The following is a 121,896-nucleotide window of genomic DNA, read 5'->3' as shown; positions in this document are numbered from 1 at the left end:
TGGATCATTGCTGCCTCAACAGATTCTATTCAGTAAAATTTAGATTTTTTTATTTTTCATTTGGCATCAGGATAATATGGGATAGAAACAAAGACAGATGATAATGATTGGTTTACAACTGTTCATCTGCACAGGTTTAAATTCAAAACAAAAGTAAATGAAAATCATATCACATCTACTAATTTTTTCATTGAGTAGGATATTTCAAAGATATAATGTGATGTCGCCTGAGAAAAGAGTCGTTTCTTAATGATGGGGAGAAGATAACATTGCACAGTATTATTATTTTAATAGCCACATTGGAAGGCCTTCAAATGGACAAAACTGGTTTGATAAAGAGAAACCTCGCAAGAATCTGTATGGAAAAGATAAATTTTAGATTTTTTTTTATTTTTGATTGGTATCGTTGATTTAAATCTGATGCTATGTATTCTAACAGCAAAAGTGATAAGAACTTGTTTGATCTCAAAACGTGATAAGAAATGAAAAAAAAGAAATATTTCTCCTATACATGACCTTTACGACAAATATATTGTATTTCATTCATACCCGATAGCGTAGTTGAACATTGAAAAAAGACCTGCTTAACAATTAAAACGAACTCCTACAGTATCAGACGTTTGGTTTCAATTACTGTAAGGATTTATAAAGTTCATCCAGTCAAATTCTTTCATTATTTTTATTGATCATTAATTTTTGTCAAACGGTATCATTTTGTCACGTCAGCAGTGAATGGCCTGCTGTAATTGTTGATGATTTCTATGCTAACAGTGTTTCCGAAGATATAGAAGAACAAAATGTTTGAATGATCAATCAGGCATATATAAAATCCAATACAAAGGAGACAGATTGTCACAGCAATGAATACAATCCGCGATAGTATAACTAATATTAACTTTAATAATGTATATGAAGATGCATCAAATTATAGCAACTTTATTAATCTGACTAATAATTTCACCAAGTATGAAGAGAAAACTGATTTTACTTTTAAGGAATTACACACAGAAATTAATACTTCAATGGACAATTCTACTATGGACAATTCGTCGTATTGGGATTATGAGTATAACTATGATTATGATGCAGCCATTGCGCACCTGCCTTTAAATGAATTAATACCTGTGACAATCTTCTACTCTATTACACTTTTATCCGGACTTGTTGGAAATATTTTAGTTATCATATCTGTTGCACGCTTCAAGAAAATGCAAAACACAACAAATACATTTCTTTTGAGTCTTTCTACTGCAGATCTCTTACTAATTGTTATCTGTGTGCCTGTTAAGGTAAGACTTTAACTCTCAATTATATTTTGATATGAGCGTCACTGATGAGTCTTATGTAGACGAAAAGCGCGTCTGGCGTACTAAATTATAATCCTGGTACTTTTGATAACTATTATCTGTGTAAATAAGGCTAAGTCATAAGCAACCATTTTGATCATAAAACGTTTAAGTATTGTACAGATATTATCTTGCCGAAAATGCAGAACTAGAAAGTTTTTTATGCTTGCAGTCAATCCGCCACTGTTAATTTTTATTCCCAGATAATTTAGTATGTTGTTGTTAAGTAAAGGTAAATAACATTTACAGAACAGTCTGAAAATAGACGGAACAATAAATGAAAAATGAAAAATAAAAGTAATTTTTTTAACAAACCTTAATTTACTGCAGAGGATGAGTCTGAAAATTGATGTAGAAACTACTCATTGCTTGCAAATGTTTTATTCAATCATTCAAAAGATTTTTAGGTCAAAATTAAAGAATATGTTGTTAATAGATTTACTATGGTACCTTTTATTCTATTTGTAAACTATATTTTATATATTCAATATATGCAAAATAGCATATATAATTATACTTTAGATAACAATTTCCACCACTGGGTCGATGCTACTGCTGGTGGACGTTTCGTCCCCGAGGGTATCACCAGTCCGGTAGTCAGCACTTCGTTGTTGACATACATATCAATATATGGTAATTTCTATAAATGTCTTGTTACAAAACTTTGAATTTTTCGAAAAACGAAGTATTTTCAAATCACAGGAATAGATTATCTTAGAGTATTTGGCACAATATTTTGGAATTTTGGGTCATCAATGATTTTTCACTTTCTACTTGTTTGGCTTTGTAAGTATTTTGATCTGAGCGTCACTGATGAGTCTTATGTAGACGAAACTTGCGTCTGGCGTATTAAATTATTATCCTGGTACCTTTGATAACAGCTTCTGCAGTACTACTAAAAGTATTTTATACAATTGAAGTTTCTATCTATTAAATTAATACATTTTCCGCTTTTAAAGTTATGGCTTATTTGGTTGAATAACCGAAAGAAGGCACCGCATACCCCGGTGTCTCTACAATTTTGTGAATATATTAATTATTTGTGCTTTGTATAAATATGCATGAACTATTTCAATTGTACATTGAGCAACCATGAATCCGTCCATCGTCAAATTAAAACTTTGCTGAAAACCTCCCAAAAAAAAATCGATGTAGAAAAATCTTGCGATCAATGTATGTTTGAAACCAGGAAAGCTTCAGACTTGTCACTTAAGCTAGAAAATTTATAGCCAAATACCATGCCAAATTTTTGTTGTTGTCTTAAGCGTTCTTACTTTCGAAATAGAATCGATAATTTATTTATGATAAAAAAAAAACGATTAATAAATTTCGTACACAAATTCATTATGAGCATAATAATTGAAAATTTAATAAAGAAATGCATATTAACAATTTTATATTGGTAAACTCTTTAAAACATAATTACATGCGAATATCACCATGTAATTATTATATTGCAATGCTGTTAAAAACTACAAATGTAATACAGAGTATGTTTTTTTTTATAGAACCAAGACCATTATTGAAAATGAACCCTTTCAAAAATATAGATGACAATTTGGAGATTAAAAAAAATCACTGGTTAAATGATAATTTACAATTTTAAAACCGAAATCAAATCTTTACTAAACCTTATTACTCCTTAAAAAAAACCCCAAGTAAAACAATTTAGCAAAAGCTCATCAAAGGTACAAGGGTATAATTTAGAACGTTAGACACGCGAATCGAATGCTTTTCAGTAGCGCTAACCTAAAATCAATCATACTACTAAATGTGCGTATTCTTTAATGTCATTCAAATAATTCTCTAATTCTCTAATAAGACGTTCAAAATTTGGACTATAAACCATATAAACATGTTGAAGTCTTATTTCAAGAATTTGCCAGTTGCAAATTTTTTTACATAAGAAAATGCGTGTACCAAGTCAAGAATATGACATCTGTTGTCCATTCGTTTGATGTGTTTGAGCTTTTTATTTTGCCATTTGATTAGGGACTTTCCTATTTGAATTTTCCTTGGAGTTCATTATTTTTGTGATTTTTTTTCTTTTTTCATGTTTGAATTAATTGGCTGTTTTCACGTGTGTATTTAATTAGTTATCAAAGGTACCAGGATTATAATTTGATACGCCAGACGCACATTTTGTCTACATAAGACTTATCAGTGACGCCTAGATAAAAAAAAAAGTTATTAAGCCAAACATGTACAAAGTTGAAGAGCATTGAGAACTAAAAATTTCAAAAAGTTGTGCAAAATACGGATAAGGTAATCTATTCCTGTGATAAGAAAATCCTTAGTTAAATGAAGTTTTATAAACAGGAAATTTAGATGAAGACCATATAATTGATATTCATAATCATACATGTTTTTGAATCGGAGAAATCTCTGTCGAGAGATTAAATTTTCACCAGGAATCGCTAGCCAACCTGGTTTGCTTAAGTGAATTTGAATTAAGGTGTATTAATCCATCTTGGATTTGAAAATAGCAGATAACAATAGCTCTAGATCTTTTACAAAATGTGCAATTTTAGAGAGTAGTATAAAATTCATATTTAAGAAAATTATGGGTTTTATTTTATTTACAGCTGTAATTTACAAAGAAAACCCAGAATATTGTTGTCTTAATCATTTTTTTTCTCCATCATCCACATAAGGGTTAATAATTCAGTTAAAAGTCATACGTCATTAAACGTTACAACTTGTTATTGGAATGCGGTTTTTTGTGTGTCAAATCGCGCTATTTAAGTTGTAAAGAGCCATGATAGTTCCATAATAAGCTTGATGTGTCTAATGAGATAAAAGAAAACAACAATTGTCTATCTAAGAAAATGGTGATAAGATCTAGTGATGTGTTGAATAATATAGAACGTGTGGTACATTCTGGCATTTTATGTGTAACCGAAGATCATGATTAAAATTAATTTAACATTTTCTGTTCCGGAACCCAAACTCAAGACCTCTTTTTTCGAAGCCAACACTCTTATCGACGTAGTTAACATTGTACTTCCCTAGCTCAAACGCTTGCGCCTGACTTAGTATGTACAATACAAGAGAAGCAATCTCGTCACATTACCCGCACCTCAAAAGTCGTCATACGAATTTATCTCTCATAACACATACATATACCCTTGCATTATGTAATTTAACTAACATTTAATAAAATGGCAAAATCAAAATCTCAAACACACCAAACTAATTGATAACAACTGTTTTGTTCCTGACATGGTACATGCATTTTCTTATGTAGAAGTGGCTTACTAAGTTTGGCTCCAGGATTCTAATTAGAAATTCACATTGCCTCCTCTTGGACCCAATCCCGGAACCTCTGTGTCAATATATATATATATATATATTTTATTGTGAAACTACCCCTTTACAACGGGGGCAAGCGCCAGCGGGGTACTGACACCTGCGTCATCAAACATGCACATCATAGTATTTACAAACAACATTATATGATTGTAGTAAAAATGATATAAGATACTTGTAAAAGACTTAAATACATTAACGCTAAAATATCATAATAAATTGGTTATTTCGTGTAAGTACGTTATAGTGACAATTTCATATGCATAAATACTTTAAAATCTTTCATCCATAAAAGATTAAAAAAATCGAAATTAAAACTAAAAACGTTCACACACAGTTCAAGACATTATACATTGGAAATCTTATCAATTTGAAAAGAACGTTCCTTCATTACGTCTACAAGGTATTTTTTAACGATCTTATCTAAACTATTACCTAAGTCTGGAGAATACAAGTAGCCCAGATCACCTATCATGAACTGTATTTGTGATAAGGGTGGCAACTCTGAAAGACAGATATCCATTTTTAAATTCTCGAAACATGCTTGTATGTTAGTACTTGTTCTTTTTCTGATAGCCGAGAAAAAAGGACAATCTAACATAACGTGAAAGATATTCTCAATCGCAATTGAGGAACATAGCTGACATTCATTATTTGTTGTCAGATTCATTCGTTGAAGCGTTGCATTTATAGGCAGACAATTCGTTCTTGCCAAAAATTTTAGCCTTGTTGATCGGAAGTCGTCAACATTTGATAGATACGGCTGCTTACGACTAACAACCACAAAGGATTGGTACAAGTTTAGGCTACTCTTTCCTAAAATATTACATAGTTGAGTATTGGTCGTTTCGTTACCATAAAATTTATTAAAGATGTTAACGTTTATGTTTCCATTTGCATAATGGTCAAGACCCGCAGTCTGTAAAATAGTTTCGATATTTTCGATATATTTCCATTCATTACATTTAACAGGTATAATTTCATCTAGGATAATTTTAGACAGCCGATTATTGGGCAGGTTTTTTAATCTAGCGTAGTATGCAATTCTTTGTCTATCCATCAATCTATTTATTGACTCCCACCCAAATTCAGCTAGGAGCGCACATTTAGGAATATTCATTTTTGTGTTTAAGATTATTTTCCCAACTTTATATTGAAAGCTTTCTAGTATTTCTTTACATTTCTGGGATGACGGGAACCATACTGAACATTCATACGTCGGTGATAGTCGAATGGCCGACATCCACAGAGAATGTCTAAAATTAATACGGTTAAAATCCCCATGTTCACCTAAAATACGAATTGCATGATTTATTTTCCGTTGAAAATTTTCTTTCAGGTACTGTTCTATATGGTATGTAGATTTAAGGGATCTTGAAAAATATACGTCTAAATATTTGTATTCATTTACTTCTTCAATGAGATCGTTCCCCAGATACCATTTTTTATCTGAGTCTTTCTTTTTACCTGTAACCAGAACCTTCGACTTGGATGAATTAAACTTTAAGCTCCATTTTGAGACAAATTTATGCGCTATGTTTAAGAGAATTTGTAGCTTTATTCAGTGTTTCCTAATAAAACAATGTCATCAGCGAAAAGAAGGCAGTTTATTAATTCAGAAGCGATATTAATACCTAAATTTGCCCCCTTCAGCATATCGCACAGGTCAGTCATTAAGACGGAAAAAAGTGTAGGAGATAGAACGCATCCTTGTTTAAGACCAAATTCTTGATCGAACCATTCAGACTCGTAATTACCAAAAAGGACTTTATTGCTAACATTCTTATATGATGCCCGGAGGATCTTCCAGCATTTACACCCTGGATACCCTTTTTCCATAGGAAATAGAACAGTCCATCCCGCCAAACTCTATCGAAAGCCGATGAAAGATCAAGGAAGGCAAGAAAAGTCTTTTCCTTCCTTGACTTTTTCATCAAACAAATTCCGTTAAGTGTAAATATGTGATCCTCCACCCTCCTATCCTTTCGGAAAGCACCTTGGGAATCCCCAAGTATATCTTTATCTTCAATATAGCCCATAAGATTACATTCAATTAGCTTACAGTATACACATTTGATGTTAGAGTTATACCTCTGTAGTTACTCAGAGAGTGTGTAGACCCACTTTTGTGTATGGGTATAATGATTCCTTTATGCTATTCATCTGGGATTATTTCTAGATCTGTAATTTTTGTAAAAATATGCACAAGTGAGTTCAACAGGATGTCCCCACCATATTTAAGGAATTCGTTAGGAATGCCATCAGTACCACAGGCTTTTCAAGATTTGAGACTTTTCAAAGTCTGTGAAATTTTATTTTCGTCGAAAGTAACCGATAGGGGAGAATCTGATATCAATATATTTTCGTCAATATTTGTAATAAGGTTTTAACATCTTTTTCAAGTTCATCATTTTCATTTTGAAAGGAACCTATGGAGCTAAAATGCTTGGAAAGGGCATTATTTATCTCATCCGTATCCGTTAATATTTCATCCGAATCATGTGAATCGTTAAGCTATATAGGACCTGTATCGGGTCGTTTTATTTTAAGAAAATTCCAAAAACCTTTCATCTTATTTTTTGCATTTATACATTTATCATTAAACTGTCGGATTTTGGCTGATCGTTCTTTCCGTTTGATAGCCTCTTGTACTTGGGATTTCCGATTAAAATAAATTTCTTTAAGTCTTTTGCCAATTTCGTCATCATGCGCATGATATTTGTTATGGGTGCGGTTTAATCTATTGGCGTTGCGGCGTTGTTTTAAAGATAATCAAGTTCTTTATCCCAAAAGTCTTTGTAATTTTCTACGGGTTTGGCTTTACCGATAGCTAACATTGCAGATTTTTCTACCGCATTTTTCCATAAATCCCAGAGTCGGTTTACATCGTTTATTTTGTCACTATCTTTAGTAAATTTGCTCATATTAAGTTTTCTCTGGAAGAGTCTGTTTTATCATTTATTTTCCAAACGCATTTTTCTTTTTATGTCTTTTTCTGTACAATAGATTTACAAATTAGAGTTAATCTTATCAAAACATGGTCACTGTGCAAGTCGAACCGGCCTGAATCGTCTATTACAACACTAGAGACATTGTCTGACAAGCTTTTTGTCAGAAATAAGTAATCTATTGCCGACCTCTGATTATTAAGAATGCGCGTGAAATGACCCGTACAGCAATTCATTGTATTTGCTACTATCATTTGACTTGCGTCAATGAACTATAATAAGCGAGATCCGTTATATGACGGTAAACTACATAGTTTATTTTTCCTGCATGTTCGCAAACACCAACGCAACGCCCGTTGAAATCGCCCATGAGTAGTATTTCATATCCCATGGCATTTAAACGAGAAGTTTCGTCTAGTAATTGGAACATAAATTCATCAGTGTAAGATTTATTTGTATAATCAGCGCTTTAACAGACTGGGCTAAAAATACTTTCCTAGCTGAACTGGTTACGACTGGTAACTTCTTAGCAAAGGAAGCAATTCCTTTACACCTTTTATTTTTATAAAGGAGGAGGGAAATATTCCGAAATGACTTTTTAATGTTTGAATTTTTTTATACTTTGCTTGTCATCTCTACATCTAAAACCAATTAACTGACTTTTCACTCATGTGTAAAGAACAAATTAACCTTTTTTGGGGTTTAAAAATCAATGTCACTACGATTGAATCATGTATCAGTTAATACACTTGAAGGGATCATTAGGTATAGAAAAAAAGGTTTTTAAGATATTTTACGGGGTAGCTCAAATACATTTTACCAACATCGTTATAAAAAACATCCCAGCTTCTGACCCTTTGGACGAATTACTTATTTAAGAGGTCAAAACATATCTTGGGACAACACCATGATTAAATCAAATTGTTTACTACCTTCTTTCACATATATTCATTTACCAAAACTACAAAACATTATATGATCCAAATTTTGTCACATTTAATAAAATGTTAATATATTTTTTTCGTTGTGGACATTCTACCCATACCTTTTGAGCAATGCACAGATCATGATTTGCCGAGACTGTATATAATGTCTTTCATTGATTCCGTTAGATGTCTACTGCTTGATAAATTTTAGTTACAATCAGTTACTGCAAGTACTCTGTGTCTAGTATGTTTTTTTAGCTCCGTATCAACATAGCGAGTAAAACCTTTTCCAACTGATTTTAACTTTTTGTTCTTATGTTGTGCTGTTAAACCACTGTCATGGGTTATTGAATGACTCACCGCTCTGAAACACTCGTAATCCTTTCAAGTCAGGAGACTGTAATGATTTGGTTGTCGTTTGTTGTTGCCTGCAATAATGTTTAAACATACATCAAAAAGTTGTTTCTCATATATTTTGTTTTCACACTTTGCCATATTGGTGCCTTTTATGACTCGCTATACGGCATGAGTTTTCTCATTACTCAAAGTGGTATAATGGCTTATAATTGCTTACCTCCATGTTCTTAGTTCTGGGACCAATGATCGTCTCATTGACAATTCCACCACATTTCTATGTTTTGTATTGCCACTTCCAGAGGTACCTGAGATCAACTTCGTGTACTTAAAGTTTTAACATCCTTACCCCCCCACCCCCCATATCCCCCCATTGTTTCACAATGTTTTACGAAAAGTGTTATATTTTCCTTTATTTAGCATATTTTACTTTATTTATAGGTAAAGTGAGATGTATACACAAGCTTCCGTATTATCCAACTGTGATTTTATTAAAACATAAGTGGTAAAGCAATTTTCTCAGTATCAAATATCAATTTGTAATGTCATTATATAAAACGAAGTGTTTGTTTTTAACGCAAAATATGTATAATTATTTTCACCAATGACAGTCGCAACGGGTACTGTATTTATCTTTCAATGGTATTTGGAACTAATGAAAAATTACAACAGCCAAAAATAAGCATTTAAAAAACACGATAAGCTTAGCTGCAAGATACAATGATATTCTTTACGATGGATTGTTTAAGAACATGTAAGAAATCGGAAAAGACGGAGAAACGGAACTATAAAAAAATGGAAAAAATAATAATGAATTTTTCAATTAATAAACAAAAAAATATCAAAGCAGCATATCGTATTAAAGAACAAATATAGTTCATTGATATATGAACTGAATGCACTTTCAACATATTTTAACTAACTCATGCTTTTCAGGGTAAAACAATAATAAGGATGGTCTTTGGCAAATATTTTCGAATCGAATTTTACATCTTTAATAAATACTTCACTTATTTTCAAGACAATGATAAATTACCCAGAGTGTTTGTGTTATCATCTAGGAGATGTGACAATGTATTCGTTCCGTTGGTTGACGTCTTATTTTGTCAGGTTTAATGACCCTCCCCCACTTTGAATTACCTTGGAGTTCGGAACGTTGGTTAATCCTTTTTTTCATATGTATTAAGCTACATGAAAATCGTCTCATTATGGAATATTGTGACACGATATATTGCTCATGGTTGTGTGCAAATCTTTACATGAAAGCACCTCATTCATTATTACATGCCAATTTTACTACGAAAAAAGTTCAATGTTCACTCAAGTTAACCGTTTAATGTAAAGCCCAAAGCATGACATTCAGATAGTAATTAAATCGAAGATATCAATGGAATAAATTCTTTCTGTATGCTGAAAACAGTCGTTTGTTTTGTTCAGAGGTGTCATTTTGTATACATAATTACCTGCCAATCAGTTATGAAAGAACAGACAAAATTTGGAATTCTTGTAAAAACAACAGTTCATGTAAACGTCCAGTATAACAGCAATGGAGCAAAAAACGGCAAGGCAGATTTATCTAGCTTTATGTTTCACTCAGATGTTCAAAATATTTGAGTTGATGGATAACATTAATTCAAATGATTTACTTAAAAGCTTTTTAAACTCATCTTAATGCAAACATAAAATCGAGATTTTGTTCAACTTTGTCAGTTATTGATAGTTCGGATATATCATTCCAAAATTTACATGTATCATCCTTAATCGAAATGAATTAGTTGTATCTAAAAGTAAGAACATATAAAGCTATACTTTTAAGATTTTTGTATTATTTTAGAATATCCTTTTAATAAATGGTTTGGTTCAATACTCAAGAAATGTCTATTCTAAAATTAAATGCAATTTAAAACAATATCAATTCTTTTTTATTAAGTTAAATGTCCAGAAATACGTGAAAATGATGATGGAACCTCGAAGCTAAAAAAACTTCGATAACTTTCATGTAAAGCATAACACAAACTGTTCAAATGAACAAGAACTAAAGTATAATAAAACAAACCAATTGTAAGTTATATAGTTTTGCATCCATACTGCAAAGTTGATACAAAATTAAACTTCATTAATTGTTGTTTCAATCAGACGTAAAAGCGAAATTGTAAAACGATGTTTCGCTTTTTTCGGTCGGTTTGGTTGTGTGTTGCCAAAATAAGCTTAAAACCATCGCTGGTGTATTATTTGCTTGCAAGCTAATGACTCAATTGTTTGAATTAGTTTGCATATTAACTTCAATTCGACCTTGGTTGTGGACGGGGAATCACGCACAAGCAATGCACGTATTGTTATAAAAAGGAAAAGAATGTAAGCATCAAAATGTAAAGTAATATACAATACAATACAATACAATATTTTTATTTTCCAAATTAAAGGGCCCATTAAGAGCATAACATTAATTACAACATGACATTAACATTACAGAGTGATTAAAGAAACATAAAATAATAATTGAAAGTAATGCAGACACCAGGAAGGATCATTTAGTGTCGTTCACTGATCTTTCCTACAAAAAACATTCTAGTATATGTAAAACAAATTTTCATTGAACTTCTTAATTCTGAGATCATTTCGATGGTTAATTAGATAGTCTAATCTAAAATCCTACTAGTCTATGCATTGCTAATTGTTTTGGCAGGACTTTTTGTAATTTGGATAGACACTTAAGTATGTTATAAATAAAGTATGAGAACTGAAGTGGATCGGTGAACATGAATTTGACAGATAAAGCCGCTTTTATGGTCAAACAGTCTTAAACACACAGTCGCATAGAAAGAAAGCAATATACTTATTAGAACAAAAGTCCTTGTGGTGATAAACGGCCTGCCGACAGAAGTCATAAAGCTAAATGTCATTTAAAAAAAGAATGAATTCTTGGCGACTATAATTGGAAACATTTATTCTCAGACGGAAACAAATATCTAGCCATATTTTTCTACGGGTTTTCAATTACATTTTGTATCTAGCAGTCAGTGATGACGTAATGTTACATCTATTGACAGCATAACATTATTGATGAAATTAGAAAAATGTCCATTGTCGCCATTTTGAGTTATAAAAATATTAACTGAAGTATCAGTAGTGCACGAGTAGCACAGCATATTGTAGTGCCAGTATGAAACTCAAGGTCCTCTAGCAGTTGTTTCCTAGACGCATATTTACATATTCCGTTAAGTCAAACTAAATGCCAAATCTATTAATCTCTTTAGAATAACGTTTCTTTTCATGCGTCCTTGATAAATTGTTGATATGTACACGGAAGCTAACGAATCAAAGGTTCCATATTGAAGTTAAAACTCCCCGTCGAAAGTTGAGTGGACACTATCGTCTGGTTTGGTTAACTGTTATGGACTATCTGTGTCACAAATGACCACGGATATGATCCACTTGTCTTAACTTCTATTAAGTCCTCTTTCTGCTATTGTAACATTTCCGAATTAAACGTATCATTGAATATTAACCGACACAAAACTGTTACTCTTAAAGTTGTTTTTTAGTGATTAAGATTGTAACACAATGTTGACTCTGTAATTTTGAAAGATTTACTTATCATGTCTGTTTGTTTTGTTCACGCATCGTTGTCAATATAATGGAATATAGTGCGACTGTCACACAAGTGAGATGTTTAGCTACAATGTAGCTATAAAACCAGGTTCAATCCCCCATTTTCTACCAAGTTAGGAATATGACAGTTGTTATCCATTCGTTTCATTCGTTTCCCCCACCTTAGTAGCAATATATCAACTTCACCTGCATATGGAATATACATTTCCCAACTTATTCGGTATTTAAGAGCTTGCAGCTCCTACTCAGACTTTGTAAAATATCACCAATGTCTGAGCAGAAAGTTGATGAACCAGGGGTATGTCAAAGAACGTCTCGTCCTTTTTCTAAAAAAGTTCATCGGAAGGTACCCAGAACTTGTTGATAAATTATTCCGTATCAACTTCTTAAATAATACACGATGGTCCTAAAGTATAGATTTTGCGTACTGACGTTGTTAATCATCTTAATAACGTGTTATATTATTCTTTTATTTGTCTTTATTTATATTACTTTTACTGTTAAGTCTGTTTTTTGAGATATCCTTTTTTACGTAACTCTGTGCTTATGTATCCCATCATACTTTGAACGACAAAATTATTTTATGATGGGACTCTGTACCTATTACCTGTTACCTTCTGTAAATCCCTCCTCTATCAGGAGAACCTGGAGTTCATCCAGTAAAATTTTGTTGCCTTATATTTACATCTGTTTCCAGTCACTATACATTTATCTTTAAACAATTTTATCTATTTACAGCCTATGAGTTTGGTAAACCTTACAACTTTTAAATGTTTATTTACTTTCAAGGAGCACACTACGCTTTTCATGGAGCGAGTAACACAGGCTTCTAGTGATTGATTCCACCAAATTTATGTCATTTTTCTCTAACACATGATACCACTCGAAACGACTACAGTCCAAGATTAATTGTATCATTTTCGAGTTACTAACGCAAATGTCAGTCCATGCAGCGGTTCCAATCTTTGGTACAATAACTGTATAAAGCTTTGAGATAAAAATGTCTCTAATACTTGTTAAGGCAGAGCATACGACAAGAAAATGTTCTAAATGTTCAGTTCCTTCCTCACATAGCGGACAAATTGAAGTTTTTTGACCATTTGAAAATTTTGAACGGTGGTACTGTAGAATATATGTATCCAATAGCATTTTGATCTTATAACAGGCTTTACGTATACACATTTGTTCTGAACCAGCACTTTTCCATATAGAATTAACAACACCAGTTTTACAGTTTTTGATATTTAAGTACCGTAATGACGGTTTTGATTTGGCTTCAGTAAACAGTTTTTCGGACCAAAAGTTATCAACACACTTTTTTACTTTCATTTTCCACTTGTATTTTGTCTCTGGTTTAAGTAAAACTTCTGAGGCACACGGCAAGTTATATTGTTTCAAAATCTTGTCAGCCCTAATAAACCAGCTTTTAGAGTTTTTTCCTTTTGTAGACAGTTGACGCTTAGCAAGATCATTTTCGACAGAGTCACTTCTGGCAATGGTACCAAACGTTATCAGAATCTTTTTGTGTAGAAGTGCAATAATAGGTAATTGACCTAAAAGTAGATAAGCTCCAGCGTTGGAGGATCTAGCAGGTAAATTTTGAATTTGTTTCAAAAAGTTATTACAAAAGATATCTAAGCGGGAAATATCTTTAGCACTAAGATTTACAATTTCAAGTCCAAATAACAAACGTGAAACCACATATGTTGACCAAAGTTTACATGACACCTCTGGATTAAGTCCATTTAAACCATGTAGTCCTGAGCCCATAAGTGCGTATGAAGTCTGTCTTGCAGTTTTTAAACGATTTCCAATAATTGTTCTTGTTGCCTCTACTTCACGGGAGTCTCTATCAATACCAATATGTTTATAATTTTCTACAGTTTCTAATGTCTCTGAGCCAATGTGAAACTTTTCCATTTGATTCCAAAGGTTGCAATTCAAAGATGAGTTCCATATCATAACTTTAGTTTTTTCCTTACTTATATTATATTCTTCTGTCTCTGCAAAATGGGAAGTATAACTAATCATAGTCTGGAGTTCATCAGGTTTTGAAGAGATAAGTAGCAGATCGTCTGCACACATTGGAGTACCCACAAACACATTACCAATTTTAAAACCCAAACTTTCACTTTCTAACTTTTTTATTAGCGGATTAACGAAAAGTTTGTAGACAGAGGGAGACCATACGCTGCCTTGACGGACGCCTTGGAGTTCAGCAAACGAAGTAGATAACTTGCCTTCCCATCGAACTGCAGAGCTCATATTCGTGTACCAGTCATTTAAGATTTGCCAACTTTGTCCAGATATTCCACTTTTAAATATACTTTTTAACAGAGAGGCATGCCAAACAACATCGAAGGCGGATGACGCATCAACAAAAGTAGTAAATAATGTTTGTCCTAATTCTTTTGCTTCTATGATTGCCTCAGTCAGGGGAAGTGCTGCAAAAGTAGGATTGACCCCGGCAGTAAAGCCACGTTGAAGTCTGCTCTGTACCTTTAGTAGTTTAGGTTCCTCTAAACAAAGATGTACCGATTCCATCAATTTTCCCATTACAGGAGAAACTGTTATACGTCGATAAGATTTTGGTAGGCAGATAGGTTTTCCATGACCTTTGAACAACGGTGAAACAATACCTTCTTTGAAACACTGTGGTACACGCTTAAATTTAAATGCTTCATTTATCAAGTTTGTAAGTATTTTGGCTGTTTTTTCACCTCCATATTTAAAATGTTCAGCAGAAATTCCAAATTGGTCAGTAGCTTTTCCGGTTTTCATTTTAGAAATACATTTTTGAATTGTTCCAATATCAAATTCAATAGTTTTTTCATCTTCATGTTCCAATATGTCTTGAAGCAAAATACGGTCTAGCTCAACTTGAGAGCGGTACTGTTGATTCTGCGGTTTTTCAGACGGAGTAGATAAATCAGTGAAATAATTTGTCCATGCCTCACGAATAAGATCAGGTGTATCAAAATGAACATCATCAATGATCAGACAGTCGAGTAAGCGTTTTCCACTCTGCCTCTGACGGCGAATAATTTTATAAAATGTGGCATTGTCACCAGAATGAGCATCCATAATGTTCTGATAGAGAGAATGTCGCTCTTCTGCATTCAATTGTCTTTGGAGTTTTCTAAGTTCTCTTTTCATATCGAGACGTTTTCTGTTTGCAGGGTCGTTTATGTCAGACGGACTCCCAAGAGATTTCCATTTCCAATGTGCATCCTTGCTTTGTTTACAGAGTTGTTGCAGCACAGAGTTCAATGAACGTTTCCTTTTTCCAACAGAAATTGTTGGTGCACATTCAAAGGCGGTTGTAGTTAAAATATTAAAAAATTCTTCACAGCTCATTTCGATAAATGAGAAAATACTATTGTCAATAAACATATAACTAAGTCTCTGATGAAGTAATTGTTCATATTTTTCATTGTCAAGTTTTTTCCAGTTCACTTTCTTCAGTGTTGAAATCGATTTTCCAGACTTAGTAGTTCTTGTTGAAAAGAAACATGACAAGGTTGCCTGCACTGACCTATGAGATGAAGTGTTAAGCGGTTCATCTATCATGACTTTTATATCTGAGATTTTATCTATTTGAGTTGAGGATATGACTATATAATCAATCTGGGAAGATTGTTTCCCACCGTGGTGGTAATACGTATGCTCTTCTGGGTAGTCCTTTGGCACGGACAGATGTTTCTCGTTCAGAAATGACTTTAAGGCTTTATCTTGGCGATAACCCTTTGACCTATTCACACTGGCATTCATGTCACCTAATATTATAGTTGTTGAGTTACTATACTTTGTCATAATTTCACCTAGTTCGTCCAAAGTACTTTCAAATAAATCCATGGAATAATTTTGACACGGCATATAAACACAATACAAATTAAAATCTAAAATATCATCACTAAGTGTCACTGCACTAATTCTATGACTCCCCTCATTCAAAACAGTAATTTTCTCTGTTATTTTATTTGACCATAACATTGCTGTACCGGCCATACCTCGCGGTTTTGCATAATTCGAAATCGGATCTGTATCATCAACACACTTTATAAGACAACTCCAATTATTTTCAGAACAAAATTTTTCCAATTTTGATTTTTCACAATTATATAGAAAATGTTCCTGAATGGCAATTACAGAATTTGTTTTCATTAAAGTTAATAAATATGCCTTATTGGATGTAAAGCACTCAATGTTCAATGTTGTAAGACTCAGTTGTTTACAGATGTTCCTGTAGTCCTCGGCGGATGATTTGATGTTTGGCCTTTCTCTAAAAAATGATGTGTAGGTAAAGTTTCACATTCCGCATCTACTGCACTCACTAACGGGTTATTTTGAAAGTTATTTATGGACACAGGTTCAGCTCTTTCGGACATGTTCTGAGAGATTTTTAAGTTCGTTTCTTGCTTCTTTCTATGGGCTTTTGCCTCTACATGAGTTCCCTGTTGTCGTAAATTGTTGTTGTTATACGTAGAGTTGAATTGTGACTGATTCCTTGTTGTAGGGCCAACATTTTGGTTAGTGTGCATTTGGAAGACTTGCGCTGGTCCAGGTTGACGTTGAGGAACATGTACAAAATACGGTCGTACAACAGAGGTGCCTAGAGTAGGTGCAAACTGCTGAGGATGAAGTACTGGTACAGTAGTTGGAGGTTTCCTCATGTTATAATGCTGACTCATATGTGGTTGAGCTTGATGTACATTTTGTTGAGCTACATTTTGTAAATTAAAGTTATTTGATGATAAAAGTTTATTGTTTATCTTTTCAATTTCATGTTTCATTGTAACCTTCTCCACTTCCAGAGAGCAAATTCTTGACATAAATTCATACTGCCTTTCTGACTGAGTAGCTTGCATTCGCAGAAATTCCATTTGAGTATCAAGTAGCTTTTGAGTTTGAATGCCTGAGTTTTGACAATTATTATTTTGTTGACCTGCTGAGTATTGAGACGATTTACAGGTATGATCTTGATTTAACGAACTAGTGTTCAGAGATGTTTCATTCGAATGGTTTTCTTGGTTTTTGTTTTGTTCTATAAGAAAACGGGATTTGAGTAATCTATTTGAGTGATCTAGATCGGTCACAGTTTTTTCTAGTGCTAAAATTTTCGAACGGGAAAGAGCTAATTGTTTTGCAACTGCTTTTTGGTCGTATTCGCGTTCTTTTAGTTCTTTTTCCCATTTTTCTAACTCCTTTTCCTTCTTTTTTAACTGTTGTTCGAGAATAGTGAGTTCTGAGTTATCAGTGGTTGGCAATGTTGACGCAGCATATAACGGTTGATTGACATTACAATGACTTTGTCTTGCATTTCTAGGCTCAGATATAGTAACATCAGTACCATGACTTTCATAAATAAGTGTATCATCGTTATCCTTTGCTAGTTCAGAGATTGTTGGAGAGAGCAGGATTTGATTGTCGTTTGAAAATATGTCAGAGTTTGTATCTTGAAGTAGATCTATGGCTATAGGCGACGTGTTTACAGATAGAGAACACATTTCTACACAAGTGACATCTGGATTTTCAGATACCGATTGAGAGTCGAGTGGGGGTCCTCGAATATGATCACATTGGAGATCTTCAGTTAGTTCGTTATAGGAAATATCAGAGATTGACAGTTTATTTAATTTTGGTGAAGAAATTCCCCAATTTTCATCAGGCTGTGTATCATGACCAATATTATGGTTTACTGGTGTTTCTAATTGAGATAGACCTGCTAAACATGCACTTCTGATACTTTCATTTATTTCCTTAAGTAGTGGATTTTGATCCAGAGTCTCTAACACTTTTGGTAGGTCAACCTTCACAAACTCTAAGAACTGAGAGCCATTGACAAGAATACGAGATGTTGTATTATAAAGATTGATTTTATACAGTTGCCTTTTTTGGTTGGCTAGTTTTACAGAGATATTTTCTTCTACTGTCAGACCTTCTTCATCAATAGTTTTAGTAATAGAGTGAACTTTTGCGCAAGACGGATCATTAAAATGTCTATAAAGTTCTATTTTAAAAACCTCAAATAATCCGGCATCACATTCAATAACTAAATTGCCCTTTTTTACAATTGCAACTACTGAGAATTCCCTATCTGAAGCTTCAATTTTCTTTTTCAGTGCTTTCTTTTTGTTCAGTGCGTAACTTTTTGTATGAATATTTTCACTTTTATTTTCTACACACAATTGAGTCCTGGAGGGAGTAAAGACTTGTGCTGGTCTTCGAGTCCTCCTAGATCGAATTGACAGTTGTGACATGATGACGTTTTATAAGTTAAAAATTTGTAGGTTGTCGATAAAAAGTTAAAACTCTCTTGGCATTGATAAAAAGTTCATATGATGCTAACTTGACGGTGGACAAAGTTCTAAAAACTTTAAAAGTACGACTTCTGCATTAAAAGTTAAAAGTTCGTCAGACAGGCTGGCACTGCCGGTAAAAATTGTTCTAAGTGAATATTAAAGTAATCCCAAAGTTCATTTATTTGTTTCACTTGATGATAGGATCACAATAGCTATGCTTGCCTAAGTTTAAAGGGGTACCAAACTCATATTTGTTTTTGAAATCATAAGGTGGCCGCCATTTTGGCTTTTCAAAAATATACAGGTGCGTGAGATAAAAAAAAAACCTTTATGTACACAATAAAAGGTAAAATTTCTGGCTGTGAAATGTTTGCGTGGGTGATAAATGTATATATACAAGTGACTTTACTAAATAAGTGATGGAAAACAGACTATTAAAATACTTTAAAATTCTAAAAATCTGTGAGCTGTGAAAAAACGTGCTGCTATACAACAGGAACCGGAAGTTGATCTATGCATCTATGATGTATGCATGTATCTTGTCATGCTTTGAATGACAAAATTATTTTATTTATTAATAGCACTTTTACTGTTAACCTACGCTTTTTGTGATATACATTTGACGTGACTCTGTACATATGTATCCCGTCATACTTTGAACCACACTACTATTTTATTTATTATTACTTTATACTGTTTAGTCAGTTTTTGTTATATCTTTTTTGCGTGACTGTATTTATGCATCCCGTCATACTTTTAACGACAAAATTATTTCATGTCTACCTGTGCGAATTTCAAACGCGCAATTTTACACCAGTACTCAAAACCCTCCTTCCTTGATGGGTGAATTTTACATAGACAAATAAAATCGTAGAATATAACCATAATGAGGATGTTAATTTGATGTATGCATTTTTGTGCTTCTTCGTTACATTTGTTGTTTTTACAGTGATTGAGATGATAACACAATGTTGACTGCAGTACCCCTATTTTTGACATTTTTAACTATTGTGTCTGTTTGTTTTGTTCACGCATCGGTGACAATATAAAGGAATGTGATACGACTGTCATAGTGAGAGGTTTAGCTAGCTATAAAACCAGGTTCAATCCACCATTTTCTACATTTGAAAATGCCTGTACCAAGTCAGGAATATGACAGTTCTTGTCTATTCGTTTTTGATGCGTTTTGTTATTTGATTTTGCCATGTAATTATGGACTTTCCGAATTGATTTTCCTCTGAGTTCAGTATTTTTGTGATTTTACTTTTTTATTTATGTGTTTGAGCTTTTGATTTTGACTTTTGATTAGGGATTTTCCTTGTTGAATTTTCCTCGGAAATATGTGAATACAAAAATGGTAGGGTTAATTTAATTTGAATTTGAATATTAATGAGTCCATATGAAATACTTAAACTAATAAAAATTTTGACATATATCAATACATAGAGGCAACAGTAGTTTAACGCTGTTCGATATTTCGTAACAAATCGGGGTCACAATCCAAAACCGAGGGAAACTCATCGAGTATAAGAGGAAAACAATGGAAAACCAGAAACACTAAACTGCCACAAAAAAAACCAAACAAAAAAACCGCCAACATACATAAAAACGAACTATTTGATAACAAAAGCCATATTCATGACTTGGTACAAAAGACAATGACAAAATTGTTGGTTGTACCTGGTTTTATGGCTATCTAAACCTCCCGCTTATATTGCAATGTTAATAATCTTAAATCTTATCAGCGTATAAGACAGAAAATTTGAACTCGAAATTGGAATTTACTATTGCCTTGGTTTCAAATGTTTAGGTTTGAACGTTCCTGGTGAGGTTAGATAACAAGAAAAACTTCAGACGCATGAAATCCATTAAGTAAAATTGAGAATGGAAATGGGGAATGTGTCAAAGAGACAACAACCCGACAATAGAAAAAAAAACAACAGCAGAAGGTCACCAACAGGTCTTCAATGTAGCGAGAAATTCCTACACCCAGTGGCTGGCCCCTAAACAAATATATACTAGTTCAGTTATAATGAACGCCATACTTATTTCCAAATTGTACACAAGAAACTAAAATTAAAATAATACAAGACTAACAAGAGGCTCCTGACTCGGGACAGGCGCAAAAATGCGGCGGGGTTAAACATGTTTATGAGATCTCAACCCCCTATACCTCTAGCCAATGTAGAAAAGTAAACGCAAAACAATACGTACATTTAAAATTCAGTTCAAGAGAAGTCCGAGTCTGATGTCAGAAGATGTAACCAAAGAAAATAAACAAAATGACAATAATACATAAATAACAACAGACTACTATCAGTTAACTGACATGCCAGCTCCAGACTTCAATTAAACTGATTGAAAGATTATGATTTCATCATATGAATATCAGGCACAATCCTTCCCGCTAGGGGTTTAGTATCATACCATCATAACATATATGAGAAGAACCCGTGTCAAGCAAATAACTGGTTTTTGAATAAATGTGTTTAGTGTAAAATTTTACATCACAGGACATTTGAATCTATCGATTGTCATATGAAAAGACTCCACGGATATGAATCTATAAAATAAAAGTGACGAGAGTGTAAAATTGTCTTATTTAAATTTGCGTGTATAGCTACATGCTACATTTCATCAAAATAATGATTTTTTTTGTTTAAAAGTGACTCATTTTATACTCACGTTATCGTGACAACATTGCAGCTTTATAGCATAATAGATGAAAATTACAAAAATCTGTGGTATAAATTTGTCCACTTATGTATCATGAGATATGAACCGATACCCATGCTGTGTAAGTTGCTACAATCTTTGTGAATTAAATCGATATAGCACTTTACAGCTTTACATAATGTATTAATAGAATGTATAAGGAAGTGTCTATATAATGGTATTTTTGTCAATCATTAAAATGCTGTCTATATCTCCATCTGTGATTTTCATAGATATAGGAAGATGTGGTGTGAGTGCCAATGAGACAACTCTCCATCCAAATAACAATTTAAAAAAAGTAAACCATTATAGGTCAATGTACGGCCTTCAACACGGAGCCTTGGCTCACACCGAACAACAAGCTATAAAGGGCCCTTAAAAGTTACTTGTGTAAAACCATTCAAACGGGAAAACCAACGGTCTAATCTATATAAAAAAACATCTCTACCGTTTTGTCGATGGACATATAATTAGGTTGCAGGAAACCGCACATTAGGATATAACAAGCACTCACAAAAACTCATTTTAATGTGTCTGATCCATGCCAAGTCTCAATTGCCTTAACCAGATCGTGGGTTTCCGTTTTGAAAGATTTCACATTCTGTTATGCTTGAATTTTTTATTATTTACTATATGGTTTTAATTTTGCTCTTCATTGAAGGCCGTAGGATGATTTCCAGTTGTTAACATTGTCGTATTTTGGTTTCTGATGTCTCAGACCCATTATCATCAATTTGTTAATAGGCTATTGATGCAAGACTAATTTGCTTTCTCCATCCAGAAAATCCTCTTTAAGAAAGTTACCCAAATGTTTGCCCCCTAATTCTTGTTCATATACTTTGCAATGTAACGTAAAGTTTTACAAAATCATGATTATTCAATAGTTTCAGACTTTCACTTTTCAATTACCATCTAGTCAATATGGTCAAGTTCGTTCATTGTGAATCACCTATTTTATTTTGAATAGTGTTTACTGAAAACTCTGCATACTAGTATCTGTCGTTTTGACTGATACTCTCGAAAAACAAAACATTAATTTCATAAAACTGTAAACCAGTCGTATTGCAGGATTTTAAATTATTTATATTTTGAGGTGAACAATAAACTCTGACATCTATTTAGGTAAAGCTTTAACTGATACCCTCCCTGTATTGTTTTGAAGCTTTCATATTGATGACCTCTCTGACAACGACAAAATGATTAGGTTATTTAATTAAAACTAGCATATGCCATTATGCAAAAGATATCAACTGCACATAGTTAATACTTTTCTCGTTCGTTGGTATTAGCATTTAAATGGATGCCTCGATCAGTTTGTATATTCACAGATTCCAGAACAGATAACGGTAAAGGATATTCACTTCAAATAATCGTTTTATTCGTTTCATTTTAGCTTTAAAATGTTGTGAACGATGCTAAATAATACTCCATACGAATGTATACTTTGCTGTGTATAAATGTCTGAATAAATGTAGACGCATGCGTGTTCAATTTTTTTTTAAACAAACGAGTTTTAATCAAAATAATTTTTTTTTGTAATGTGTTTATTGGCAAAGAACTACATGTATATTAAGAATAGTAAATAAGTTCATAGTACATCAGCAAAATCGAGACAAGTACATAAAGTTGATATTTTGAATCCTTCTATAAACATATAATATTATTAATAATAATTTGAAAAAAATAGAAAATCTTAATCTGAGGTATCATGGATTGGGTAGATATTTTTATTACGTGAAAGTTAACTTATAAAATCATTCTATTAGTTGGAGCCAGGGGTTCCAGCAGGTGTACGCTCTTTGCAATGGTTTATTTTTATAAAATATTATTTTTTCAATAAACACATTTTCTTTAAGATAATTTTTTAAGGCTGTACTATTTACTTGTCCACATTGCATTTTTGTTTTGTATATATAGTATTTAGTTAATAGTATTATGAGATTTTTTATGTAGTTTTTTTCTGTTTTTTCTAATATCCCAAATAAGACAATATCTAAATTAAGTGGTAGTTTAATTTGGACTTTTGAATATATCCATTTATCAAGTTCTTCCCAAACATCAAAAACTTTTGGACATGTCCAGAATATGTATTCAATAGTTTCTATTGAGTCCGAACAGAAAGTGCATTTATTGTTTTGTGAGACTTTAAATTTGTAGAGTAATTTATTAGTTCCCAAAATTCTGTGATTAATCCTGTATTGGAGCCACTGTAATTTTGAGTTTTTAGTAATGTAAAACGGAAGTCTGTATATTTTATTCCAAATAATATTATGTCTATTTAAGATTAAGGACCACTTTTCCTGTGATGTGATATTTGTTATTTTTTCATTTAAAACATTGTACATGTCTTTTGATCCTTTTGTAGATTCCATAAAAATAGAAATAGTAGTTGGTATAATTGGCCCATAAGGCTTGATAAGCTGATTACTTTTAATATTAAGACTTTTCATATAGGAATAAACAGCTGACATTACTCCTTGAAATATAAGAAAGTTGGTATCAATATCATATGTTTTTTTTTAAATTCCTGCCAATTCATTAAATGTCCATCATTATCAATTAAATCATTATTAGCCAGAAAAATAAACAAAATAAATGATCTCTTTCGGTTTGTTTGTGAATTGTGTATTACCATGGTTTTCGACAACTTTGAAAACAGCAGAACTGTATGATTTTATTAAACAATAATTTATTACATTTTTGGACAGAAAGACATGATAAAAATTAGATAAACAATACAACGTATACATTACAACGGCATGCGAAACAAACTACAGGAAGAAATAATTAAGACTAGATAAACACATGATTGCGGCAGTAGAAACGAACTGCATACATGTATAGATGTGACATGGATTGGATATAGAGGGTACAACGGCAGAAGAATCGACTGTAGATATATATGATACGGATTGTATATAAACGTTAAAAACGTCAGAGGAAAAAACGTGTGTGGATATTGAGAATTTAGTATTTAACGAGACAGTTTTATCAAATATTCAAATATTATACGTTGTTGAGGTTGATATATATTAAATAATCAAACGGACAGAAACCATCAAAGTAAAGATATTTTCACAATCAACATTCAACGCGACTCAAGGCTCATTCAGTCCAACGACATATTGCACAATTAATGAGAAAAGAAGTATAAGACACACTTTTATTTCTCTAATGAAATTCAAAATACGCCTGTGAGGATTCTATTTATATAAATTCTTGAATAATATTTAATTTTCTTCAAAACTGATGAAGTACATTGATACGCATCCATTGCGAATTAGCATGTTTATATTGTTATAGAAACTAGATTTCTTGTTACGCTTCCTACTTTATTTTCTCACACCGAGGAACAACATATAGTGATTTTCAAATGCCACCAATTACTTTCAAATAGACATATGAGGACAAGCATCTTGTGTCAATAACAATATAAAGTTGCAAACTATTTAATAAATGCAGGACAATACGGAAAACCGCATAAAATTATTAAATGCGTTTCTCATTCACATTTTTACATGTATATTTGTAGTTTCTAATATTAAAAAAGCATTAATTTGCACATCAAAATGTACATAATATATCTATGAAATAAGCGTCAGTGGTTGATCCCTGAAATTGCAATAATAAGAAATTATTTAATGATTGAAAAAAAATTATTAATAAAATCGTAAGAACCGGCATCTCCGACTTTTGATTCAAGATGTTTTCAGTCACCAGTTTAGAAATGTAGTTTTGTCCAACAATTAACTTAAATTTACTTCCGGTAATATCACAGTTCCTTCAACTGTTAACAAATCATATGCTCGTTTCGTCTACAAAAAAAAGACTCATCAGTGACGCTCGAATAAAAAAATGTTATAAAAGCCAAATTAGGTACGATGTTGAAGAGCATTGAGAACCAAATATTCTTAAAAGTTTTGCAAAATATACAGCTATGGTAATCTATTCCTAAGGTAGAACAGCCTTAGTATTTTAAAAATTCAAAGTTTTGTTGACACTTAATTCATAATGAACGTATCAAAGATAACTCAAGTCAACACAGAAGAGCTGACTACTGGGCTGGTGATACCATCGGGGAATTAAAACTCTACCAACAGTGACGTCGACCCTGTGGTTGTAAATAAACAAACCACTAACCAATAAAAAAACCTTTACATTTCCAAACAAGATATCAATCTTTTATATACCCAATTATCCCGGGTCATTATATATGTCAAAACCAATTATGATGGAATAAAAAGAAACAAAAATGTTAGCGAAAATGTCGTCCATTTAGCTAGAAATTGATTTGTTACCGGATAAGATTCCCTTTTCATTTGTCTCCTATCATAATGACAAGATACTTGGTTTCCTGTCGGAAGCTTCTTTAATTGAACCAAAATAAGGAATTTTCTTTGTTAAGTTATGGTTATTATATTTGTCAGTGCTAAATGGACATAAGGGGACTACTAAAAGAACTGGTATAGGAAGGGTATATTTAGCCACCTTCACCAATAAATGGTCAATTCCCTTATATTGAAAAAAGAAATAAAAAGGAAGTAATGGAAGGTTATTACATCTTTAAGACAAAATTTCATTCAACGTTTTATTATGTATGTCTAAGTATAAACATTTTTGTTTGAAGCCGTTAAGAAATATGTTCGAATAAGATGAATTGATATCGTGTTGACAAGCAAATATGTCACCTGTCATCAGTGTCAATCTTGTTTTCCACAATAGAATAACACTTTTTGAAACAATCGTCCCTTGCTCAGTATGATAGTACACAAGTACTCGTATTCATATCAGGTCATTATAAAATGTAAAATGTTGAAAAACTTTAACTTCATAGTATAAATAAAATTCAAAAATGAACTTAATCAAAATTATTATAATTTCTGTATACTCATTGATAATACTGGAGTCTTAAGCCATGAACAAATCAGTATATTTACGATAAATCTTTATCCGAAGTAAAAATGTATTCGTTTTGTTTTGTTAATACATGTAGTCAGTATAATTGGGTGTAGCTTTGACCATTCTCTTGTATATTACAGTATACATTCAAATACTATCTATACATCTAAAAACATATTCATACACGAACAAATGGTGACTGATGAATGTATCTTGAAAAGTCACAGCTTTTTCTTTCGATAATGCAATCTAGGTTCTAATAACAAATATTCTATATATCCGAATTTTTACCATTTCCTTGCTCAATATTAATCCAGTGATTGTTCTGTTCAATCACATGAACTTTCATTCGATTGAAGTTATTGAAATTTTTGTCCGACAGTCTAACATGTTGATCAGCTCGGATTCATGACTTCGTTGTAGCATTCATTCTATGCTCAAATGAGGCAATTGTGAAATTGGCCCTCATATTCACAAATAATACAGGACACATTTCACAGTGTTTTATAGTTTCTTTGTTGGTTGATGTGTATTGCAAAAATCGATGCAATGTGTGTGTGAAGTATTTACAGCGTGTGTCATCACACTAGAGCAACATTTCAAAAGTAATGTTTTCTTTTTCTTTTTTCAAATGAGTTTTAATTTTTTGAATGACGCTGAATCTATTCATCACATATGGTGACACGCTAGAAGACCTTCAAAACACACAGTCAATTTTAATTTCACTTTATTTTTGTATTCTAACGACGTTCTCATTGTGATATACTCCGCTTTCCGACAACTTACTTTCTCAATATTCTAGTGTTTATAGCAACATCTTTTCAGGTAGGTTTTGTGTTGACTTCAGGAGATGCTACAAGTAATATTAATGAGCGGATTGGTAGCCTTTGTCAGTGGCGGATCCAGAAATTTTCATAAGTGGGGGCCCACTGGCTGCCTAAGAGGGGGCCCGATTTCGTTACGCTTCAGTGATTCCCTATATAAGCAACCAATTTTTTTTCTCAAAGGGGGGGGGCGGCCCCCTCCCAAATCTGCCTCTGTTTGTGGGGTATGTAGCGGCGAGTGCCAGTATTTTAACAGTATCATTTCCTCTGTAAAAGTGCTGCAAGTATCAATGATGGCAATTTTGGATTGAAATATGTATTATGTAAATTTTATATGGGAAGTTTGTATAATATTAATGAGTACAGTAAAATAAATACGTTAAATAGCTCTAATTGATAGCAAGTGAATTGTCTAAAAAAAATGTAAAAGTGTTTAAGTTTCTAACTGAAATTTCATTATTTCTTATTGTTCAGTATTTTAAGATCTTTTCAGATCGAAGTCAAAATGTATAACAAATAGACTGTAACAAAATAAACCAACATAACATTAACATAAAAAAAATTAAATCTTTTTGTTTAATGCGTAAAACAAAATATTAAAATAGTAGAGTTTTCTTATGCAAGTCACCAAGACTTCCTTTTTATAAGTGTTTTAAGTATTTCAAAAATAAAATGCAGATAAGATATTTCGATAACAAAATATTCTATATAGTTTCCTTGAATTAATTGACATATTATGAAAGAAATATAAAAATAAGTAATTGCCTTATACGTCGTGCTACAGCAATAATCATACAGTGTCAGTTGCTTTCCAGATATAATTGTAGCAGGATTATAAATTGATAAATTACCAATTGCCTTATTTCAGTGAACATACGGTACATTACATGTTTTTTTTTCATCATATTAATTTAACATTTCACGACATTTGATTCCAAAAGTAAACGATTGAAGCGATAAAATAATTTATTTACGAGTTACAAAACAATATACACTATTTCAACCTGTAGGACAAACATTCACTTTCACAAAGCTCTCAATTTGATTATTCAACAGAAAAAAAGAAACTAATTAGAAACGTTCTGAAAAGCCTTTGATTATACCAGGAGACTTTTACACTTGACCAAATTACATAATAGGAGATGCAGGATTTTGCAACAAAACTTACGTAATAATATTGTACTTATGAAGTGCAGTATTGTTCATTATTTGTACTTATAAGGAAGGAATGAAGTTTCTGTATTAAACCGATGCTTAAGTTTTGAAACAAGGATACAGGTCTGTTGTGCGGTGTGGTTGTTCGCCGTCATGATTAATAAAAAGCAACAGTAGCTTACCGCTGTTCTATTTAATGAGGGGACAATCTTCCATCTATCTGCAAACTGAAAAAAGTGTGATTTGCCCTTTGATACCACTTAAATGAGACTTTTCGTGTTTTTTTTAAAGGATTAACTAGAGATATATCAATGTAATTTGGTATTAGTAGTAAACAAAAACAATATATAGATTCAAAAGAGAACTAATCATAACAATAAAGAATATGTTAATGGTATAAAATTTAATTTCAAAAAGATACACACAATTAAAATTTTGTTATAAATAATAGCAATAAGCGAAATGAAAAAGATAACAGTCAAAGCCTTAAATTTTATTGGAAAAGTTAAATGTATTGTGTCAGAACGAAATGTGTGATTGTTTTTTATATATTTGTTATATGTTGTTTTATATTTGTCTAGTGCTACTAACAATATAAAGTTATTATCATAAATAAATGCTGATGTCGCACAATTAAGTGTGATTTGTTAATAAAAGCTGATGGTACATTATCCTACTGAATTTGTTTCTGAGCTTAAGATACGAATCTTCAGGGACTCTATATTTTGATTATACCGGCTATGACATTTGATTCTATGTCTAAAATAAGTCAATGATCTACAGAGACTATAAGGACGACTTTTTGTGTACAGTCATGATAATGTTATTCAATTAAAAAGCCGCTGTGAATAATTTTCGCACAGCTTACATCATATTGAAATCGTAATTTCTATCATATATTAAATTAACCTTCTAAAACTGTTACAATAACATGATGTGTCGTCGTTATTTAAATGAAAATATGTTCTGGAAGGAGAAATCAGAGACAGAAAAGATGTAGACTGGTTTAACAATGACACAACTCTACACAAGAGACCAAATGACACAGACACTAACAACTAACAACTATAGGTTATCGTCCGGTCTTCAAAGCCCATACCGTCTAGTCAGCTATTAAAAGGTTCATAAATGACAGATGTGAAACAATTCAAACGAGAAAACTAACGACCTAATTCATGCACAAAGTAATTAACAAAAACCAAAAACGGTTTACATCAATAAGAGTTAACCACTGAATTACAGGCTCTTAACTTGCGACAGTCACAAAGAAAATTTTGAAGGGTTAAACTTATTTGAAAGCACCAATTCTCCTCTAACCTGGACAAGTGATGTAACAGTACAACATACTAAGAACAAACTGTTGTCTGCTCTATGGTCGGGTTGTTGTCGCTTTGATACATTCCCCATTTCCTTTCTCAATTTTATAAAAATCAGTGGAAAATTGCTCATCAAATAGATACAAATATAAATACATCTAACATAAACACAAAGTGAACATGGCCGGGTGCTTATACATGACGATATAATTCCTGTGATGTCTTATTACTATTTTAAGTAGTATTTGGCTTCAAGACATTATTATCAAAGGAGAAATATCCATTTGTTTAAACACAGCTATATAAGACATTGTTGTTCACCATTCTGTTAATATGAATAAACAGATGAGGTATGAGTGCCAATGAGACCACTCTACATCCAAGTTACAATTTATAAAAAGTTAACAATGTTCAAAACACGGTCTTCAACAAAGAGCCTTGGCTCACATTAAACAGGAAGCTATAAAGGGCCCCATAATGACTAGTGTAAAACAATATAGACAGATAAACAAACGAACTCATGTATATAAAAACAAGAAACGAGAAACACTTATGAACCACACCAACAAACGACAATCCCTGAACAACAGTACCCTGACTTTTAAGCTTGTTTTACTTACTTTTATACATTATCAATCCATGATCTAATTGATTTTCACTTTCTCTGCACAATCAGTGCTGTGTATTTTGTACCGAAATTTTGGTCGCAAGTGTTTCGGAAGATAATTTTGATTTAGCACGCTGAATAATCGGTTTCGTTTCCCTATTGCATTTTTAATATTGTTGTTGAACTTAACGGGTCCGATTTGGCTTGGCAATTGTTTTACTTACGCGATCCACGTTACTATATTTATTTTCAATTATTTGTCTCGACATTTCGAATCACTGTAAATGGGAAGGCTTGATTAATTGATCTTTTATTTTTATTTTTTTATATATCGATAAAGTTGTTACTATGAACATCATAAAAAGCAAATTCGTTTTGTCTCCTGTACATTGCAGCATTGCAATTATTGGTTTAAAATATTCACATTTTCAGATAATGACAGACAATCATCGCTTCATAATTGAAAGTGAAAGCATGTTATTTATCAGATACAAATAATCAAATATGAAACACTGAACCCTACAATTAACGTTTGTTGATTGATAAAGTTTTGTAAATGTTCTAGAAAATGGTACGTAGAACACTTATTAATTATATAAGAAAATAATAATATACTGATACGCAAGACTCGTAAAGAAAAATTGAAAAACAATATGTTTTGTACGCTTGTCAGAAATCTGCCGTAAAAAATTAGAACAGCATACACTTTTAAATTAATGCAGACATTTGAATACCAGTTGAATAAAACGAGTTTCATACTATAAGGTCTGTCCCAGACACCTGTTTTAACGTTTTGTCTGGTGTAAGATCCTAAACTTAAAATTCGATGAATACTTTATCTTCAATTGACAAAATCATAGAAAATAGACGAACTAATTGATGCTCATTTCATCTGCTGTTTAAACGATAACGTTAATGACTTAACTGCATTGGTTAACATGTCGAACATATGCCTATTTGTTTTTTTCAAGAGGAAAATTGAAATAGTAATTAAGATAGTTGGACAAGAAAAGCCTTAGGTTTAATGCACTGAATTAGACTTTGCACGGCTTTCTATTTATTGAAGCGTAAGTGTAAGCAAAATAGCGTAAAATCATTCTGTACTTAAAATTTAAAATGTTCGATCGTGATTTAAAGGTAATTTAACTGAAAATTTAGAACACTATGCAATATTTTATCTATTGCTTTATATATATTTTTTTCCAATGGATAATTAAGTGATCCCTCCTTTTTTTAAATGAAATTAAATCAAACAAGTAAACAATACCGTGACCAAAATAAAGCCAAAAAAAAAAAAACAACATCTAACAAAACCCTGCAAAGAGATTGATTTAAATGACCCGATGAGCTCCGAAAATAACCATGTTTATTCTTCTCTTTAAATCCATTGATCAAAAAGAGGAGAAAAGCATCACTTTAATACATGACCAATTATGAAAGTTTGAAATTGAAAAGTTGATTTTGTAGACAAATGAGAGGCAAGTCCGTTTACGATTGAAACGGTAGGGACCTTAAATAATGTAGTAGTATAAATGCACCAAAGACACAATAAAAATGAACCGACCCGAAAAACAAAGTGCACAAAAGACAGTTCGTGACCCTTATAAGTAAGCAAAGCATTCTTGATTAACACCTCCTTCAACTAATAACACAATAATTCTTCAAATGAATAATTTATCAAATTATTTGAAGCATCTGGATGGTTATGAAATTTCTTTCATTTGCGTTACCAGTAATAGATATTTGCGTACATTAATTTTATTAAAAATAAGGTTTAAAACCTGAGCAATGACATAGCAAGAATTTTAAGAGTGTCTTGAAAATGATTAATCAATGCAACAACAAAGGACATGATACAATTTTACACCAAGAAAACATGATATAACCTGTTATCATATTGTGGGTTTATTTCCATTGTCTGTTTTGATATATATTTACAATTGACTTTCAAATTGTTTAATCTTAAAATTTATAATTGTCTTTGAACATCGATGCGTTCGTGATCTTAACTGTTTTTTTTTTCTCCCTATGACGTCATACTTGGAAGTAAACAATCATTACAGTTTAATCTACTACAATAACTCTTTTAAATAAGTGTCAGATTTTTATGGATTCTACATATACTAAAGTTTATCAGGAATATCTTTTATTGTTTGGTTTCGAAAGTCACAGTTTAATTACTGGTATAAATTGAAGAGAAAACAGATCTCAAACTACTCCTATAAAATTACAAATTGCTGAATTTATTTTGCAATTAAGTTTTATCAACAACAACTGAACCGATTAAAAATGTCTTTCGTTTTTGTCTGACATTTAAAGTCGTATTCACAGTATAAAACAAAAAAACTAAATATTTAACTGGGTGATCTAGAATTTTCAAATTCATAGGATGAGCTGGTCCTAGTGATCCAACGCCAAAAGGAGACCCGTCATTTGGATCTATGAAAAATACTAAAATCTAATTTTCTACCAAAAAGTGGACATATCCCGCCGCTTGATTCGCTTCGTATATCGCTGTGTATGTAATTTGAAGATTACGGCAATGATTATTCTATGCAGGCCGAAAAAGTTTTGGACGAAATATTAATGATTGAAAAATTCTCTGAAGCTTAACCAAAAGAAACATCAAATACGTGTCCGTTATACTTATAATATATTTTTTTAATGAATTAATGAATGCAATCTACACATTCACTTCAAGATATTCTATTCATGAATTAATTTATTCCCCAAAAAATATCGATCCTGTTCAGAAATGATGGAATTTAATTTTGGTCCAATACTTTAAAAAAAAAAGGCAACTTAGTATACCGCTGTTTGAAAGTCATAAATCGATTGATAGAAAAATCCGGGTTACAAATTAAAACTGAGGGAAACACATCAACTATCAGAGAAAAAGGTATCCTTCACCTTACTAACACGTACCACGTATGAAACATTGTTTACCACTGAATATTCATAAACTGACATATATTTGTACAGTCAAACCTGCTTAAGAGACCACCTGTATTAGGCAAAAACATGTATGAACTTACTTCAAATAAAGCTAATACTAACAATGACCACTGACCTTTCCTTGATCTTGATATCTATATCACTAACGGAAAGCTTAATACTAAAGTTTATGATAAAAGAGATGATTTTTCATTTCCTATCGTTAATAATCCATTTTTAGATGGTGACGTTCCCTTGTCACCATCTTACGGTGTTTATATATCTCAACTTGTACGATTCGCTCGTGTGTGTAACAATTTTTTAGATTTTAACTGAAAAATTATTACACCAGGGTTTTCGATATTACAAACTAGTCAAAACATTTACTAAATTTTATCATCGGTATAAGGACATCATTCGTAAATATAGCTCAACATGCAGACTTCTTATACGTTCAGGTATTTCACATCCAATTTTTTATGGAAATATTATTTATTAAGCACACAAATGTCAGTATTCACATCAGAAAATAACAAAACCTTTAAATAGACTTATTAAGAAGGGATACAGTTACGATACTGTTGTCAGGTCATTAAAGATTGCATATTTTGACGTTAATATTGATTCACTTATAGGGTCTTTGCATCGGAACTAAACACATTTATTCAAAAACCAGTTATTGGCATGACACGGGATATGTTTTTCTCATATATGTTATGATGGTATGATACTAAACCCCCTAACGGGAAGGATTGTGCCTGATGTTCATATGATGAAATCATAATCTTTCAATCAGTTTAATGGAAGTCTGGAGCTGGCATGTCAGTTAACTGCTAGTAGTCTGTTGTTATATATGTATTATTGTCATTTTGTTTATTTTCTTTGGTTACATCTTCTGACATCAGACTCGGACTTCTCTTGAACTGAATTTTAAATGTGCGTATTGTTATGCGTTTACTTTTCTACATTGGCTAGAGGTATAGGGGGAGGGTTGAGATCTCATAAACATGTTTATTCCGCCGCATTTTTGCGCCTGTCCCAAGTCAGGAGCCTCTGGCCTTTGTTAGTCTTGTATTATTTTAATTTTAGTTTCTTGTGTACAATTTGGAAATTAGTATGGCGTTCATTATCACTGAACTAGTATATATTTTTTTAGGGGTCAGCGGAGGGACGCCGCTAGGTGCGGGAATTTCTCGCTACATTGAAGACCTGTTGGTGACCTTCTGCTGTTGTTTTTTCTATGGTAGGGTTGTTGTCTCATTGACACATTCCCCATTTCCATTCTCAATTTTATGATAAGACCATCAATTTTAGATCCCTCCGTAGGATATTTCATATAGTCTGAACCTGTATTAAAAGACCAACTGTCTCCAGAGACCACGTTTTGGTTCACCGTTAAGTGGTCTCTTAAAACAGGTTTCACTGTAATTCCAAATAGTTCCCATGTACATGCACAAATCAATTTCGAAAAATTTAGGTTATTTTTTCACCTAATAAAACTATACGTGTATTCAAATTAAAGTCATATTGAATTTCTTTATAATAATAAAACTATAAATCAAGGTACATACATCTTATACGTTTATGCATTTCAGATCAAACCTTTTATAATATTGTGTACAACGCACAACAATGTCTGTCGCCATTTACCCCAAAAGGTAACCAGACCTTTAAACAGACTTATTTAGGAGTGATTTAGTTACGATACTGTTATCGGGTCCTTTTTTTTTTTAATGGATATTGATTCCTTCATAGGATCTTTGCATAGGCAATAAACACATTTATTCTAAACTAGTTATTTGCATGATACAGGTTATGTTCTGCCCGTAAATTTTGTTGCCCTTTGTTAGCCTTGTGTGTTGTTGTTTTAATTATTTTATTGTTGTTCATTTATATGTTTGGGAGAACATTTTTGTTTATTTCTAGCACTTTTTTTTAAGAGTGGCTTCTTTTCTAAATATGTTGTATTGAGTTATCATGTTTATTTGTGTTCACCGCCATACCTCACCACTATGTAATACAATATAAAATGAGGAAGTGGTATTATTGCCAATGAGACAACTCTCCTCAAGAAACCAAATGATACAGAAATTAACAAGTAATGGTCCATTCGTTTAATGTGATTTATCTTTCGATTTTGCTATTTGAATAGGGACTTTGCGTTTTGAATTTTCCTCGGAGTTCAGTATTTTTTTTATGATTTTTACTTTTGACTTTACTGCCTTTAAAAATGAGCAAAACCCATACCGCATAGTCAGCTGTAAAAGGTCCCGAAATGTGTTTGAAAATATACAAACAACTCTCCCATCTTTCAAAGAGTGATTCATCATTGAAAGATGGGAAGAGTTTTGCATATTTTCATAATTTTTTATGATTTTCTATGAGTTTCTGTTAAATAAACTGTGAAGTGAACCTTGGACATAGTAGGTACTATATAAGTACGGTAGTTGACCAAATTTATTTTGTGAAGTGAACCTTGGACATTTTTAGTAGGTACTATATAAGTACGGTAGTTGACACAATTTATTTTGTGAAGTGAACCTTGGACATTTTTAGTAGGTACTATATAAGTACGGTAGTTGACACAATTTATTTTGTGAAGTGAACCTTGGACATTTTTAGTAGGTACTATATACGTACGGTAGTTGACCAAATTTATTTTGTGAAGTGAACCTTGGACATTTTTAGTAGATACTATATAAGTACGGTAGTGGACACAATTTATTTTGTGAAGTGAACCTTGGACATTTTTAGTAGGTACTATATAAGTACGGTAGTTGACTGTGAAGTGGACATTTTTAGTAGGTACTATATAAGTACGGTAGTTGACTGTGTAGTGGGCATTTGTAGTAGGTACTATATAAGTACGGTAGTTGACTGTGAAGTGGACATTTTTAGTAGGTGCTATATAAGTACGGTAGTTGACTGTGAAGTGAACCTTGGACATTTTAGTAGGTACTATATAAGTACGGTAGTTGACACAATTTATTTGCTTTTACACAATCTTTAGTCTGATGTTCAAATTTAAAACATTGCTGTCCTGAACTGTTTTTATAAGAAATAAAAACTCTTTACATTCAGTAGTGTGGCTCTCAATAATTAATTCAAAAGTGATTTTCAGAGTTGGTAATGTTCTTTTTTAATCAAATATATTATTTATACCTAAAGTATTGCAAGAGTTGAATGAAAATATATCCCCCCCCCCCCAAAAAAAAAACAAAAAAAAAAACAATGAGAGTTTCGACGCCCACATTGAGGAGTAACCTGAATAAGTATAACCATACACAATGTCACGTAATGCCAGTCGTTGCGTCTGCTTTAATTTTGTTGGTTTCTGGAACTATTTTCGGTAGTAAGAGTATGTACTTTAAAACCGATTAACCCACTACTTTCTCCTAAAGCTGCTTGTAGTCAGGTGCGGCGAGGACATTTGTTGGATGAATGCCGGTGATTGATTGCTTCAGTATTTGTAAAGTGTTATACTGTTAGTATCCTTGAACTCTATTTTTCCTATAATTGTCATTTTCTTTCTCATTAACTTTCAGTACACAAATTAAGATTTCGCACCTGCATCACGATTTACTCTTTATATCTACCCTCTGGGAACATTCAATATGAGATCACCAAACTAATCACTTTCTGGACTATTAAGTTATCGAATGTCCATCATTGCTTAATACTGAAAAGTAAGACAAAAGTGTTTCTAAAACGATAATATTAATTTTGATTCATCTCCACGTTAAAAAACAAAATGCGCGGAACTTCATTTTGGATTGACCATTAACAATTGATTAACAGGAATAAACAATCTAGTATTAGTTTGAAATATGACTTTATTTTGAGTGAATTTGTCGCTCTTGCATTAGTGTCGATATTCATAATCGGTCTCGTATTTGCCTTGTATACTTGAAGTGATGGGTTCTATCGCATGGGTAAAACCTGAATGATGTTAAAGCGAAAGATACCAAAGGGACATTAAAAGTCACAAGTCGACAATAAACTGACAAAAAAACGATCTAAAGACAAACTGAAGTATAAAACACAAACCAAAACGAAAAACAACAATCTATTGTCGTAATATTTTTTGTTAAAAAAGCCGCTGGTACAATTGTTACAAAGTGTACCAGGCTTTAAATCAAATACATCAGACGCACGTTTCATCTACATAAGACTCATCATTGGCGCTTAGATCAAAATAGTTATAAAGCCAAACAAGTACAAATTTTAAGAGCTGGGAAGCATTGGTGACCCAAAGATTCCAAAAAGTTGTGCCAAATATGGCTACGGTTATCTATGCCTTGGACAAGAAAATCCTAAGTATTTCGAAAAATTTATACTTTTGCAAACAGCAAATTTATATAAAAAAAAATACCATATACTTAATATTCAAGTGCTGAATACTGTGCTGGTGATACCCTCGGAGACGAAACGTCCACCAACAGAGCAGCATTAATATAAATCTTATTGTCGTGTTTTTTCAATGATATGAGTTTGATATTTGCTACTGAACCCAATATACCACTCTATCATTATCATCATCAGCAACAGCTTCAACCACAGAAAATATTTCCAGAAATAAACAAGTTAAGATTGTAAAACACATAGTTAAATAAATAAATAAACTCATCAAAGATACCAGGATGAAATTTTGTATTTACGCAAGACGCGCATTTCGTCTACATGCAATGAAGTTATTGGAGTTAACCATCGTAACAGTATACATAAGCAATTGATAGTGGTTTCGCATATCGAATAAAGTATGAATTTAGTGAATGATTTCCCTTTTACAATATCCTATACTGTTAATACGCATAAAAATTAGGCATATGCGAACGTAAGATCCAAACCGTAACAAAGTTATTTTTTTTTATATATTAACACCCTCACATTGCTATCTTTAAATTCTAAAGTAAATGACGTCTCCTTGTTCATCAAATGTAAAAGTAGATTGTCCTTTATCATATGTGCTTCATGTTGCAAGACCTTTAATCAAAGTCAATTACAGTATTGGACATTAAATTCATATAATTGCTTCGTGTTAAGAAATTCTTTATTTTAGATGTAAAAACAAAAATCCAGCCAGTTTCGTTTTATTGTTGATTACACATGGAAGATGTAATAATTTAGAGAAGAAACATCATTCCAAGACAACGCAATCTATGGTTACTACTCTTTTGTCCGAACAAAGATAAACTAATTATTGTATTTAAATGTTCTATTGATATATTTTCACAAAACTTATATTAGTGATTGTTTACTTGACCGACAAAAGCTAAACTACTGTTAAAATGATGTATCTTGTGCATTCAATGGAAAAAAAGTAAACGAATTTTACAAAATGAATCTATTTTGGAGATCATAATGGTATATGCTTTAGATTAAGCATTACATAAGTAGTTTTGAATATAAGATATTGTGAAAATTAATGAGCATCAGGGAGCGGGAAGAGTTGTCATGGCAGTTATCTAGGATACTACACTCTCATCAATCTACAACTTAACTTTTTGGTAATACTAGAAGGTGACCGACAAAAATGCATGTATGAAGAATGTTTAATATTTATAAATAAAACAGATTATTACGACTTCACATGTTTTACATGAGATGATTGGTTATTGAAAATGAAATAAGAATATATACGATTGCAATGTGCATACTCGGCGGATCTGTTCAAAATATTTAAAAGTAGAAGTTTTATACTTATTTTTTTATATCTTATAATTATCTTTATGCCAATGTTTGTTTTTCTCGAACACTTTATTTCACAAACGTCATAGACATCTGATATATATATAAATACATTTGTTTTTGTTTGTTGAGAATACAAACTTAATATTTGAAGGAAAGTTCAATAATTTGATAAAGTATAGACATAATATACAATTAATTTCACTTTATCAACTAACAGACATACATAAATGAAAGAAGGATCTGTTCTGATAAAAAAATTAACGTTGTACAATAGCTTCCACAATAAAAGCTTATGAAATATGTAACAGTATTTAACAGTTCTTGAGAAAATTCAAATTTCATAAATTTTTCAAATTCGCAAAAATCGTTAAACAAATGTCTGTTTTGGTTTTTGTTATTTCATCTGTATGTCCCATTTAGTTACCAAATATCAAACGTAGACGAAATGGGTATCCGTACTTGTAAACATCACAACATCTAACATTTGTGTTTTGCGTTAGCATGGCAGATCATTGCAGGATGTTTAATGTTCTCATAGTGCCGGTGATATATCATCTGATGGTTTCAAGAATGTATTAAACCCGGTCTGGGATATGCATACAGTTGGTAAATGTAGTCGATGTTTCTCCGCTTATATAACTTTTAAATGTACAGCAAGGAATATTCGACTTAGAGTCCGATTAGCACCTGGATGGATGCTATGTCTTCCTATGGACTATAAACTTGTGGGCTATTACGATTAAAACAATGTCCAAGCGTGTATGACCAATTCATTACAGCAATCATATATACTTTATTTGCCTTAAAACACCAGAGTTCCTTATGATAATCATCTTTCTGTTATTCAAAGATTACACAATCTTCTTTATAACACAATTCGCTTGAGCTAACATGCGTCATATCAGGTGTTGCGTACCAATATCTGTTTTCACCAATTACCTTGTCGAAATAAAATAACATCATATAAAAACTCTTAATTAAATCGCTTCCTATTTTGTTTTTTAATCGAATTCCTCATATGGAATAATTGCTATCACATGTTCTTTTAATGATCAGAAGATCTGCTATTCCGAAACTAACCTTAGTACAACATGGGTTTTGCATTAAAGACATTGTTTAAAGTCTTTATAAAACAATTCACAATGTTTTGTTTTGCAATAAACTGTTTATTTATATCCGTTTAATATTACAGTATCTACAAAATAAGCATGAAGTTTGATATACTACCTTTGAAATTCTCATTTCCTACAATTATCAAACAGGGACTAAGTTTTAGTGATTTTGTAAAAACATAAACAATGTCAAAATCAAAAGCACAATGAAGAACTGTTCCAAAGACAGTTTAGAAGTAAAGGAATGAACACCTTTTTTCCAAATAAACATATTGATTATATTTTCTCTTACTTTAAGAACAAAATAAAACCTGTAGAAAAGGTATCGATATTTTTTTATGAATGTTGAAATCACTGCAAAGTTCCTTGTGTGTTCTTTCTCAATTTATTTGGTTGTTCTAACTTGTCTTGCAGTTTAAAGGCAAGTCAGTACTATATGATAATAATAATCATTTGATATTGTATCCGGTATCTATAAACTATTCAACACTTATTGATGTTTTTCTGTAGTGACCTATTCTATTTCAGGGAATAGCTTTTTTCTCATATACATGGAAATTGGGTGAAGTGTTATGCAAGCTTGTCAACTACTTACAGAATGTGTCAGTATTGTGTTCGGTTATGAACCTGACAGGTCTTAGTTTAGAAAGGTGTGTATTTATTTTCCTGATTTCTCTTTGAATTTTCAGTCCAGTTGGCTTTGATTCAAACAAGCAAACGTAAACAATTTACAAACGGAATAAGTGGCCAATACTATCTCATATATTTATCTGCCACTTTATTTATATTATTTACTCTGAAAAGATAAAGATGCGCATACATTGTTTCCAACCTATCTATCATCCATTGTTTTGTCTATTTATGAAAATGTTTTCTATTTTACAGATATTATGCCATAATCCACCCATTGAAAGCTAAATACAGATGTACTCTAACGTTAGCTAAAAAGACAGTATTGTGTATTTGGTTATCTAGCTTTATATTGGCAGCTCCAACGATTGTTGGTCAGGTAATTGAAAATTGAAGACCTTATTGAGCAAACTTACATGTGTCAGGAATCGCTTCAACAAAATTTAAAAATGAAAACAAATAATATAAAAAAAACTCAATTTGTATGGCATTATTTTTGGAAGTAAGAAGTAAGAACCAAGAGGGTTGTACAAAACGAATTTAATACACTTATTAAAATATCTGCATCAAGAGACCACTGTATTTGCAGTAGTGCTTTGTCTTCTTTTATATAGGTCATTCTGTAAAATGAATAAGTGGAGACGCGGGGCATGCATCAACGACTATTTATCTAATAACATGATAAAAGACGGATTTGATATAAAATAGGGATAGGTGTTTATCAGATTGTCTTTTATTGTTTGTCATCTTTTCTTACCAAATTATTTCTAAAGGGAAACATCCTTCCATTTTAGCATACATCATTTTATTGTTCACGTCATTTCTTCAAACAGTCCCGCTCTTACTGGATAACTGGAACTTGATACAAATATTACGCCGACCTATATATTGAATTTACAAATACAACTAACAAAAATAAAAACATAACAAATGATAATAAACAAAAGTCACAACGCTTCAATCTTGTAGCAGTATAAGAATAAATGGTTCAGATGTCAAAATCAAAAGTGTTTGATTTGTATGACCTATAAAATATCTACAACAGTTTGTTATAGCGCCGTTGTCTGTTTGAATATTCTTTTAATCATAGTAATTTTTGGATGAATTTGAATGCGTAGATGATAAGTAAGTTGTCTGTTTTTAGATATCTCAAACGTATAAGCATGTTTTAAGCGTGTAATGTGTTTGAGCCTTTGATTTTGCCATTTGAATTTTCATCGGAGTTCAGTATTTTTGTGATTTTACTTTCTGTAATACTAAACACTTTATATTGTTTAAATACACATACCACTCAGATAAAACTGAAGCAATTTTGGACTGAATTCATACATATTTTCTAGTATCTTTAAATATATATTTAAATCTGTTATCCATAACACAGTAGACTTTTTTACTTATCGTTATATTTTAGATCCTTACGATACAATGTATTTGGTATTTCTACATTCTAGATCAATACGAATATAGTTAAGGTATACCTTATATTTTATATTACTGCATCGCAGATTCATACGACTGTAGTTTCGATGTACAATGTATTTGATATTCCTTTATTTCAGATCCACAAGACTGTAACTGGTGTTCGCCGTACTGCTCATTGGTGTATAATAGAGTGGGAACATGATAATATCAGTAGACTCTATGGTGTATACATGTATTTAATAGTCTTAGTTATACCTGTTGTATTAATGACTTTTGCCTACGGAAGCATATCTTTTAAACTTTGGAGATTACGATATTGTAAATCAACTACTGATAATACTAACAAGTGAGTATACAAACAAAGAGGGAGGTTATTGTAATGTCTATTTATATACTGAGCTTATAACACTACCATGTGTTAATGACTGATTGTTCAAAGTTTTGTAATATAAAAAGGGATATCATATGATATGATCAATGAGACAACTATCTACCAGATAAGGTAAATGTAAGAGACTATAGGTCCCCATACGGCTTTTAACAATGAAAAAACCACATACCGTAAAATAAGCTATAGAAAGCACTGATATTAAAAAATGTAGAATAATGTTTTCAAATGAAATTAGTTATGTACAAAACAATAAACGAAAAAACAAATATAATAGTCAGCAACTACTGAATTACATACTTCCATAACGTGGTGAGGTTAAACATAGAAGCCAGCGCTCAACTCTCCCCAAAACTGGCGCAATGTTGTAACATCATTATAATAAACTACAAAATCAGTTAAGTCATAAGATTGACACAGAGCGCCATAAAATATTTAACAAAAAAAGGACTAAATTAAGGCGACAGTATTTTAACAAATTAGAATTTAACCAATCGATAAAGAAGAGATACATCTAAGTAACAAACAAAAACAGAGGAAATCGAATGAACTACAAATGGCTGAGACCTGAGGCATAAACAAGTTAAAAGCGTATTAACAGAGACATGTATACGCCATACGAATGCTGAGAAATGAGAAGTTGACAATAGGAAGATGAAATCATCACGTGTGTCATATATTCTAGTTTAAAGTCGACAATATGTGTCAAAATCCAGAAAAATTTAAAGATCAAAATATGAACAGAGTCTTTACTTTCAATAGTATCTCAATCTGAAGTTTATTATGCATTCATTTAAAATGTGGACTATTAAAAGACACAAAGTACCATTCTAAGTGTAAAAACATGACTTTGTAATGTAAAAAAAAACTATTCAAAGCATATAGGACAATATGTGTTCATGACTTTAAGCAAATACAATGTTAGTTATTTTAGATTATAGTAAAAACAAAATCGATGTAGGTTCCGTCATAACGAGTTAGCTGATCCTTGCTTTGTCACAATTATGATGAAAAGTTTAAAGTTTGTCAATAAAACTTACTAGTACACTTTTCCATACGTTCGTTTAATCTGTATGTCTATTTTTACACTTAAAAATATATGAATTACGCTTAAGTTTCAAACGTTCTCACTTTTAACAAATGCAGTATGTTTTATAGGGTTGCTAACGGAGGACTACGGGTATCTTTTACAGCGTATAAAAGTAGGGATGCCATATGTTTACGATGTCCAAAACCTATAATGAGTGACGAAAATGCTACAAGAAAACAGGTACTACTGATTATCTGGTAACGTTGTCAGAATTGAAAAACATAAATTAAACATACATAAGTAATAGTTCACACAAAAAAGAAGTTAATATCAATAGCACGATCAAATATCATAAAAGAGCAGGCAACTTTACAACAAAAATAAACAAATAGTCAAATAACAGAAAACAAAACATAACGTTCAAATAACTGAACAATAGAATTGGCCTAAAATACCCCACAATAGTAAAATTCATAAAGTGTTGCACACACTGATATTCTATTTATCTTCAAGAAAACCATATCTAAACGACCAGATAACCTGTTTTACGACATAATAGAGCTGTTGTGACGTACGTAACTCAATATATCATAATGCATTTACACAATTTTCGATGCGATTTAAATATGCTTATTTTAACAGAGACCATATGGCACGCTTCGGTCATTTGTTGCTATAATGAAATATAATAAAAAGTGGTACTTCAATACTTCAACTATGTAGTACTACGTTAACAGATTCAATATTGAATTTTTGTCAGTTCAAAAACGTCGTCAGACCTTTAAACTGAATATAATTTGATTTCGCTTAATGAAATTGTACTCCTATATCACACAAAACAATGTTGTTGTGCGAATTAAGAGACAACATTTCACTTAAGTAGATATATAATAGTCTTTGTTGATTGATGACTATAATAATGAAAGAAAGCTTAAGACGTAAAAAGACAGCTCTATATTACTAATCTTGCCAATGATAATGATGCAAAAATCTTTGAAAACAACACTTAAACACCTCAATAGCAGATTTGATTGCCATCGATGTTGGTCTTATTTTGCAATGACATTCAACCGATATAAACTTCCTTGTTAGTCTAACTATTTCAGAAAAACACTCTTTCTGAATTCATTAAAATATATGAACCCTTACGTTTTTCTTGATTGTCATTATATGTATATATTGCCGGAAAGAAATGAAACTACCTTAATGAACTTAGTTGCAATTAGTGCAAAAACAAGTCGATATTGATACTCTAATATACAATGTATGATATATTGTTACACCCCGATAATTTGAAAGCTGATATTTTTACTGTGGTTTCCGGTCCACACTTGATACACGCAGATGTCCGTTGTTGTTTTCTGTCTCGTATTTTACAGAAGAAATAGCTTACTTTGACCTTATAGTATGAAATTCAAAACAGTGTAGCTGTGGCCATTGATTGACCCATCAAAATCATCCATTGACTGGGACAATTTACGTGAACGTTTGTCTGTAACAACCACTGTTCATGACGTACCTACGATAGACATTTAAACTGTGGGGTCAACAAAGGTTTCAAACGCCTTTAATTATAAAATAATTCTAAAAATTAATCAGGAATAACCTTTGTGTTTTGATTTATATAATTGATATAAATCAAAATATCGTGTTATTTCTGATTAATTTTTCGAATTACTTTATTTAGGTGTTGAGAACCTTTGGTGACCCCATAGTTTAAGTGTCTTTAAAAAGTACATAGTGAGCATTGGTCGTTACATACAAACGTTCACCTAAATTGTCCCAGTCAATGAATGATTTTAATGTGTCAATCAATGGCCACAGCTACACTGTTTTGAATTTCATACTATTATATACTGATTTCTTTAAGTCTATATATCGACTCTGTTTATGTGTGTAATTAATTATTTTGTATGTGTTTATACTTAGTTTCAGTATAACGCGCCAAATGTAACGTTACGTGTTCTTGTTTATGAATAACTTGTGTATTACGTCACACGTTGTATAAAATACGGAAAGCATGTTCCTAAGGGGAGCTTCTCTCCAAAAACATCCATGCAGCTAGTAGTCTCTCTTGAACTAGAATTTGATGCACCAAGTAAAATTGCTTGGTGAAAATAATAATGCTGATAAACTGTTTGCTCGGGTAAATGAATAACCATGCACCGAGTATGCAGAATATTTGAATGCAGTGCATCAAGTAGATTGTCCTGCTCCAAGTAATGCAGTGCACCAAGAAGATTGTCCTGCACCAAGTAATGCAGTGCACCAAGTAGGAGTACTTGGTGATAATATTTAATGCACCGAGTATGCAGTGCACCAAGTAAATTTGCTGCACCAAGTAGATTTGCTGCACCGAGTACGCTGAGTATTTGAATGTCGTGCACCAAGTAGATCTTCTTGTACCGAGCGCTAGAAGAATTGTTTTATTAAACTTGGTGCAAGTAATGCACCTTGCCGTATGACTTATTGTATATAATCATTAACGTGTTTTGTCTCATGAACCACTGTATTTGATGTATTGTTTAATTAGAAATATTATAATTTATGAACTTCCACTATGATCTTTATTATTACTTCCTTCACCAGAGGCCCACACAGGTAACTACGGGTGTATATCCTGACAAGTAAACCCCAGAACGTTACAGTATTAGGCTTACAATTTCATTTCCGGCGTCTTCCTGGTTGCTATAAGTAATCAGTATTTTTCATGTTAGGTGAATTGACATATATTCGTTCAATAAATTCAAATTTAAGTTCATATCTGATTATGAACTCCAAACAACAACATGTGAGAGGTTTAGCTAGTTATAATATTAGGTTTAATGCACCTTTTTCTACGTAAGGAATATGACAGTTGTTTTCCTTTCATTTGATGTGTATGAGCTGTAAATTTTGTCATTTGATTTGGGACTTTCCGTTTCTAATCTTCCTTGAGTGTCGGTACTTTTACTATTTGACTTTTTCTTTCTTTTTATTACATTCTATTGGTAATCTGAATATGAATTTGAATCCAAAAAAACGTACCATTCTCTGTAAATGGGAAAACCGTGGACAGCCAAATGAGTATATTAAGCTCAACTGTTATATTGGTGTCAATATATATTATTCAAAGCTACAAAGTATAGTAATTCGTTGTATAAGAAAATTGGAATTGAAATCATGAAAAATATATAAAAAAGAATAATTAAGTAAATTAAAAGTAAAATGATTCATTAAATGCAACAAATTTTAAACGATGAAATATTTTTATCATCTGTATCAGAAATCTGACAGTTGTTATCAAATGGTGCGTTTTTATGTATGTGTCGCTGGTTTTTGTTGCACTTCCTTGTTCCTGTTCATTTGGTTTTCATTTTATAAATGATGTGTTCCCTTGGTTTAAGATTGCAATCCGGATTGTTTTCTCTCAATCGATTAATGACTGTTGATACTTTAACTACTGTTGCCTTTCTTCATATACTTGAATGACTAAGTTTTACTATAAAACAGGTGTACATAGATTTCCCTTTTAAAAGTAAATAGTTTATCCTGTGATATCCAAATCTTCATTCAGTTATTGTCTGTCCGTATTCTAATTTGATGACAGCTTGTCCATATCCTGTGCCTAAACCACGATCCTCTCTTTTAAAGTTTTGCAACCAGACAGGGAAAAAACGTGATTGAAGAAACATTAGAGCAAACTTGAAAGGAAGATAGCATTAATCAATGCTGACCCCAAAAAAATAATAATACAACAAATTTTAGTTCACAATCAGGAATGCGTGAATTGAAAATACAAAAAACAACAATATTGCATATCATCTCACTTACTAACCAAGTGTTCCAGAAATATCTTTTGAAAGTTATTAATGATCAAAATCGGTAAACTTGGACACCTGAACCCGAAATGTGATAATCAGCCAAAGTCTTCAATCAACAACCACTAAGTAAACTATTGTTATCGATTGCTCATTAAAGTCATTATGTAGTCATTATGTATTCGGATTGAATGTAAAAACATAACCACGGTCACATTGGACTTGGTTTAGTAAATATGCATTCGTTGGTTCAATAATTTTGCCTAATATTTATTATATTCACCAGGAACCAGTTTAAGTTGCTGTTTCGTTAACCTTTATTTATTTGCAAACCGATACCTTTTTATTCTCATATGGTTTTTTTTCTGTTTTTAGGTGATGAAGATGTTAATTGCAGTAGTAGTATTGTTTATATTGTGTTGGGGTCCAATTATGACGAATAATTTACTCGTATCATTCAACCTTATCGACAATTTGAACGTTGGAGACCTTAAACGTCCACGTCAAGCTATGTACGTTATGTCATATTTTAACAGCTGCATAAATCCATTTCTATATGCCTTTATGTCAAAAAACTTCAGAAATGCTTTTAAACAGACATTTTTATTAATTTGTCGTTCAAAACCAGTAGCACGGACAAGAAATGGATCCTTTATCCGATATTCATTCCAATCTAGATCGACCTCATTTATATCTGGTAAGTTAGATTGCAGAGAGAATGCCACATTATCTCGGGACACTACAACCTTATCTAGTCTGTCAGTAAATAGAGCTTATCAATCAAATCCTGCATCGTGAACATCAGAACAGACACATACTTTATTGAATCACTTGTTCTACTTGTCAACGACTGTCAATTCATTTGTAAGATCAAGATGACCAGTGTATAATAGTCTCAGCCAATACTGCTGCCTACTATTTGTTCTTCGGACTATTCAGCCACGATATACAATCATTTTATTCTATGGATTCTTTGTTATAGATTATAAAGGGAAGGATGAATACTGCCCTGTCATACATACAATGAAAAGATTATAAACGCAATTACTGGATTTACGTTGGTATAACGTGGTCTGTGACATTGTAATGCCCTATCGAAATTCTTTCTTATATTTGCTTCATACTAAATTGTGGATTTTCTGGTAACAATGCATAATTTCAGAGCTTTTACATTGATGAAATACAAAAAATGGTATGGATCAAACGAGGAAATTAATGTAAATTGGGACATTTAAGTGCAATGCGTGTGGTAAAATTGGTTAAGACAAAATATATTTGGTTAATAAATCAATGTAAGGAAGATCTAACAATAACTGTTAAGACCTACTATAAACTTCTCCTTTTTCATTATACATATCGAAGCAAAAATAAAAACAAATTACGTTTTACATCATGTTTATATTATTATTCAAGCTGTACTGGTGTTATGTTTTCTTTTGATCCTAAAATTGATTATCGCGATTGGTTGTGGTTTAAACAGTAAGAATAAAGAACGATAAAAACGATAAAAATGCACAGTCAATACTCCCTCGATTTCATTAGGATATGAAAATGAATATGAATTGGAATCTTTGATTATTATACATCAGCATAACAATCGGCAAAAAACTTTTTTCTATGCATAAATTTCTAAAATAACGAAGCTCTTTGAGTTGAGATTGGTAAAATTGAATAGTATTTATCAAGGCACTTTTATCAGGTATTTGCCGGATCTACTGACTGAAATGTAATTTTTCATACTTTAAATACAATAAAACATTTAATTATCACAACTGTTCTGCATCCAATGCATATTTTGAAAAGTCTTTCCAGTGATGATTTATTCAAACGTTTAACAAAAACGATAAACCATATGCCATAGGGAGATAAATATTTCCTGAATAACAACAACAACAAAAATTCTGAAGATTTATGACATAAAATAAAAACATTTATTACGATGTATTACGGAAAAAAGTATCATGTATACTCATTCTTTAAGATATTTAAAAAAAATTAAATGCTTTAACTGGACATATGCTGCCAATCCAATTTATACAGGCAGTTGCTGTCCCTACCACTTACTTATTTTAAGCGTGGCACTAACTATATGATAAACAAACCCGTCAAAGAATATCATTAAGTGGAAATCCGGGAAAAAACAAGCAAAACGTATAAAATGAGATCATGGCTATTAAATCTTTGTGCTGATTCTTGTAACTTGTTCAGATATATAACTTCATAAAATGTGGACACAATCTCGCCTAAAACTGAATGTTAAAGCTTTGCGATAACTGTTCATTAAAATTCATTGACATTCGGTGCTGTATTGTCAAGAGTATTAACTGGGAAACATGTATATTACTTTAAAATATTTGTGTTTTTTTTTGTTCAAAATGATTCAAAATAATGTGCTTTTTTTACAAGCTTTGTTTTATGTTAAAACATTATTCCAAATAGTATGTCATAAATATATAGAGATTTATATATATATATATTAATAAACATCGTCACAATATGTTCAATTTTTTTCTCTATAAGTAATTTCAGACAATGTGATCACGAGTGCATCAAGCAACGGCAAAGATATTTTAAACGGATAGATAAACATACGTTATATAACAGTATCGATCTCTCTATGGGATAAATTAAAGGACCGAAAAGTTAAACTTTTGTGTACAAAAAAAGGCTTTGCAATATCAAACTTTTGGCTAGCACATATATATAGATAAACTTCTCTCGAAATTTATGAAAATCAAACCGACAACAACATAGTCAAAAAGAAAACCGATAAAATCAAGGTTAAATTAAATCAACAAAGTACTACATAGAAAAAATAAAGTTTAGTAACACTAATCCCCTCTTAAAACTAGGGGCTAACTCAATTTCTTCTAAAGGATAAACAATTCTTCTTTCATCTGATAAAATATTTGGTGAAAAATTGCATACGGTGTGGTCATAGAAGGAATGAAGAGATTGTTCATACCACAAGTAGAACAAATATATGTGGCTATAATCACACGTATAACACATTTTTTAAATAACGTGAAAAAAACGTTACGTAAGGAACCCTTTGTCTGTACTAAGTCAAGAATATGACAGTTGTTGTCCATTCGATTGATGTGTTTTATCATTTGATTTTGCCATTTGATTAGGGACTTTCTGTTTTGAATTTTCCTCTGAGTTCAGTATTTTTTGTGATTTTACTTTTGTCTCCTCTCTCAGCATGAATAGAACAAATATCTACTTTACATCGTTCAATAACAACATGCTCTATTTCACGCACTATAAACTGGAAACTACTCATAAACAAAAATTGTATTTAAAAGAGGGACGAAAGATACCAAAGGGACAGTCAAACTCATAAATCTAAAACAAAATGAAAAAGACAAACAAACAACAGCACACACGACACAACATAGAAAACTAAAGAATAAACAACACGTAAACGTAGAAATTATGTACAAAATCATCAGTTATATTATGAATGTTATATTCAAGTAGGAGATAACTGTATTGTATTTTTAAGCTTCGACGGCATCTATTGATGATTTGATGGTCGCAAAAGTTTACTGACGACGCATTAGCGGAGCCAGTAAACGGATATTTGCAACCATCAAATCACCAATAGATGCAAGTGGAGCTAAAAATACAATATTGTTTTCTCCATTATAATGAAACTGACAATAAACAACATCAAATCATACATTTAAAATCGGACATTCGTCGTCTGTGCTTGTGTGTACATTTTTATAGCATCAATTGTGAGTTGATTCCATGAAAAGTTGTGACGTTATCCAATCAAAATGAACGTTACAAACGATGTTTCATTAGAATAAATAGTTGAATAATCCGTAATGCAAACAGCATTATATCCAATGTACTTTTATGTCTGCCAACAATCAACCTCATATTCAGAATAATTGCACTATTCAATTCATAGACCTCTGTGAACGCTGTAGTTATAGTATTTAAGTAAGAGAAAAACGTGACATTTCGAAATAAAAATTAAAGGATTATACATTCAGTTAGTGACCACATGCATGCTCGCAATTATTAAGATATCAAACAGTTCACATTGATCAATTTCTTGCTAAACACTATACCTTCGCGGTTTTCTCTCATTCTACAATACAAATAATTAATCACGTGCGATATTGTATATACTGAAAAGTCCATTTAATGATCACAGTTTTTGTTACCAAATATACATTTCTAAAGATGAAGCATCGTTTAAAATATCAAGTAAAATTGAGAAAGGAAATGGGGAATGTGTCAAAGCGACAACAACCCGACCATAGAGCAGACAACAGCCAAAGGTCACCAATGGGACTTCAATGTAGCGAGAAACTCCCGCACCCGTAGGCGTCCTTCAGCTGGCCCCTTAAAAATATGTATACTAGTACAGTGATAATGGACGTCATACTAAACTCCGAATTATACACAAGAAACTAAAATTAAAAATCATACAAGACTAACAAAGGCCAGAGTCTCCTGACTTGAGACAGGCGCAAAATTGCGACGGGTTAAACATATTTCTGAGATCTCAACCCTCCACTATACTTATAGCCAGTGTTTGTTTATGGGCAGAACCCATTAAAATTGTGTTTTAATATTTAAATGATATTATTCTAATAAGAACTTCAAGAAAATAATAGATTATTATATACGAGTTAGCCGTATTTGGCACAACTTTTTGGAATTTTTGTATCCTCAATGCTCTTCAACTTTGTACTTGTTTGGCTTTATAAATATTTTGATTTGAGCGTCACTGATGAGTCTTATGTAGACGAAACGCGCGTCTGGCGTACTAAATTATAATCCTGGTAACTTTGCGAACTATTTAAGCGACATTTGCGAACAAATGATTAATACAACAATAAGAAGACAACATTACCCGGATTGATATTACATAAAAAAACGGTTAATAAATGACAGACAAGAACGACCAGCACCTACTGAATACATTAAATGTTTCTAGCTGGCCTTTGACTCAAAGAAAAGTGCGGTCTTTTTTTTTTTTTTTTATCTTAAAGTGTTTAATCCTACCTCTAGTCCTGAACAGTGGCGTAACAACACATCAAAGCAAACTGTAAAATTAATATTGGAGGGGTTCTACTAATCAAATCGGTAGAATAAACAAAAACAAATGAGAAAAGACATGAGAACACAGAGAACCGATATGAAATTACTGCATGAACTAAAAACTGACCTAATTAAAAATAGTTTCTTTTCTAAAATATCAATCAGTTTACCTCCAACGGATTTATTGTAAGGAAGTCATATATGAAGTATGAGAAAAACAGTTTTTTTTAATGGAAGATAGAATTTAGTACCATGCGTTAATCAAATGAATATCTGAATAGAAATACATATTAACACATAGATATAGGAAGATATGGAATTATTGCCAATGAGACAACTCTCCATCTAAGTCTTAATCATTACAGTAAATCATTAAATGTGAACGTACGGTCTTCAATGACTAGTTGTGAGTTGCATGATTAGTAATATAATACATGCTTCTAAATATATACAGTCAAATATTCAGAAAACTGTATAGAGTGATAAATTGTCACCTTATTTCTCAGTTTAGTATGACTTCCATTTTCACTGAACTAATACATATGTTTATTTACAGGAACGCTGAGTTCTATCTCCGGGTGCGGGATTTTCTCTCTGAATTGTAGACCTTCGTGGCCTTCGGCTGTTATAAGGTCGGGTTATTGTCTCTCTGACATATTCCCTATTTCCATTTTCAATGTTTTTTTATGATATTATATGAGTCGTATCTTAATTAACGGGCTCAATAAACAACATCACCATTAAAATTATGATGTAGTTTCCCATTTGATATTATATTTTTTTTAAATGTCACTTTCAAAACATTCAAAATTCCACATTAAAAATTCAATAAAACGTTCGAGTAATTAATGACATCTTTTCATAAGACAAAAAGGATATATTTGAAATACAGAACATACATATGCATTCAGGTATTTCTAAGAAACATATAATCAAATAAGAAAACTCTGTTTGATATCAAAAGTATGCACTTTCAGAGACCAAACATATATTTACAGTCAAGGAAGTGTTCATCTGATATTTTATAGTTATTATTTATCAGGAAGCTGCACGTAACAATTTGTTTGAATGTATTAATAATGACAAAACGATTCTATTACTGTGTTTGTCAAATAGTTTCTGTAATTTTGATTTCGTGATAACGCTACTTTTTGTTCATATATATTTGTACTAAATCGAAATATTCTTAACTTGTGCAATAAAACGAAGGATATAACCTTTCTTAAATCTTTCGTAACATGCATGTTATTATGCACTTACATCATTTGAATTAATCAAACTGCATTTGTTCTAGCCAATTTAAATTACACTCCTATATTAGTACTTTTTTTAGGCGGGCGAAAATTATACTCGATGTATTTTAGTTGAAATCAGAATAATCTCTTATTACCAAATATAACACTACAATGGAAATTAAACTGTACGTTGTTCTTCGTGGAACCCTTGTTTAAATGAAACGGAAAGATTTTTTATCAGAACATAAAGACATCTTTCTGATTACGAGTATCTATCTATTTATTCAATCACTCTATTCGTTTTACACTTTTAATGTTTTAGCTTTAAATATTGATAGAAGTGTAGTATGTAAATATTGTTTACGACTGGTACGACGATCTTCAAAGGAGAGGTTTATAAGTTAGCTTTAAAACAAGGTTTGATCCACCATTTTATACACATGAAAATGCCTGTAGCAAGTTAGGAATATGACAGTTGTTATCCATTCATTTGATGTGTTCGAGATTTCGATTTTGCCATTTGATTAGTGACTTTCCGTTTTGAATTTAACTCGGAGTTCATTATTTTTGTGATTTTACTTTTTTCATGACAATAATATTTTGCTTGACGATAGTTTAGATTTTCAGATTTTTTTTAAATTTAAAAATTTCGAAAATTTTAAAGCAATGCAGTATAGCCAATGCTGATCTTCAAAGGCAATAAATTCATCGGAATTTTGAAATGAGGGATATTATTTTGAATAAAACAACCACCCTAAGAACGGACTATAAGGAGATCGAAAAATAGCTCTAGCTGTTTTCAAATTATACAGCGTAATTGTAACTGTGGTACAGTTGTTTGTTAGAACAGGCCCATACACATCGTGTGTGCATGATAAAGAAGACATCTATAAAATATTCCCTGTTTACTGTTATATGGTAAGTAAATAATATCCAGGAAACCAATATATCAGCAATAGTTTGTTTTAATTGGTTTACTTACAAAGAACACCTGACGAAACTGATTTGGTTAAACATACAACAAAAGGCAAATTCCCTTGGTATTCAATGTCTACAATAGAAAAATATAAATCGTCAGACTGTTGCTTGTAATGATCACTATGACGGAAATAAGTGTGAACTTGATTTGTTTATTAATGGTAACAAAATCACTAAACTTTCGAAAATTCAGATGAAATTGAATAAAACTGTCATAAATATCAGTATTATATTTGATCAACAGAATGTATATCGGTCAAATTGACGTCATTAGTGACATTAAATGATACCAGTTTTACTACAGCTGTGGTCGACAAATTCAAACGAGAAATATATTTCAGTTTGACCATTAAATTTTTATCGTATTTTTTTCAAAAGAGTCGCAGATGCGCCTTTCGACCAATTATCTTGTTTAATGTTTTATTGATTTTTTTTCTCTCAATCGATTTATGACTTTCGAACAGCGGTATACTACTATTGTCTTTATTTGTGTATATCCTTGAACTAAAACCTTTGGTAAACCAATGCATAATAAATACGATGAAGTGCATATATAACCGAAAATAAGACCAAAAGTATAAGCCACAAAAGGAATTCGTTTTTTAACACCAAATTTTAATGAGAATGCTTAAGTACCCATAAAACAGACAGTGTAATTATGGATTTTTTTGGATACCCCTTGAACAGCAATGCGCTCCAAAATATACAGGATCCCTTACAAACCTTTACAGGTAAACACCTGTATTTATTTATGTTTCCTATGATGCTGACGACTTTCGTGTACAGTGGTAGCAATACATAATTGTAAAACGGTGATGACTGATGTACCCATATTTTGACTCTTTTATTTATTATGCCTCTTTAGTTCACGCATCGTTGTAAATATAACGGAATTTGATGAGACTGTCGTACAAAGTGAGAGGTTAAGCGCTATAAAACCAGGTTCAAACCATCATGTTCTACATTTGAAAATGCCTGTACCAAGTCAGGAATATGACAGTTATTTTCCATTCGTTGTTTATGTGTTTTGTCATTTGATTTAGCCATGTGATGAGAGACTTTCCGATTTTATTTTCCTCGGAGTTCAGTATTTTTGTGATTTTACTTTTTTCTATCTTTCAAGTATATTTCGTTTTTCTATTTTTTACTATTGAATGGGATGAATGTTATTCAGCTGACAAGGATGTCATTCGACGCAATATGAATGCTTATTATTTAACAGCTAGTTGGTTTTTTTTTTTAACTCAATACAATTTTAATGAATTGTTGTCACACAAATGGTCACTTTCATTGAAAGTCGTTATCTTTAACATTGACATGTTTATTGTTAACTAGTTTTGAACAAAAATGGAAAGTGACATGCTATAAAGTTGGTTAATTTACTCGAGAGAAAAAAAAACCAGTTTCCAATGAATAACTTACACCATTTTTTTATAAATAACTTTCATCAGGTTATTAAACCATTTAGTTTTTATAGAAACTCCAACCCTTAGTATTTTTTCAGCTTGAACTTCACTTTGATATTTGATATTGACAGTGGAAGTATTGAGATAAAAACTTCAAAATAAGAAGTTAACACTTTAATATGTAATATTTTACTTATAGCAGCACTATACCAATACTAGAACCATGTGAAGTATAACAAAAAATGATAATTAAAATATGTTTTTGAGTAAGTATGCAGTATGCAGTTTCTTTAAGATTAATTCCAAATACATAAAATAGGCTTATTATATATAACAAACTTTATAGATATACTTTATTGAGTATTTTCCCCTAGATATTCAACTAATGTAAACGTATACTTTATAGAGGCTGTAAATTGAGTAAATTGTTAACAAAAAAGGTGCAATAACATTGATTAACTTGTGTTCATTTTTTTATATATATATTCGGCTTTGGGCGTTCCTGATGAAGGTAAATACAGAAAAACACGTCAAACGTATTAATTTTATACTTTGTTTGGTTTTCTTTAATTAATTACATTTACATCTCTGAGTCGATACCGCTGCTGCATGAGGGACTATCAGTCACCAAGGGCTGTTTCAGCTCAGAAGTTCGTGCTTCGGTAATGACAAGATTTATAACAAATATTTCTGAAATTGTCAGTTTGAATATTTTAAAGTTATAAACAAAATAAGCTTTCAATTCATTCAGGCAAAGTTGACCGTATATTGATTTGGTAACCTTTTTTTATTTAAGCTCTCAATTGTTCGATTTTTGTACATCCTTAGGTTTAAAAATTCGGCTTTGAGCGTTCCTCAAAATCCTTGGTAAATCCAGAAAAGCGCTTCGGACGCATGACATTTATAAAGTGTATTGCTTTTATTTCATTTTGTCCAATCATAGTGTGTGAGTTTTGATTTTAAAATATCAATGAATAGTTTAAGGAAATAATAAAAATGCTTGTTTTTTTCTTATCAATTTTATTTTAAACAAAGCTTATTATTGTGTCTTCCTATACTGTTAATGACGTTGCTGTATAAAATCTATGATCGAAGTACATCAACCGACATAAGAATGTAGGACGGCATGTTTTCTTATAAGTGATTAAGTACTTTTAGTTGGCTTTAAAATTTCTTTACATGCAAAATCTTTTTGATACAGAAAAAAAATGATTTATGTTCTGCGTTTTTGTCATCTATTGTACTATTTAATTGAGTTTAGTGCTTGAACTATGATAATTTGGTTGTATGTTTTATGCAGTACTTAACACAATGATCAAGATTTTTTAAAACAAGGAATCGACCAGGGTGTTAAAATCTCATAAAATAGTCTAACTTCGCCAAATATTCTAGTGCTTTGCTACATATTAAGAACCTCGTTCGTGTTTGTTTTAAAGGTTTGTCCTTTCCAAATGTACTAGATACATTGTAAGCATCATTAATTAGGCCATGGCATTGTCAGTTTATTTTCGACATATGAGTTGGATATCCCTTTTGTATCGTTGCGTCTCCTTAAGGATGCCATTTTGGTTTTATTACCAGTAACCAGATTTATGTTGCGCGTAAGTTAATTAAGTATTTCAACTGTTTTGCGTAGTTGATACTTAGTGTAGTCTTTTTTTAGTATTGAAGCAGGTAATTGTAAGTAAAATACACTACAGATTATGTTACAATTCTGTTTGGCAGTTTTTACTATTGAAGCAGGTAATTGTAAGTAAAATAGACTACAGATTATGTTACAATTCTGTTTGGCAGTTTTTACTATTGAAGCAGGTAATTGTAAGTAAAATAGACTACAGATTATGTTACAATTCTGTTTGGCAGTTTTTACTATTGAAGCAGGTAATTGTAAGTAAAATAGACTACAGATTATGTTACAATTTAGTTTGGCAGTTTTTACTATTGAAGCAGGTAATTGTAAGTAAAATAGACTACAGATTATGTTACAATTTTGTTTGGCAGTTTTTACTATTGAAGCAGGTAATTGTAAGTAAAATAGACTACAGATTATGTTACAATTCTGTTTGGCAGTTTTTACATTCGTGTCCGGTAAAGTGTCTCAAATTCACTGTTTAAATGCATCATTAAATGGGGATTTGAATCATTAGCATATAGAAATATGTCTTTGAATCGAACCTGTGTTCTATCCTCTAATACTTCAGCCACAAAACAAATGATTGTTTTCTTCTTTTTTTTCTTGAGTTTTCCTATTATAAATACCAGCTGATCTAATTACGGCTTGATTGACAAAACGAATAAAGAAGATTTGTTCTTATATTTGGGAAAATAGATAAGCCACATAATACACGCATTATTTGTAAGAATATCGAATAACTTTCATTTATATTTTGCTCTAAAGCCTTGTATACCTTCCCAGGAGTAAAAAATGTAATAGATAATCTGTAGGTATTTGACCGTTACTTTAATATGAATTTTTGGTTCTCAAAGTTCTTCATCGTCATACTTTATTTATTTTTTTTTAATTTTAAAATTTATGTTATTCGAACGTCAGTGATGAGTCTTTTATAGAAGAAATGCGCGACTGGCGTACAAAATTGAAATCCCGGTATCTTAATCGGTATATTTTAATCAAAGTCAAATTCAGCATTTGCTTACCTATGATGTCAAAATTTAAGATAAAAACGGGGTTTATCCATTAAGTTTATCCCGATCTGTTGTGTAGGGTCCTCTCTGATCGAAGATTGCCATAATGCTGTGTTTTTTGTATATCTGTTTCAGATTTTCTTCTATGTAGCTAAAATAAACTTGAATATTGAAATAAAAACTCATTAACCCGCTATAGGAAAAGATAAAATTTCAAAAGGATCGTACAACAATTTGAATTTGTTCATTTAAGCTGCGAATTGAGCACCGTTATCTCTTTTTCAGGAACCATATTTTTAATGATGCAGATAAAAAATATTGTACTTGTTTACAAATTTTGTAAGCATGAACACTTTGATAATGTTGAATGGCAAAGGATTTCTGAGAACGTCACTATCGCCAATCATTTATTATTAGAAGCTTTTCAGTACTGGTAAATTTATTCATCATTAAGACTAATATTTATAGAGTCAGGTGGTGTTGACGGAGAAGTGTGTCTTAATTTGATAAAGTTTAGAAATAACACAACAAGTCAAGCCTTTAAAGCACGTGATATTGTGACATTTTCTTTGTTGCATATCTATTTCAGCTCAATTTGACTGTCAGGTTTGTTTTTGTAAACAAAAAATTCGCAGACTTTTTGATTTATTTTGCTTCGTTGTGGTTTATGTGAGAGAGAAAAAACTCCGCTTGGATGTCTATTTTACGTTTCCATTGGTTATATAAACAAATGAACATACATCAATGAGACATTGATCATTTAAAAAAAAAGAAGCCTTATTACTGCCAGTGTTAAATTTCAATTCAATGAAAAATAAAACTTATTTGTTAAGATTGTGAAACCATGTCATTTTTAACGTAATAAAACTTGATAGGTATAAGTTGATTTATTCCGACTGCATATTAATTCTACAAGAAAAGTACCATAGTGTCCATTATTTCCTGAAGATTTTACACACTTTCCGAGCGAAATTTGACATGAAACCGTTTTGAAAAGTATAATATTATGAAGAAGGTTTTCATTGAAGGGAATATACTATGGAAAATCAAACTAATAAAATTGAGAATGGAAATGGGGAATATGCCAAAGAGACAACAACCCCACCATAGAAAAAGCATGCATTGTTTCATTTTGAAACTTTACTGTGATATATTTTCACTTATATTATAGTTTCTCCTAAACTAAATCCTAAAAAAACAAAAATAATTTGTTTGTTACATATATGCATTGGATTGGTATGGTAGGAGGCAACAAAAAAATGTTCATTTTCAGAAAATCACAGCTGTCATCAACTACAAACCATTAAAAGTCTGAAATGGCCTATATCTGTACTCGACTGTACTGATTTTTACTCGACCAGTCTGAATTCGTCTGAGATTTACTTGATAATACTCGACTGTAGTCTGAACCATACTTAACAGTCTGAATGTGTACTTGACCAGTACTTAACCATTTATACTAGTCTGAACCGTACTCGACCTAGTCTGAACCGTACTCGACCTAGTCTGAACCGTACTCGACCTAGTCTGAACCGTACTGGACCTAGTCTGAACCATACTCGACCTAGTCTGAACCATACTCGACCAAGTCTTAACCATACTCGACCTAGTCTGAACCATACTCGACCAAGTCTTAATCAACCTAGACCTATTCTTTGTATCTATCAACTGAATTTTATCAATTTAGGATTTGTTTTTTAAATAAAAATGAAATTTGAACAACAAATTGAAATTAAAAATGTATTCAATACAGTATTGAAATTAAAATTTCACAATAATCAATCATAATATAACGTCAACACAATATTAATCAACACTCACGTAAAAATATATATCAACTTTTAAAATATAAATAAAACAAGCTGATCACATAATCTAAAAAAATGAATTGTGACTAACAAATGATTAATATTTTCAATATCTATTCAAAATTTTATGAATACTTCGGAAGTATTTTATGGTAACTGGACTATTTTCACCATTAAATTAAACCTAGTAAAGATTTAGCTGAGTTGAATTAATAATGCAGTGAATGTTTTTTTTTTTATTAATATATTAACATGGCATACAGAAAGCACTTTAATATGTTCTAATTACCTCAATACATGTGTGTGTGTTTTACAGGTAAAAAGAAAGCCCTATTTTCTTGAATTCGTGTATTACTTATCTAGTACATACATGTATATTTGAAAGGCCTTGTTATTTAACTTAAACAGGATGTTGCAATTTTGAATCAATGTTATTTAGAATTTAATACCTCTGACCAGGTGTGATCTTATTTATGAGTTTGCCATAAGCAGAGGTTATTCTTTATATTTCATCACTAATCAGAAAAACAATTTTATTTATTTATTTAATATTATCCCTTTTTGATATCAGTTTTATATAATATATTTTTTTTTCATCCTAAATATAATCATAGATATATTTCTAATATAAGGTTAATTTTTTTTATAAATTTTGTTGGCTGTTGTTATATATGTCATTAAAGAGAAATTTATTTTAACAGTTAAAAAAGTAGAGTTTTTTTGTCTAGTATGGTTCAGACTGGTCGAGTACTGTTCAGACCTTTGGTTAAGTATGGTTTAGACTGGAAAAATAGGTCGAGTACAAGTCGAGGATGGGTTAAGACTGTTTCAGACTGGTCGAGTAATAGTTCAGACTATTTTCAACGGCAAAGATAAGGGTCAAGTACGATTCAGTACAGTCAAGTATGGTTCAGACTGGGGTCGAGTAATGTCAAGTAAAAGTCAGACCAATTCAGACTGGTCGAGTAAAAATCAGTACAGTCGAGTACAGATATAGGCCATTTCAGACTTTAATGGTTTGTAGTGATATCGTATATAGATCATTGGTAGTGTTTTAAAATAAATAATAAATGTTAAATTATCATTAATTGTTTAAAAGATTTGTAATTTCCTACTTGTTTTTAACAAAGATTACTACTATTTTATACTACTACTGTTGTAATCACATAAGCAACACGACGGGTGCCACATGTGGAGCAGGATCTGCTTACCCTTCCGGAGCACCTGAGATCACCCCTAGTTTTTGGTGGGGTTCGTGTTGTTTATTCTTTAGTTTTCTATGTTGTGTCATGTGTACTATTGTTTTTCTGTTAGTCTTTTTCATTTTTAGCCATGGCGTTGTCAGTTTGTTTTAGATTTATGAGTTTGACTTTCCCTTTGGTATCTTTCGTCCCTCTTTTATCACATAATGAAACCAAGGTCAATGTACTTAATCTTTAAGACTTTGCGCGTTTTGATATAGGTTGTTGTTCATCTTGGAATTCAAAATACCTTGACGTCATAAATAATGCAGAAAACACATTCTTGTACAAAACCCATAATATGAACGATACAATACATTTGAATTATATTTGATATTGACTGTTTTTAAAATTGAATATTTCAAATAAAGGCAACAGTGAAAGATTGCTGTCATAAATCGATTAAATGAAATCAGATCCGGGTCACAAACCAAAAGAGACAAATGATACTAAGGAACAACGAAAAAATAACGTACGTCTGTAAAAGAAAGTATAAAAAAAAAACCAAAAACACGACAAAATGCCAAACCTAGTCGTCTACAAAACACTACAGAGAATAAATATAACTGACCAACACCAATCATCAAATAAGTATACCATCAATTTAAATAGTATTTCACTTGACCCGTACATTTCGTGTTCTAGTAATGTAAATTTTAAAGGTTTAAATGCAAACATTTAGCTTAAAACATAAGAAAATGGAAGTGAGATTATTTGTCATTTGTTTATACTTTATTCGTTTAAGAACAAAGCAGTGGTATACTAGAAACCAGAATGTGAAGCTATGATTACAGCTTATTTCATTTTTAATACACATTGTTGTCTTATAAAGAACCCATATTTATCTTTAAGTACTACCAACTGTTACCAATTCATTATTTATATTAATCAAAAATTGAATACAGTGAAATTACGAAATCATAAATATTTGTGCATGGAATTGTGTTATTTCAACAGTCCAGATCACTCCCAATTGTCTAGACAAAATCAGTCATTCTGACTTCCGTTTCTTAATAAACAGCAATGCTATTGTTGCAATTTGTTCTTTCGGGAGTTTTATTTAACGCCAATAATGATCACTGATTAAAAGATTTTATGATAACCTCGAGGAGAAGAACAACATCGTCACACTATCAATTATATTTTGTACAGCCGCTAATATGATTTTGTTCATTCATAGGAAATGTTATATCAGTTACAGTATTTAACTAACGGATACTGCACTTTGGTAATTCTATACATTATTCTACTATCCTTGAAATATATAGTTATTATACAGGTCGTGAATCATTCTAACTCGTTCAACCAATATCGTAATATCTCTATATATTGAGCAAACTTGAAGTTAAAGTACAGCAATATGCATTAACAGTTAAATGCATGAAATTAGATTTTTTAAAAGTACTCCTAACTCCCTTGAAGCAAATTCTATACAGATATTTTAATATTACTAAAGCAAATGCGTATCAGCGACAGAAAATGAACAATAATTCGACGTATTTCATCGACTGATATTTAAATAAACTAAGAAGTAGAATGTTGACATGAACTGTTATCATCCTAATTTCATGAAAATGAAATAAATCTTCCGTTTAAAATTTGATAGATTGAAGAACTGAAATGTGATTTCAATTTTTAAATTGAAAACTGTCTAGAAAATACATCGACATTTAAAGTGGCAGTATCTACGAAAGTTATGGTTGAGGTGAAAACAGGGAAGCCGAGTGTAGACAAAATCAATGTTTGGTAATATACGTGTTTGTAAAAAATCTGACAATTTTGTCCAACCTGTAGCGTTTGAATAAGCCCCGTGACCCATACTTTTCATTATATTTTTGAAAAAGCATGACTGTCATACACGTAACACGTAAGTGCTTTAGATAATTATACAACCAGGTCAAATCAACAATTTTATACACAAGGAAAAAGATGTACCAAGACATGAATATATCGGTTGTTTTCCGTTCGTTTGATGTATTTGAGCTTTTGATTTTTCCATTTCATAAAGGACCCTCCGATTTGAAATTTTAAATTGAGTCAGGTATTTTAGTTATATGACTTTTTATGATTCATGTCGTATTGTTTTGATCATCTTATCCTGAGGATCATAGGACATTTTGTCAGTCAATATATGTAGAACCTCATCAGTTTTTGAAAGAAATGGAATTTTGAATCCGCTGAGCTTAAATAAAAAGTGGATAGAAATATAAATCAGAAACCAAATGTCTGTTCGTAAAATAATGTATTCCGGAAGGGCACTTCAAGGTTTATGGAAATAACTATTTGAAAACTATAAACCTGACCAATATCATGGCTGCCATTTACATAATGAAATACAATCAGCTGAATCAAATAAAAAGGTAACTTTATATAAAAAACCCACTAATTTGCAAAATAAATATTTTCAATGTACAATACTGTCTATCAAACCTTTCTCTCCCCTCAAATAATAGTAAGTAAAACAAAGAGGAAAAATCAAGTCAAATCGGTGACTCAAAGTATAGCATACCGTTACGCTAACAATCATAAGAAAGACACCCATAACCAAAGGTCGAAATAGCCAAAAACAAAAGAGAAAACAATTGTTTATATTTATAAACTTTAAGATTTTTAGGAAAGGAAGGAGACAGCTTTGCTCTATTTCAAATTTACAATATTCACCAGAGATACTTCTCAGACATAGATGAAAAGTTTTTTTTATATGTTTTACAGCTGGTCGGATTTAAAACATCGTCTGCCCATACAAAATTTAAAAAAAATAAAATCGTATTTTGTTCAGTAATTAAGTTGTAATGGACTCCCCCTTTCTGAATTTTACTTGGAGTTCGTTATTTTTTAACATTTTTTTTTATTGGCCATATTTATAATAATGACATCAATTTATTCCTACAAAAGTAAAAACCAACAATGCAAGCATCATAATACCGCTTGAATTCTTATAACTTAATGACATTTTAACTCAACACTTAAATAGAAGAGGAATATTATTTCCTTCATATCCATTACATTGGTGTATGTACTATGAAGTTTTCACTTTGACTTGTTTTGATGGTCTGCTGAACGTTATTTTATTTTCTTTCTTTTTTCAACCAATAAGCTAGCTATATAATGTGCGAAGATAACGATTTTTATCAAATTATCAGCCTTTGATAACTATTTACACCACTGGGTCGATGCCACTGCTGGTGGACGTTTCGCATCAGAGAGTATCACCAGCCCAGTAGCCATATGTTGACATGCAATTTTAATCCTGGTATCTATGATGAGTTTATATGCAATTATATGGTCATTTTTATACGTTAACCGTTTGCAAAAGTATGAATTTTTGAAATACCAAGGATTTTCTTACCCCAGGTATATATGACCGTAGCCGTATTTAGCACAACTGTTTTTGGTCCTCGTGCTCTTCCGACTTTATACTTGTTTGGCTTTCTAATTATTTTGATCTGAGCGTCACTGATAAGTCTTATGTAGACGAAACGCTGTTTGGCGTATCAAATTATAAACATGGTTCCTTTTATAACTATTAACACAACTGGGTGGATGCCACTGCTGTTGGACATTTCGAACCCAATGGTACTACAAGCCCAGTTGTTAAGCCTTCGTTGTTGACATGATTATCATTTATATGGTCATTTTTATAAATTAACCAAAAAACAAAAGTATACATTATTTGAAAAACTAAGGATTTTCTCATCCCACGAATAGATTACCTCAGCCGTATTTGGCACAACTGTTTTAAATGTTGGATCATCAATGCTTTATACTTGGCTTTCTAATTATTTTGATCTAAACGTAATACTGATGAGTCTTATGAAGACGAAACGTGCGTCTGCCGTATACAATTATAAGCTAGGAAATTTTGATAACTATTAACACTACTGGGTCAAACCACTGCTGATGGAAGTTCCGTCTCCGAGGGTATCACCAGCCCAGTAGTCAGCACGTCGGTGTTGACATGAATGTCATTTATATAGATATAGGAAGGTGTGGTATGAGTGCCAATGAGACAGCTCTCCACCCAAGTCACAATTAATAAAAGTAAACCATTATAGGTCAAGGTACGGCCTTCAACACAGAGCCTAGGCCCCAAAACATTACAAGTGTAAAACCATTCAAGCGGGAAAACAAACGGTCTAATCTATACGCATGGAAAAAAGTATTGCAACACCAAATTGAAATTGAAATTAAAAAAACACTTTTTATTTTTTTGTGATATAATTTGGTAAAATAGAATTAATTAAACATTATTTAAGTATCACCTGAGTTTAATCAATAAATATCGACTCGATAAGTTTTTATCTGCACATGCAGCTACTGTACCCGTAAACAGCAAAACAGATGTTTTCTTCCTCATTGTTTTCAACACTTTAAATAACCAAGTTTTTAAAGTTATGTGATTGACACCTTGTAATGGGTCCTCGACAACTCTAAATTGCAGCAAGATGGCAGATTATCAGCATGAGAGAAGCAGGGATGTCGCTGAAACAACTGCACGTATTTTTGATCATCACCATTCCACTATAAGTCGTTTTGAGAATAAAAATAAGGCACCAAACAATGTTAAAGACCTTCCGAGATAAAGAAGACCCCCTATACCATTTGCTAGGGAAAATCAAGCATAATGAAGGTTGGTCAGAAGGAAACCCACTGCATACAATACAATTCTAAAAAGAGAGTGGTGGGCATACAGGAGCCTTTTAACAAGAACTGTCCGAGATCGACTCATCGCTACTGGTTATCGTGCGATAAGACCATTTCGGAGACATTTGCTTACGAACAGACACGTAGTTTTCCGTATCCAATGTAGTGCAGAGCTCGCTAAAGTTGAAATTTAGCATCGTGGAGGAAGATCCATTGTTCCAATGGAATTCGGTTTTATCTTCCTTGGACGGATTATAGCCCGGATTTGAACCATATCGAGCATATATGGGACACTATTGGGCGGAACGTGCACGACAGGACACCCCAGTTCAAACACATCTTGAAATAAACAATGCCCTTCATCAGAAATGGTTGCTGCTACCTTAGCAACAAATAAGTCGTTTTTTGGCAAGAATCAGGAGACGTTTAGATGCGGTTATCCGTTTGAAAGGAGGCTGCGCACAAAGTACTAATTCTTTGGCGTATAACGATCAACCATGATGTGAACAGTCATCTGAAGATTAATTTTGAAATGTCTGACATTGTAAAGTTCGACTACAGTAAAAGTTGTAAAATGCATTTTTTTGTACAAAAAACACTTCATTTTGTTATTAAAATTGTGGTTATACAAATCATTTTTTTCAAACATTTTTTGTTCGTTTCAATGCCAATGTTATCATAAACTATGTTTCAATAATATTATACAATTATTTTATTATATTTCATCCAAAAAAAGAGGCTGATTTTTCAAATTTTAAAAAATCAAGGTGTTGCAATACTTTTTTCCATGTGTATATATATTAAAAAAAAACGAGAAAGGAGAAACACTTAATAACCACATAAACATACGTCAACCACTGAACATCAGATTACTGACTTAGGACTGGTGCAAACAATTGCATTTTTTTTTTTTTATATAACTTAACTGTTTGCAATAGTATTAATTATTCTAAGGATTTTTTTTACCCAGGTATATATTACCGTAGCCGTATTTAGCACAACGTTTTGAATTTTGGGTCCTTAGTGTTCTTCCAACTTTAAACTTGTTTTGCAGTCTTATTATTTTGATCTGTGCGTCACTGATGAGTTTTATGTATACAAACGCGCGTCTGACGTATCTAATTATTAGCCTGATACCTTTGATAACTATTATCATAGGGTATTGTCATAGGAATAAGAGGTTTTGCTGCTATAAGACAAGGTTTACCTTTTCACCATCGTATGTGACGTCATTTTCATAATTTACTGCGTTGAGGCCTGGACTGAGTCGGGTGTGTCTATTCTGTGTTGGTCTTTCATTATGTATTCGTGTTTGTTTTATGTAATGAGTTAATACTTCAGTTTCATTATGTATATCTGTTATATTCATTTGATAAAATTTACTGTTTGCAATAGCATTAATTGTTCTAAATAATAAGGATGTTCTTATCCCAAGCATAAAAACTTAGCCGTATTTGACACAACCTTTTTCAACTTTTGATCTTCAGTGCTGTACAACTTTGTACTTTTTTTCGCTTTCGATCTATTATATCTGGGCGTCACTGGTGAGTCTTGTGTGGACGAGGCGCGTTTTTGGCGTTTTAAATTTTAAACCTGATGCTTTTTGTTATTCATTAATCATGTGTTTCTTTGTCTAATACGTTCTCCTATTTATTTGTATTGTAGTCCTGTAATATTATGTTGTCATTTCAATGTTATATTTAACATTGCCATTAAAGTGCGAGGTTTGGTATGCCACAAAACCAGGTTCAACCCACCATTTTTTTCCTTTAGAAATGTCCTGTACCAAGTCAGGAATATGGCAATTGTTATATTATAGTTCGTTTCTGTGTGTGTTACAATTTAACGTTGCGTCGTTTGTTTTCTCTTATTTTTGAGTGTAAATTGACATTGCGATAAGACGTGTCACGGTACTTGTCTATCCCTAATTCATGTATTTGATTTTGATGTTATATTTGTTATTCTCGTGGGATTTTGTCTGATGCTTGGTCCGTTTCTGTGTGTGTTACATTGTAGTGTTGTGTCGTTGTTCTCCTCTTATATTTATGCGTTTCCTTCAGTTTTAGTTTGTTACCCCGATTTTGTTTTTTGTCCATGGATTTATGAGTTTGAACAGCGGTATACTACTGTTGCCTTTATTTACCATTTTCTACATAAGAGAATATCGGAAACAAAATAAGGAAGATGACAATTGTTTCAATTTCGGTTGATGTCTTTGAACTTTTGATTTTGCCTTTTGATGATGGATATTCTTTTTTGAATTTTCTTTGGAGTAAAGTTATTTTGTTATACTATTATTTGTTTCTTGTTCCTTAGCTACACAGTTGGTGTATTACTCATTGAGGCTTTCTAAGCGACACCTTTATATTTACAACGAAGTTTGGCTGAGGTATAGAAAATTGGTCATAGGGATTTCTCTTGTTAAGAAGTAAGACGCTCGATTTAATGGATGTATTTAAATAAGGAATTTAGATATATCATTCTCACTGGTATTAAAGAGATAATCGTAACTGCAATTACGATTATCCCAATATGGCGACGGTAGATATAGGTAAAATCTTTACACTCATTTTTCTTAATTGTAGCATGTTTTTGTCAATAGTTACTCAGCTGCAAGGTTTATCTATACCATTTCATCATATTTGAATCGTAACGGTGCACTGGAATTGTCTAAGCGCTTTGAAAATAGCCGTTGAAAAATTCGGGATGATAATCGTAACTCGGAAAAAAGATAATCGTAATTATGGTATTTAAAAATAAAAAAGATAATCGTAACTGGAAACTGTTTTATTGATATTGACACTAAAAACGTATATCTGATAGCATATTATGAAATTATGGCGATGAATTATTTACGAAACGTCCCAACATCTTATGACATTTCTTTTTATGCATATATAATTAATTGTTCTTATGAAAACAGCTACATACTAGTATATTATAAAATTGGAAGGGTGAACAAGCTTCAAGAAATTTGGAAATGGGAAAACACGAACTTTGTTAATATACAGAAATTTATTAAACTAGGTATGCCACAAAATATGTGAATGAGCGATGGAAATTATGATACATGACAATAATTGTCAGGCGACACGCATGTGTCACCTTACATCAGATTTCTGATTAAGACAGTAAACAAAACAAAATTTATCCTGAAGTAAATAGTAAATATAGTTAATATTGTTTAAATTATTTTATTGTAGGTGGTTATATGTGCTATTTCTGCCCCCGGGAAGCCACTGCTGGTTTAATTCTAGAACATACCCTATTATGCCATAACGAAGTAGGAAAGACATTTAGTATTCGTCAAAAACCGTTTGACGAGAAATTAGTGGCTACAGTTTTCATGTCACTTCGATCATTTTTCATGGATGATATCACAACTTAAAAGTTATGATGAACAAGGGATAACTTTGAAAAGTGTTTTACAGTGTCATTTCTTTTATAGCTGACTATGCGGTATGGGCTTTGTTCATTGTTGAAGACCGTACGGTGACCTATATTTGTTAATTTCTGAGTCATGTTGGTCTCTTGTGGAAAGTTGTCTCATTGGCAAACATACCACATCTTTTTATTCATATTAGCTACTTCATGACTGTCACTGAAATTTCAGTATCTCAGATATAAACTATAAACAACACAAATTCAATTTTGAATTATGATAATATGACATCCTTAAAACATTTAATGCTATATAAGACTAGAGAATGTTTGGCCCTAAATGGGATTCTTTGTGTATTATGAAATTAAGTAACGTGGAGTTCATTGACAAACATGGATTTGTGTTCTTTTATAGTTTGGCCAAAAGCCCGAAAATCAAAAAATAAAATTGATGTAGCTTTAAATTTTCTTACAAGAAATACTTATTCAAAGAATGACTGCAAAGATGAGAATAAAATAACGCATATTCCGCAAAATTAGAAACAAACTTATTAAAAATTCATAAATACTCGGTATATGAAAAGTATGCTGCATACATATGCATGGAAGATATTGTAGAGAAAAATATTGAAGGTACTAAACAAGGAACATTTTTGTATTTGCATACTTGCCATATAATTAGTACTTTTCTATTAAATGAAAACATAAATTAGCCTTTCCTAATTTTCATGCATTTTTCTGAAGCACAAAATATTTGTTTTAAAATCTATAAAAATCTTTGTAATTAAACCAGTTCCGACTGTGATAATCTACATGTTTGGCCCTTTGATGTAATTTATCAATATACATATTTGTGTTTTTTTTTCGTCTGTCAAATGCTTCGTAAGACTATAGGTAAGGCTAATAAAAACAAAAAATAAAAGTAACAATAAACAAAAGTAACAATAAACAAAAGTAACAAAAAACAAAAGTGACAATAAACAATAGTAACAATAAACTGGTAACTATTCTAGATCCTTTACCATCCACACTGTTTAAAGAAACGTTCTAAAATACATGGGAATTTGATCAAAACATTTGAATTTAATTTTTAAAATCATATATCAGTATAAAATAGAAAAAAGTGAATCCAAAGGAAAAATATGGACGGCTGAATTTATTGATAAGAACTAAATCATCAGCGTATAACAGATATGATATATCATTATCATTTAACTTGGGTGGTTCACATGTTGAGTCAAAAATAGATGGTAAATCATTAATATATAAAGAAAATAATGTAGGGCTTAAAATACACCCTTGTTTTACCCCAACTGAGGAATTAAAAAAATCAGTGATACCTTCCGAGATCTTTACCAAGTACAAAACCTCTTTATACATATCTTTCATTATACTAAAAAAAGGGACCATCTATGTTGTAATAAGACAATTTGTAAAAGAGGGCATCTCTATTAATAGTATCAAATGCCTTCCTGAAATCAATGAAACAGGCATATATCTTTTTTGACATATGAAAATGTGGTATACGTGACTTTCATTTTGAGCAATGAATTGAAAGGATTGCACTTTTGGAATATGGGATATAGCTAATCCATCCTTTTTCTCATCAATTAGAGATATATAGGTAAATTTATCCTAGATATTAACCTGTAAGTTTCTTCATTTATTTTTATATGCGTTAATGTCATCGTTTAACTGGGCATTTACATTTTTAACACACAAAATACCATTGAAATGCCGAAAGACACATTTATTATGTTTCAGTTACTATTATCATATAAAGAAAATTACGATTATCAAAGAAGAAAAATACCATAGAGTTACGATTATCATCCCGAATTTTTCAACGGCTATTTTCACAGCTCTTAGACAATTCCAGTGCACCGTTACGATTCAAATATGATGTAATGGTATAGATAAACCTTGCAGCTGAGTAACTATTGACAAAAACATGCTACATTTAAGAAAAACGAGTGTAAAGATTTTACCTATATCTACCGTCGCCATATTGGGATAATCGTAATTGCAGTTACGATTATCTCTTTAATACCAGTGATTCTAACGTGTTGAGGGATTTCCCTCCTTCCGTGCATGAAAGCACACTTTTGACTACTTGTTGAGGGATTCGCTGATTTACTACTGTAAACCTTCTAATTCTACCCGACCAACCCATATTGATAATTGAGGAAATTGAATAAAATTAATCTAGTCTCAATCTGAATCAATCATTCCGAAGTAACCTTTGCTTATGTGTTCCATTATATGTATGATGAAAGAAAGACAACTTATATTAAATCAAGTTCATGGAACATGTATTTGTCTTTCTTCTGTCATGTACCTTTTCATTAAAACACCATTATGTTGCCGTTTAAGAAATAAATAAGAGTTCAAATGGTGTTAAGTAATTGGTAACTTGCTTAACACCCTACGTTCGCTAATTACCATTCAATGTAAATTTGTCGATGTTGCCCTGTCTTAGGTTTATTATGTTGTGTTTTGTCAACTGTAAATTTCTCTTTTCGTCGTGATTAATCCTCCACCCGCAAAGTGGAAAAGGATTAATATAAGTTACATAAAATTGTTTTCCAATCCACTATAAATAACTGTGTCTAAATTAAAACAAGCAACCACAAAACAATCAGCCGTTCAGATTACGTATTGTTCGTTTAAAATAGCGTAACATTTCAATTGTAATATACATTTTTATGTTGTTGAGTAAAGAGGCTTGCCAAACTCTATTTTGTTTAGAAATATAATAAAGATTAGATGTGTTGCCATTTAGTACTATTACTAAAAAGTGAAATCCTTCTACAACACATTTCATTGTTGAATTGAAGTTATTTCTAAATTATATATATTTAATCGAGAGTAAAAAATCAAGGAATCTGAAAACTCAGGCAAAAGTTTGATACAAAATTTAGAATATTACGGACCCTAATTTTGATTGTCCTATCTGGTATAATACTAATAACGATTTAAAAATATATTGTCAGATTAAAAACACAATGAATGGAAATTTAACATAATAATTGAAAAGAAAAAAATCCGTTCGTCAATGTCATTACTTATGACCAGAACAATGTCATCAATACTTTTTTGATACATGCTTTGTCCAAAGGCCCGGTATATCTTGTGCCTAAATCCATCTTTTGGAAACACAGCTTTCCGAGGAGTTCAGTCCAGAATTATACCAGGAAATCAGCTAAATATTAAAAAGTAGAATAGGTACTTTTTTGTCAGTTGTCAGCACTTCTATGTTGACATAGATGATCATTGACTTGGTCATAGTCATAAATTAACCATTTACAAATCTTTTAAATTTTAAGATACTAAGGCTTTTCTACATCAGGAATATATTACCTAAGCTGTAAAAACGTTTAAGAATGTTTTGTCCGCAATGCTCGTTAACTTCGTACTTTATTTGGCCTTTTTCTTTTTTTTGTGGCGTAACTGATAAGTCTTTTGTAGACGCAACGTGCGTCTGGCGCAAATACAAAATTTCAATCCTGGTATCTATGATGAGTTTATTTTGAATGTGTCAGGGCTCTGATGTCGTTAATACAAATCAAAATTAAAAACGTTATGGGTCTATGAATACATGTCCTAGATCGTTTAGTTGCTAAATAGATGATTTCCTCTCACTAATTATATCAAAGTTTGTAACTATACAGAACGCATTTATCCCAACGAACATAAAATTCGACATTTGATAAGGGTGCACATCTTACATTGATCTTGCAATATTTTCAAATCATATTTTAACATACATTCACTTTTTAGAAAACAAAAATTTCAGAAAATAATTGATTGATTGAGATTTACAAAAGAGGGACGAAAGATACCAGAGGGTCATTTAAACTGGTAGATCGAAAACAAACTGACAACGCCATGGCTAAAAAAGAAAATGACAAACAAACAAATAATAGTACACAAGACACAACATAGAAAACTAAAAGACTAAGCAACATATATATATAAGTTTGGACTCTCAAATTCTCTCACTCAGTAAGATGCGCAATCAAGATGACGTTTGGCTTGAATTATAATAGGGATATCAAGGTTAATCGTGTTAAGAGATGTCCCTTCCTCTATATATATACAAGTACTCTGTCGATCACTATGTTATTGGTAAAACACTCATTTAAACTGACAATTATGTTTCTGTCTTGTATCTAGTGGTATTTAAAAATGTTCTGCCTTTCATCAGTTCGACCCATATTGTTAATCGAATTAAATGGTTAATTCATTTTATTCTCTATCTGAATCAATCATTCCCAAGTCGCCTCTTACATGTGAACTTTTTATTTCAATTATTTTATGAGAAAAGGAAGACAACTTTTGTTGAATCCAGTACATAGAAAAATGTATTTATCTTTCTTCTGTCATATTTCTTTATCGGAATATCACTGTTAAAGTATAACTAAAGAGATGTTGTTTTGATATAAAATATGCTCAACAACTTAACTTGCTTCACTTTTTATCACTCCCTGGTTTTTGGTGATGTTGCCATGTTTTTTCTGTTTTGAGTTTTGTATACTTTAAATTAAGAATGGCAAAACTATTCATTGATTAGAAAAGTATAGCACTTTTATTAAACGTCTCCTGTTTAATTGTTCCATTTTTATAATCAATGTAACGGCAAATAGAAATATCTCGTAACCTTTCGCCATTGAGTTAAGGGGTCAATAGTTTGATTTGGTAATTCCTATCAAAATAAGGAGGGCGAAAGATACCAGAGGTATATTTAAACTCATAGATCGAAAACAGATTGACAACGCCGCAGCTTAAATTGATAAAGGACCAGAATGTTTATGTCCTATATCATTAAAGTGATTGAAACTGAAATAATTCATTAAAGTCAAGATTTGATTTCATATTGGAAACACACTGAACTGCAATTAAACAAAATAATTTTAAAGATTAAAAAAAATCCAGTTGGCCGCGTTATTACTGGTGACAAGAACAATGTCGACAAAACTTTTCTGCAAAAAGTGTTGTTCAAAGGCCCCAAATGTCGTGAGCCTCAATCCATCTTTTTGAAACACAACTTCAAAATACTAAAGGATTCAATCGAGGATTATCCAAGGACATGGACTAAACGCAAAAGAAGAGAGCATACACTTTTCAAAATGGGTTATGGCTGTGATGTCGCTTATACGAATTAAAATTAAAAGTGAATGGGTCTAATAATATATTTGGTACATCGTTCTTTAAAGATACAAATGTCGATAACCATCTGTCCAACCTCCATGACAAATATGTTGTTGTTCCAGCAAATACAGCCCAAAAGAACATCTTTTTTGTTTGTAAATCGCATAACATAAACAACTCGATACAGGATTTAGGTATCGACAATTCACTTAAAATTTAGCATATACCCCCACGGCACTTACTGAGGAGGAAAATACTTGATAATAATAGATCTGTTCTAATTTCCTTTATCATTCCAACTAACTATGAAGAACTGTATTAGATACATAAACACGTTGTCTTTACAAACCACGTTATGTTGATTGGTCTTTCGAATGCTCTACGAAGCCTCTGTCTATATGATTAACAGTTTTTTTGAAACTACCTACTCTAACTCCAACGATATGTCAGAATACACAATTATAATCTTAGTCTCTTTCCTCTTGCAATAGTTATTAGTAGCTATTAGTATATAGATATTGTCTTATCACTAAATAATTCAAAGCTTGGTGACTTTGTAGAACGCATTTATCCAATCAAACAGGAAATTCGACATTACTTTACGAATATTTCCATCTTGTTTGGTGCAATATCAAAGAAAAATAGTAATATCAAATACCCTGTTCATGAAAATCTACTTAAAGAAGTCGTCCCCTTTAAGATTTGTAAAACATTCTTTGTTTTTCTGTTATCGTTAATCTATTTTTATTCACTTATATGGTCTTTGTATCGGAATTAAACACATTTATTTTAAAAACCAGTTGTTGGCATGACACGGGTGATGTTCTTCTCACATATTTTATGATGGTATAATACTAAACCCCAACGTTAGGGATTGTGCCTAATATTCATATGATGAGGACATAATCTTCCAATCAGTTTAATTGAGGTCTGGAGCTGGCATGACAGTAACTGCTAGAACTCTGTTGTTATTATGTATTATTGTCATTTTGTTTATTGTCTTTTGTTACCTCTTCTGAAATCGGACTCGGACTTCTCTTGAACTGAATTTTACTGTGCGTATTGTTATGCGTTTACTCTTCTACATTGGCTAGATGTATAGGAGTTGGGTTGAGATCTCAAAAACATGTTTAACCCCGTAGCATTTTGCGCCTGTAACAAGTCTGGAGCTTCTGGCCTTTTTTTTTTTAGTCTTGTATGATTTTTAATTTTAGTTTCTTGTGTATAATTCGGAGTTCAGTATGACGTCTATTATCACTGAACTAGTATGGATATTTGCTCTCTGCGTTAAAGACCCATTGATAACCTTCTGTTGTTGTCTATTCTATGATCGGGTTGTTGTCTCTTTGACACATTCTCCATTACCATTATCAATTTTAGTAAATGTTAAAAATGCAAAACTCGAAATATTTCTATTATCTAAAAATATAAATGACTCCGGTTTAAAGATTCTAAAGGTTTCTAGACTGCCTTTTCAAAAAATATATTTATATAATGTATTTAAGTGTTTAAAAAACTTTGCAATAATTGATATACATATCTTCACAATGCTGATAACAGACAAATTCACATAAGTGGTCTTATTGATGCAATATCAACAATATAAATGGTTGAAACAGTTATCATGACAAGTTGGCGTCAATATAATGGCTTTTTTCTTGATAAGAGAGTATTTCCTTCAGGCAAAGGAGAAACATTTCTATAAAACAGTAGAGTATTGCCTGTGATCACGAGTACGGATGCTATACATGTACTTTGGGATCATATTGTAGACCAAACAATGTATACTATTTGCCTCGTCGTGTATATCGTACACTGGAAAGCTGATAAATTCATATGGGGAGAAATTGATGAAACACAGTTTAAAAGCGGGACTATGGGGCAACTGAAGACGATCGATCTCGACGTTGTCAGTTACTAGGAGCACATCTTTTGACTATAACTCAAAATATTGAATTAATTTTTTATTTTGGTGGCGTCAAGAAATAAAGCGACATAACTAAGGGGGGAACTGGGGGAGGGGGATGTGGGTTAAAGGGATAATTTACCTTATCAAATCCAGAAATTGGTTGAAAGGAAAAAAAATAAAAGTTTTCATTTTGATTTGTTTTCTCTCGCTGATTTGATACTACCGAATTTCAGTTGGTGATGACGCACAGCAATAATTACTGCTATTATTCGAACAGATATAGTCCCACAACACTGTAATAGAAACATAGAAAAATTTACAAATTGATAGGCAACTTACTTTTATCAAACCAAACAATAATGTAAAGTTTTAAGGAAATGTATCAAGACTATATGGAGTAAGTCCGTGATATGTGAAAAACAAATTCTTTCAAACGTTGGTATCACTCAAGTTCTGAAGCTCTAAAACGACAAAGATAACAATCAAAATCGAAAGAAATATTTCTTCCGACAAACCTCATGAAGTGTTGGAAAAGCTTGAGAGTTGGTGGAAGCGAATTTAAGATATCATATGAAGTGCTGACGGTCGAATGACATTACAGACATTGGTAGAACATAAAAGCCCTGCATTCGACTGGAATATATAAACAAAAAAATGATAGAAAAGACAAACAAATTTAAAGTTCACAATTCAATACGTATAAATCTAAAGACTGGGCAGCATAACCCATCAATAACCAAATAATGAGAATATTGTAAAAACATTTATTTGAAGAAACTTTTAGCAGTATAAAGAATTTGTTTTGGTTGTATTAAAACATTTTATAATCACGATTTTTTTTAATGCATATACATCTTATATTAGAAATATGATGATTTTTTAAGGATTTGATTTTGAAGAACACTTTCCTTATCTGTACTTCTCCGCTGTTTACGTTTTGTTTCGTGTAATTCGTCTGCTAAAAGTAAACAAGTAAACATAATTAATTACAAATAAAATCAGACATCTAGAGGTCAAACATACGGTCTTCAACAATACACAACTGTATACAAATGGTAGGCATTCAATCGCACAGAGTTTTAACAAAATTTGATTATTTGTACTAGCAAACTTTCAAAAATTTGCTAACAACAAAAAATTCCCAAATCGATAATCGAAACTTAATATAATAAACTTCTATATTGATAACAATGCCTTATCAACTATTGATGGTATGTTACACAGTAGCTTCCTATTATCGAAAATATTTTTTTAATCCCTTTGTTGTTTTTTAATACAACCGAAGTTGTTGTTAAGCGTCGGTAATTATCAGACAGGCTATACAATTAGTTTTGAGGTAAGCAGTTTATATATGGAATCAAACAGACAGATATGAAAATAGTTAATTCCAGATATTATTTTGAATGGCACGGAGTAGACTAATTGAATTTACCGACATTCAGGAATGTTACTGATGCAGCGATAATTTAGCATTTTAGAATTAAAGCACCACTAAGCATTTCTTTCGCAGACGATGTATCGTAATATGTGTATCAATCTATCAATCTTTTGAATGAAAATCATCAAAATGCCTTACATCGCCGGCAAATCTACAACAATATTTTCTTTTGCTGTGAGGACTTGGTGACCTTTCCGTTTTCTTCCTTATAAAAGTTCTTTGGGGTCATTTGTCAATTTTCAACTGATGTTTACTTTAGACCTCATTTTTTTGGCATAAAAACACCTCATTTGACGTGATTGTTTGATTGCTGGTATAGAAGTCATAGAGACTACAACTCAACGACACAATTAACCAAAAGACAAAACTGTAACTGAGGCCAATCTAAGAATAAAGCAACAGTGAAAACTTTTAATTTGACATTCATTTATTTTAGCCGTTAATGTTGGATTTCCAATATAACAAGTTGTAGTAGTTTTACCAATTCTTTATTCGATAACGATTAAAAAAATACTGTTTTTAACATTTTAATAAAAGTTTTAATTTTCAAAAGTACAAAACTGCCATAACAAGTGTAAGCGCTATAAGTTTGTCAGTTTATAAAATTTATGAAAACAACATATTTGTCAAAAATACGCGTTTCAAAAAATATATGCGTTACGGTTTTTGAAATGTTATAAAATTCTTCTGTGTACACACCGAGTTGGGAAAAAAGTGAAAACACTTTATTCCTCTTGTTGGGCAAATCTTTCCCGACTTAAAGATACCAGGTTACATACGATTGAGTGATCACTTTGCATGTGTCTGTCCCAAACCTGTCTGTAATCTAGTGGTTGTCGTTGGTCCCTGTCAAACGTATTTGTTTTTGTAATTGTTGTAGTGATAGTCAGGCGGCCGTTGTTTTTGTAATTTTAATTGCTTAACATTTTGTCATTCAAATATTTTTTTTAACTTACTTATTACTATATAGGTTTTGCTCATAGTTATATAAATTACAGTGACCTGTAATTGTGCGCATCTTTCTCGTGATTTTTACAAAGATTTACATTTATTCTCATTCCTCACCAGATATTCTTTAAATAAAAAGATATGACAGATCAAGTGAAAACAAAACATACAAAACATATTAAACATTTCTTCGTCCTGTTTAGCTTCTGGCATCCTGTATTCAAATTCAGTGTTGCGTGCAATATTCCTATCCATTCACAAACAGAGGTACATGTTCCCCTGCTTACTAGATTCACTGCTGAGTGCAACATGCTGACATCTTAACAAGGGCTTTAGACGTTAGACATTTTGCGATCTTGACTAAATTCGCTGCTGAGTGCAATATACGGTACTGATACCTTCACAAGCCAAGGGACATGTTGCTCTGTTTAACGGTTTACTGCTCAATGATAATTTAAAACGGACAGTGCATTATCAAAAGGTAAAATAAGAAGCTTAATGAATGGAAAACAACCGTCATCTTCCTGACTTTGTACATACATTTCCATGGGTATAAAATGTTGAATTAAACAAGGTGTTATAGATTGCTAAATCTCTCACTGGTGCTACAGTCTTAACAAATTCCATTGTAATGGCAACAATGTGTGAGCACAACAAACTGACAAAATCAGTAAAAATGCTCAACAAAAAAAAATTGATATAGAACTAATCATTGTGTTAAAATCTTTAAGTGTAAACCCAACATTGTATTTACCCTATTAGTCTTTATTAAAGGAGTAGGTCCGGTAAGGACCGATTTTGGCCTCAAATTTCAGGTTCATCTGACGAAAGATTTTGACCACTTTTTAAACACTTAAGTGTCTATTTTATTTGAATTAATTAGTTTATGTGAAAGATTTTAACAGATTTAGTCATTAAAAACGATCGGATTCAAGCTCAAATATGAAAAATCTACCTTATATGCCGAAAAATGTCACTTTTCAGATGGTTTTTGGTAAAAATGAAAATGGCCACATCCGTGTTCATCCTCAACCTTTATATATGTTAGAATGAAATTCATAACAGTGTAGCTATGGCCATTCATTGACTGGGGAAAATTAGGTGAACGTTCGTCTGTAATGCCCACTGCTCACGACGTACTTATCATAGAAGTTTAAACTGTGAGGTCACCAAAGGTTCTAAACGCCTAAATAATATAATTAAAAATACTAATCAGGAATAACCTTTGTAATTTGAAAATAAATAAAAATGGCCTTCAACACGGAGTCTTGGCTCACACATGAACAGCAAGCTATAAAGGTTGAATACTTAAAATTCTTTACTTGATATTTTGTTATGGTTTGACCATCAATTTTCCTAATATGATATCGCACGTTCTTTCAGATTATTTTTTTTACTTAATTGGCTTTAAAAGTTACAATGCATGATGTCGTCTGTTTATGTAGTTCATATGTGTTTTTCGTTTCTCGTTGGTTTTCCCGTTTAAATGGTTTTACACTAGTAGTTTTGGGGCCCTCTATAACTTGCTGTTCGGTGTGAGCCAAGGCTCCGTGTTGCAGGTCGTACCTTGACCTATTATGGTTTACTTTTATGAATTATTACTTGGGAGGAGAGTTGTCTCATTGGCACTCATACCACATCTTCCTATATCTATCTATATCTATACATTTTTTTTAAACAAAAGAATACATCTCAAGAATATAAGTTTTGTAAGAAACGTGAGAAATTGTGTTGGACTTGAAGATAAGGCAAAGTGACAAATATTTGAAAGAATGAATCGTTTTATGGTATTAAACAAAGAAATCAAATGATTTTTTAATTATCCAGAACTCTTCACAAACAAAACCCACATGTATACGCATTGAATAAATAGTAGGCCATTCTTAAATGATCACACCGTAGAAGTAGTTGTGCTCTTAATCAATGAGATATTTTGTGAATTAACCCCATCAACTTAATAGTTTTTTTTTTACAATGGATAAACCTTTTTTTTTTATTATTATTAAATAATATCATCTCTGAACATTATTATTCTTATAAATGACACGGTTGTATGTGATGATTATAATAAATATTTAAAACAAATTCCTTTCAAGCTTTGTAAAAAGAAAGTTTCATTTTATGTATCGGAATGTGTAACAAGTGAATATTTCAATCCCCACTGGAAGGCCTCTAACAGACTGGGTGAGCATAAAATCACAGCCGTTGACAAACAAGTTACAACCTACAAACGTTTTACTGTCGACCACACTGTTATGCAATTAATTCTATGTATTATCATAAAATACAACTTACATTTCAATATTAAGGATGAACACGAATGCGGCCACTTTCGTTTTACACGAAAACCGTCTAAAATTTAACTAAAATGCTAGAATTATGAGGATTTCAGTAATTTAGCATGACTTAATGGTGCTAGTACCGGATATATGTGCATTGTATTGTAAAAAACAGCCCATATTTATGTAGCAGAAGCATTCTACTGTCCAAAAAATAACCAAAGGTTTACATTTTAACAATTTCGTAAAACTGCTATATTTTGGCGCCAAAAAGGGGTCTTACTGAACCTACTCCTTTGCACTTTTCAAACAATTTTGCAGAATTTATCTTTGTTTCGCTTAAAGAAATATTTGGCATGAGTAAAGGTTTATCCTGTCCATACTGCATACAAAATTTCATTGCATGTAAGAAATTATCCATCACTGGAAGTCAGCTTTAGTAATCATGTAACCTTAAGTTTACAAAATGTCAAATAGGAACACGAAATAAAAAAGTAAGGTGCTTTAAAACACCCTAGATATATTTTTGTTACTCAGAATTTTTTTGTTGCAATTAAATGAAGGATTTATTTCCTACAACTGTCAAGCGTAATAAAACGGACGTGACGTACTATTATTCTGTGGTACTTCATCTTTATCACTATAAGAATAAACAACTATGTCATCAAAGACAAACTAAATTGCATAAAGATATAAAAAAAGAAGATGTGGTATGATTGCCAATGAGACGACTCTTCACAAGAGACCAAATGACACAGAAATTAACAACTATAGGTCACCTTCCGGCCTGCAAAAAGCTCATACCGCATAGTCAGCCATTAAAGGCACAGAAATGACAAATGTAAAACAAATCAAACGAGAAAGCTAACGACCATGTACAAAAAAATGAACGAAAAACAAATTTGTAACTAATCAACAAACAACAACCATTGAATTACAGGCTTCTGACTTCAGACAGGCACATACATACAGAATGTGGCGGGGTAAAACATGTTAACGGCATCCCAAACCTCCCCTAACCTGGGACAGTGGTGTAACAATACAAAATAAGACACCCTTTAGACAGAGGACATAAGGAAAAATTACATTAAAAAAATTCAACAGACAAAAAAAGAAACATAACCCAATGACACAATGGCGGGATGTAAGAATAATAATAATAAAAATTCCATATGCAGGTGAAGTTGATATGTTGGTATTTTGCTGCAAGGATGGGAATGGGGATTTATAACTTCAAAATGAAAATTGTCTCTTTTGTCATATATACAATGTAGATTCTGATACTGAGGTGACCGTTTATGTCAAATTCTAGGTATAAATCTCAACATTAGTCGGAGATATCTGTGTTTCTTTAATTTCTAGTTCTGGAAGCTATATATCAATAGAAAAAATTCCGAAAAAGTACTTTATAACTCACACAGAAGTGGTAAATGAAACTATCGTTATTGTATGGTAAACAGACAATTTTAATATTTAATGCACAAACATCATCATTATATCTGAATGTGAAGTTAAATGATATGGCCTATTTGGTCGTTTGCTTTTGACTGATGTGTAAAGGAACTCCGACTCATATGAAAAGAGAAAGAGGTCGGCATGGAGAAACGACCAGTTAGTTTCCTGATGAATGCTGACAATTTGATGAAAAAGTCAACCTTCATATTTAATAAGTATTTATAAGGATGTTATTTCCTAGTGAAATGATAGTATAGAGATTATCATACAGATAATTTATACAACTTTTCAGGAATTCGATGGTTTCAATCAAAGTTCCAGAAACAAACGCTTTTCACATTTTGATTTTCTTTACATTCATTAACTTGCCCTGTCATGACTGAAATGTCAAAAATCATGCACAGCATTTTCAGCAGTTTTCGAATCGATGCTCAATACGTTTCCATATTCATGATTCAATACATATCTCTTTCAGACATATTAGGGACACATTCTCTCTGCAGATGTCGATTTATCTAAATTGCTACAGGCCTTTGGAGGAAATTAGTTTGCCATGCATTTGCATTTATTTCCTTAAAGATTTAAAAACCTTATCAGTAGTATAATGTTTCAATAAAATTACCCGTGTGGATGTAAGTACACTATAAAATCATTTATCTTGTTTGATTTACGAGTTTGTACCAAATGCAACGTTCACTTGATAACAAATAATCTGTAATATACAGTGGAAGAACCCTCCATAAATGAAATAAAGTTATAAGAAAGTGATTAAGCTTTGTCTCGCTGCTGTTAACTTAAGTCAATTGGTTTTAATTTGTAATGACTGGACGGTTTTATTCGACTTTTGAACATACATAGGTTATAAATATACAAGATAAGTTTAGGTAAGATTTCCTGGTCTGGTAGGCGACAGAAATGTATTCTCACCAGTACTGTTGGTCAAATATTCCTTCTGAACATGTTTTAACTGTATTGGTATCCCGAATATACATAAAAATGGCGACGCAAACATTCGATTTGCATTGCCATTGCTCTTGTCGCTATTTGAAAAAAAGACGTCTTGTTTATCGGAGTACTTAGACAATTAAAGCATGATCAAATCCAAAATACTTGTTTAAGATGTAAATTAAATGAAATGCAGATGTCATATTGTTTTCCCACTATCACAGATTCCAATTCCTTTCTCGAATTTTTAAAGCAAGGATGTATAAGGGGGTGGAGGTACTCGTCACATCTATCGAAGGATGCTTGTAAATGCTGTGAAATTATTTAATATAATTTTTATTAGTACGTTATCATCCGTTTTCTTAGTTTTAACATATTAATTGTCGTTTACGGATTTGCTAACCAGGCCAATAAATGTGGATATCTCAAGTTCAGCATTATTGTTGCAAGCACGATAAATCGAAATAATAAATAGATAAAATTAAGATACGCTTTGAAAGGAGTAGTTGATGATAATATAACATAACTATATTTGGGTTGATTGTCGACGAGGCAACTATCCATAAAGAACAAAAGGAAAACTTCTTTAGTTTTCTATGTTGTGTCGTGTGTACTATTGTTTTTCTGTTTGTCTTTTTTATTTTTAGCCATGGCGTTGTCAGTTTGTTTTAGATTTATGAGTTTGACTGTCCCTTTGGTATCTTTCGTCCCTCTTTTATAAAAATTATTTACCGTACTGTCTTTATCGATTTAAAAACCCTAAACCATGGAATAAGCTATAACGACCCAGGGAAGAATACGTCAACAATGAGTACAGCAGTTCTAGACGTTATGACGTGGGTTAAGCAACTCAAACTTAAATATATTAAGTACAGGACAAAGACATGGCATAAATATTCTTTTAAAACATAGTAGAGAAAATAATTTAATTCACAGGAGTATGATAACGAGATAAAATGGAGAACAGATATGTAACCAGCAACTAACAAAACGCAGTAAAATATATATGCTTACGCCTCAAGCACCTGGATAAAATATGTAAACTTGGTTTATACTGTTAATCAAGCTGTGCAGAAGCTTTTAAAAAGACGGCCACATTTAATTCATATATTTAAAAGTATACATCTAGAATCAAGACAACAGACAACTTATTTAGCTTTTTTTTAACGTTTTTGTATTCGAGCGTCACTGATGAGTCTTTTGAAGACCTAATGCGCGTTTGGCGAAAATACAAATTAAAATCCTGGTATCAATGATGAGTTTATTTACAAAGACTTTGAAGTAAATTGGGTATATATTTCTTACATTTGATCTGCCAAAAACTATGTGTGATATACCATTTCAGGTTCAAAATGTCAGCTTGAACATACTGTCAGCACAGTGATGTAACAAATGACATTTCTGCACAAAAAAAGAAAATATCATATCATCGTATTCCATTACACATACAATCAGCATAATTTTGAAAGATTTATGAGGTTTGTACTTTTGCAAATACAAAGGTTAATCTATGGCTTTTGTTGTGCTTCTTTGCCTTTTTCTTTATCAACAGTACATCAAACATTTTCCTCTTATAAAGGATTGAAAACCACGCGACGTTTAGCGCGGCATATATAACTTTTCTTTAAGTGAACATATCATTCACAACCCATTTCATACAAAATAAAGCCGACTAAAATAATACCATAACGGAATAATCTTTATTTCTCTTTGTGAACATTTTTATATTTATCATTTTTCGAATTGTACATGCATTTTTTTTATCCAGTTAGAATATCGTATTCGGCATGTTCTATGATGCTAAGGATATTATAGCCCAGGAATAGATTACATTTATTAGTCTTGTAAGATTTTTTATTTTAATTTCTTTAATATATTTCTGAGTTAAGTATGATGATCCGTTACATTCCTCTTATAGTTGATATGTTTCCCTGTTTTAGTTTTTTTCCCCAATTTTGTTTTGCTGGGTCGAAATATGACTATTGAACAGCAATTTGCTACTGTTATTTATTATACCTTTATTTGCAAAATTGACCACTGAGATATTTTCTTGATAAGAACCTTCATCAAGTTAAAATATTGGGTTACAGTTAAACAATTTACGTATTTTCTTAAGACAGAATACCGCTGCTGATGTAATAGCATTTCGCTGAAATTAACATCGACTCAGTAGTCATGCTTCCGTACTGACATGATTCTTATGATAACATAAATGTATCTTTCTGAAAATGTCCGTTTATAAATTAAGCAATTATAAGGAAACTAAGGTGATATCTTCCTCATGCAAAGCTATATGACGTTGTTCATTTGTATCAAGTACTGTAAACGTTTGTCATAAGGACACTCTAAACAAATTGTATCTTACTGTATTCATAGGAATCATTAAGATAATCAATTAATTTATTCCAGTGACTTCATGTGTACTGGTTGATTTTGGACTCAAGAAAGTGTATCTTTTAAAATTATAACAGATAATTTATGTATTTATCCAATCCTTTTCTTGTTTATTTATCATTTTGTGCAGATTTATACCGCAAATAGATGCATTCGATTGATAGAAACAAAATAAACAGATTTATTCCATGTAAGAGTCAAGATTAACTAAGCACAAATTAATTTTTACCGTTGTCGTGGATCAGCTAAATAAAAAGAGATAATGTTTACAAACTATTTTTTCTTTATCGGATTTATATCATCGAGAAATTGAAAACAAATGCTGAATCAATCACATAATAAATATTCCTGGTCAAATATACAAATTGTTTTACTAAATTTTATGTTATCTATCCTTCACAATTTCAAAAGGGGAAATAATAGATAACAAAATTTCCAATCATCTAAATGATGACTATACAAAAATTCGTGTACTGAAATTCATTTAGATTTATTTATTATTATTATGTGGTATCATTGCCAAACTTTCTCCTACAATGTAAGAGCAAGAACTAATACAATGTCCTTTCAAATTTTATTGTTTAAAAGATCCAGATAAGCATTAGAGCTTTAAATGAAGACATTATCTGTAATGTCATGTATGATAATCAAACACTGGCTGAAATGTTGGTCTTAACTTAGCAGTTGCGATCTAATCAAACGAGACAAAATAAATATATTTGTTGAGGAAGCCGGAGTGCCTGGAGAAAACCACCGACCTTCGATAGGAAAATCCTAGTTAATTAAGATTGGAGTCGAGTGCATCCGCACGACCGGGGTTCGAACTCAATTATATGGTCATTTTTTATGAATTTTCTGTTTGCAAAAGCATCAATTATTCGAAATACTAAGGGTATTTTCTAATCTAAGGCATATATTGTCTTAGCTGTATTTAGCACAACTTTTTTGAATTTTAGGACATCAATGCTCTTCAACTTTGTACTTGTTTGGCTTTATAACTATTTTATCTAAGCGTCACTGATGGTTATGGATACGAAACTCGCATCTGGCGTATCAAAGTATAAGCCTGGTATCTTTGATAACTATGTACAGCACCATGGCGAAACAAAAATACAAAAATAACTTGGCCAAGGCAAATAATAGTCCACATAACACCATACAGAAAACTAATGATAGATAATTTTCTTGAAAATAAGCTCGAGTAGTTAAACGACTAGTTAGGTTTTCATTTGGTCATCGTTATATTCATCGTTATATTATGTAAATATATCAATTTGTCATTAGGTAGTACAATTGTAGATAAATATATGTATAATTGTTCTATTGCGTCTTTGAAAAGCTACAAGTTATCAGTTCGTTAGCTTTGTAAGATGATGCATTGTCAATAAGTTAATGGGAATGTCAGTAAATAATATCCTGAACCATAATTGTCTTCGGATGATTTTATATTAGATAAAATTGAAAACAAATACTTAGACAATTAAAGAGAAAATGGATGAATATAGTATGAGACATATCTAGTACAGACAAAGAAAGGAAAGGGGGGGGGGTCACATAAAATATGACCAGATAATTTTGTTCTTCGATTTCGCCACGTGCTACACGTTTATTTATTTGCTACATTTATCAGAAATACTCCATATCTAAGACGGATTCCCTTAAAGAAACCAACTGTTTTTATACGTATTAGTAAACAAATTGGATTTTTCGTTATATTAGGATCTTTTTTCGTCAAACTATATCTAAATAAATCAAATTAAATTTCTCATAAGGTGAATAGATATAACAGTTCTCCTATTAAAGCTCAACTCATTAATCAAGATTGACACCTGAAATAGCCAAGCATGGTATCGTCCTAAAAACCGGAATGATTTGTATCGTATGTTCGTATAATTAATATTGTATCGACAATAGTTGGAAGCTGCTTAAAGGCCCACTTTTTTTACCCATATTTCTTCAAACATCGGAACTATACTTCTTTTGTTTAAAATTGTTGAGTTTCTGTTTTCTTTTTCAGATAATAAAAAATGTATCAAAGAACTGCATTTCTAATTATTAACTTTCATGCAATTTTAATTTGCTTCTTAAGAACAACGCATTCTTCTTCGGGTTACATGATGAAATTCCGTGACAGGTTCAGAAAACCAATTTAAAACAATAATGTTTGATGAGCAAAATAAAGTACGCGTTATGTTTTATCCCTTATTTCAATAAAGGGAAAGGCTGTTTGATTGTTTGTAGAAAAGAACATTAGATTGTCCTGATGATATCGACATTGTGGTCCATATCTCTGTGGAACAGTAATATCACTACGGTTAATTCTTCCAATAAAACAACATATTCTCATTACATGGATTAGTTTGATGCATTTATATAAACGTACTGGACACACATCAATTAAATAGTGTTAAAAGCAGAGGACGCCAAGCAAAATGGAAACTGTTTATCAAAAATGTGTTTCAAGCACATTCATTTAACTTTAAAACATATTTTAAAGACCCGTTTGAAATATTTTTGAGATTTAAGTTTCCTAGTGTTATTTGCACTCCATATATTAAATTGAATCCACCACCAGGAAAACATGACAATTTCAGAATTCGCTTTCAGATTTTATTATCAGCAAGAAAAACTGTCATCGTCCATATATACAAATTCAGTTATTTAAAGTAGCACTAGCTACATGATATACAAAAACAAATATGAATTATTTTTGTTCAATTATTAATGAAAGTGAAATAGTGATGTAAAAACTCGTATTAAGCAACCAGTTTGGTTCTGTTTTGTCAAGATGAGCAAAGAAACATTGCTAATGAAATTTTCACTTGGATTTGAATATTTCTTCCTCATTACAATTGTATCAATGTGAACATTAATTGAAACCTCTTAGCTAGAGATGCGAATTCGCATGATCAGCTAATAAAAGGAAAGGTATGCTAACACTGAAAGTAAAACAAGTTTAACCCTTTGGTTGACGGTAAGGGTGTGGTACTTACGCAAACAACCCCTACTAGCGGTATAAGGGAGAACGAATGAAGTCGACCTACGTAAGTTTTGCGATGATAATCACCAATTGTGTGCCAAAAATGATATATCTGTATCGCAACACACTACCGACATGATTTCACAGTTTAATATCTTAGTCATGTATTTGGTTTTGATGTTATATTTGTTATTCTCGTCGGATTTTGTCTGATGCTTGGTCCGTTTCTGTGTGTGTTAGTTACATTGTAGTGTTGTGTCGTTGTTCTCCTCTTATATTTATGCGTTTCCGTCAGTTTTAGTTTGTTACCCCGATTTTGTTTTTTTGTCCATGGATTTATGAGTTTGAACATCGGTATACTACTGTATACTACCAGAATAGTCGTTTAAACTGTATTTTGTCGATTGCGCCGTATTTTAGATTAAACATTAGTAAAATACTGTCGCCTTTAACATTATGAATAAGTCATGATTCTCATTACATGGTGGATGATGCATGCAAAGCTGGGGACTCTTATCCTATTTGATTCTTGCATCCAAATACGCTCCTATTGAAGTTCGTGTGATTCCCTTGGTTTATTTACCTTGATATGTCGTCTATTCGCTGCTGGGTTTTAATGATTTGAAAATTGGTACACTACTCCGTTTTATTCGACATTTTGTCTAAATTTAAATTCCTTTTGCATGGCTGGGTATTAATAGATTGCAGGAGATGCCTATATTTTCTAATTCTCATTTTTGAATGTTCTTCAGTTTTTGTTTGTTGCTTTGAGTTTTTTACTGATTTATGAGATTTTAAAATCAGTAAACTACTTTAGCTGTCATTTGAAGGTACTGTTAAGTTATATTAATGTTAATCGGAGTATCATCACATTATTTAAGTGTTGTAACGACAGTCTATATATTGAGGTTTAGGACGGACTGAACACATTGGTCTGACTTTGTATTTCAAAGTAGAATAGAAAGCGTTGCTTTAATTTTAGACAGCATTATTTGGGGTGTCTTGTATAATAAGAATTTGTTGATTCGTCAAGGTGCTGTACTTCCTATTGGAACCAACTGTGCTCCTCTTGTCGACTTGATACTTATGCATATGAGGCTTACTTAATACAGTTAGTTCTTAGGAGGGGTAAAGATAATAAAAAAGTTAAACAACTTAAAAGCAAACTAATGGTCTGATTTTTCTAAAACTGTCATCAAAAAAGAAATATGACAGACAACAACTAAAGAAGAACACTGAGTTACAGTCTCCTGACTGATTTCAAGCCACATACAGAATGTTTCCTGTCATAATTTCCGTAATCAAGGGTTGCTGCCAACATTGCAGCGTTTGAGCTAAAGGTTTCAAATGGTAATGGTGAAGTCATTCTTTCAAAGATTAAGCCACCTTTATAATCTGGTAGACTATTGTAGAATATTGGAGGTATATATCATCCCATATATGTGCTTTACTTGCCGACTTGTTTCTTTATTATTATGAGGCTGACTTCATGCAGGAACTTCTTAGGAAGAAAGATAAGAAGTTAGCAATATCCTTTAACTCTACTTTCCGCTATATAGATGACGTTCTTTCACTAAACAATTCAAAATTTGATGACTATGTGGAACGCATCTATCCCATCGAATTGGAGATAAAGGAAACTACAGATACAGTTAAGTCGGCTTCATATCTTGACTTACATCTAGAAATTGACAATGAGGGTCGGTTGAAAACAAAACTTTACGACAAAAGAGATGATTTCAGATTTCCAATTGTGAACTTTCCATTTCTAAGTAGCAACATTCCAGCAGCACCTTTATACGGGGTATATATCTCCCAATTGATACGATATTCCCGTGCTTGCATTTCCTATCATGATTTTCTTGATAGAGGGTTACTGCTCACAAGGAAGCTATTAAACCAAGAGTTCCAAATGGTGAAGTTGAAATCATCCCTTCGTAAATTTTACGGACGCCATCACGAGTTGGTTGACCGTTATGGAATAACCGTTTCACAAATGATATCGGATATGTTCCTTACGTCGTAACTATAATCCCCTTCCCTTTCATGAATGTGACCTACCGAATAAGACTATTTACCGGATTTGTAATCACATAAGCAACACGACGGGTGCCACATGTGGAGCAGGATCTGCTTACCCTTCCGGAGCACCTGAGATCACCCCTAGTTTTTGGTGGGGTTCGTGTTAATTATTCTTTAGTTTTCTATGTTGTGTCATGTGTACTATTGTTTTTCTGTTTGTCTTTTTCATTTTTAGCCATGGCGTTGTCAGTTTGTTTTAGATTTATGAGTTTGACTGTCCCTTTGGTATCTGTCGTCCCTCTTTTAAAATTGGATAGCAGAAACATGTATTTTACGTAAAGTTCGAATCAGTTTCATTTGAGTATAACATTGCAAAAAGAAGGTAGAAAATACTATTCAATCTTTTCAGGGATAATTTTGGGTTGTAAATCTACAAGTTTAGTGAAAAAGTATAACAACTTCCTAATATTCAACTTCCCAAATTCTTTTCATTTCAGGAAATTATGGGCATAGCTTATCTTAGATATTCTGTTATACACACTTTGTTTAAGTTATTCAGGTGTTTGGACGTTTAAGTTTAAGAAGCATTCAGTTTGTTCATGATAAAAGGAAATGAGGTAGATATTACAATACAATAACATAATACTACAGATATATTCAACTCAGTATGATTTTTCGGCGTATCAAATTATAAGCCTGATACCTTTGATAACTAATTGAACAAAAGACCAGTGACAACATCTAAAAATTAATTTAAACCATCCGAGTTAAAGAAAACATTGCGAAAGGTTATAACTGATCTGGCATCAACCTGAATTCTATAAAAATGTGTCGAGATAGTAATGACTATCAAATTGGAGCAGGCAATAATTATGTTAAACTTTTGTATTTGGGATTCACATCAATCCAAAAATCATAACATTTATCAAAGGTCAAATGTAAATCTACAAGTCAGTGTAGGAATGTTATATTGATTATGTACAAAACTTTTATAGTTATAGAAGATGAGAGGGACGACTGAGTATTGTCCATAAAATTGTGCATAGAAATCAAATTCTAATATTGTTTGTTTTGGCTATGTGGTTATTAGTCTTTCCATTCCTGTCTGGACACTAGCTAATCAAATAATAAAGCCTTTATGTAACTTTATGTGAGATTGATTGGAAATTACGGCGTTTTATAGACGTTTTCATACCATACGCTTCAAATCGACAAAATATCTAGCACTAAATTGAATGTAATAAAGCATTAACAAATTGCGACATCACATAAATTTCTTTGATTGAACCAACAAACGGCTTTACGCAGATGGAAAATGTAACCTTCAAATATTTTATAATTGCATCAAATGAAACAGTTTGTTTTTAAGTACTCTCTTGTCCCTACTTGCACTATTTTACTGTTTGGAAACTTTAAACGGTTAATCCCATTAAGGCTGTTTTGAAGGTACATTGTAGCAACTGGAACTTATTGACGTGTTTCTTTACTCGTAGTTTATTGCAAATTGTTTCATTGCATACTACTTTATGCTGTTGATATCTGAATAGCATCGTTTCCTGCAATTAAAAATATTGTATTAGATCACAAAAAAGACGAGGACAGGACTGTATGAATCACAATTTAGTTCTGATATCTTTTCAGTACTTAAAGAATCGTATATTTTAAGAATTGTAGAACTTTATTACTTTTAGAATTTCAGAGACCAAATAATTAATGTGAACCATCCAAATTGTGTCAGTTATATTGCATGGACAATGGGGTGTATTGTTCTCTTAAGAACTGATAACTCACCATCAGCGGTACCACTCTCACTACAAACCATTAAAGTCTGAAATGGCCTATATCTGTACTCGACTGTACTGATTTTTACTCTGAATTGGCCTGACTTTTACTTGACATTACTCGACCCCAGTCTGAACCATACTTGACTGTACTGAATCGTACTTGATCCTTATCTTTGCCGTTGAAAATAGTCTGAACTATTACTTGACCAGTCTGAAACAATCTTAACCCATTCTCGACATGTACTCTACCTATTTTCCAGTCTAAACCATACTTAACCAAAGGTCTGAACAGTACTCGACCAGTCTGAACCATACTAGACTTAAATAACTCTACTTTTTTAACTGTTAAAATAAATTACTTTTTAACTGACATATGTAACAACAGTCAACAAATTTCAAATTTTTTTTAACCTTATATTAGAAATATATATATGATTATATTTAGGATGAAAAAAAAATATAATATATATAACTTATATCAAAAAGAGATAAAATTAAATAAATAAATACAATTGTTTTTCTGATTAGTAGTGAAATATAAAGAATAACCTCTGCTTAGGGGAAAACTCATAAATAATATCACACCTGGTCAGAGGTATTAAATTTTAAATAACATTGATTCAAAATTGCAACATCCTGTTTAAGTTAAATAACAAGGCCTTACGAATATACATGTATGTACTAGATAGGTTATACACGAATTTAAGAAAATAGGGCTTTTATTTTACCTGTAAAACACACATGTACTGAGGTAAATAGAATATATTAAAGTGCTTTATGTATGCCATGTTAATTTGACCAAAAAATTACTTAAATTAATTGAAATAAATTTTTACTGTTACTTTGGAATACATTTCCATTTTTGAAAAGGTTATGAAAGATTGCTATGGAAATTATATTTTCATGATTACATTAAATTCTTGGTTTAATAAAACAAAACAATTAAGCTCTCATTTTTTAAAATTTATTAAGTTTTTTTATATACTATTTTATATATACATTAATAAAAAACAAAACATTCACTGCATTATTAATTAACTCAACTAAATCTATACTAGGCTTAAGTTAATGGTGAAAATAGTCCAGTTACCATAAAATACTTCCGAAATATTCATTAAATTTTGAATAAATATTGAAAATATTAGTCATTCGTTAGTCACAATTCATTTTTTTAGATTATTTGATCAGCTTGTTTTATTTATATTCAAAAAGTAGATATATTATTACCTGAGTGTTGATTAATATTGTGTTGAAGTTATATTATGATTGATTATTGTGAAATTTTAATTTCAATACTGTATTGAATACATTTTTAATTTCAAGTTGTTGTTAAAATTTCAATTTTATTAAAAAAAATCCTAAATTGATAAAATTCAGTTGATAGATACAAAGAATAGGTCTAGGTTGGTTAAGACTTGGTCGAGTATGGTTCAGACTAGGTCGAGTATGGTTCAGACTAGGTCGAGTACGGTTCAGACTAGTATAAAATGGTTAAGAACGAGTCAAGTACACATTCAGACTGTTAAGTATGGTTCAGACTACAGTCGAGTATTATCAAGTAAAACTCAGACGAATTCAGACTGGTCGAGTAAACATCAGTACAGTCGAGTACAGATATAGGCCATTTCAGACTTTTAATAGTTTGTAGTGTCTGGTGATAACATTCATCTATTCTGTATACACTCGAGTCCAAAACCTTCACGAGCAAACAAACTAAAAGGTCCAAAACAATATGGACGATACCGTTTAAGGTCAACACAGTTTGTAAAAGAGAAAACATCGGATTCAGTAAAAGTGTTTGACTGATAAACTAAAAATTTACATACAAAATGTTGTTTGTTAATCATGCTAGCATCAACCAACACACAAACTGCTTGGTGGGTGATACATCCGCGTTAACAGAAGGGACCGACCCGCGGTAATAAAACTTATGATACTGATTTTCTTCCGAAAATATTGCTTCTCGTATAATTCTCGTCAGCAAAACTTGCATAACATTTGGAAAAAAAATATTTTAGATGGACATTCCTTAGATGAAAGTCTATTGAAACCAAATCACTTTATTCCGTGTTAACATTGACATTTTATGATCCTTGTTACAAGAATCATTGCGAGCCAAATTATTACCATGTTCAATAAGAACATAAAGCTAGCATTTCCTGCTTAATTTCCAGTCTGTTATCATTGGCTTGACTACTTATTCAATACATTTTATTAAAGTACGAATCATTGCTTTTTTCAGCAGATCATGATACCATACAATATTCGTACTTTAACGTTCCAAAAAGATGTAAACAAAAAATATCGTATAATTGTCAATGACACTTAAAGTTGCTAACGAACGAGGATGTGAACAACTTAAAAGACTGCAATACGGCCTTCAACAATGAAGAAAAACAATGCCAGAGAGTTAGCTTAAACAGAAAGTACAAACACCGCAACTAGAATATATTAAAAATGACAAAATGATCATATCAACGAATACTCGGTAGTTCTATACCAATTTTAATTTATATAATAACCTTGTTTTCCCGAGATCAGATAACACTTCATAACGTTTATGCGTCTGACGCGCATTCTTGGATTTACCTTCATCAGGGCTATTAAAAGCCAAAGCGTTCAATCCAAGGACGTTTCAGACCAGTTGTATAGAGTAATATGACCAAATAAATCCTAAAAGTAATAACCGAAATCATCTAAGGATAAAGTTGCCCGAGAGTTGAAATCTTAGTTTCATAATAATTTCTAAATTTATCAATTGCGAATGAAAATTTTATGATTGAATACTAGTAGCTACAAATGAAATGTTCGATATAATTAGAAAGTTTTTAATTTGAAACAGTTACCAACCTGCAGGCCTTTAAAATTGAACTAATAGAGAATGTTTTCTACTTCACATAACAATTTTCTACCATCTGTGACTAATGTACATCGATTTAAACTTTCAATGACTTTGTAGGAAATCATTATTAAACAGTTTAGAAGATTAAGACTTTAAAAATCAGATATTCCATTTTCAAATTATCACTGATTATTTTCGCCAAGAGTTCAGTTAATTAATAAGACCTATAAATGAAATTTAAACTACAAAGTTAAACAAAAGGTTATATTTGTTATTCTCGTAGGATTTTGTCTGATGCTTGGTCCGTTTCTGTGTGTGTTACATTGTAGTGTTGTGTCGTTGTTCTCCTCGTATATTTATGCGTTTCCCTCAGTTTTAGTTTGTTACCCCGATTTTGTTTTTTGTCCATGGATTTATGAGTTTGAACAGCGGTATACTACTGTTGCCTTTATTTACGGAAAAGCAAAACCAAACTGACGAACACATATACACAGACACATTTCATTCTTGCTTATACCTAACAGAGAACGTATTTTAGAATATACATTTCGTAAAAAAAATATCAATCAAAAGAATCTAACCACAATTAACGAACAATATGAGTAATATCACTCCTGAAAATATTGCATGTCCATACAAAAATGTATTTTATCCATTTCTCTGCCGATTGGAATTAGAAATGGTTTTATTCAATGTTTATTTTTTTCTTAAACATAACTACACTGCCTGTTATCGATCAATTATACACGTATTTTTTTATTTGGAAGATAGGTTTATAAAGTTTGTTGATGTTGAAAAGATTAGCTCTAAACTAACCAATCATATATATCAATGTACCAGACTAAGCGTTATTTAACTGTTCTTTTGTCTGTCATTGTTTTAGTGTAGACGGTTTGTATTGTCCAGTTTATCTATGGACGTCCATATATTAGACACTTTCCAAGGATATACTGGCATTTATCTAAATTAACTCAAAGTATTCAAGTCTTTATTGTTCCCTTAGGCTTTCATATTGGTGAAGTATTTATTAAGATAGCTTTCCGTTATTATTGGTGCAAAATTCTATGTAAGGTTCATTTAAGGAACATTCTCCTCTTGTATTTGATGCGTTTCTCGGTTTTAGTTGTAACCCGGATTTGTTATTTTCTATCGATTTATGAGTTTTGAACAGCGGTACACTACTGTTGCCTTTAATTTAAACTATTAAAGTTTTCTGCGTAGTGTTTTGAAGACATTCTCCATATTTCGGCAATTTTTCTGTCTGTCTTTATTCGATTTATAACTTTTCAATGCACTTTGAGTGCTTATGTATTGTTATTGTCATGTTCCTATTCAAAAACTCCATCAAATACCAGACTAATGATTTAGTACGCCAGACGCACCTTCAGTAAACAGCATACTCATTTGTGGCGCTCTTACTTTTGTATGACTCAAATACTACAAAGCACCTGTAATAACAAATATTAAACATTGCTCCCAAAGATAATGCCTCAAATAACTAGTTTTTGTGTAAATCATATTATTATACTGCTTGATAGATAAATTAGGTATAGACAATTTTTTTTGAAAACCCAACATGCATCGTCCGACCATTATTAAGAATAAATCCTGGTTAACTATGGTTCTGTGTTCGTTTGGATTTTCAACCAAAGATAAAGGACCGGAATATCCTTCACTATATTGGATGAATAAATTACATTTCACTAAACTGCTCGATAGATAAATTAGGTATTGACGTTTCTTTTGAAAACCCAACATATACCTGTAGACACTCTTAACGAATAAATCCTGGAAAATTAAAGGTCTGTTTTGTGTTCCTTTGGAATTTCAACCAAAAATGAAGGACCGGAATTACCGTCACTGTATTGGAAAAATTTATTACATGAGTGTTTTCCACGTGCTTCACGAAACGTCTTTCTTGCAACAGCAATCAAAACTTGGCTTCAAGTAATCTATTGTATCAGTTCTAGCTAGGCGCGAAATAGGTGTTCATACTTCAATATTCAAAAGATTTGTTAGGGTAAATAAGAATACAAGACTTTTTTTGTATGACTTACAATTGTACTTGAAACAAAGAGTATACGTTTTATTGATAAAGAAGAATGACCAATGTAGATACAATCATCTAGTCTTAGGGTAGGGAGAAATCATATACTTTGTAAAATATTACTCGGATTCAAACAAACAATTCTCTGAAACTTACAATACCAAAATGCTTAATTTCTTGATTGCCAACATACTGGTTACGTTCTTGATTGCCACCATATTTGTAACGATAGGAGAACTTTTTTCAGCAAACAATCGGCATTCCCATGGAAAACAAGGTTTTGTCTTGTTCCTTTATTAATATGAGCCTGACTTTATAGAGAAGTTTTTTTTCGAAGAATGAAAATAAGCTAACATTTTTTATTAACTTCACTTTCCACCATATATATATACTCACACCACATCTTCCTATTATCTATATGATGTCATGTTACTAAATTATTCTAATATTGGTGACGATATTGAACGCATCTCTCCCACCAAACTTGAAATCAACATAAGGCAGATGCAGTTACATGTAACTTTGCCTCATATATTTACTTACATCTAGAAATAGATACGAAATCGCTTTAGAACATAACTTTACGACAATAAAGATGATTTCAGCATCCAAATTGTGAGCTTTCCGTTTCTATGTATGAACATTCCAGTAGAACCATCATATGGGTAATATATTTCCAAGCTAATACAATATTCCATAGCTTACATTGCTTATCTTCATTTCCGTGATATAGGGTTTTTGATCACAAGGAAGCTATAAGACCAAGAGTTCCAAGAGATCTATTAAAAACTTTCAGGGACCTCTATGGAACATCTGTTTCACATATGAGGACGGATATGTTCAAAATATCGTAACCATAATCCCGTCTTCTTTTCCTCGAATATGACCCACAAAACAAGACCTATCACAGAATCATACTTACATGAGCAACCCCTTGTGTTCCAATAGTGAACCTGTGATCATTACTCTTTTCCTGTTCAAGTCGGGTCTCTGTTTTGCTACATTTTCACAAAATTTATAAACTAGTTAAAATCTAATGATAAGAGCTTGACATATTCTACAGACAACGGTCGGTTGACGAAAGCTGCATGTTGCTATTTACGCGTATTTCTTATTTAATTTATTATTAAATATATGCACAAATGGAAATAGTATTACATTTTGTACTTTAAAACAAAGCTGTGGAGATGATTTCAATATGCTTATATGAGTCAGTTATCTCATTTTATTGAACTGATATTATTTGTATAACTAATGTTATAAATAATTATCTATGTATGAAGGTTTCCTTAACGAGAAAACTGATGAGAGGTTACAACCATCACCAACTGGTAAATCATACTTCAAAGTCTTGTTTTCTTTGTTCATTCACATGAAATCACAATATCATGCTAAACACAGAAATACCAAGATATTAATCAATATAATTGAATTTAAATAGAAGACTTTGTTGGCTTATTAGAGAGATTTCACCTTATCATGCAAGTTATAATATGACTTTTAATAAAGACATGAAACTAATTAGCTTATAACCTGAAATTAAGTCAGTCGTCCCGGAAATGAAAACGGCAGTATTTATACATAATCAAGATTTAGTTATATTAGATAATTATCATCCCCTATTATTTTCCATACTGTTTCGAATTTTAAATGTATACTATTTAATCTACAGATTTTCTATAGAAAATAAAGTAAAAAAAGATTCACGAAAGCCCTTTTGGATAATTGATATAAAAGTACAGATTGCCCAAATTAATCTTTTGCTTTTAAAACCTAAAATAAAACATCAGTTGTTCATGATTGTTTGTCAGTTTATCATTTGAAATCTCTGTTAGTTCATTAACTTTAAAATGTGTCTTCTTGAGACATACGTTTAGAGGTGTACATTTACGGTTATCAAATTTTTTTAATTTTAAAAGGTTCTCAATGGTTATTTAAATGATTTCTTATTTTTTGATTGTCGAATATGTTTTGGCAGCATTTGTTCAAATTTTAGTCATTTGGGCCCCATAACCCCGTTTGAATTGTTTTGCCCTTATGGGGAAGCCTTTTTAATGATATCTGTATAATATGAATATAACGATTAAGATAGGCAAACGTCATACGATGGAAGCAGACTATTTTTTACCTGATGAGAAATGAGAGGTGGCCAATGAGAAATGAGCGTGTAAATGGTTTGTCAGAGAAGTGAATTCGTATTTTGAAGTCATATAGGATTACCATTTTTAGCTGCAGAAAAAAAAATAATCTAGTTACAGGATGATCTTTTTATCAATAGTAACTTACCATTATCCGGTTTCCTAACTTTAGGAAATTAGAAGTTTTCGTATATGAGCTTGCATGTTTGCATGTGTAGTGAAAAGGATATATCAATCGTTATTAATACTTTGCTCTGCAAAGGTTTTAACTTAGGGTTGGTTGCTTATTTATTCTATCCAATAGCAGAATAAAGGTGTTTTTTTTTATATCTTAATCAAATATGCTATTCAATTTGTTGTTCTAAATTTTCCGTTTGAAAACGTTTGCTTGCAAATCCCGATTTTAATGAGATATAAATTTGCCATCACGATCTTTCATACTGAACTGTGTCATGGCTTGTAAGCCATTCCGTTACTAATTTGAAATATAAAATCGAATCTCAATGGACACTAAAATTTGTAGCCTTGAATATAACATTGGAAAACCCAAAGAACATTCTTATTTGGTTTGTCGGTCAATTACGTACATGTATAAGACTTTTACTATGGTATCTAAGTTTTATCTAATATTTTGTTATCAACAGTTCTTTCAAACAGCTTTAGAGAGTCGGATTGGATTCCCTTCCTGATCATTTTCAAGGAAACCATAAACTGTAAATATATCTAAGGATTCTTTATCGAACAAAATATGTTCTAAATAAACTCATCATAGATACCAGGATTGCAATTTCATATTTGCGACAGACGCGTGTTTCGTCTACAAACAACTCATCAGTGACGCTCGAATAAATAAATGTTAAATAGGCCAAAATAAAGTAAGAAGTTGAAGATCATTGACGACCAAAAATTCCTAGAAGTTTTGCCAAGTACAGCTGTGGTAGAAAAGATATCGCATACTATGTCAAATATATTTTGGGCATTTGGCCGGCAGTAAAACATTTGCCGAAGTGTGGCATTTTGGCTATGCGGGATGTATAAATATCCAGACACGTCCCTCATGTAGAGAATATCATCCTTTCTATACATTAACATACATTGCAACAAAACTATGATGAATCTGTAGATTTCCTATTGAAAGGCTTAGTTCTGTCTCCATTCAATATACTGACGTTCCAAAATTCCGCCCTCCACTCTGGTCGACCCCCATTGTAGGATGTAGCTATTGTATTCATTGTTAGTTTGATTTTATCCTGAACGATCATGAAATGTATGCCACTGACCGTTTAACAAACAAAAATTTGATCAAATTTTGTTAGTATGTTTCACTTGAAAACGAAGAAGTCTAAATCACTCAACAATGGATGGTGTGTCATTTTGCTTGATATCGTACCCTTTTTAACACGATGTTAACACCGAACTAGACTGTGTTGCTCTGTAATACAATGTAATGAAAAATACGTTTTTTTCTAAAAATAGGCTTATTGGTAATGGTTGGTATTGAAAAACACGAGGGAAAGTGTCATCGCAAGAAAAAATTGTAATACATCATAGATGTAATACAGTAGAGTTTATGAAAATATTCCACTGATCTAATATTGCTATAGAATCGAAAGACTAAAACTATGTTAATCTGTTTGAAAGAGGCCTGTTCCTATTTCTATCGTCAATGTTTTGTCATTAATTTGCTTCACATTATTTGTTGAATGTAAGCTAGGAACAAAGAACCCTTTTATTATCAGTTGCACGTATATTCTATCAGCACAAATGAATTATATGTGTTGTGAGCAGCTGTTATAGGGTTTTCAACAATAATGAGTATGTAGATTGGTGTTCGTAAGGTTTTGAGAGTCATGTAATGAATAAATATTAAACTTAACAATGCTACTACAAAGATATCATGTAAACAAATCGTGTGTTTGAACTATGAATCATCTCATGTATTCAATACATGGAATATATCAGTTGTCTGGGTCATATATTACCATTTATTTAATGAAAGGCAAGCATCATTTTTCGTAGATATAGCAAGATTCCTTTAGTTAACTTAACAACGTATCTCCTTTTCAATAATGTCAATTACCATTTCAAAACCAGACACGACTTTATGATAAGAAACTAATGTAAACAAGCAATAGCGAATATCACCGCAAACTTGCAGTTCCCATGCTAACAATGGTCAATTTGAAACTTTTCAAACTGTAACTTCACGCATGCATAACAGCTCGCATTTCTGTAACGTTTAAATTCGTTAAGATTGCACCATTTTACAACTTGTTACAATTTTGCTAAAAGTATTATAAAATAACCATTTCATTGTTCTCAAATAATGTCATGTACATGAAGCACAGTCCATAAAGTTTCATTCAGCGTAGTCTAAGTAAATGCTTCGTAAATATACGGTCTCAAAATGTTGCAAGTATAAAAAAATTGTATGCGTTTCCATGATTGGAACACTTTTGCAAATTTTAAAATGACTGATCAAATTATGTTAATTTTCAATAAGATTAGAACATGTTTAAATTTTTCTTATTTTTGCGGTTTCCTTTATGAAAATATAAATTCAGATGTCACATTTTTTGTTGTTGTTAATTCTATAATATTGTTTAAATTTTCACATTTATGCTGTGTTAATGTCGAATCGTTCGAGGTGCATTGAGGTAAACGATTTATATGCCTTAATTTAAAAGAGGGACGAAAGATACCAGAGGGACAATCAAACTCATAAATCGAAAATGACCTGACAACGCCATGGCTAAAAATGAAAAAAAAGACAAACAGACAAACAATAGTAAAATTGACACAACATAGAAAACTCAAGAGAATAAGCAACACGAGCCCCAACAAAAACTAGGGGTGATCTCAGGTATTCCGAAGGGGTAAGCAGATCCTGCTCCACATGTGGCAAAAATAAATGGTCTTTTAAGGGTTATAATCCCAAGAACAGTCTGCTAATTATTTTAGCAAAAATAATACTCATCTGTAGATCTTGTCTTGCTAATCAGTTATGCTATTTAAGTAAGCTATTTAACCATAAAATTTTTCAAGATAAGAGTTATAACACTATAGAACAGGTAATTAAAGAGCAACAACTCCAAAGAGGAGTTTACTTGCTATTTTGGCCTGTAATTATTCAGATATTATGTAACAACAAAACACATTAGTAAAAGCATTGAAGGGTTACCAGCTCTATTAAAGGGGCACTAGCTGCCAAATTCATGTCCATCGATTTGACTCAAATTCTCATACCTTATTTATAACAATGTAAAACATTTTTCAAAACTATCAAAAGTATAAAATAAAGAATTTACAGGACACGGTCTCAATAAGATGTAGTTTCGTTTTGTGTGAATTTTAGCCAAGACGCCATCTAATTAACTATCGAGTTGAACTTTTATGACCATATAAGCGATGTAAACATTAACAGAGATATAAATATATTAAGCAAATCGTGCAATTAGATTTTTATAGGTCTGTTAAATTTTGTATTATAGATTAAAAATTTATTTCTATCATCGATTTAATCTTTATAAAGATGTTTATTTGTGGATCGAATCAGTTAATCAAATTATTTACATAAATAACCGTACACGGACAATGCATGCGTTATTCTATCTCTTTCTACGGGATTAAATTGGAGTTCACATGAATACGGATTTAATGAGGTCGAGTTATTCACTTGCAAGTGAATAAGTCATTATCAATGTTTATTAGCCTAATTTGATAAAATTGAACCATTTTAGCTGATAAAAGCAAATTATTATTTCATTATTTCACTTTCATTAATGATTGAACAAAACAATCATACTTTAGATTTTTTATATATCTCGTAGCTAGTGCCCCTTTGAGAGATTGGAGCTATATGAGGAAAAGGGATATCCGCTGTAACCAATGTTTCTTGATAATTTCTAAATAAAACATAATATGCTGCATTCGATTAGAGTTTTCATTTCATAAGATGTTGTTAAAAGCTTCAGAAGCCCTGTCATGTTCGGTTAAGTATTGTGAGTAAGCTAGTGGTTGGCGTTAGACAATCAAGCCTGGATTGGCCTATCACTAGTTTACAGATGAATCAATTTATTATATTTCCTTCCTAAATAGACATCGAAGTCAAGTATTTGTTCCTATTATAACAGATTGATTTTTCTGCAATGACAATATGTTCAAATTCTTTTTTTATTCACAAATATATATAAATGTACATTTAAATCAGTGTAGGCTAATGAACTAATAGAAAAAGCCTTATCACTAGCAGGTGCTTGGTTATAGTTATATGGAAATATGGTTTAAGGCAAAGTGAAATTGAAATCTGATAATAATGCAGAGCATTCCATCGGGAATACATAACTGGTTCCTGTCACGATAAAACAATGGATTATCACTAATAATTAAATGCTTCTATCAGGGCAAGTTCTATATTGGATTAAACTTAGAATCTGCTATGTAAAAGACTCTCTGATATGTTATGTCATTCGGATAACAATATATGCATAAAGTTTGAGTAATGCATTGCAACAGATATGATATCAATAAAGGACGATGATAAATGAGGAAGTTGTATCAATATTTAACGGAACATTTTATTACAAGACTGTTTGAATTTTAATATCATAAATGCTTTCAGAACCATTTAATATTTTATATTTTGTGTTTAGCCATGTTTGGCCATAGATTTTGGATTTTTACTGACTGGTATGGCACCGATGGTGATAATTCCTCTAGTTTTCTTGGTTTATTTTCCTTTAATATTTACTGTCTTTCTGTGTATATATTTGCATTGCAGAAATACTGATTTAAACCTAGATAATGATATGACATAATATGTTAGTTATATGACAATAATTAAATACAAGAAACCCACAAAAATAGACGCGCTAAAGGATATACCAAAGAAATTGTGTTCATTCCTAAGGAGTATTCTATACATATATTTACTTGGAAAACACTTTTTATTCATGGAAGAACGAGACTTTCCGACAGATTGTTAACCTGAAAACTTAGTGTAAAAGTAGACAAACTAATTTTAATGTTTCTGTGAGTTTTGTGAATGAATTATTTGTTAAACAGATAGTTAAACACAATGCAATTATTCCCCTATATTTTATATGCTGCTATGGAGAGGAGGTTTGTTTTAAGGTATGAATTATAAATGTTTAAAATCAAGCTACAGTGTGTTACTTTTACTTAACTTTGTTGTCATTCAAAATATTTAAAAACAAAATTAGAAACAAAAAGAAAACAACTATAAGAAAAAATAATATTGAAGAAAAAAAATAACAAAGATCAGCAATATGCGATAATAAACCAATAAATCGTAATACATTTTACAAATAGATTGCCGAAATTAATTTGATATTATTTGATATTTTTTCGAGGAGCTAGTTGCAGGTGATGAATTCTCTTTAATACCACAAAGAATTGAGAATGGAAATGAGGAACATGTCAATGAGAAAACAATCCGACCAAAAACAAGAATGAGTAGAGTTTAAATTTTATAGATATTGATGTATTGCAATTTTGGGTAACCGTTAAATATAAAAAAGAAAAAAGAAAAAAAAGGAGACGTGGTATGGTTGTCAAGGAAACAACGATTCTAAATTGCGTAGATTTGAGCAAATATATGTCACACTGCGACGTTTAACAATGAGGAAACCTATACAGCTGAGAGACATTTTTTGAAGGAATTCAAACCAAAAGTAAATGAAAAATGAATATAACAGACACCAACCCCGTAAATCATTGAATAACAAACTGACTTTTCACATTTCTATTTTCAATTATAAAACTGTCAAAAATATTTAAAAAATGATGTATTCTACTATTGTGACTTGATCGAGTTTCTTATTTACAATATTGTTTGAATTTTTAATTAAACTGTGCCCTTTATATGGCCCAAACATGTTTACACTTCAACAACAGCAAAAAAATCCACAAAAATTTACCATGAGACTGAACCTCAGTACAATTTCGTTAATCTGATCAAATAATCTACAATCATGCAAGACTTTCCTATATATACGATAGCGATGTGTTATGTTGAACTTCTTTTTCATAATTATAAAGAAAATATGAATAAGATGAGATGTAGGGTAAACATCAATTAGACAGCCATTCAGCAACAGAACAAAACTTACGGATATCTGAAGTTCAACATAAGGTCTCGGAGTCGGTCTCCTACCATAGACAGACATTTGAACTCCGGATTATAGTTGTCTCATTGGCAGTCATACCGCATCTCCTTTTTTTTTTAATAAGTAGTTAATTTTAAGTATGATTTTCAATTTTTCCCCCAACATAACATTGTCTACCTTCATTTTTTCATCGGATGAACGTGAGGATATTCCGGTGTCTTGCTGTCGCCTAGATTTCCATTACGTTAATTTCGTGTTTGAATTGTAACCAATCTATAAACATGATAAATACACGGACATTATCGAGTGCAAAATAACCTTCCTTATCGCTTGTTATAAATTCATTTTATTCAATGGCTACTTCTAAAAATATTTTTTTTAGAACATAAATTAACAATATGAACATGGTTTGTCGTAAGAAATATAAACATAATAAGTTAAAAAAAAATAACATAATTATATGCACACGTACAAAAAGGTGTGTTAACGCATGCGGAAGAATATCTCAAGAACGTTTGTAATCTCCCATGCATAGTTATCGGTCGTTGCTCTCTCTCAAGGACCGATAACTCTGCATGGGACATTGAACGTTTTGGGGGAAAATATGAATTCCTTCTCAAATACAATCTATTAGAAAAATCGATATATTATAGAAGAATCTTCACCATGCACTTGCACTGCACTATTATTGATATATTAAAATAGAATGATATACAAATGGATGAAAGTTATGTATACATGCAACTGCACTATACAAATATTAATATAATATATGAGACAATATCTAAAAAAAGTCTAATTTTTGGCAATAAGAAAAAAAAAATAAAAAATGTCTTAAGACACGGTATTTTAATAGCACAAATCGGAGAACACACATTAAGGATCTAGGAACTGTTATCTGTAATTCAAACAATTGTTAAATGTGGCAACAATGTCAATTTCAAAAATCCAGTTCTTTCCTGCTACCAAAGTGAATTCATTTTTAAAAGTTTCTAATGGGAATAAGGAATTAGTCTATGTGGTTTACTAGTACATCCTGCAATAATTTGTAAAAATCGGAAGGCTGTTTACTTAATTTAAATATTCTTTGAATGATTTAATTTTCAGAAAATAACAGGGGACAACATGATTTTTTTTTTTTGGGGGGGGGGGGGAAGTTGACGAAATATCTAAAATAATGTTTAATTGGTTGCAGTTGGTGCATTTATATACTCGAGTTAATACTGAAACTTAAAATTTTCCAAAAAGATGCCTGAATAAAAAAATAATTGCTGGTGAAAGATGGGGCATGGAAATTTATTTTTTTCAGATATTGTCTCATATAACAACAAACCAGAGTATACTGATGTGTATCACTACAATATAATAGTTATAACGATGAGGTTGAATTTATCATCCACACACGAACTTGTCTCAGAAAAAAATATATATCTGTACTTTAACCTCACCTTCAGGTACAGAGATGTGATTCTTTATGAGACAAGTGTTTGTGACCATCAACAAGAACTTGCGGTCATTCGATGTTCAGTACTTCAGTACTTTGGTTAGTCTTGTTCAATGGATAAATGAACGGTAAACAGAAGACCGAACTTTTTAAATAAATGACTTAATTCAATCTAACGATTATATACAACATAAAATAAATACGTCCTAAGCTCTAATATCGGCGGGTGTAATTACGAGTAGCGAGAATTCAAACAGTAACGACAAAAAGACGGCAAGAAAGCACTATCTTTAAATGCTAAAGTACATTTTGTGCAGCCCAAAAAAGTTAATCATTTTATTCTTGTGACCAACTATAAACAAGTTCAGTAATTATAGTATTCCAACAAAATAACAGACTTGATGATTATACAACAACAGTGCAGCCATAAACTTCTATCAATAGGTCTGTTAAAACAAATAAGATTTGAAAGATGCTCCCTAAAGGTTTTTTTCTCTTCCTCTATCTATGATATACGGTTGTTAATGTTGTTTTTCTAATAACAAACAAGTGAATTTTCCTTCTTTGGTTTATTTCTTGTCTCCCTGATGACAACGTTCAATTAGCTCCACCTAGTGAAGTTTGAATACCTTGAAATGTATTTTTGATCGTGAAGACAGTAACATCTCAAATTTCAATGATGATATATTTCCCCTTAATAACCATAAGTTATCCTCTTAAAAACTGTGCGATGTCTGTATATTATAATGCAATGTAAATATGTTGGATTTTTTATACATCTTTTGTCATATTTAAAACAAAATCTGTTTTATACAGAAATTTCCTGGGAGCTATTTACAGCTTGTCTTAGCTTATTGCAAGGTCATTTTTTTAATATTTATATATAAAATAAAGAGATTGCTATTGCATGAAAGTTTATCTTAGATCTTCTTATATCGATTCAACAGTGCAACAACAAGAGTGAAACAAAACAAAAATAATGGGGGAAAAAAGAAAATATTTCTGGGTTGTTATTTTAAAGATTAAAATAGAAAAGTCTCCAACAATAAAGAATTTATTAAATTGCTACTAGTAAAATTGAGAATGGAAATGGGGAATGTGTCAAAGAGACAACAACCTGACCATAGAGCAGACAACAGACGAAGGCCACCAATGGGTTTTCAATGCAGCGAGAAACTCCTGCACCATAAGGCGTCCTTCAGCTGGCCCCTAAACAAATACATGTATGCATACTAGTTCAGTAATAATGGATGTCATACTCAACTCCGAATTATACACAAACAACTAAAACTGCATTTGCATTCTTTTATACATTGATGAAAGTAGGGAAAACTCGAAACAATGCAATTAGCCCGTTGCTTTTTAATACCTACTCAGACTTGTGTTTCCGTTAAAAACCTTCTTTCCATCAACCCTGACATTCCCAAGTATAACGGTATATACTGGTATCATATAGAATATGATATTATGTATTACAAAATTGTCACCCGGTAAAGTTGGTACAGTTACCTGAACGCTACAATCATTTCATATTTGGTGGTGTGTTAACTAATAATTCATTTATTTTATGACACTTTTGGCTGAATGCTTACGCAGGGGTTGTCATTTTTATCAGTATCATTGCACCAACCTCTAAACTTTTATATTTTTTACTTAACAATTTAATATCATATACGATATTTGGTGGTGTGTTAATTAATAATTCATTTATCTTATGACACTTTTGACCGAATGCTTTCGAAGGGGTTGTGAACTTTATCTTTATCTCTAAACTTTTATTTTTTCTAGAATAACTTATAATTGAATATTATATACGATAAACCTCTTTACTGGGGATAAACAGAAACACGTTCTAACACGTTTTATATTATATTGTTTTAGTCTTGAATTTAATTTCAAGCATACGATTACAAATTATTGTCATTCTCTGATCCAGCTCAAGCTCGATTTGCACGAAAGGTTGACTTAGGTATAGAACATTGATCCTCTCTTGAGTAATTCTGCGCAGCATTTGGTATTGATGATACAGTGTGGGATGTATGGATACGCAGCATCAGTTGTCTTAATGTCTTTGTGTAGCTCAACCTTCAAATGTCTCCCCATATCATTTTCCAGTAGCATTCCATTTCTCCTCTTTCAAACCGACAGACATACCTGGTATTAAATTCTTACTTTTTTTCTCGTCCTGAATAGGAATGAATAAGTTGAAATTGGACGTTTAACAAAAAAATAAACACTCAAAATCAAGCTGTAGCGACTTTTACAACAACACCATCTGCAATTTGTTCAGCACCCAAGAGTACACAAGATCATCTCGCCTGCAAAACAAAATTTAAACGTCGATACTTTATTACAGGAAATGCCAAATTTGCATATCTAACCATCATTAAAAAATGGAAACTGTCCTTACCGGAACAGGAAATGATAAAATGCCCGAGTTCATCCGGGTTTTGATTTGGGTTTTTAAAACGCAAAAGTTTGTTTCTGTGCAGTGTTTATAAATTTAAGGAACATTTAGTTGAATTTTTGTCGCTTAATTTTCTTTTCTTTTAATTTGATTTCTCTTCATTAGACTTCTTATAGTAACTGATGTCCTCCCTAAGCATTCTGCAGCGTCTTGAATTGAGTGATGCGCTACCTCTAGTTTTGTTATAGAATTTATATCTTTAAATGAATTCTCACAAAAACTTACTTAAGCCTGCACATATTTTGATTTGAGTACAACTGATGAGTGTTTTGTAGACACTATATATATTCAGGTACCTGTCCGAAGCCAAAATCTAGTGTCAGTTGTTGTTTTATGTTAGATTGCAATGCCTTTGTAATATGGAGAATTAATATGCCATTGATAAAAGTTCTTTGATAATTTCTGTTTTATCATTCATTACGATACCGTTTATATTGTGTGCGATTTATACACTGTATTGCCCTTTCAACATTAGATATTTTTGTTCTTATGTTGCTTTTTCGATCCCGTATATTCCAAATCTTCTGTATTCATAACATGCATTTCTTCTCTCTTTTAGTGGCCAACAGGGGACGTTTAGCTTCATCGTAGCAATGATATTTATCTTAATTCTCTATGTAGATCTGGTGCAAAATTCATTTCTCCACTAACTTTGCAATCAATCCTGTAATATAATCTTTGGTTTACTCTTTAAGTAAATATTGAAAATATCAGATTCAACTTTGATATGACACTTTGAAATGTGTTATTAAAGTTAGTTTATGGGAGATAAAAAGCAATTCCCGGAGTATTATGACACCGCTGGGAATGGCAAACTAACAGTTAGATATCCTTATAGTATGGTCAATATAATGTCAGAAAGAGTGAATCACATATTTATAATTATGGAAATTATACATTGCAATTACAGTCTTGTAAAATCTAGAACACATGTGTCTTTAATGGTAGTAAAGCAAAGTATAAGGCACGTGTCTGTTTCTATACCAGAACTGCAATTACAGTATAAGAAATACGGTTTGTTGTTGCCAAATGTCAGGATAAGTAAGCCTCGGTTACACCTTACCGGATAGCACAAACGGACGCCTAACGGATGAAAATAAAAGTTGTCCGATGACAAAATTGTTATCCGTAGGAGTCCGTTGGTGTACTGACCGAATAAAACGGACGTGTAACGAATGCATAACGGACACACACCGGATAGGCAACGAACGAGAAACGGAAACGTACCGGACAAAACGGATGTCGAACGTACATCCAACGGACGAGTACCGCATAAAACGGACACCTAACGGAAGCGTACCGGATAAAACGGATGAAAAATTAAAGGTTTCAATAATAACACATGTAAATCGCATACATATTCAAATGTTTCTGTGTAACTGGTTTTGGTTTGTTCTTCAAAATGCCACCAAAGGGCAGTGTCTAGCCTGAATAAGAGCTGCTTGATTGTGAAGACGTGCCCTTACTCTATAAAATTGATTATGAATAATAAGAATTCATGAACCTTAAGAAATCTTACATACCAATAATTAGCATTTCTGACGCAAAATTTTCAATTAGCATTTATCCGTTTCAAATCCGTTCATCATCCGTTTTATCCGTTATACGTCCGATAGAAGTCCGTTTCTCATTCGTTCAACATCCGTTTTATCCGTTAAACGTCCGGTAGAAGTCCGTTGGTGAATTTATCCTCCAGACCTTTAACGGATGTATAACGGACACGTAACGTAACGGAAACGAAACGGACGAGTACCGTACAAAACGGCCGCCTAACGGACGTTCAACGGACATTATATCCGTTGGACGTCCGTTCATAGTTTTGAACATGCTCAAAAGTTTCCACCGGACAGAACGGACGTCGACGGATAAAACGTACGCTTAACGGACATGCAACGGATATGGACGGACGTTTAACGGATAAGAACGGACGTCTTACGGACATGAACGGATTGAAAAAAGTTATCCGTTAGGCGTCCGTTCGAGCTATCCGGTAAGGTATGACTGATGCTTAACGTTCAAACACTGTGCTGCAACAACCTGTTCACAGTATAATTTGAAAATTTATCATTTTGAATAAGTTTATTTGCCTTTTTCTATTTATTATTCTCTGATAAACTGATCAGGACATAACAATAAAAACTCAAATTAAAAGCTTCAAAAGTAATGGAGTATCCCCTTCCAGATGTCAAAATTTATGTTGATTTTATTTTTTTCAACTTTGAATTTTACCATTTTCGATTGTGAAATAATAAAAATTTCAACAATAAAGCAAATATCCAAAAAATGTACTTGTCTCATTGATAATACTTTACTGTGCAACTGAGAAGTTAGTACTGATATTACTAAATTGAATTATAATGTATTTTGTTTGGAGTATTTGATCAAGTGGCGAAAAAAATCTATCACAAAATGCATCACTTTAGTACTAACGAACAAAAGTTTATTTTATCATCAACCTCAATTATCATTAAAGTTGTATTTACTAATCAATTTTCCCCCATGAATAGTACATTTTATAACTTATGATTCTTAAACGTTCATTTGGTTATATATCGGTCATACGAAACATGCATGCGAGTATAATAAAGATGTCTATCTATGGAAAACATGAGGGGCCTGTTACCGGTGTGTCCTTACCTTCAAGTAGTCAGTACTTCTGTGTTGACATGATGTATCATTCATAATTATAAATCAACTGTTAACAAAACTTTGAACTTTTAAGATACTAAGGCTTTTCTCCCACAGGCGTAGATTACCTTAGCCGTACTTGCCAAACTATTAAACAATGTTTGTTCCTATGCTCATCAACTTCGTACTTTATTTGGCCTTTTAACTATTTTATCAGAGCGTTACTGTTGAGTCTTTTGTAGACAAAACGCGCGTCTGGCGCAAATACAAAATTTCACTTCTGGTTTCTATGATGAAATTATTTGAAACTATACAAGACTCAACTCCATACAACTTCATTATTCTCATGAAATAACCTGCAATTTTTTTAACAAAACAATCAAGAGTTTCCCCAATATACAAAAGAGATATATCGTATTAAACTTCTTTTTCCTAAATCTTAAGTAAATATAAATACAATGACAAGTACAATAAAATTCAATAAGACAGAACGAAACATAAGGATATCTGTAGGTCAACATAAGTTCATCTTCAATAGAAAGACATTCTCTGGTTGGTAGTTGTCTCATTGGCAGTCATACCGCATCTCATTATTTTTATAAGTAGTGATGTTTAGTATGATATTCAAATCTACCCTAACATAACATTATATTAAGAGCTAAAGCATTATATTACGAGTAAACACAACCATGATAGATGAAAATTCTGTTTCCAGACAGGAACTCAACACGTTGAAGGGTTAAACTAAGTTTGACCTTCACTTTTAGTCTTATTCATTGGAATAACCAACGGTAAACAGAAAACAGAACTTTGTTTAGATAAATGACTTAATTCACTCTAACGGTATTTAATACAACATAAGATAAACACGCCCTACACTCTTATATTGGCAGTTGTAATATTTAATAGATTTTAAACAGTAACGACATAAAGAGGACAAGAAAATGCAATCTTGTGGAATGCTTTAAGATAATTGTGTAGAAAAAAATAGAATCATTTCAATCTTGAGACCAACTATGAACAGGTTGCGTAATAGTATTCCAACAAATAACACACTTGATGATTTGCCAGCAACAGTGCAGCCATTAACTTCTATCAATAAGTGTATTGAAACAAATAAGATTTGAAGGATGATCCCTAAAGGTTTTTTCTCTTCCTTTATGTATGATTATACTGTTGTTAATGTTGATTTCCTAATAACAAACAGGAATGAAATTTCCTTCTTTGGCTAATGTCTTCTCCCCTGGATAACAACGTTCAATAAGCTCCACCTAGTACTGTAGTTAGAAAACCTAGAAATGATTTTTTGATCGTGAAGACAGAAACAAATGATGATATTCTTCATTAATAATCGTATGACATTATCTTACAAACTGTACGATGTCTGTACGTTTAAAAAGTAAAATCACAAAAATACTGAACTCAGAGGAAGATCCAATCGGAAAGTCCATTATCACATGGCAAAATCAATGACAAAACATATCAAAAACGAATGAACAAGAACTGTCATATTCCTGACTTGGTACAGGCATTTTCAAATGTAGAAAATGGTGGATTATATTCCGTTATATTTACAATGATGCGTGAACTAAACATACATAATAAAGAAAATTGTCAAAATATGGGTACAGCAGTTAAATCGTGTAACAATTTTAAAAGGAACAATTCAACAGAACACAAAAACATCTATCTACAAACACATTCATTGAATCTCGTGTCTGACGTCAGAAAATACACCAATGCAATGTAAATATGTTGGGTTTTTTTTTTACATCTTTTGTCATATTTTAAAACATTTTTATAAAGAAATTCTCTCAGAGCTTTATACAACTTGTCTAGTAAGCTTATTGCAAGGATCGATCTTTATCAATATCTTAATATAAAAATAAAGAGATTGCTATTGCATAAAATTTTGTCTTAGATCTTCTTATATCTATTCAACAATACAACACCAAAGAGTAAAACAAAATAAAAATAATGGGGAAGAAGAGAAAAAATTCCTGGGTTGCTATTTTAAGGATTAAAAAACACCAACGATAAAGTACTAGTAAACCGCATTTGCATTCTTTTATACATTGGTGAAGCTATGAAAACATCAAAACGATTCAGTTTGATAATAACTATTGCCTCAGAATTGTACATCCGTTGGAAATCGTTTTTTAACAAATCTGACATTCCAAAATTAAAGGAATATAAAACACATACTGGTATTATGAAGAATATCATATGTATGTCCAAATTGTCACCCAGAGAAGTTGGTACAGTTCAAGCTATAACCAAACATTCCAAATTTGGTGGTATGTTAACTGATGATGCATTTATCGTATGACGATTTTGACCGATTGCTTTTGCAGGAATTGTGAAATGTATCAGTATCATTGCACCAATCTCTAAACTTTTATATTTTCTACCCAACAATTAAGCATTATATACGATAAACCTCTTTACTGGGGATAAATTATACACTTTCGAACACGTTTTATTTATATGTTTGAATTTTGAATTCAATTTCAAGCTTACGATAATCATTGCTAATTCTTGACATTCTTTGATACAGTTCAAGGTCAATTTGCCCCAAAGGTTGACTTGGGTATAGAACATTTGACATCTCTGGACTTATTCTGCCCAGCAGTTGATAACACCATAGTTACCCGTTTTGGCTGTGTGGGATGTATGAATACGAAGCCACGGCTGGTCTTAATCTCGTTGTGTAGCTCAACCATCAAAGTCTCCCCTTATCATTTTCCAGTAGCATTCCATTTTTCCTCTTTTAACCTGTTAGACATAACTTGCGGACACTACCTATTGTATTAAATTGTTATTTTTTTCTCGTCCTGAATATGAATAAATGAATGTCATTGGCCGTTATAAAAAACAGCAAACAAACGAAATCAAGCTCTAGCGACATTTACAGCAACATAGTCTGCATTGTGTTCAGAACCCTAGATCACACTTGTCTGTTTGATTGGGTTTTTAAAACGCAAAATTTAATTTCTATTCACGGATAATAATTTTACGGACTATTGTTTGAATTTTAATTGCCTTTCTTTTTTTTTTTTTTTTTTTTTTTTTATAATAGACTTGTTATAGTAATTGATGCCCTACCTGTACATTCTCCAAAGTCTTTTATTAAGTGATGCGCTACCTTTTTTTCTGTTATTTTTATATCTTTAAATGATATCTAACAAAAACAAGTTAAACAGCCTACATATATTTTGATTCGATTACAACTTTTTTTTTTATCTATGTGTTTTTCAACAGTCAGGATTTAACATACATGTACCTCTAGGGTATCACGTGGTTACATATAGAAAATAATTCAGTATACAGTATATATCGATTTATGAGTTTGACTGTCCCTCTGGTATCTTCGTCCCTCTTTTATAAAAAATCATATTTCGAGTACAACTGATGAGTGTTTTGAAGACGCTATATATATATATATATATATGCAGGTACCTGTCCAAAGCTTAAACTTAGTGTCAGTGATTGTTTTATGTTAAATCGTAATGCCTTTGTAATTTGTAATTTCGGAGTATTATATTCCATTGATAAAAGGTCTTTGATATATAGTTTCTCTTTAATTATTCATTACAATATATATTGTGAGCGATTTATACACTGTGTTGCCCTTTTAACCTTACTTATTTTTGTTCTCAGGTAGCATTCCCGATACCGATGTTCCAAATCTCTTTTATTCATAATATACATATTTCGTCTCTCTTTTAGTGGGCAACAAGGGACCTTTGGCAACATTGCAGAAATGAGATTTATTATAATTCTCTGTGCAAATCTAGTGCAAATTTCATTATCATCACTAACTTTGCAATAAATCATGTAATATAATCTTTGTTTACTCTTTTCGTAAACAACGAAAATATCAGATTCAACTTTGATATGGCACCTTGAAATGTGTTATTTTAGTTATTTTATGGTAGATTTAAAGCAATTCCCGGAGTATTATGACACCATTGGGAATGGCAAACTAGTAACAGTTTGATAACCTAATAGTATGGTCAATATAATGTCAGAAAGAGAGATTAACATATTTATTACTATGGAAAATTATACATTGCAATTACTGTCTTGTGAACGAAGGCCTAACAACTCTAAAATAATATGACAAGAAATTCAGGACCTGTCTGCTTTTCATGGCCAATATAATTCTGAAATCTAGAACACATGTGTCTTTAATGATAGCAAAACAAAGTAAAAGAAACACTTACCTATGCTGTTTATATACCAGAAATATTTGATATGCTCGGTCATATTTAAAAAACAATAGTCACAGTAATAGTAAAATATAACTTTCCATAATATTTTTATTATTGCAGAATCCGGGTTTTCTTAATGCAGACAATAAGACACTTTGGTTGGGTTTTTTTTTGGTTTGCGTTCACAGACTTAGATATACGATTTGTTGTAACTAATTGTCAGGATAAGTAAAGTTCAAACACTATGTTGCGACAACCTGTTCACCATATTACTCGAAAATGTTATCATTTGAGTTTAGTTTATCTGTCTTTTTCTATTTATCATTCTCTGATAAACTGACCAGGAATACACGCAGTAAAGCTTCAAATTTAAAGCTCTCAATGGAGTAGAGTTTTTACTGCCATATGTCATGTTGATTTTATTTTTTCATTTTTGTATTTACTATTGTCGATTGTGGAAAATTTCAACAATAAAGCAAATATTCAAAAAATGTACTTATCTCAACGACAATGCTTCACCATACAGCCGAGTAGTTAGTACTTATATTACACGTTGAATCATAATGTATTTTGTTTAGAGTATATGATGAAGTGGTGAAAAATTCTATCACAAAATGCATCACTTTAGCACTAACGAACTTTACTTTATTTGTTCATCATCAACCTCAATGATCATCAAAGTTGTATTTACTAATCAATATTTCCCAATAAATAGTATACTTTATAGCTTATGGTTCATTTGGTTATATATCGGTCAATCTAGGCGTAATCCCTTAAAAGTTTTAGTAATACGGCATACGAAACATGAATGCGAGTATAATAAAGGTGTCGATCTTTGACATTAGGACCTTGTAACTAGTGTATCTTGACCTAGATGACTAAAAGGGGTGCATTCTTATAAATAAAACAAACGAATATATTAAAATGCAAGGCTTAAAAAATACTTTTCAAGAAACTTATAACGCTTGATTATTTTTCTGCATGTCTGCTCACAATAGACATAAAAAACTTGCCCTAACCAAACCTTGAAACGACAAATTCCCAAGGCTTACTTTTGAACAGTACACGTAGTAAATATTCTCTTGATTCATAAGCAATTAATGCAATGTGCTTAATTGTCTAATATAGGTGGCATATCACACTCTTCTGTTTTGTTTTATCATTACTTCCTTGTCGTTTGAACATTGGTGGATAGTTGTTGCATTGATATGTAGTTGTTGGCATGACACGGGTTATGTTCTTCTCATATATGTTATGATGGTATGATACTAAAACCCTAACGGGAAGGATTGTGCCTGATGTTCATATGATGAAATCATAATCTTTCAGTCAGTTTAATTGAAGTCTGGAGCTGGAATGTCAGTTAACTGCTAGTAGTCTGTTGTTATTTATGTATTATTGTCATTTTGTTTATTTTCTTTGGTTACATCTTCTGACATCAGACTCGGACTTCTTTTGAACTGAATTTTAATATGCGCTTTGTTATGCGTTTACTTTTCTAAATTGGCTAGAGGTATAGGGGGAGGGTTGAGATCTCACAAACATGTTTAACCCCGCCGCATTTTTGCGCCTGTCCCAAGTCAGGAGCATCTGGCCTTTGTTAGTCTTGTATTATTTTGATTTTAGTTTCTTGTGTACAAGTTGGAAATTAGTATGGCGTTCATTATCACTGAACTTGTATATATTTGTTTAGGTTCCAGCTGAAGGACGCCTCCGGGTGAGGGAATTTCTCGCTACATTGAAGACCTGTTGGTGACCTTCTGCTGTTGATTTTTTTTTCTATGGTCGGGTTGTTGTCTCTTTGGCACATTCCCCATTTCCATTCTCAATTTGATACCAATGTTATTGTTATAAAGATACAATATTGACTGGCACATTCCTTAACTCAGATAAAATCCACGTATTGGTCTTTTGTGAAATCTTATTCTAAAGGATTTGAATATTGTATTTAACGGTACTATAGATAGTTTTAATGAATAAATTATTGTAAGAATAGAACTGAATATGTAAAGAATGACAGAAATAAACATTTAAGATCCATCATACATCTTGTCGATATCTATATTTTGTTATTGAATCACTAGGTCATGTTTTCTGACTTTTTATGACATAACACTAAATCCATTGGATAGGTATTGATCTCAGTATTAGAAACATTATTTATCAATCAGTTCTAATTGGCTTTAACTAGATTACAAAACAATGCAAGAACTCTGAAATAATATGCTTTATATCGTATCTATGATGAGTTTATTTACAACCACTGGGTCGATGCCACTGCTGGTGGAGATTTATTTCCCCGAGGGTATCACAAGCCCAGTAGTCAGCACTTTTTGTGCTGACATGAATTATCATTGATATTGTTATATTTATAAATTAACTGTTTACAAAATTTTGAATTTTTTGAAATACTAAGGCTTTTCTACCTCAGGCATAGATTACCTTAGCTGTATTTGGCAACACTTTTAGGAATTTTGGATCTCAATGCTCTTCAACTTCGTACTTTATTTGGCTTTTTTACCTTTTTTGCATTCGAGCGTCACTGATGAGTCTTTTGTAGACGAAACGCGCGTCTGGCGTATATATAAAATTTAATCCTGGTATCTATGATGAGTTTATTTACAACCACTGGGTCGATACCACTGCTGGTGGAGATTTATTTCCCCGAGGGTATCACAAGCCCAGTAGTCAGCACTTTTTGTGCTGACATGAATTATCATTGATATTGTTATATTTATAAATTAACTGTTTACAAAATTTTGAATTGTTTGAAATACTAAGGCTTTTCTACCTCAGGCATAGATTACCTTAGCTGTATTTGGCAACACTTTTAGGAATTTTGGATCTCAATGCTCTTCAACTTCGTACTTTATTTGGCTTTTTTACCTTTTTTGCATTCGAGCGTCACTGATGAGTCTTTTGTAGACGAAACGCGCGTCTGGCGTATATATAAAATTTAATCCTGGTATCTATGATGAGTTTATTTACTCTATGTGCCTTCACTCTCTGTGTCTTCTCTCAATGTATCTTTGCTATACGTGTCTTTACTATATTTATGTCTTTACTCTTTGTGTCTTCTCTATATGTGTCTTTACAATTGTACATTTGTGTCTTTGTTTTATATGTTTCTGCTTTGTGTGTCTTTTCTCTGTATGTCGTTCCTCTTTGTGCTAGGATTTATTGTGTTTTGCATCTTTACTCTTTATATTATTATTTTTGTGCTTTATGTTGTTTTTCTGTGTGTTAGGTTGGTTTTTTTATGCTTTTGAGTCTTTACTCTGTGTTAGGTGTTTTTTGTGCTTTGTGTCTATTCTCTTTGTGTTAGTACATTTTGGGTTTTGTTTCTTCACTCTTAGTGTAAGTATTTTGTGATTTATGTCTTTGTTCTTTGTGTTAGTATTTTGGACTTTGTGTCCTTACTCTTTGTGTAAGTATATTTTGGGTTTGGTGTCTTTGCTCTTTGTTTTAACCCTTTTCAATTAATTTATACAAATTGTTTTATGTTGTGCAGTGATGATATTGAACGGCTATTTTATAGTTATTCGGAATACAAGCAATAAGACCGAACACATTATCCAACCGAAACCATATAAGAAACATAAGAAATAAATACATGAATGATGGATGTACATAATACCGAGACACGTCGTAGAGCAATGCAAATTTACACTCGGTATAACAGTCACGATCGGGTCTTAGCTGAATTTCTGTAATACCAAATATTTAGAAAGCTTTGAACTTAAAATGTACCGAAACCTTTCTGTTATTTAATATTCAAGAGTGTCAAACCTTTAGTTTAGGCTATGTAAGTATTCATAAAACGTTTTGTTTTTGAAAATAAACCGTCAATATATGTATGGGAGGATTAGGTTTTCTTTGAAACTAAGTTGAGCACATTCTGACATGCGTCTGTAGCAAGTAGGGCTATGTATGTATTTTAATAATGGTCATGGTCCACACTCTGTTTGTCCTACACAGTTGTACTTATTTGAAATGTTTGGCATTTCCAGTTAGCCATGCGTTTTTTCAGGACGATGGACCAATTGATTGGAAAACACGATTTCAAACCATTAATGTCAACTTAGCAAAGACAGCTTATTAGTTAGCAACTTATCAATTGTCATTTTACGAGGCATGTAGGATGGGTATCGATTGTATAACAGATGGTATCTATCTTAATCATTTTATACCAAATATTTTGAATTGAATCCTTCATTATTTACTAGACTAGGTAATATGATCTACTTAATCAATTGATGCTTTGTAGTAATCATAGTGGCACGTTAGCAGTTACTCATGAAACTTTAACCAGTTTCTAGTTGAATAATTGTATAAAATTATGAGACAATGCAAAGGCAAAGCATAGCGAAAATGTATAGATGTGTTAACTCAGTAGAATGATGTTGCGCAAAGAATTCTACTAGGTAAAACGCATATACAACATTGGTCGAGAAAAGAGGCGAAAGATACCAAAGGAAAATTCACACTCTTAGTCGAAAATAATCTGAAAACGCCGTGACAAAAAAAAATGAAAAAGAACAAAACACAACGAAGAAAAATAAAGATTCATTAACACGAACCCAACCAAATACTCGAGACTATCATGTTAAGTTTGGACTGTATCAAAACCGGGTTTTGCACTTTAAATGGGGATAAATGATCTAGACACAGAAAAGAAACAAAAGTCTTATTTATACGAATTAAGTGAAAGGATAGATGTATTGAATTATGTAATGGAAATTAACAAAATTATAAATATTACAAGCTTACTTCTTTTTTATCTGATTTAAATTTATTTATGTACATGTATCAAATTATGTGGTCCACCTTCATAACTTAGTGTTATGTTTATTAACATACGTTAATAGAAACAAAGGCTGTATATACTGTAGAAAAAAAGTTAAGGCAAAACTGACATAGAACTAATTGTGCATAAGAAGCACTCTAATTTGAAAGTCGCCCA

The 121,896-nt window shown here is 31.7% G+C and overlaps 1 protein-coding gene across 1 annotated transcript; it reads left to right on the top strand.

Annotated features, from left to right (window-relative positions):
* The first annotated feature begins 1,012 nt into the window (after positions 1 to 1,012).
* LOC139520357 (QRFP-like peptide receptor) lies at positions 1,013 to 48,894 on the top strand. The gene is made up of 6 exons (XM_071312929.1): positions 1,013 to 1,289; positions 40,579 to 40,700; positions 40,936 to 41,059; positions 42,240 to 42,448; positions 43,649 to 43,760; positions 47,696 to 48,894. The coding sequence occupies exons 1-6, from the start codon at positions 1,023 to 1,025 to the stop codon at positions 48,116 to 48,118; spliced, it is 1,257 nt and encodes a 418-aa protein (XP_071169030.1). The 5' UTR covers positions 1,013 to 1,022; the 3' UTR covers positions 48,119 to 48,894.
* Positions 48,895 to 121,896: the final 73,002 nt, after the last annotated feature.

This window comes from Mytilus edulis, chromosome 1, assembly GCF_963676685.1.
Source record: "Mytilus edulis chromosome 1, xbMytEdul2.2, whole genome shotgun sequence".
Classification (NCBI taxonomy): Eukaryota; Metazoa; Mollusca; class Bivalvia; order Mytilida; family Mytilidae; genus Mytilus; species Mytilus edulis.
The sequence above is the reverse complement of the archived record's forward strand: the minus strand, read 5'-3'. Positions and strand labels throughout refer to the sequence as shown.

Bases quoted from the DNA above. Each gene is read 5' to 3' on its own strand.
- LOC139520357 (XM_071312929.1), top strand. From the start codon at position 1,023: ATGGACAATTCTACTATGGACAATTCGTCGTATTGGGATTATGAGTAT. The intron at 40,701-40,935 runs GTGTGTATTTAT...TCTATTTTACAG, and splicing joins ACAGGTCTTAGTTTAGAAAG to ATATTATGCCATAATCCACC. The intron at 42,449-43,648 runs GTGAGTATACAA...TATGTTTTATAG, and splicing joins ACTACTGATAATACTAACAA to GGTTGCTAACGGAGGACTAC.